The sequence below is a fragment of the Hemiscyllium ocellatum genome, chromosome 1, assembly GCF_020745735.1.
Source record: "Hemiscyllium ocellatum isolate sHemOce1 chromosome 1, sHemOce1.pat.X.cur, whole genome shotgun sequence".
NCBI classification, from domain to species: Eukaryota; Metazoa; Chordata; class Chondrichthyes; order Orectolobiformes; family Hemiscylliidae; genus Hemiscyllium; species Hemiscyllium ocellatum.
Genome location: NC_083401.1, coordinates 22,991,706 through 23,135,884, shown reverse-complemented (window position 1 = coordinate 23,135,884; position 144,179 = coordinate 22,991,706). Strand labels below are relative to the sequence as shown.

At 43.0% G+C, this 144,179-nt stretch overlaps 3 protein-coding genes across 4 annotated transcripts; 2 read left to right on the top strand and 1 right to left on the bottom strand.

Moving 5' to 3' along the window:
• Positions 1-25,389: 25,389 nt before the first annotated feature.
• Positions 25,390-44,819, top strand: LOC132820922 (fatty acid-binding protein 1, liver-like). Its single transcript, XM_060833285.1, has 4 exons — positions 25,390-25,456; positions 29,750-29,922; positions 37,276-37,368; positions 44,766-44,819. Exons 1-4 carry the CDS (start codon positions 25,390-25,392, stop codon positions 44,817-44,819), a joined length of 387 nt encoding a protein of 128 aa, XP_060689268.1.
• A 9,635-nt stretch (positions 44,820-54,454) lies between these two features.
• On the top strand, positions 54,455-57,271 carry LOC132820912 (fatty acid-binding protein 1, liver-like). The gene is made up of 4 exons (XM_060833272.1): positions 54,455-54,521; positions 55,472-55,644; positions 55,814-55,906; positions 57,191-57,271. Exons 1-4 carry the CDS (start codon positions 54,455-54,457, stop codon positions 57,269-57,271), a joined length of 414 nt encoding a protein of 137 aa, XP_060689255.1.
• A 5,512-nt stretch (positions 57,272-62,783) lies between these two features.
• LOC132825231 (histone-lysine N-methyltransferase Smyd1-like) lies at positions 62,784-131,165 on the bottom strand. Of its 2 annotated transcripts, XM_060840351.1 has the most exons (10): positions 130,977-131,165; positions 105,441-105,617; positions 98,929-99,142; positions 93,626-93,756; positions 90,549-90,587; positions 82,047-82,242; positions 77,306-77,398; positions 72,514-72,677; positions 67,468-67,636; positions 62,784-62,942 (listed from the first exon to the last, which is right to left on the bottom strand). In XM_060840351.1, exons 1-10 carry the CDS (start codon positions 131,111-131,113, stop codon positions 62,784-62,786), a joined length of 1,479 nt encoding a protein of 492 aa, XP_060696334.1. In that variant the 5' UTR covers positions 131,114-131,165. The 2 variants fall into 2 exon arrangements, with proteins under 2 accessions (XP_060696334.1, XP_060696401.1); XM_060840418.1 differs by lacking the exon at positions 90,549-90,587.
• Positions 131,166-144,179: the final 13,014 nt, after the last annotated feature.

Here is a 144,179-nt window from a genome sequence, read left to right as displayed (position 1 = left end):
CATCTTTGTGACTGTGATAGGAAACCAGAGTACCCACAGGAAACGGACGCAGACACAGGGAGAACTTGCAAACTCCACAAGTTATCCGAGGATAGAATTGAACCTAGGTCCCTGGCAACAGTGCTAATCACCAGACTACCCTGATGGACAGGCTTTCAGGATTCTGGAGATGAGTCATTCTCTGTAGAATTGCAAACACATAACCATAAGAATTTAGCTCATGGAACCCATTCAATAAATTTTAATTGTGGTCTCAACTGTACATTCATATCTACCTCCAATAATCTTGTTAGTCAAGAATGCACAAGCTCTGCCTTAAAATTATTCAATAACCCTAACTCCAATATTCTTTGAGGTACATTCCAAAGACATGTCCCTGTGAGAGAAAACATTTTCCTCATGCAATCTTAAATGGATTTAACTGTGTCCCTAGTTCTAGTCTGCTCCAGAACTGGAAAATATCCTTTCTGCATAACAACCTGTCAAGTTCTCTCAGGATCTAATATATCACAATAAGGCCACCTGTCATTCTTTTAAACTGGAGTATTACTTAAAAAAAGACAAATCTTGAAGCTTTTCACTTTGCACTCGTCAGGACATTTTACAATAGGCAGCGAAATAAATGGTCAGCCACAGTTATACTGTATGAGAGGAGTATGCTAATTGGTTGGCTAGTGGACTCTGGTTGTGGACAAGCAGGAGGCTGAGAGAACACAGCAAGCCAGGCAACATCAGGAGGTGGAGAAGTCAACATTCCTCCCCTCCTTACAAAGGCCCAACAACGTCGACTTCTCCACCTCCAGATGCTGCCTGGCTGGCTGTGTTCTCCCAGCCTTCTGCTTGTCCACTTTGGATTCCAGCATCTTCAGGGTTTTTTTTTGTCTCTAAGTGGACTCTGATCAGCAGGGTTGTTGCCATGGAGAAGGCATGGGTTAATTGTGACTGACAGCAAATTGTCACGTTTTGTTCAAATTTTAAAGAAAAGCAAGTTGACTCTGATTGGTCAGGAGATTGCCCTCTGAAATGAATCAATGAAAGGCTGCCAGCTGTTTTATTGAGTTGAAACTGATGTCATGAGCGTACATGTTCTTTTTAAACTGCAAAGATCAATGCCCTGTGTATGAATATATGTAACTTCTAGTATATACCAATTCACCATAATGCGAGCCTGACTGACAACCCTAATTTATTTGTCAGTGTAATTCTTCTCCCAGTGGCAGAAAAGTGGAGTTGCTGGCTATCAGATCTGCCATGATCTTATTTAATAACAGAATAGACATGATGGGCTGAATGGCTTGCTGCAGAAATTCATTGTCAGTGTCAAAAAGTGTGGTGCTGGAAAAACACAGCCAGTCAGGCAGCATCTAAGGAGCAGGAGAGTCAACGTTTCAAGCATAATTTTGCCCAAGTACCACCAGAACATTACCTGCCCCACCAGCGGCCTGAACATTTCAGACCACTGCTACACCACTGTGAAGGATGCCTACCGCTCCATGCCTCACCTGCATTTCGAGAGCTCTGACCACAATGCTGTGCATCTTCTCCCAACGTACAGGCAAAAGCTCAAACAGGAAGCCCCCTCGTGGATACAGGTCCAATGCTGGTCGGAGGAAGCAGAGGATCAACTCCGGTGCTGTCTGGAATCGGCTGATTGGGGCCATGTTCATGCAGTACGCGGGTACTTGGCTAGGTACGCCATCACCGTCACAGACTTTAACAGCAAGTGTGTGGAGGACTGCATACCGAGGAAGTCAATCCGAGTGTTCCCCAACAGGAAACCCCTCAATGAATCAGGACATACAGAACCTGCTAAAAACCAGGCATGAGGCTTTCAGATCAGGAGACCCACTCAAATATCAGGAATCCAAGTATGACCTTCACAGAGCCATTAAGACAGCCAAGGACCAATACAGATCTAAACTAGAGACCCAGACAGACACCCGGTGACTATGACAAGGACTGAATGACATCACAGGTTCTAAAAAGATACAGGGCAAGATAGCAGACAATGACACTTCCCTCCCAGATCATCTCAACGTCTTCTATGCTCGCTTTGAGCAGAATTTCGGCAGAGAGGTAACACCTATTCTGACAAGTTCTGATGAAACTATCCCAAAAGTCACTGCATCAGAGGTCAGATCAGGTTTCCTTCATGTGAATCCAAGGAAAACAACAAGACCAGACAGAGCACCACATCGTGCACTCAGAGCACGTGCACATCAACTGGCAGAGGTCTTCTCGGGCATCTTCACTCTCTCCCTGCAGCAGGCCACTGTCCCTGCCTGTTTTGGGAGGGCCAACATCATCCCTGTGCCTAAGGTGGCTCATGCAGCATGTCTCAATGACTACCGGCCAGTGACCCTAACTTCAGTGGTCATGAAGTACTTTGAAAGGCTGGTCATGGCATTAGTGTCAAGATTAGAGTGGTGCTGGAAAAGCACAGCAGGTCAGGCAGCATCCGAGGAGCAGGAAAAATCCATGTTTCAGGCAAAAGTACTTAATCAGGAATGGCTTTTGCCTGAAATGTTGATTTTTCCTGCTTCTCGGATGCTGCCTGACGTGCTGTGCTTTTCCAACACCACTCTAATCTAGACTCTAATCTCCAACATCTGCAGTACCTACTTTCTCCTGGTCATGGTATTAATAAGCTCCAGCCTCCCTACTGCACTTGACCCACCCTAATTCGTCTATCAGACCAACAGATCTATGTCAGGTGCCCTATCACTTGCCCCTCACTCTTCCCTAAAACACCTTGACACCAAGAATAGCTACTTAAGAATCTTATTCATTGACTACAGTTCAGCCTTCAACACTATTATCCCCTTGAGACTTATTACTAAACTTACTGATCTCGGACTAAGCCCCACTCTCTGCAACTGGATCGTCAGTTTCCTGATCCATAGGTCACAGTAAATATTTCATCCTCACTAACACTCAACACTGGAGCCCCTCATGGGTGAGTACTCAGTCCCCTACTGTACTCACTGTATACCCATGATTGCATCGCCAAATACCAGACGATTGCCATTTACAAGTTCCATAGTTAGTCAAATCTCAGTTGGTGATGAAGCAGATTACAGACGGGAGGTGGAAGTCCTGCAAAAATGGTGCATTGAGAGCAACCTAGCTCTCAATGCCGGCAAAACCAAGGAACTCATTGATTTTCCTCAGGATGTTACTCATGCCCCCCTACACATTAATAGCACAGAGGTAGAACGAGTGGAGAGTGTCAAGCTCCTGGGAGTGATCATCCACAACAAGCTTTCTTGGACTCTTCACGTGGACTCACTGATTACAAAGGCCCAACAATGTCTCTTCTTCCTCAGGCAGCTGAGAAAATTTGGCATGACGTCGAATACCTTTGCCAACTTTTATAGGTGGTAAAAACATGACTGCAGATGCTGGAAACCAGATTCTGGATCAGTGGTGCTGAAAGAGCACAGCAGTTCAGGCAGCATCCAAAGTGCAGTGAAATTGATGTTTCGGGCAAAAGCCCATCATCAGGAATAAAGGCAGAGAGCCTGAAGCGTGGAGAGATAAGCTAGAGGAGGGTGGGGTTGGGGAGAAAGTAGCATAGAGTACAATAGGTGAGTGGGGGAGAGGATGAAGGTGATAGGTCAGGGGAGGAGAGGGTGGAGTGGATAGGTGGAAAAGGAGATAGGCAGGTAGGACAAGTCCGGACAAGTCATGGGGACAGTGCTGAGCTGCAAGTTTGGAACTAGGGTGGGGGAGGGGAAATGAGGAAACTGTTGAAGTCCACATTGATGCCGTGGGGTTGAAGTATTCCGAGGCGGACGATGAGGCGTTCTTCCTCCAGGCGTCTGGTGGTGAGGGAGTGGCGGTGAAGGAGGCCCAGGACTTCCATGTCCTCGGCAGAGTGGGAGGGGGAGTTGAAATGTTGGGCCACAGGGCGGTGTGGTTGATTGGTGTGGGTGTCCCGGAGATGTTCCCTAAAGCGCTCAGCTAGGAGGTGCCCAGTCTCCCCAACGTAGAGGAGACCGCATCGGGAGCAACAGATACAATAAATGATATTAGTGGATGTGCAGGTAAAACTTTGATGGATGTAGAAGGCTCTTTTAGGGCCTTGGATAGAGGTGAGGGAGGAGGTGTGGGCGCAGGTTTTACAGTTCCTGCGGTGGCAGGGGAAAGTGCCAGGATGGGAGGGTGGGTTGTAAGGGGGGCGTGGACCAGACCAGATAGTCATGGAGGGAACGGTCTTTGTGGAAGGTGGAAAGGGGTAGGGAGGGAAATATATCCCTGGTGGTGGGGTCTTTTTGGAGGTGGCGGAAATGTCGGCGGATGATTTGGTTTATGCGAAGGTTTGTAGGGTAGAACGTGAGCACCAGGGACGTTCTGTCCTTGTTACAGTTGGAGGGGTGGGGTCTGAGGGCGGAGGTGCGGGATGTGGAAGACATGCGTTGGAGGGTATCTTTAACCATGTGGGAGGGGTGGTCTAAAGAAGGAGGCTATCTGGTGTGTTCTATGGTGGAACTGGTCCTCCTGGGAGCAGATACGGTGGAGGCGGAGGACTTGGGAATACCGGATGGCATTTTTGCAAGAGGTAGGTTGGGAAGAGGTGTAATTCAGGGAGCTGTGAGAGTCGGTGGGTTTGTAAAAAATGTCAGTGTCAAGTCGGTCATCATTAATGGTGATGGAGAGGTCCAGGAAGGGGAGGGAGGTGTCAGAGATGGTCCAGGTAAATTTAAGGTCAGGACATTCTGTCTGGATGTATCACCACCTGGTATGCCAACCGTATCATTCAAGATGAGAGACAGTTACAGAGAATGGTGAATGGTCTGGACAATCACAAAGGTCAACCTCCCATCTATAGAATCCATTTGTCAGGCCCGCTGTCAAGGAAAGGCTGCCAGCATTTTCAAAGATCCATCTCACTCTGGCACTGCTTTTCAACAACCTCTACCATCGGGGAGAAGGTACAGAAGCCTGAACACGCAAACCAGCCGGTTTTGAAACAATTTATATCCTACTGTTAGAATACTGAATGGACTCTCAAACTCTGAACATTCGCCTGTACCTGTATTTTGGTTTTTGTTGCTGTTTACCTCTTATTTACTTATCTATGCTACTTAACTCTGTGATCTGCCAGTTTGGTTTTAAGACAAAGCTTTTCACTGTGCCTCAGTACACCTGGCAATAAATTCAATAACTTCTTCATCAGGAATTCCTGATCAATGGCTTACGTTCGAAATGTTGACTCGCCTGCACATTGGATGCTACCTGAGCAGCTGTGCTTTTCCAGCACCAGACTTTTTGACTCTGATCTCAGTCCTCACTTTCTCCTGCAGAAATTCATCACCCACTGCAATTGAAAATGCATTCAATTGGCTGTAAAGCACTTTGGGATAGCCTGAGATCATAAAAGGAGTTGAAATATTTACGAAGCATCTTTATTTTCATTAGTATAAAGACAACTCTTTTTAAAAATCTCCTTTTGGGACTTTATAAGTATAGGAATTAATCAGTGAATTGGTCAGGTCCAGGTTTTTTCCCATTGCGTGCAGAATCATTTGATCTAGTAATCAGGATGATAATTGTGCAGTCGGGCCTTTACTTATTGGTCATTGAAGTGCTTATAAAAAACACAAACCGAGGCAATGTCCAACTGATAGATAAGGCAAGCTGTTTCAGCAGGATATAAACTACAGGGTCAAAGATTGCTGGCACCTGAATTTATCTTGTTTATTCTGCTTAGCTCAGCTTGGCACTTGGCAGAGGGTGAAATCTAACTCAGCAATGGAGAACGTCCACACTGAAGCATTCAGAAGTAAATGGAGTTTCCACCCATCTAGTAAGGCCGCAGCCCATTCATTCAAAAGTAGATTCTGTCTATTTCAGGAGACGTCAGATATCCCAGTGAGCACAGGGAAGATTTTGTTATTTTTTCCTGTTTATATATTTTATACAACAAATTACAAAACACAGTTTACAAAAAACAGTCAACGTTTACAGCTGTATACAACAGCAATTTTACAAGGGAGAGCAGCAGCAAAGCCAGGCCCCAAACCCTACTGTTCAACCAGTTTACAGGGAGATGAAGACAAACCTCAAATCCCAGTTCTACATATAAAAGATAGTGACAATGACATTTGTACATGAGACAAAACTGTTACATACAAAAGTGCAGACAATACAGACCCAGCAAGCCCCCGTCCCTCCCACCTTCCGACCACTCTAAAGCAGCCCACCCGTACTCACCTTCCGGCTCTCGGTCCACCCCATGCCCCTTCCAGTTCTCGGTCCGCCCTGACAAACCTTTCAACCACCTCTAGGACAGCCCGCCCCGGTACCCGCCTGGGGTGACAAGACTGAGGACGGCTACCCACCTTCTGGCTCTTGGTCTGCCCCTATGTACCATTGGCTCTCACCCACCCCAATGCACCTCCAGCAATTGGGCTATCCTGGCACACCTTCCGGCCACCTCCAGGACAGCCCGTCCCCTTCCCTGGGACGACAGCGTGCAGTTCCTACGCACCTTCTGGCTCTCAGCTGCTCTGACACAACTTTTGACCACCTCTAGGACAGCCTGTCCCGATTATCCCTTCTCAGGACAACAGTACTCAATGGTCTACCCACCATTTGGCTCTCGGGGTGACTGGCATCAGGGTGACCTACCCACCCTCTGGCTTTCAGGACAGCCTACCAACCTTCAGTTCACAGGATGGCCTACCCACCTTCCAGCTCTCAGGGTGACAGCTTTCAGGATGACCCATGAGCCTCCCAGCTCACAGTAAGGCCTGCCAGACCCAGGGACACAAGACAGTGCAAGCGATAGACCCAACAAACACCACAATACAGTTAATTACCAAAAAAAAAAGAGTCCTTTCTGGTACACAGTCCAAATAGAGTCTTCAAATATAGAGTCCATTCCCAGAAATGGAGTTCACTCCAGGTTTTGATATGTATTGTCCAAAATGGAGTCCACTCCAAGCTAGAGACTACTTCTGAAGGCAGCAAATGCACATCCCACAGCACACAGGTGTTCAGTCTCCAGAGTCCTGGCCCAGCCTTGGAAAGCCAGGCGCACTCACAGGAACATAGTACAGGTGCAGTTAACTCACAGGGGTTTGATCCACTCCTGAAGCAAAGGTCTTCTCCCAAATTCCAGGATACAGCAAGTGCTCACCTCCCAGCACACACACAGGTGCTCAATCTTCAGAGGCCCAGTCCCAGGGCTAGGCCTCCCCACAGGAACAGCTCCTCTGGTAAAATGTATGTCTTCCACAAGGACTCAGTCCAAACACCAAAAAGGTGAAGACACATACAAAAAAAAAGGAAACTAGAGTCCAAGGGCTAAGCCCTACCACAAAATTAACATTATCCTTTTCTCAAACAAAAAGTAGAAAAGAGTAACACAGGCTGTAACCAGCCAGTAAAGCAACAACCCCCTAAGGTGAACTGAGTTACACCTGAAACACATTATGTGCATCAGGAGTTTAACAATCAGTCTTCACTAAAATGAATGCCAGTTAACAAACTGGCTAAATAATTCAGCCAGTTCAGGAATCAGGTCTCCCTCCTTCAAAAAAAAGGGAAACAGAAACTAACAGTAACACACTGACTGTAACACTAGCCAGCCCCTAAAAAAGAAAGCTCCGCTTACACCAACCCGTGAAACCGCTATCCGGGACTGTTTCTGAACTGGGGACCTTTCACATGTTAGGTAAACACAATAACCATTACACCACAGTAACGTGCTACATATGATTTGGCTTTTAAGTAGCCAACACAACACTGTTCACCAATAAAGGATTAAACATTTTAATTGACATAATCAAAATTATGAATAGTTTTGATAAAGGATTGGGGTTGATAGAGGCAGTATCTTGGGATTTTGGGTATCTCCCCATTGGTTGATGAGTAGGTGAGAGATCCATGCTGCTAACTTATTGGGAAAACTCACCGAACCCAAAGCAACTGGACATTGTTGAGGCTAGCAACACTAGTATCAGGACCCCAGGCCAGGGAGTCCACCGACTGAGAATGACTGACCAATCCCATAGGCCAGTGGCTCTTTCCCTCCACAGTGCCACTGTAGAGGCTGTGGCTGCTCCTGGAATGACAGAGAGCAATGGAACAGAGGAATTTGCAAATGGATCATAAAAAGCTAGAATCCAAGTTCACAGTAAATAGGGAAGGCAAGTGGGGTGCAGTTTTTTATTTCAAAGGTAATAGAATACATAAGTAAGGAGATTTTACTCAAACTATACAAGGTATGAGTCAGACCACTGCTCGAATACTGCAAACAGTTTGGGACTTGTCGAAAGAAAGATATGCAGACATGGGAAGCAGTCCAGAGAAGGTTCACGAGGCTGATACCATGTGCAGAGGGGCTGTCTAATGAGCAGGGATGGAGCAGGTTATGTCTGTAACTCATTGGAAATGAGAAGAATGATCGTAAATCTCCTTTGGGGACTCAACAGGGTAGATGTGGAAATCTTGTTTCCTGAGTTTTGAGAAGATTTGTAGCTCAGGTTGAAGTTCTGGATGTAGGTTTGCTCGCTGAACTGGAAGGTTCATTTTCAGGTGTTTCGTCATCATGCTAGTTAACATCACCAACGAGCCTCCTGGTGAAGTACTGGTGGCATGTTGACACTGGTGGCATAACTCTATCAACAAACACATTGACTTGGATTCCATTTACCACTCCCTGAGAAAAAGGGAAATGACATCACCACAGGAAATGGCTTCAGCACAGAAAATGGCATCACTGACCCCAGGAAACCTAAATATATAAAAAGAAAGCAGGCTATGCTGCCAGTGCTTCATCCGGAGGCAGATTTCTCCAGTTTCCTCATTTCCCCTCCCCCCACCTTGTCTCAGTCGGTTCCCTCAACTCAGCACCGCCCTCCTAACCTGCAATCCTCTTCCTGACCTCTCCGCCCCCACCCCACTCCGGCCTATCACCCTCACCTTGACCTCCTTCCACCTATCCCACCTCCATCGCCCCTCCCCCTAGTCCCTCCTCCCTACCTTTTATCTTAGCCTGCTTGGCTCTCTCTCTTATTCCTGATGAAGGGCTTATGCTCGAAACGTCGAATTCTCTATTCCTGAGATGCTGCCTAACCTGCTGTGCTTTGACCAGCAACACATTTGCATCACTGATGATGTTATCTAGTATACTGATGAAACATCTGAAAACAAACCTTCCAGCTCAGCGAACAAACCTACATCCAGAATCTTGCTTCCCCTTATGGGAGAGTCAGGGCCAGAGGTCATAACTTCCGAATAAGTGTTTTTCCATTTTAAATAGAGATGAAAAGGAATTTCCTCTCAGAGTGGAGTGAATTTGTGGAATTCTTTACTACAAAGGCTGGTTATTAAGTATATCTGAGAGCAAAATAGACATACTTTTAGTGAGTAAAGCAATCAAGAATTATGGGGGGAAAAGGCCGAGAATGGAGTTGAGGATTAACAGATCAGTTGTGATCTCATTGAATGATAGAGCAGACTTAATGTGCTGAATGAGGTAAAAACAATGACTGCAGATGCTGAAAACCAGATTCTGGATTAGTGGTGCTGGAAGAGCACAGCAGTTCAGGCAGTATCCAAAGTGGAGTGAAATCGACGTTTCGGGCAAAAGCCCTTCATCAGGAAGCCCTGATGAAGGGCTTTTGCCCGAAACATCGAGTTGGCTGCACTTTGGCTGCTGCCTGAACTGATGTGCTCTTCCAGCACCACTAATCCAGAATAATGTGCTGAATGGCCTATTTCTGTTCCCTTGTCTTCTATGGTCTTTTGGATTGAGGATCAAAGAGTGACCCAGACCACAAGCAGGTGATGACTGGAATCTTTCAGTGAGACGGGATTAGCAGGGGTGGGGGCATGTCGCAAAGCCAGGGTGGCAAGGCCGGGGTGGGGGTGGTTCACTCTCAGTGGGCTCCCAATGTTGAGTTCTTAGTCAGATGTTGTGTATTTTCGATTGAGGTGATGGGCTGACCACACGTTTTATCTGACATGCACATCACATATTGACCGGTCTTCCTGCACCTGGGTTAATATCAGCAGTGGTGGGATGGGTCCTTAGCAGTTAAAGGCCTCAATCAGCAGCAGAGCAGAAAGGTGTGAACATGGGACTTCCTTCCCAAAACCTAATTCTGACAGATGTGGAAAGCTTGTAGGATTCAGTTACGTGACTATTGCGCCAAATTAAATACCCTTCCTGTCCATCTTCCCACCCTGCCCCCTGTAAAAACTCCATCTCATATTCCCAATTCCTTCGTCTCCGCCGCATCTGCTCCCAGGAGGACAACTTCCAACACCGTACAACCCAGATGGCCTCCTTCTTCAAGGACCGCAGATTCCCCCCAGACGTGATCGACGATGCCCTCCACCGCATCGCCTCCACTTCCCACTCCTCCGCCCTTGAGCCCCGCTCCTCCAACCACCACCAATACAGAACCTCACTGGTTCTCACCTACCACCCCACCAACCTCCGTATACAACGTATCATCCACCGTCATTTCCGCCACCTCCAAACGGACCCCACCACCAGGGATATATTTCCCTCCCCTCCCCTCCCCTATCAGCGTTCCGCAAGGACCACTCCCTTCGTGACTCCCTCGTCAGGTCCACACCCCCCACCAACCCAACCTCCACTCCCGGCACCTTCCCCTGCAACCGCAGGAAATGTAAAACTTGCGCCCACACCTCCTCCCTCACTTCCCTCCAAGGCCCCAAGGGATCCTTCCATATCTGCCACAAGTTCACCTGCACCTCCACACACATCATCTATTGCATCCGCTGCACCCGATGTGGCCTCCTCTATATTGGGGAGACGGGCCGCTTACTTGCAGAACGCTTCAGAGAACACCTCTGGGACACCCAGACCAATCAACCCAAACACCCCGTGGCTCAACACTTTAACTCTCCCTCCCACTCCACCGAGGACATGCAGGTCCTTGGACTCCTCCATCGGCAGAACATAACAACACGATGGCTGGAGGAGGAGCACCTCATCTTCCGCCTGGGAACCCTCCAACCACAAGGAATGAACTCAGATTTCTCCAGTTTCCTCATTTCCCCTCCCCCAACCTTGTCTCAGTCGGTTCCCTCAACTCAGCACCGCCCTCCTAACCTGCAATCTTCTTCCTGACCTCTCCGCCCCCACCCCACTCCGGCCTATCACCCTCACCTTGACCTCCTTCCACCTATCACATCCCCATCGCCCCTCCCCCAAGTCCCTCCTCCCTACCTTTTATCTTAGCCTGCTGGACACACTTTCCTCATTCCTGATGAAGGGCTCTGGCCCGAAACGTCAAATTTCCTGTTCCTTGGATGCTGCCTAACCTGCTGTGCTTTAACCAGCAACACATTTTCACCTTTGAATGTGTTACCAACCAGGAGAACTGGTAACCCTCCCTGACCTGGATGAAGCTTATACAAGACAAAACTCCAATTTTTTCAATGCATGTTCAAGTTTATTCAGCAAAGAAGGATGATTGGGAACCAGTGTTCCAGTGAAAAGGATAAATAGAGTGGTCACTAGCACTTTAAACTAGTGAATCGGGGGAAGGGAAGGGGAAAATGACAGGAAGTACGATGGTAAATAGGAAGGAAGGTCACACGTTAGTATGTGTGCAGGAGAGTATAGTAACGTGGCAGACGATGAAAGAAGTTAAAAGGAAGAATAACTTAGTAGATATTACTAATGAAGATGTTAGAATTCATAAAGCGAGTAGAAAAGCTAGCATAAAGGCACTTTACCTGAATACTTGTAGCATTCAAAACAAGATAGACGAGATAACGGCACAATCATCGAGAATGAGTATGATTTAGTAGCCATTACAGAGACATGGTTGCAGGATGGTCACAACTGGGAGTTAAATATCCAGGGTATCCCAGTCCCAACCCTCCAAATCGGCACCGCCCTCTGGACCTGTCCTACCTGTCCATCGTCCTTCCCACCTATCTGTTCCACCATCCTCTCTGACCTATGACCATCACCCCCATGACCCACACCCCTCCCATTTATCTCTCGGCCCCCCCCTTACCCACAAGTCTCATTCCTAATGAAGGGCTTATGCCTGAAACATGGATTCTCCTGCTCCTTGGATGCTGCCTGACCGGCTGGGGTTTTCCACCACCACACCCTTTGTATCAGACTATTCAGAAGGTCAGACAGGGAGGTAAGGGAGGTAGTGAAGCTCTGATATTTAATGATGACAGCAGGACGGTGGTGAGAGATGATATAGGTTCTAAGGAGAATAAAGTTGAATCCATTTGGATGGAAATTAACAATTCCAAGAAGAAAAGTCTGTATAGGTATAGTCTGTAGGCCATCAAATAATAATATGTTGGTATGGGTAATAAACAAAGACATTACTATTGCCTGAAAAAGGAATGGCTATCATTTTGGAGGATTTCAATCTACATGTTGGTTGGATGAACCAGGTCGGTCAGGATAGCCTCGAGGAGGAATTTGTTGAGTGTATCCGTGATAGTTTTCTTGAATAGTATGTCATGGAACTGACAAGGGAGCAAGTCTTGTGTATTAAGATGGGAATAATTAGTGATCTCATAGCTAGGGATCCTCTTAGAAGGAGCGATCACAGTATGGTTGAATTTGGAATTCAGATGGAGAGTGCGAAGATAAAATCCAATATCAGGATCCTATGCTTAAACAAGAGAGACTACAATAGGATGAGGGACGAGTTGGCTAAAGTAGACTGGAAGCAATGACTTTATGGTGCAACAGTTGATGATCAATGGAGGACTTTCAAAGCAATTCTTTTAAAGTCTCAGCAAAAGTATACAGTATACCAGTGAAAAGGAAGGACTGTAGGAAAAGAGTGATCTGCCATAGGTGTCTTAGAAAATAAGGGAGACTCTCAAATTAAAAGAGAAGACATATAAAGTGGCTGAGATCAGCAGGAAACTAGAAGATTAGGAAAACTTTCAAAGTCATCAGTAAGTCACAAAAAGAGTTATAAGGAAAAGTAAGATAGATTATGAGAGTAAATTAGCTCAGAATATAAAGACAGATAGCAAATGTTTCTACAAATACATAAAACGAAAAAGAGTGGCTGAAGTAAACGTCAGTATGTTAGAGGATGAGGAGGCGCATTTAGTCATGGGATATGAGGAAATGGCGGAGGCATTGAACAGGCCCTTTGCATCAGTCTTCACAGTGGAGCATACTAATAACATGCCAGGAAGTAACAAAGAGACGAAGATAGGTGAGGACCTGGAAACAACCATTACCACAAAAGAGATAGTGTTGGGCAAGCTAATGGACATAAGGTAGACAGGTCTCCTAGCCCGGTTGGAATGCATCCCTGGGTGCTAAAAGAGATGGTGGGGAAAATAGCCAATGCACTTGCAATTTTCCAAATGTCATTGGACTCTGGGGCATTTCCACCAGGTTATGGAATAGCAAATGTGATGCCACTGTTTAAAAAAAGGAGGTAGACAAAAGATGGGGAATTATAGGCAAGTTAGCTTAACTTCTGTATTGGGGAAAATGCTTAAATATATTATCAAGGAAGAAATAGCAAGATATCCCATTGTGATAGAAATTAGATAGAAATTGTTCCATTGTGCAGACATGGCATAAGATCATGAAAGGCAGGTCATGCTTAACTAATGTGGGCAGCACTGTGGCACAGTGATTAGCACTGCTGCCTCACAGCATGAGAGACCTGGGTTCAATTCCCGCCTCAGATAACTGTCTGTGTGGAGTTTGCTCATTCTCCCCGTGTCTGCGTGGGTTTCCTCCGGGTGCTCCGATTTCCTCCCACACTCCAAAACTTTGCAGGTCAGGTGAATTGGCCATGCTAAATTGCCCGTAGTGCTAGGTGAAGGGGTAAATGTAGGGGAATGGGTCTGGGTGGGTTGCTCTTCGGAGGGTTGGTGTGGACTTGTTGGGCCGAAGGGCCTGTTTCCACACTGTAAGTAACCTAATCTAATCTACTAGAATTTTATCAAGATATTATGAGCACAATGGTCAATGGGGACCCAGTAGATGTGATATATCGAGATTTCCAAAAGGCATTTGACAAGATTCCACACAAAAAGCTGCTGCATAAGGTAAAAGTGCAATTATGAGCAATGTATTAGCATGGATAGAGGATTGGTCAACTAACAGGAAATAAAGAGTGGGGATAAATGAATGCTTTTCTGGTTGGTGATCAGTGACTAGTGGGGTCCGATAGTAGTGTTGGGACTGTAATTATTCACAATTTACATAGATGATTTGGAGTTGGTGACCACATGTAGTGTGTTAAAGTTTGTGGATTACACTAAGATGACTGGTAGAGCAAAGTGTGCAGAGGATTGTGAAACTTGGCAGAGGGATATAGATAGTTTAAATAAGTGGCCAAACATCTGGCAGACGGAATACAATGCTAATAAATGTGAAGTCATTCATTTTGGTTGGAATAATAGTAAAAAGGACTATTACTTGAATGGTAAAAAGTTGCAGCATGTTGCTGTGCAGAGGGACCTGGGTGTCCTTGTGTATAAATCACAGAGGGTTTGTCTGCAGGTACAACAAGGAATTAGGAAGGCAAATGGAATTTTGTTGAGAGTGTGGTGCTGGAAAAGCACAGCAGGTCAGGCAGTATCCAAGGAGCAGGTGAGTCGACGTTTTGCACAAAAACCCTTCATTAGGAATGAGGCTTGGAGCCGACAGGCTGGAGAGATAAAAGGGGGGAGGGTGGGGCTGGGGGGGGGGGGGGGATGGTGGTAGCTGAGAGTGTGATAGGTAGATAGAGGTGGGATAGGTCGAGGGGGGGGAGGTGGAGTGGATAATTGGGAAGGAAGATGGACATGTATGACAGGTCATGAGGACAGTGCTGATGTGGAAGGTTGGATCTGGGATAAGGTGGGGGAAGGGGAAATGAGGAAACTGGTGAAATCCAAATTGATGCCATAGGGTTAGAGGACACCGAAGCAGAAGATGAGAACAGGGCTTCCATACTGAATGTTTTTAAAGCTAAGATAGATAATTTTTTGAACAGTAACATAATTAAGGGTTATGGCGAGAGGGCAGGTAAGTAGAGCTGAGGCCATGAAAAGATCAACCATGATCTTATTGAATGGCGGAGCGGGTCGAGGGGCCAGATGACCTACTTCTGCTCCTAGTTCTTATGTACATAATGTATCAACATTTCAATTTGATTGACAATTAATTCAAGCCCAACAAAGTTATCTAATCTCAAATTGCAAAAAGTCAATATGAAACTCATTAATCAATTACAAAAGGGTATGTTCACAATTGGCATCATTCCTAATATGATTCATGACCGATTAAAGGCTAGACAAATGGTTAAAGCATTCAATCGCATTTCAATTATAGAGTCATAGAGTCAGAGAGATGGACAGCACAGAAACAGATCCTTCGGTCCAACCCGTCCATGCTGACCAGGTATCCCAACCCAATCTAGTCTCACCTGCCAGCACCCGGCCCATACCCCTCCAAAACCTTCCATAAAGCCATAAAATAACAAGGCAATAGGAACAGATGTGGGCCATTCAGCCCATTGAGTGTGTTCTGCCAAATCAATGAGATCATACTGATCTGCTAATCCTGAACTCCACTTTCCTGCCTTTTCTCCATAGGCAGGAAAGTGGAGTTCAGGATTAGCAGATCCATGATTTCCTTACTGATTAAATATTTGTCTATCCCAGCTTTGAAAGTATAATAATTGCGTTGGTGGATAGGAGTGAAATTCTCTCCCAGTTTCTATTCAAGTAGAGCCACTGTTGATCAGTTTCCAGAGCGGTCGGATTACCAGCTATTGGTCCATCTTACCAAGTCACTGACGTTATTTATGACTTTCATTGGCTGATGAAAAACCTAGAACTTGTGGAGATATTTTATATTTGTTCATGGGATGTGGCTAGACTAGCATATCATGCTCAACTTAACCAGCTAGAGGGCACTTAAGAGTCAACCATGTCACTGTCGGTCTGGAGTCACGTATAGTCCAGACCAGGTAAGGACGGTCGATTTCCCTCTCTGAAGGACATTAAAGCTGAATGTTGACAAGTTGTTGGAATCACTCCACAAGTCAGATAGCTTAGATAGAGGGAGGATAAATATGAATGCTTACCAGAACATCAGTGCTGCAGCTAAGTATATGCTGGGTTTGGCATTGGTATGTTCAGTCAGAGGGGGAAAAAGAATCAACTCTTTAAATCATGATTCAAACTGTAAGGCTTCCTGCCATTTTATGTGACCAAAGGACCATCAGATATAGGAGCAAAGTTAGACCATTCAGCCCATTAAGTTTGCTCCACTATTCAATTATGGCTTCCAGGTTTCTCAAGCTGCCTTCACCCCGTAACCCTTGATCCTTTTACAAATCAAGAACCTATCTATCTGTGTCTTAAAGACACCCAATGTCTTGGTCTCCATAGCCCTCTGCAGCAATGAGTTCCACAGAGTCATCACCCTCTGGCTGAAGGGTCATCCCTTCACTCTGAGGCTGTGCCCTCAGGTCTTAATCTCGCCTACTAGTGGAAACATCTTCTCCACCTCCACGTATTCAAGCCTCTCATTATTCTGTAATGCAGACCCAGAATCCTCAACTGCACTTCATATGACAAGTCTTTCATCCCTGGCATCATTGTTGTAAACTTCTTCTAAAACCCCTCCAATGCTGGCATATTCTTCCTTAGATAAAAGGCACAAAACTACTCATAATATTCCAAATGATGTATGACCACAACCTTATACAGCCTCAGCCATACATTTCTGTTCTGATATTTTAGCCTTTTTGCAATGAATGCCAACATTACATTGGCTCCCTAACCGTGAAGAGAACCCTGAACTCGGACTTCCAATTCCCTTGGTGCATGAGATTTTGAAAATCCTTCCCCATTTAGAAAATAGATTATGCTCCATTCTTCCTATCAATGTGTATAAGCTCGCACTTTCCCACATTGTATTCTATCTGCCATTTCCGTTGCCCATTCTTCCATCCTGTCCAAGTCCTTCTCTAGCCTCCTAGCTTTCTCAACACTACTTGTCCCTCTACCTATCTTTGCGTCATCCACAAACATAGCAGTGATGCCCTCAGTGACTGAAATAATGCACTGACATTGGTATCCTGTCACTAAGTCTCCCTTTATTTACATCAGCACAGTACATAGACTCTGACCAGCCAGGTCACAGCCAGTCCCTAGAATGAGGAGACTGTCAGAATCCCCTGTTCATTTTATTTTTATTATTAACCCCCAGACTACCGCCTAACTGCGGTCGTGCTTATTTTTTCCCAGCACCCATGGTGTGTGTGTACAGGTGTGAGACGCAGTGAGAGACACAAGGTGCATGAATCTTTATTCAATTTCCACCACCAGGAGGATAGGAAAACACCCGAGTGGCCAGTGACAAGCAGTGCCCTTCACATCAAAGGGCAATGCTGTGTGATCAAAACAGTGAAGGGGAGGGCAGGGACTAAATCAAAGTAGAGTTGGAGGGGGAGACACTCCTGTTTATTTCTTTTTTTAACTTTTCTTCTTTATTTTTCATTTTTTTCCCCACACTACCTCCTAACGGCGGTCGTGCTTATTTTTTCCCCAGCACCCATGGTGTGTGCGTGCAGGTGTGAGACGCAGTGAGAGACACAAGGTACATGAATCTTTATTCAATTTCCACCACCAGGAAAATAGGAAAACACCCGAGTGGCCAGTGGCAAGCAGTGCCCTTCACATCAAAGGGCAATGCTGTGTGATCAAAACAGTGAAGGGGAGAGAATCCCCTGTTCATTTTTTTTTCTTTTTCTTTTTTTACCACCAGGAAGAAAGGAAAACACCCGAGTGGCCAGTGACAAGCAGGGCCCTGGCACTCCTTTTTTTTTTGATTTTTTTTTGTTTTTTTTGGTTAAATTTTTTTTCTGCTTTTTTTTGTTTGTTTTTCTCTTCTTTTTTTTCTCATTTCCCCCACACTACCGCCTAACTGCTGTAGTGCTTATTATTTTTATCCCCAGCACCCATGGTGTGTGTGTGTGTGCAGCTGTGAGACACAGTGGGAGACAAGGTGTACAAATCTTTATTCAATTTCCACCACCAGGAAAAGTAGGAAAACACCCGAGTGGCCTGTGACAAGCAGTGCCCTTCACATCAAAGGGCAATGCTGTGTGATCAAAACAGTGAAGGGGAGAGAATCCCCTGTTCATATCTGGCAGCCAGGCTCCCTGATTGTTCAAGGTTAATAACCCCAATGAAAGATCTCACACTGAATGAGATCCACCCGGCTTTAAATCCAATCAGTACAGTTACTTTGACCAGATCGTTAATATATATGAATTGTTGTGGTCCTAACATTGATCCCTTTAGAACTCCACTTGTCACCTGCTTCCATCCTGGAAAAGATCCCTTTAAACCCATTCTGCTTTCTGCCAGTCAGTCTATCCTCTATCCATGCCAATACCTTTTCCCTTATCAACCAGCCTCCTGTGCAGTCCCGATTATCAAAAGCCTTCTGGAAATCTCAGTAAATTATGTCTACTGCCTCCCCTTTGTCTAATTTGCTCATTACTTCCTCAAAGAATTCTCACAGGTTGGTCAAGCATGACCTCCCCATGATGAAACTTTGTAGAGGTTCGCCAGTTTTGGCAATGACTTTTTAATAACATTTCCAATATTAATGAAAGCAAAGTCCGTTGCATGTAACAGGAGGATCCATTCCTTCATCTTTCAGTGTTCTTCATATTCAAAATTGGATTGGGAATATTAACAAGGAAAGAAGTTAAGGTAGTCTTTTTATTTTATCAGTCTAACAGCCAAAGCAGAGAGACGAGGACAAACACAGGCTCTGAAGTTTCACTTAAATGAATGGAAATAATAGTTGAGACTTTGTCTGGGTTCAGGGGAGGTGAGCAAGGGGTTAGTGGTGCAACAGTTCCTGAACTGAGCTTTGCATGATGCTAGCCCCAGCATTGGCATCTCAGAAAAACGGAAAAAAAGTAATACTTAGGACTGAATGTTTGGGTTTCAATGGACTTCATTTTGAAGTCCAGTCTGCATTGGATGCGTCATTCATGAGATTACTGTATGTTTTTCCTTCAAGGATAGAGACTATCCCCTGGTTCTATTAAAGCTGACAGACATACTCTCACAAAAGACCCTTCCAGCTACAGAGGCAGGAAAGGGTAGGTACCTGACTGGGTACAATAATGTAGAGATGCCCTCACCATCTTCACTGGGCTAACCATGCAACCACACTGGCTACAACAGCAAGTCAGAGGCTAGGAGTACTGTGGCAAGTAACTCATCTGCTGACTCCACACACTCTATCCACCATCTACAAGATACAATTCAGGAGTGTGATGGGATATTCCCCACTCACCAGGATGGCTGCAGCTCCAACAACACTCAAGAAACTTGATATCATCCTGGACAAAGCAGCCCCCTTGTTTGGCATTACATCCACAAGCATCCACTCCCCCTACCACTAATGCTCATAAAACATAGTAAAAAATGAGGTCTGCAGATGCTGGATGCTCGAAACGTCGAATTCTCTATTCCTGAGATGCTGCCTAACCTGCTGTGCTTTGACCAGCAACACATTTGCAGCTCATAAAACATAGAACAATATAGTGCAGAACAGGCCCTTCAGCCCTCAATGTTGCACTGACCTGTGAACTATTCTCAGCTCATCCCCCTACACTACCCCATCATCATTATCCATGTGCTTATCCAAGCTTTGTTTAAATCTCCCAAATCTCCCACACCCTTACCACTCTCTGCATAAAGAACCTGCCTCTGACATTTGTCTTAGATCTATCATCCCAAAATTTGTAGCCATGCCCCCTCATACATGCTGACACCATCATCCTAGGAAAAAGACTTTCATTGTCTACCCTATCTAATTCTCTTGTATGTCTCTATCAAATCCTCTCTTAGTCTTCTTCTTTCCAATGAGAACAGACTCAAGTCTCTCAGCTTTTCCTCATAAGATCTTCCCCCCAGACCAGGCAACGTACTGGTAAATCTCCTCTGCACCTTTTCCAATGCTTCCATGTCCCTGCTGAAATATGACGACCAGAACTGTACACGATATTCCAAGTACGGCCGCACTAGTGTTTTGTATAGTTGCATCATCACATTACAGCTCCTGAACACAATCCCTCTACCAATAAAACCTAACACACCACATGCCTTCTTAACAGCACTATCCACCTGGGTGACAACTTTCAGGGATTTATGTACCAGGATGTTGCCTGGAATGGAGAATAGGTCGTACGAGGATAGGTTGAGAGTGCTAGGCCTTTTCTCATTGGAACGGCGAAGGATGAGGGGTGACTTGATAGAAGTTTATAAGATGATCAGGGGAATAGATAGAGTAGACAGTCAGAGATTTTTTCCCTGGGTACAACAGAGTGTTACAAGGGGACATAAATTTAAGGTGAAGGGTGGAAGGTATAGGGGGAATGTCAGGGGTAGGTTCTTTACCCAGAGAGTGGTGGGGGCATGGAATGTGCTGCCTGTGGGAATGACAGAGTCAGAATCATTGGTGACCTTTAAGCGGCAATTAGATAGGTACATGGATAGGTGCTTAAGCTAGGACAAATGTTCGGCACAACATCTTGGGCCGAAGGGCTTGTTCTGTGCTGTATTGTTCTATGTTCTATGTATTGTTCTATGTTCTATATTCAATGTTCTATGTATTGTTCTATGTTCTATGTACATGGACTCCAAGATCCCTCTGCACATCTTCACTACCAAGAATCGTTCCATTGACCCAGTGCGCTGCCTTCCTGTTATTCTTCCCAAAGTGAATCACCTCACATTTAGCTGCATTGAACTCCATTTGCCACCTTTCACTTCAATTCTGCAGTTTATGCAACTTGTAACATTCTTCCACACTGTCCACTACTCCACCGATGTTAGTGTCATCCGCAAATGTACTAATCCATCCACCAATGCCTGTCTCGAAGTCAGTTATAAAAATGATAAGCACAAAACAGATCCTTGTGGCACACCACTAGTAACCGGACTGCAGGCTGAATATTTTCCATCAACCAAAACTAGGTGCCTTCTTACAGAAAGCCAGTTTCTAATCCAAACTGCTAAATAACCCTCAATCCCATGCCCCTGCATTTTCTCCAACAGCCTACCATGTGGAACCTTATCAAAGGCTTTACTGAAGTCCATGTTTACCGCGTCAACTGCCCTACCCTCATCCACATACTTGGCCTCCTTCTCAAAAAACTCAATGAGGTTTGTGAGACATGACCCGCCCTTGATGAAACCATGTTAACTATCTGCAATCAAATTGTTGCTTGCTAAGTGATTATAAATTCTATCTCTTATAATCCTTTCCAAAACTTTTCCTACAACAGACGTAAGGCTCACTGGGGTATAATTACCTAGGTCATCTCTATTGCCCTTCTTGAACAAGGGCACAACATTTGTAATCCTCCAGTCCTCTGGTACTAAACCTGTAGACACTGATGATTCAAAGATCAAAGCCAAAGGCTCTAACACCTCCTTCCTAGCATCCCAGAGAATCCTCGGATAAATCCCATCCGACCTGAGGGACTTGTCTACTTTCACTCCTTCTAGAATTGATTACACCTGTTTGTAACTAACCTCGATCCTTTCTAGTCTAATATCTCAAACCTCATTCTTCTCCTCAATAATATTCTCATTTTCCTGAGTGAAAACTGATGAGGGTGGGGGTGGGGAGAAAGTAGCATAGAGTACAATGGGTGAGTGGGGGAGGGGATGAAGGTGATAGGTCAGGGAGGAGAGGGTGGAGTGGATAGGTGGAAAAGGAAATAGGCAGGTAAGACAAGTCTGGACAAGTCATGGTGACAGGGCTGAGCTGAAAGTTTGGAACTAGGGTGAGGTTGGGGAAGCGGAAATGAGGAAACTGTTGAAGTCCACATTGAGGCCCTGGGGTTGAAGTGTTCCGAGGCAGAAGATGAGGCGTTCTTCCTCCAGGTGTCTGGTGGTGAGGGAGCGGTGGTGAAGGAGGCCCAGGACCTTCATGTCTTCGGCAGAGTGGGAGGGGGAGTTGAAATGTTGGGCCATGGGGCGGCGGGGTTGATTGGTGCGGGTGTCTCGGAGATGTTCCCTAAAGCGTTCTGCTAGGAGGTGCCCAGTCTCCCAGTGTAGAGGAGACCACATCGGGAGCAACGGATACAATAAATGATATTAGTGGATGTGCAGGTAAAACTTTGATGGATGTGGAAGGCTCCTTTAGGGCTTTGGATGGAGGTGAGGGAGGAGGTGTGGGCGCAGGTTTTACAGTTCCTGCGGTGGCAGGGGAAGGTGCCAGGATGGGAGGGTGGGATGTTGGGGGGTGTGGACCTGACCTGGTAGTCACGGAGGAAACAGTCTTTGCAGAAGGTCCAGGAAAGGGAGGGAGGTATCCGAGACAGTCCAGGCAAATTTAAGGTCAGGGTAGAATGTGTTGGTGAAGTTGGTGGCCTAACATTTCAACACCCCCTCCCACTCTGCCAAGGACATGGAGATCCTGGGCCTTCTTCACCGCCACTCTCTCACCACCAGACACCTGGAGGAAGAACGCCTCATCTTCTGCCTCGGAACACTTCAACCCCAGGGCATCAATGTGGACTTCAACAGTTTCCTCATTTCCCCTTCCCCCACCTCACTCTAGTTCCAAACTTCCAGCTCAGCACTGTCCCCATGACTTGTTCGGACTTGTCCTACCTGCCTATCTCTTATTGTACTTCATTCTACTTTCTCCCCACCCCACCCTCCTCTAGCTTATCTATCCATGCTTCAGACTCTCTGCCTTTATTCCTGATGAAGGGCTTTTGCCCGAAACGTCGACTTCACTGCTCCTCAGATGCTGCCTGAACTGCTGTGCTCTTCCAGCACCACTAATCCAGAACCAGATCCAATATGGCCTCCTCTCTAGTTGGCCTATCTACATATTCAGTCAGAAAACCTTCCTGGACACATCTGACAAAAATTGGTCCATTCAAACTATTTGAACTAAGGAGGTTCCATTCAATATTAGGAAAGTTAACGTTACCAATGGCAACAATCCTGTTAATGTCTGCACCTTTCCAAAATCTGTCTCCCAATCTGTTCCTCCGTATCTCTGTTGCTATTTGGTGGTCTGTAGAAAACTCCCAATAAAGTGACTGCTCTTTTCCCATTTCTGACTTCCACCCATACTGGCTCAGTAGACAAACCCTCCTCAATAACCTCCTTTTCTGCAGCTGTGATTCTAATCCTGATAAGCTATGCCCCTCCCCCATCTCTTTTAACACCTTCCCTATTCTTTTTGAAACATTAAACCCTGAAACATCCAACAACCAATCCTGCCCCTGTGATATCCAAGTCTCCGTAATGGCCACAACATCACTGTTCCAAGGACTGATCCATGCTCTAAGTTCATCACCCTTATTCCTGATACTTTTTGCGTTGAAATAGACACACTTCATTGCATCACACTGACTGCACCTTTGCCCTGTCAACTGGTTATCCCTCCTCACAGACTCTCTGCACACTATTTCTGGCTGTTCATAACTACTCCACCCTCTGCTCCAGTTCCTACCCCCCGCCAGTCCAGTTTATATCCTCCTGAAGAGCTCTAGCAAACCTCCTGCCCAGGATATTGGTTCTCCTCCAGTTCAGGTGCAACCCATCCTCAGAAGGTAGACTCCACCACTTCACATCAGATATCAAATGCTGACTGGGATTTTGCACTCAGTCTATAGCAACGTCCTTAACAAGATCCTAATGAGCCGAGTTGGCTGCCGAGCTCTTGGGTCAGCCATCCTGTTGAAGCCCTGAATCCATTTTGGCCAAAGTGACTGACACCAGTTGAGAGATTGGGATGCTGGCTTATGAGCTGAGGCCTCCTCCATTTCTCAATGGAGCTTACTAACCCCAGAGGGAAAAATAATCAGTAAACAAAAACATTAACACAGTGGCTCAGTGATTAGCACTGCTGCTTCACAGCGCCAGGGACCTGGGTTCAATTCCCGCCTCGGGCAACCGCCTGTGTGGAGTTTGCACATTCTCCCTGTGTCTGCGTGGGTTTCCTCCGGGTGTTCCAGTTTCCTCCCACAGTCCAACGATGTGCAGGTTAGGTGAGTTGACCATGCTAAATTGCCCATCGTGTTAGGTGTAGGGGAATGAGTCTGGGTGGGTTGCTCTTCGGAGGGTTGGTGTGGACTTGTTGGGCCAAAGGGCCTGTTTCCACACTGTGGGGAATCTAATCTAAAAAAAACAAGAATAATATTTGGAAATAAACATTCTGGTCATACTGGTGGATATTTCTATAATGTTCAAGAATGCATCATTCACAGGCTTTACTGGTTTTATCATCCTGAGTTTCTGGAGTTGGTCAGCTGATCTTTCAAGTATCAATCTGGATATTTCCCAGCAGCCTTCCTTCTCTATCGTCCATGAGAGGTGCTCCTGGTCCCAACTTTCCACCAATAGACTCTTGCTGATCAGTTTCCTAATAATCAGCTATTAACTAGCCTCAGGGTGCAGGGGCAGTAAGTAAGTGGGGTTAATTTGGCAGCATCTTATAATCCTTGCTGGTATAGTTGGGGACACGGACCTCAAAACATTGTTTGACTGGCTGCACCATCACCTTCCAACTCATCTCTAACCTGTGTCCCATATTACTGTGTGCAGGAAGTGGGCTAGTCAGTCTGCCTGGTCTTAGGCCTGTTGAATCTTTACAGTGGCCAGTTTAGGGTCAGGATGAAGGGCTCATTCACCATTCCCAATACAGCTGGAAGCAGGGAGATGGTGGTACCAATGGAATCTGATGCTTGTCATCAAAACTATGACGTATTTGCAAATAAATCCAAGAGTCTGCTTGAAGGGAGTGGTGAAAATGTGGGAGTAACTGTTACAGTGAGTGCTTGAGGTGAATATAGAATAAATGGATCTAATCTGAAGTTAGGTAAACATATGAGAGAAAGAATAGAAGGTTATGTTGATATTACTGGAAGAGGAGAAGTGTGAGGAAATTAGTATGAAATCTATACAGATAATGTGGAGCTAGTGTGATTAATGGCTTCATTGGTGTGTGTCAATAAAATTCGACATAAACCATTTCCCACCAATGATCAAGTGCAAAGCTGGAACAGCAGAGCAGAATATCACTCGTTGCAAACTCAAAGTTGTAACATCTCGTGGGAGTAGCAATTCCTGGGCCATGTTGGCACTTATTGGCACTATGAATCAGCACATTCAAAGTGAAAAGGTTGGGGAAAATGGACGTGAGTGTGTTAATAGCTACAATGCCTCTTGCCACATCAGAGCTGAGTCACTCACATTGTGTAAGTGAGTTAATGATTCAAAATCACCATAAAGCGTTACACCTTTACCCTTGCCAGGTGAAGAAATCCCTATAAAGGGAGGCAGCAATCTGGAGAAAGGCTTTCTCATCCTGTTGGGTTACACAGAGAAAACTTGCCCACAATGGCCTTCAATGGACGTTATGAGCTGCAGAGTCAGGACAAGTTTGCAGAGTTTATGAAAGCTATTGGTGAGTGCAAAGACTTTCAATGTGTTTATGTGTTTCAAAACACGACATAACATTTGAAGATATTTATATGGCACCTAAGGTCAACCTAAGTGTGTTCAGTTGGCAAGCTGACCTCAAAGCAAATGATACATGATCAGCTTCAATTGGTAACACCATAAAGACTGAGGTTTGACTGTTTCAACTGACCGCAAAATGTTTTGATTAAAATTGGTTTCCTACACGGGGAGAGTGAGGTAGTTCCTGATCTTGTGTGATGGTGTGAATCGTCAGTCCACTTGCCTTCTCTCTGAATTTGTAGGCAATGGCAAAGTAAACATCAGGACTGATGTGGGGCAGGGAGATGATTCTGTGTCACTCATAATAGTGACCGACGCAAGATCGATCCCAGCAGCTCCAGATCAGGCATCTCAAAAACATTACCTTTATGTCGGTGGGTCAGTCAGTTACAGACAAGTTTGGATGTAAAGCCTGTTTCCATGTTGCAAACCCTCGAAGACTCTATGACTCTATCCACCATAAAGAGTTCTGACAAATAGAGTTAAAAGCATTTTCTCACAGTATACAGTTTAATATACAGCCTTTCCATTCTTCATTCATTGTCTATCTCGTATATGTTTAGATCAGCATACGGAGCACTCCAGCTGAAAAATTACACCTCTTGCACTGTTAAGTAAGCAATTCAGCTACTGAGCTGAAGTGTTTACTTTCATCATATTCTATCAGTCTGTCACTGTAGCTACTGATGCAATGCTTTTAAATATATCAACCAACAGTCACCTATTTATTTCGATATTGTATTTAGAACCCTCAAGCCTGTACATTTGTACCTCCACCTTCTATTCCTCTTGTGTAAATAGTGCAATTTCAAGGCTTGTCAACCGATTGGTCAACTTCCAAAATAAGGCAAGGTGACTGCAAAAACTAAAGTGGCACTTTGGGAGGTCTAATCTGAGATGCACGATTTAAATCTAGGAGGAAACCGTTAGATAGAATAATCTGAATTATGAAGGCTCTCCCTCAACCAGACCTGATGGGCCACCATAATTGCAACTAAAACTGAATGGAACCAAAATGTTGCTTTCAGTTTAGGTAACAGTCTTTGGTCATTCTGTAACCCTGTCACCACTGAGTTAAAGTTACTGGTACATATCTAGCACCAAAGAAAGGCACTGCTGAAGGAATGCTGCACAGTCTGAGGTATTCCTTCATTAATCCTCTCTTCCTTCAGGTGAGTGCATGACACTGCTAAAACATTTTATATAGTGACTTGCACAACTACCAGATACCTCATGAAGCTTTACCGTCTGACAGAGTCATTGAGTCATAGAGATGTACAGCACGGAAACAGACCTTCTGTCCAACTCAACCATGCTGACCAGATATCTTCAATTAATCTAGTCCCATTTGCCAACATTTCCCTCCAAACCCTTCCTATTCACATCAGGATGTCTTTTAAATATTATAATTGTACCAGCCTCCACCACTTCCTCTGGCAACTCATTCAATACACACCCCACCCTCTGTGTGAAAAAGTTGACCCTTAGGTCCCTTTTAATTTTTTCCCCTCTCACCCTCAACCTATAGTCTCTAGTTCTGGACTCTCCCAGCCCAGGGAAAAGACCTGGTCTATTTATCCTATCCATGCCCCTCATGATTTCATAAACTTCTATCAGGTCATCCTTCAGTGTCCGATACTCCAGGGAAAATAGCCCCAACCTAATCAGCCTTTTCCTATAGCTCAAACCCTCCTTCCGATAGGAGGGAGACCAGAATTGCACACAATATTCCAAAGGCCTAACTAATGTCCTGTACAGCTGCAACCTGATCTCCCAACTTTTATACTCAATGCACTAACCAATAAAGGAAAGCATACCTAATGTTGGTTTCACTGTCCTATCTACTGCAACTCTATTTTCAATGAACTATGAACATGCGTTCCAAGGTCTCTATGCTCAGCAACACTCCCCAGGACCTTACCATTAAGTATACTTTGAAGGGTGGTGTTCTTGTACATGAATCATGGAAAACTAATTTGCAGGGACAGCAGGTAATAAGGAAGGCAAATAGAATTTTGACATTTACAGCTAAAAGAATAGATTATAAAAGTAGGGAAGTGTTGTTGCAACGAGGCATTAGTGAGATAACACCTGGAGCACTGTGTACAATTTTGTATCTTACTTGAAGAGGGATGTAATTGTATTGGAGACAGTTCAGAGGAGGCTCTCTAAATTAATTCCAGAAAAGAGTAAATTGTTTTATGAAGAGAGGGTTGAGCAGTTTAGACCTCTACTCTTGAGAGTTCAGAAGAATAAGGGTTGATCTAATGGATGTATGCAACAGGTTAAAGGGGATTGAAAAAGTAGGCATTGAAAGGATGTTTCTCCTTGTGGTGTATTGTTTCCAAATTGTGCCATGGGATCATTCACATCCCTTCAAACAACTAGATAGGGCCTCGGTTCAAATTCTTATCAAAGGGCAGCACTCTGACAGTGCAGCACTCCCTCAGTATGATTCTGGTATGCGAACTAACATCTTTGTACTCAAGATCTGGAGGGGTACTTAAACCAGAAACTGCATGGCTCAGAGATGACTACTCTTTGAAAGTGCTTCATTGATTGTAAATATCGTGAGTAAGTAAACACATTAGTCTTTTAGAGACTGATATATCTTGTAATGGTATGACTGCCATAATGCCCATTATAAAGCTTACATTAAAATCTAATTAACAAACTAGCAAAAATAAAGAATCAGTTTCCAGAAATCCTGAATAAGTTAATTACACTCATTCGGCAGCACAGATCTTAAATATTGGTGAGCAAAGCTGTTCATCTTGTACCCCTCAGGAAATTTCACAAGAGTACAAATTTAAAATGAGAACTGACATTAATGTTATATCAGAGGGGAATGATGAGTGGTTGTCAAGTGGACTCTGATTGGCAGAGGTATAGCCAAGGGGAATGCAGTTATTAATGCCGAATGACAATCAACAGTCCAAGGTTAAATTTTAAAACCAGACAATTTGACTTTTATTGGTACAGGAATTCACCTGTGAAATGGGCAAGCTAATGGCGGTCACCTACTTTGTTGATTTGAAACAGGTGCAGTGTGTCTAAGAGCAGGCATGTTCACCCTGTCTGCAAAAAAAAGGTTCCTGTCTATTAATATGTGTAGCTTCCAGTATTTTTGACTAATGTCCTTTAGAAAAGGAATCTACCATCCTTACCTGGTCTGGCCTACATGTGACTCCAGACCCACTGCAATGTGGTTGATTCTTAACTGCTGTCTGGGATGAGCAATCAATACTGGCGTAGCTAACAATACCCTCATCCTATGAATGAATAAAAACATGTGCAACACATTGTGAGCCTGACTGACACTCCTTGATTAGTTGTCAGTGTAATTCTCTCCACATTCCAGAATATCAAGCAAATGTTGGCCAATTGTAGAATCACATCTTATTTTGGACACAGTATTGAAAGTTTTACAAGTATTTGTTTTCTAGGTAAGGCTAGTACCTCGCTTGGTGCAAACAACCAAATAAATATCATCTACCAGTTTTTGGGATACTTGGCCAACCTTCCTGGCATCACACTGGCCCTGAAGTTCTTAAATCACATTGCTCAACTGTGTGACTTCTTTCATTTTTCAATATGATTAATTTGTCTTCTGAGTTCAAACCCTGGAAGGGGACTTTTAAGGCCTGATTTCTCTCCATTTCCTTTGATCACTTTAGGGTGAAAAACTATATCATCATCTTTCTTGAATGTCTTCTATGTTTTAGCATTAACAGTTTCCTCTGGCAGAGAACTCCACAGGCTCACCAGTCTCTGGGTGAAGAAATCTCCTCCTTACCTCTGCCCTACATGGCCTACCTCTTACCTTTGCACTGTGACCCCTGGTTTTGGACTCCCAGGTCATCAACATTCTTCCTACATCTCTGCCCTGTCTTATCCTATAGAATTTTATTGAATTCTCTGCGAACACTGCTTCATTCTTCTAAACTCGCGTCAATATAGTTCTATCTGATCCAGTCCCTATCTCGACATCAGTCCCGACATCCCAGGAAACGCTCTGGTAAAGGGAGAGGCAGGTAGCCTTTCTTTACTGCATTTGCTTCCAAGATCTCTCAGGCTATCATCCAATCTTGAACCCATTCTGCCTTTGGTTTGACAATCTTTCAGGCCCTTTCTAATCTTCTGTTCACTTCCATCTCACCTATTGTGAAATCCTTGGTTCCAATACTATCAATAATCCTGTTGGTCAATAATCCTGTTGGTCTTGTCCAATTTCTAGGACTCTCAGACGATTTGATCGAAAAAGGGAAGGATCAAAAGAGCACTTCAGAAATTGTCGAAACTGGAGACCACTTTAAGATCACCGTCACAACAGGCAGTAAAGTGCTGGTGAATGAATTTACAATTGGGGAGGAGACTGATATAGAATCTCCTACAGGAGACAAAGTTAAGGTAATCCTTCCCTCCTTTTCCAATGACTATGAAGCGTGCACACTCATCTCATTTTTCAGGCTGTAAACTATATTTGAAGGTGCAATTCTGCGGCTTTATTTTATATGTTTATATAGGCTCAAACGGAAATAATAAAATCATAGACTTATACAGCATAGAAAGAGGTTTCTCAGCCCATGTCACTGTGCTGGTATTTTGAAAGACCTATCAAATTAGTCTCACTCTCAAACTCTTTCACATAACGCTACAACCTTTCTGCTCTGACTGCACATTCAATTTCTTTTGTGCACATTCCAATTGCAATGAAGAATCACAAAATGGTTTCAGCACAACAGGAGTCTATGCCGCCATTCAGCAAGCTTGCATACTTTCGAAAAGAGCAATTGAGATGCTCCACCACCCAACTCCCTCCTCCTACCATTCTCTTTCACTGTAACCCCCTAATTTTTTTTCCTCCTCCAAATACTTTTCCAATCCCCTTTGGAAAGCTCCACTTTGCTCGACTATACTATCTGAAATGCATTCCATGCCCTAATCACTTGACAGATAACAATAACACTTCCTCATATTGCCTTTGGTTCTTTTGCTAATTGTCATTTTAACCTGCAAGACTCCTGTGACAATGTTTCTGTGAACTGCATGGGTTTCTGTAACGTTTATATGATTGAAAAGCATTAATACCAGTTCCTATATGGAACAGCGTGATTAGCGAACAGACATTTATATGAATTTGCAAACTGAAAATCACAGATTAAATCCAAAGTGTAATGAGGGAGTGCCTCACTGGGGTGATAAGGCTGGTCAAATAAGCAAGACGTCAGTGTTTATGTACTTTGTAACTTGTTATTTATCGCAGTTGCTGCTCTCAATTCTCTCTCTCAGGGAAACCAACTGCAGATTGAGTGCTCAGTCTGTCTGCAGGATCCCAAGTTCCTGATCACTTGCCATTTCAAAATTCCATCCTGCTCTCAGGCTCATGTCTCTGCAGTTACAGTGAAGCCCACTGCAAACTGAACAAACAGCACCTCATTTTCTGTTCAGGCACTTCACAACCTTCATTGAGTTCAACGTTAAAAACACACATCACCAAGCTATAGTCCAACTGGTTTATTCAGACGCATTAGCTTTTGAGGTGCTAACTCCTCATCAGGTGGTCATAGAACATGACAATACAACACAGAATTTATAGCAAAAGGAGTTGTAATGATATATTTAGTTCAAAAGTTCATTGAGTTCAACAACTTCAGACTACTAAGATCAGAACTCCTTTTTTTTAAATACACCACCCCCTTCCCTTAATGTCAGCTTTTCACGTCAGAGCTCATCTTTACCCTGTCATTTTAACCTCCTCTGGATTTGTGTCCTTCCTTTGCATAACCAGCTATCAACCGCCAGGGCGCTCCTACTGACAAGAAATTGAACTGGACGAGCCGCATAAACACAATGACTACAAGAGCAGGTCAGAGGTTAGGATTCCTGTGGCACCGAACTCCCCTCCAGACTCCCCAAAGCCTGTCCATCATCTACAAGGCACAACTCGGAACTGTGATGGAATGCTGCTCATTTAGGTCATAGAATTGTACAACACAGAAACAGACCTTTCAGTTCAACTCATTCATGCCGACCAGATATCCAAACTTAATCTTGTCCCATTTGCCAGCACCTGGCCCATTTCTAAACCCTACCTATTCATATACCATCCAGGTGCCTTTTATCAACTCCACCACCTCCTTTGGCAGCTCATTCCACCGACACCATGCAACTTCTAGCGAGCTTCCCGTGGCAGATCTAACTCCAACATCTCTCGGAACCATTCGACGCTCTTCCAAGTTTATTACAACATCTGAGCTATATGTCCATGAGTTGCAGCACTGCTTGTAAACAAAGCTTTTCCCTGTACTAGAGTAGACGTGACAATTAATTAATCAATAGATCAATCACCCTCTACATAAAAAAGTTGCCCCTTAACTCCCTTTTAAATCTTTCCCCTCTCACCTTAAACCTGTGCCCTCTAGTTTTGGACTCCCCTACCCCGGGGAAAAGACCTTGGCTATTCACCCTATCCATCCACCACGTGATTTTATAAACCTCTATAAGGTCACCATTCGCCTCTGACACTCCAGGGAAAATAGTCCCAGCCTGTTCAGCCTCTCCCTGTAGCTCAAACCCTCTGAACTCTGGCAACATCTTTGTAAATCTTTTCTGCACCCTTTTAAGTTTAACATCTTTCATATAGAAGGAAGACCAGAATTGAACACAGTATTCCAATAGCGACCTAACTAATGTCCTGTACAGCCTCAAAATGACATCCCAACTTCTGTACTCAATGAACTGTACAATAAAGGCAAGCATACCGAATGCCTTCTTCTCTATCCTGTTCACCTTCAAGAAACAATGAACCACACTCCAATATCTCTTTGTTCAACACCATTCCCCATTAAATGTATAAGTCCTGCCCTGATTTGCCTTACCAAAATGCAACACCTCATATATGTCAATATTAAATTTTGGCATCATCTGCAAACTTCCTAACCATACCTCCTGCATTCACATCCAAATCATTTATATAAATGACAAAAAGCAGTAGACTCTGTAAATCCTTGTGGCACAACACTAGGCCTCCAGTCCAAAAAAACAACCCTCCACCACTATCTGTCCCCTACCTTCATGCCAATTTTGTGTCCAAGTGGATAGTTCTCCCTGGATTCCATGAGATCTAACTTTGCTAACCAGTCTACCGTGCAGAACCATGTCAAAAACTTTCATCAATCTTTGATATCGCTTCTTCAAAAAACTCAATCAAGTTAGTAAGACACGATTTCCCATACGTAAAGCTAGGCTGACGACTCCTAATCAGCCCTTGCCTTTTCAAATACACGGAAATCCTGCCTGTCAAAATCTCCGCCAACAACATAACTACTGACGTAAGGTTCACCAGTCTATAGTTCCTGGGCTTTTCCTTACCACCTTTCTTAATTAATGGCATCACATTAGCCATCCTCCAGTCTCCTAGTACCTCACCTGTGACTGTCAATAATACAAATATCTCAGCAAGGGGTCTAGCACTCACTTCCCTAGCTTCCCTCAACGTTCTAGGATACACCTGATCAGGCCTGAGGATTTATCCACCTTTATGCATTTTAAGGCATCCAGTGCCTCCTCCTCTGTAATATGGACCCTTTTTAAGACATCACAATTTATTTCTCCAAAAAGTTCTCTACCATCCATATACTTCTCACGATAAAAACTGACACAAAATACTTGTTCAGCATGTCATCCATTTCCTGTGGTTCTAAATATAGGACAGCCTTGTTGATCTTTAAAGGACCCTAGTCTCTCCCTAGATACACTTCTGCCCTTAATGTGTTTATTGAAAAGCTTTGGATTCCCTTAGCTGTATTTGCCAAAATTATCTTCGGTCCCCTCTTTGCCTCTTGACTTCCTTCTTAGGCATACTCCTACTGCCCTGAAAAGCCTCAAGGGATTCAATTGTCCCTTCTGGCTATCCCCACCATATGCCTCTTTCTTTATCTTGACCAGAGCCTCAATTTCTCTAGTGATCCAGCATTCCCTCCACCTACCAGTCTTACCCTCGTACCAACAGGAACATATTGCCTCTGGACTCTCGTTATCTCATTTTTGAAGCCCTCCTGCTTTCCAGCCATCCCTTTACCTGTGAATAACTTCTTCCAATCAACTTTTGAAAGTTCTTGCCTCATACTGTCAAAATTGGCATTACTCCAATTTAAAAATTTCATTTTTAAATCAGGTGTATCCTTTTCCATATCTATTTTAAAACAAATAGAATTATGGTTTCTGGCCCCAAAGTACTCCCCCACTGACACCTCAGTCACCTGCCCTGCCTTATTTCCCAAGAGTAGATCAAGTTTTGCACCTTCTCCAGTAGGTACATCCACATACTAAATCAGAAAATTGTCTTGTGCACACTTAACAAATTCCTTTCCATCCAAGTCCTTAACACTGTAGCAGTCCCAGTCTATATTTGGAAAATTAAAATCCCCTACCATAACTACCTTATTATTCTTATAGATAACTGAGATCTCCTTATAAATTTGCTTCTCAATTTCCCGCTGACTGTTAGAAAGCCTATAGTACAATCCCAGTAAGGTGATCATCCCTTTCTTATTTCTCAGTTCCACTCAAATTACTTCAAAGGATGTACTCCCAGGACTATACTCCAGAAGTTATCCCTTATCAAAAATGCCATCCCCCCACCCTCCCAACCTCTCTTGCCCCCCCTTTCTATCCATCCTATAACATCTATGTCCTGGAACATTAAACTGCTGTCCTGCCCTTCCCAGAGCCACACTTCTGTTATTGCTATGACACCCCAGTCCCATGTTCCCAACCATGCCCTCAATTCATCTGACTTACCTGTCAGGCCCCTTAAATTGAAATAAATGCTGTTTAATTTACCAGTCTTACCTATTTATTTGTGCCGCTGCTGCCTGCCTCAACTACTTGACTTGCTCCTCTTCTCAATTTTATCAGTCTCAGACTTCACTCTTTTTCTCCTAACTCTTTAAGTATCCCTACCCCCACCCCCCACCTTCACTGATTTAAAGCCTCCTGAGGAGCACAAGCAAATCTCCCCACCAGGATATTGGCCCCTTTCCAACTCAGGTGCACGTCGTCCTTCTTAGTGTCACTTCAAAAGAGATTCCAAAATCCAAAATGTTAATCCCTGGCCCCTTCTCCAGCCCACAGTCATGCATTCATCTGCTTTATCCTCCTATTCCTACTCTCACTAACTCGTAGCACTGGGAGTAATCCAGATATTACTATCCTCGAGGACCTACTTTTTAACCTCCTGCCTAATTTCCTATATTGTGTCCTTGGCCTTCCTTTTATTTTCCTATGTCGTTAGGTCCACTGTGTACAATGACCTCCTGCTGATCCCTCTCCCCTTTAAGAGTATTCTGCAATCTCTCTGAAATATCCTTGATCCTGGCACCAGGGAGGCAACACACGCATTCTGATTTCTCTCTGCCGGCCATAGAAATATCTGTCTGTGCCTCTGAATAGAGAGTCCCCTGTCACAATTGATTGTTAGGAAACTGACATAACCCTCATTACAGTAAAGCCAGTCTAGGTGCCAGAAATTTGGCTACATTCCCATGAGAGTTCATCACTCCCTGATGAAAACAGCATACTTGCTTGATATGGGGATAGTCAAAGGAAACTCCTGTACTACCTGACTACCCCTCCTAGCTTTCCTGGAGGTAACCCATCTATCTGACTGCATTTACAGTTTAACTCCCTCTTTGAAACTGCCAGCCATCACAACCCCTAGCTAATGTAAAGTCCTCACTGCCTCTAACTGCCAACCAATCCATGTAATCCGCTAGGATCTACAACCAAACACACTTCCTGCAAACACAGTCATCAGTAACATGGAAACACTCCCTAATTTCCCACATCCATCAGGAAGAGCACATCACTCTACTGAAGGCCATCTTTGTGCCTTAACAATCGATAGAACCAGAAAATAGCACAATCTTACTGCTCTAAAAACACTGCTCCAGAATAACATAATACTTACGTTTTATGTTTAAAAAATTTAATTAAGAGACGGGTGTCAGTAAAACATTTTAAAAAAAACCTAACCTTACTCACTATCATAGATTGACAAAAACGTACAGACTAAGGTTTAAAACTTTTATCAAGCTTAAAAGCAAACATTTAACTGCTTCAGGCTCTGAAATCCTGACACTCCCAGCTGCAGTTCTGATAATAAGGTCCCTCAAAGGTCACCTGTAAAATTTGGGTGTAGCTCCGACAACACTCAAGAAGTTTGACACATCGAGGATAAAGCAGCCTGTCTTGTTGGTACCACATCCACAAGCATTGAATTCCTCTGCCACTGGTGCACAGCAGCAGCATTGTGTACCCTCTACAAGGTGCACTGCCCTTCACCGCAGGTCCTTAGAAAAAATACCTTCCAAACTCACAAGAGCAGCAGATACATGGAAACAGTGCTACCTGCAAGTTCCCCTCCAGACCACTCACCATCCAGATCTGGAAATATATTGTTGTCTTTTTCAGTGTTACTGGGTCCAAACCCTGGAATTCTCTCCCTAATGCTATTGTGGGTTTACCTACAACATGTGGACTGCAGCATTTCGAGAAAACAAGACAAGCCTTCTCAGGGGGAACTAATGATGGGAATAAATACTGTCCTGGCCAGCGATACCTATATTTAATGAATAATTTTTTAAAAACTCAGAATCATGGAGTCATAGAGATGGAAACAGAACCTTCAGTCCAACTCAAACATGCTGACCAGATATCCTAACCTAATCTAGTCCCATATGCCAACATTTGGTCCATATCCCTCCAAACCCTTCCTATTCATATACCCATCCAGATGCCTTTTAAATGTTGTAATTGTACCAGTCTCCACCGATTCCTCTGGCAGCTCATTCTATGCACATACCACCCTCTGTGTGAAAATGTTGCCCTTCAGATCCCTTTTAAATCTTTCTCCTCTCACCTTAAACCCATGAGCTCTAGTTTTAGACTCCTCCAACCCAGGGAAAAGACCATGTCTATTTACCCTATCCATGCCCCTCATGATTTTATAAACTTCAAGAGGTCACCCTTCAGCCTCCGACACTCCAGAGAAAACAGCACTAGCCTCTCCCTATAGCTCAAACACTCCAACCCTGGCAACATCCTTGCAAATCTTTTCTGAACCTTTTGTCATTTTCTCCATGACACCTTGGATGTGCAATGCCAGTTAATGTATCCTGACTGGTCCTTTTATTCCACTTGCTTCTCCTCCCTCTTTTTAACAGCATGAAACACGTGGTATTTCCAGATGTCTCCTCATCTCTGAAGAACAGTGACAGTGGACTCCAAACGTTAACTCTGTTTCTCCCTGCACAGATGCTGCCAGACTTGCAGAGTCTCTGCAGCAACCTCTGATTTTCTTTTCGGATCTCCAGCACTTGCGGTATTTTGCTTCAGTGTTGGCAGCTCTCTGCCCTGTCACATATTCAAATCAGCACCTTCATGATTCCTCACAACTGGAAACCCAGATCTGACAGGCATGGGGCTGACAAAAACTGAGGATAATTAAGGCTTGTTATAAATCTGTCTTTCGGCTAAACTTCGTGAAGCTTGGAGCAATATTGTGTCAACTTTGGTTAGAAAGTTAACCTCACAATGGCTGAAGGAGAGAAAATCCAAATATCTGGATGGATACTGACTGGAAACTTGGGTTATTGAGGAACCGTGACTATAATATTAAGTTATATTGGTGTCAGGCAAAACCTAAATTAGATGCATTTTGAAACCTCATTTTTAATGTCTCATTTCTTAATTACCTAGGCCATAGTTAATCGTGATGGGAACAATAAACTTGTCGCCAAGATACAAAGTATTACTTCAGTTACAGAGATCATTGGAGACCAACTAACAAATGTAAGTTGCCATTAGTTCTATTTTGATGCTCCTTATAGTTCTCAATTTGGAATCGTTTAGCTGAACCAGCCATGAGCATCTTGAAAGCACTGATCACCTCTCACTGACTGTGTGATGTTGATCTAAATAAGTTGACAAGGCTACAGGATTTCAACTTCAAATTCAATAGCAGCATTTAAGTGACATCTTGACAGATATACGAATAAGAGGGAATTGAAGGATATAGTGTAGAGGTGAAAGGTATTTAGTTTAGAAAGGCACCATGTGTTGGTGTTGCCTTGGTAGGTCAAAAGGCCTGTTCCTGACCTGCACTGCCCTTTGTTTTGTGTGTTCATCTAGGGGGAAATATGGCCATGTCTTGAATGTTGCCTCTTGCCCAACAATCCTTGCTTTCCTTGTCTCTTACACCTAACTGCGGAGAGCAGGAGTACTGGATAAGAAGACCAATTTGTTTGAGATTACTGTCACTCACTATCAAGGGATATGCTTCTGTGATGACCAGAAGTTGTGAAAAGTCAATGGAATGATACACAATCCTAGAGAATAATAGAAAAAAAAACAAAACTCAGACCAGAGGATATCAGAATAAAGTACCAATTTAAGGCTGAGATACCACAGGGCAGGTTAGTTGGCAAATTAGAAATGTTTGGGACTGATGGGTCTTTGGCAGCATGATTTAGGAGTTTTAGATATTATGAAACAGAAGATAGGCATTTCTCAGATTGGAAATTTGAAAGTAGGATCAGTGTTGGAATCCTTGCTTTTAGTCTGAAATGGAGATTGGAGGTGAGGGAAAAATCTGAATTCTGAACAATTTTAACAGGGTAAAGAAGGATATTCTGTTTCCACTAATAGTTACATCAGTATCTAGAGGTCACAATTTCAAGATTTCCAGCAAGAGAGCTAGGAGTGGGATAAGGAGAAACTTTCTTTCCTCAGATTAGTTTGGATTTGGAATGAAGTACCTGGGAGAGTGGTGAAGCCTGGTTTCATAGGAGGTTTTAAAGGACAGCTGTATTTGAAAGTGATGACTTTAGAGGGCTATGGAAATAAGGCTAGAGAATGGGGCTGGCTGGAAAACTCTTTTGTGAGCTGGTACAGCCATGATGGATTGAGTGCCTTCCTCTGTACTGTAAAATGCCATGACACTAAGATGAGGAAGAATTTTTTTTTTCTCAGATATTGTGGGTCTTGCCATTGAGAAGTGTGGGGTCAGTGTGCTCATGTATACTAAGGTTGAAATGGAGAGATTCCCATCGCTTGGAGAATCAAGGGTTACAGGGAAAGAGCAGGAAAGTAAAATGAGAAATATCAGATCAGCCATAATCCTATTGAATGGGTAAAAACACTCAAGGGGCTGAATGGCCTACTCCTGTTACTATTTCTCATGGTCTTTATGTACTTAATGTAAAAGATCATAGAAAAAAAGAATGGAAATCAAGCCGCATTGTGAATGGTTCTTGAGGCATTCATAAGTATTCAATTATTTCTGCACTATAATCTCATACACATCAATTTAATAAATGGTCAGTATTATGATGCCAGCCATTGGCCAAGCTCAAACCCAGAATGAAATCTGGGTAAATCTCAATAGATTTTTAAAAGGTTTTACTCAATATCTTGCTCATAGTCATAAAATGCTACAGATGTTCTTTAAAACTAAACAAAAGGTTATGACACAAAAAGTGAAAACCAAAAATAGCAAATCATGCTGTCTTAACAAAGTACACATGCAGAAAATCTTCAATCACTCAGCAAAACAAAGTTTTATCCTATTCCCCACTACCAACATTTGACAGAGATTCAAATCCAGAGAATTACACCTTTAAATCAAATATGTGATTATATCAAATGTGTAAGTTATGATTCTCCTCCAATCTTTCCCGTGAACTGTGAAATATTCTTCCATGAATGTTTGCAAAACTGAGACCTTAGACTTTCTCAGCCTCTAATAGCCTGCACATTTCTAACCAATTACTTCTGGTTTGGAAGTTGCACAAAGTAAACTTTTCTGCTGAGGTCACCGTGTTTTCCCTTAACTATTCAATACTCCTATCTAGGAAAGAAACTATATGCGATGCCAGTCAGGTCCACTCTGAAAGGCCTTAAATTTTCAATCTCTGGGTTTCTTTGGTTAAAATCAATGAATGATTGTCATGAATCAGCTTAATGGGCCCTAATGCTTATAATCCCTGTCATAAACTAGCACAACAAAGACAATTTTATATTATATACTCATGGGATGTGGGCATTGCTGGCCAGACAGAATTTATTGCCTGTAACTAGTCGCCTTGAGAATGTGATGGTGAGCTGCCTTGCTGTACTGTTGCAGCCCGCATACTGTAGATTGACCCACAATGCCCTTCAGGAAGGAATTCCAGGATTTTGGAGAGTGACTTGGAGGGGACTTGCAGGTGGCAGTATATTTTGCATTAATATTCCAGGCAGCTCCTTGTTCTCTGATATGTATTGGATAAAGTCACATGATCAGAAGAACTGTCTGACCAACTTATTTTTTAAACACTTCACAAAAGTAACCATTTCCATTTTCCAATATTTATCATCCAAACTTTTAAACAATTTTAATTAATTAATTATATAAACCAGACACCTTTTATCACACGACTGAATCAGGCTTTGGTGATATTGACTGAGGAAACAATCGTTTTCCTTGAACAATGCTTTGTGGTGATTATCATCCATCTGGAACCCAGAGGAACAGACAGAATAGGCTCTCATCTTCAGACTCAGTAAATTTAATATTGAATTCAACATCTTCAGATTGTGAACCCACTCCTATTCCTTCCCTTTACTTTAGCTTTACTTGTTGCATTCTCTGTCACTTTGTCCTCTCTGCCCTGAACCTCCTCCACCCCCACGTTCTGTTCTTTCTAGCCTGGCGGTTTGACACACCATTGTTCTGCCTTTCTCACGTTACAATCACTTCATCTGTTTTACCAACACCCTTTGTCCCCCAGCACTCCACACCATACCTCACCCAGCTCCATTACATAAAATGCTGTCCCATCCACACTTCACACCAGTTCTAATGAAGACTCATAGAGTTATTGAGATGTAAAGCATGGAAACAGACCTTTTGGTCCAACCCGGCTAGATATGCCAACCCAATCTAGTCCCACCTGCCAGCAGCCGGCCCATATCCCTCCAAACCCTTCCTATTCATATACCCATTCAAATGCCTCTTAAATGTTGCAATTGTACCAGCGTCCACCACATCCTCTGGCAGCTCATTTCATACATGTACCACCCTCTGTGTGAAAAAGTTGCTCCTTAGGTCTCTTTTATAACTTTCCCCTCTCACCATAAACCTATGCCCTCTAGTTCTGGACTCCCCAACCCAGGGAAAAGACTATTTATCCTATCCATGTCCCTCATAATTTTGTAAACGTCAATAAGGTCACCCCTCAACCTCTGACGGTCCAGGGAAAACAGCCCCAGCCTATTCAGCCCCTCCCTGTAGCTCAGATCCTCCAGCCCTGGCAACATCCTTGTAAATCTTTTCTGAACCCTTTCAAGTTTCACAACATCTTTCCAATAGGAAGGAGACCAGAATTGCAAGCAATATTCCAACAGTGGCCTAATGAATGTCCTGTACAACCGTAACATGACCTCCCAACTCCTGTACTCAATACTCTGGACACAAAGGAAAGCATACCAAACACATTCTTCACTATACTATCTACCTTTGATTCCACTTTCAAGGATCTATGAACCTGCACTCCAAGGTCTCTTTGTTCAGCAACACTCCCTAGGACCTTACCACTAAGTGTATGAGTCCTGCTAAGATTTGCTTTCCCAAAATGCAGCACCTCGCATTTCTCTGAATTAAACTCCATCTGCCACTTCTTAGCCCATTGGCCCATCTGGTCCCGATCCTGTTATAATCTGAAGTATCACCCTTTGCTGTCCACTACACCTCCAGTTTTGGTGTCATCTGCAAACTTACTAACTGTACCTCTTATGCTCACATCCAAATAATTTATGTAAATGACAAAAAGTAGAGGGCCCAACACTGACCCTCCTGTCTGAAAAATGACCCTCCATCACCGCCCTCTGTCTTCTACCTTTGAGCCAGTTCTGTATCCAAATGGCTAGTGCTTCCTGTATTCCATGAGATCTAACCTTGCTAATCAGTCTCCCATGGGGAACCTTGTTGAATGCCTTACTGAAGGCCATATAGATCACATCTACTTCTCTGCCCTCATCAATTTTCTATGTTATTTCATCAAAAAACTCAATCAAGTTTGTGAGACATGATTTCCCATGCACAAAGCCATGTTGACTATCCCTAATCAGTCCTTGCCTTTCCAAATACATGTACATCGTTTCCCTCAGGATTCCCTCTAATAACTTGCCCACCACTGAGGTCAGGCTCACCGATCTATAGTTCCCTGGCTTGTCTTTACCGCCCTTCTTAAACAGGGGCACCACGTTTGCCAACCTCCAGTCTTCCGGCACCTCACCTGTGACTATCGATGATACAAATATCTCAGCAAGAGGCCCAGCAATCACTTCTCTAGCTTCCCACAGAGTTCTCGGGTACACCTGATCAGGTCCTGGGGATTTATCCACCTTCATGCGTTTCAAGACATCCAGCACTTCCTCCTCTGTAATATGGACATTTTACAAGATATTACCATCTGTTTCCCTTCAGTCTATATCTTCCATATCCTTTTCCACAGTAAATACTGATGCAAAATATTCATTTAATATCTCCCACCATTTTCTGTGGCTCCACACAAAGGCCGCCTTGCTGATCTTTGAGGTGTCCTGTTCTCTCCCTAGTTACCCTTTTGCCCGTAATATATTTGTAAAAACCCTTTGGATTTTCCTTAATTCTATTTGCCAATGCTATCTCATGTCCCCGTTTTGCCCTCTTGATTTCCCTCTTAAGTATACTCCTACTTTCTTTATACTCTTCTAAGGATTCACTCGACCTATCCTGTCTATACCTGACATATGCTTCCTTCTTTTTCTTATCCAAACCCTCAATTTCTTTAGTCATCCAGTATTCCCAAACCTACCAGCCTTCCCTTTCACCCTGACAGGAATATACTTTCTCTGGATTTTTGTTATCTCATTTCTGAAGGCTTCCTATTTTCCAGCCGTCCCTTTACCTGCAAACATCTGCTCCAATCAGCTATTGAAAATTCTTGCCTAATACCGTCAAAATTGGCCTTTCTCCAATTTAGAATTTAACTTTTAGATCTGGTCTATCCTTTTCCATATCTATTTTAAAACAAATAGAATTATGGTCACTGGGCCCAAAATGCTCCCCCACTAACAACTCAGTCACCTGCCCTGCCTTATTTCCCAAGAGTAGGTCAGGTTTTGCACCTTCTCTAGTAGGTACATCCACATACTGAATCAGAAAATTGTCTTGTACACACTTAAGAAATTCCTCTCCATCTAAACCTTTAACACTATGGCAGTCCCAGTCAACGTTTGGAAAGTTAAAATCCTTTACCATAACTACCCTATCATTCTTATAGATAGCTGAGATTTCCTTACAAGTTTGTTTCTCAATTCCCTCTGACTATTGGGGGGTCTATAATACAATCCCAATAAGGTGATCATCCCTTTCTTATTTCTCAGTTCCACCCAAATAACCTCCCTGGATGTATTTCCAGGAATATCCTCCCTCAGCACAGCTGTAATGCTATCCCTTATCAAAAATACCACTCACCCTCCTCTCTTGCCTCCCTTTCTATCCTTCCTGGAGCATTTGTATCCTGGAACATTAAGCTGCCAGTCCTGCCCATCCCTGAGCCATGTTTCCGTAATTGCTATGATAACCTCAATGTAATTTCAAACATTTTTTTATTTTCAGTACAGATTCCAGCATCTGCAGTAATTTGCTCCTTCATCATCCTCCCAATATCTACCCCTCAATCAACATTGCAAAGACAGACTAGCTATCCATTAATATTTTGCAGGTTAAGTGAACTTACTATGTTGAATTGAATTGAATTGAATTTATTGTCACGTGTACTGAGACAGAGTGAAAAGCTTTGTCTTGCGCGTAATACAGGCAGATCACAGAGTTAAGTAGCATCGATAGGTAAATAATAGGTAAACAGCGACAAAAACAAACACACAGGTACAGGTGAATATTAAGAGTTTGTGAGTCCATTCAGCATTCTAACTGTAGGGTAGAAACTGTTACAAAACCGGCTGGTGCATGTGTTCAGGCTTCTGTACCTTCTTCCCTATGGTAGAGGTTGTTGAAAAGCAGTGCCAGGGTGGGATGGATCTTTGAGAATGCTGGCGGCCTTTTCTTGACAGCGGGCCTGGTAGATGGATTCTATAGATGGGAGGTTGGCCTTTGTGGTTGTCTGGGATGAGTTCACCACTCTCTGTAACCGTTTCTGATCTTGAATAGTATGGTTGCCATACCAGATAGTGATACATCCAGGCAGAATGCTCTTGATGGTGCACCTATAAATGTTGGCAAGGATATTTGCCATCATGTCAAATTTCCTCAGTTGCCTGAGGAAGAAGAGATGTTGTTGGGCCTTTGTAACCAGTACTTCCACATGAAGAGTCCAAGACAGCTTGTTGTGGATAACCACTCCCAGGAGATTGAAACTCTCCACTCGTTCCACCTGTGTGCTGTTAATGTGTAAGGGGGCATGAGTAACATCCTGACAGAGGTCAATCATGAGTTCCTTGGTTTTGCCGGCATTGAGAGCTAGGTTGTTTTCAGTGCTCCATTTATCCACATCTTCCACCTCTCACCTATAGTCTGTTACATCTGAGATTCGGCCTACTATGGTGGTGTCATCAACAAACTTGTAAATGGCATTCATCTGGTATTTGGCGAGGCAGTCATGGGTATACAATGAATACAGTAGGGGGCTGAGTATGCACCGCTGGGGGTCTCCAAGTGTTGAGTATTAGTGAGGATGAAATACCGTCCCCAATCTTCACTGTCCTGTGGGTCAGGAAACTGAGGATCCAGTTGCAGACAGTGGGGCTTAGGCTGGGATCTCTAAGTTTAGTAATCAGTCTCGAGGGGATAATAGTGTTGAAGGTTGAACTGTAGTCAATGAGTAGGCTTCTTACATAGCTGTTCTTGGTGTCAAGATATAATTGGCTTCTGGCTTTCAAACATTATACCAACGGTTACATTTCAAAAATGTATTTCATTGGCTGTAACACACTTCAAGATGTCCTGAGGTCATCAAAAAGGTGCTATAGAACTTATTTTTTTTCTTCCTTTTGAAATGAATTGTTAGTTTAAAGTGGAGGCACACCATGAAACTGCGACTCATTGAGGAAGATGCAATCAACCAAGCAAAGCTGTAATCAGTCTCAGAGTTATACAGTTTCCCTTGATTAAATGAAACTAATTCAGTTTTATTCTCTCATTTCAGACCATGACTATTGGCGACATTACCTACAAACGAATCAGCAAGAGAATCAGTTGAAACCATCGCAGAACAAAAACGTAGTGAATTGTATCACATTGTAAAGTATCAAAATAAAACCAGTGCTACTGCCCAATGACTTGTCTAAATTTAATTTACCCTTTTGTGACAGGTATCATAAATTGTATTAATCATACTTGACTATTGAGGTGGATATAATTATTTTCAAGTAAACGTTCCTCTTAGTGAAGGGATAAGTGACCAGGTGCATAAATTTAAGATAAGGTTCAGAGGGGCTGTGGGGAAACATTTTTTCACCCAGAGAGTTTTGGAAAGCACTGCCTATAAGAGTGGTAGAGGCTAAAACTCTCATTGAAGAAGTAATCAGATGTGTCCTTGTGATGAAAAATGGGATTGCAATAGTTAGGTGCTTATTTTGGATCAGCACAGACTCGAGTTGAAGGATCTGTTTCTATGCTGTAAATCTCTATAGCTGTAAGGCAGTAGCTTTAAGGCAAGAAAGATCCTGATGGCAACTAAGATTAGATTACTTACAGTGTGGAAACAGGCCCTTCGGCCCAACAAGACCACACCGACCCTCCAAAGCGCAACCCACCCAGACTCATTCCCCTACACCCAACCATAAGGGCAATTTAGCATGGCCAATTCACATAACCTGCACATTTTTGGACTGTGGGAGGAAACCAGAGCACCTGGTGGAAACCCACGCAGACACGGGGAGAATGTGCAAACTCCACACAGTCAATCACCTGAGGCAGGAATTGAACCCGGGTTTCTGGCGCTGTGAGGCAGCAGTGCTAACCACAGTGCCACCGTGCCACCCACTAACTATATGAACATCAATGCAGGTCAGGTTTCTGATGGGATCAATGAAGATCACTGTAGAAGCCTTCTTAGACATTGTGGTGAACTCCATATCACAGCAAGATTTGTAAGCAATGATTTAATATCCACCTCCACGTAACTTAGGAAAATGTGAGTGTAGTTTGCTGAGTTTTGCTTTCAAAGTGTGGAACAATCCTGCATTCTTGTCAGACTATTGGGATCACCATCTCAAATATTTACATTTTGAGATCATGGGGCAGGTTAGGAATGTCACCCATCGACCTTCCCATCCAGAACCCGATTGATAAGGTGGCTTGAATGTGCGGGTATCTTTCTGGTATGAACCTGCCCTACCTGCCACCTACTCTGACATTTGTAGGGTATATTCTGCAGGTATAATGTCAAAGGAACACATGCCAGCATGCAAAATGGAAACATCAGATAGAGAGGATACTTACCATCTAGTCTATGCAGTTTTCATAAAGGACTACTTACTTACTGAACTGTTAATGACATCCAAAGCTATTTCCAATCAACGAGTAGCAGCAACAATCTGGATCAATATAGGACATAGTATCAGAAGTCGACCCTTCAGCCCATCCTGCTCCATTATTCAATGACATCATGGCTGATCTGATACTTCTCAATTTCATTTCCACGTACAGCCTGTTTCCCTGAATGATTAAAAATCTCACTGTCTCAGATACAGTTATACCTCAAGGTTCATTCTTGACAATGAATTCCACAGATTCACCAGCTTCTGAGAGATGAATCTCATCCTCATCTCTGTCTTAACTGGGAGTGACTGCTTATTTTGAGATTATCTGCTCAGATCCTAGATTCTCCCACTTAGTGGAAACAACCTCTCTACATCCAGTGCCAATAGATCTTCCTTCAGATATAGGGGCCAAAACTGCCCTCTGTATTCTGTGTATGGCCCGAAGAATGCCCTATATAGATTTAGCAAAACCAGGGCATTTTTATACTTCATTCCCTTTGAAATAAAGACCAAAATTCCATTTGCCTTTACAAATACCTGCTGAACTTGGATGTTAGCTTTTCATGATTCTTGCAGAAGGACTCCTAAATCCCTCAGTACTTTAAATAATATTCAAAAAAAGCATGCAAACAAAGAGAAAGATTAGGCTACTGGACCCTTCAAGCCTGCTCCACCATTCAATAATGTTATGGCTGATCTGATTCAGCCCAACATACCTGCATATCCCCAATAATCTTACACGTGTCTGGTTCATAGAATCCCTATAGTGGTGAAACAGGCCATTCAGCCCACCCATGTCCTTCCTATCCCCTAACCCTGCATTTCCCATGACTATCCCACCTAATCTGCACATCTTTGGACTGTGGGAGGAAACCCATGCAGACAAGAGGTGAATGTACAAACCCCACACAGACAATCATCTGAGAGTGGAATCAAACCCAGATCCCTGGTACTGTGAAGCAACAGTGCTAACCACTGAGTCACAATGGTAATCAAGAATCTATCTATCTCTGACTTCAATATACTAAAACGCACTTCATTCACTGCTTCTTGAGGAATGGGATTTTAAAGCCTCACAGGCGTAGAATCATAGAATCTCTACAGTGGGGAAGCAGGTTATTTGGTAAAAACGAGGACTGCAGATGATGGAAACCAAAGTCTAGATTAGAGTGGTGCTGGAAAAGCACAGCAGGTCAGGCAGCATCCGAGGAGCAGGAAAATCAACATTTTGGGCAAAAGCCCTTCATCAGGCATACAGGCAGAGTGCCTGAAGGGTGGGGAGATAAATGAAAGGAGGGCGGGGGTGGGGAGAAAGTAGCATAGAGTACAATGGGTGAATGGGGGTGGGGATGAAGGTGATAGGTCAGAGAGGAGGGTGGAGTGGATAGGTGGAAAGAAAGATAGTTAGGTAGGACAAGTCATGGGGACAGTGCTGAGCTGGAAGCTTGGAACTGGAGTGAAGTGGGGGAAGGGAAATAAGGAAATTGTTGAAGTCCACATCGATGCCCTGGGGTTGAAGTGTTCCGAGGCGGAAGATGAGGCGTTCTTCCTCCAGGCGCTGGGTGGTGAAGGAGCGGCGGTGAAGGAGTCCCAGGACCTCCATGACCTCAGCAGAGTGGGAGGGGGAGTTGAAACGTTGGGCCACAGGGCAGTGTGGTTGATTGGTGCGGGTGTCCTAGAGATGTTTCCTAAAGCACTCTGCTAGGAGGCATCCAGTCTCTTCAGTGTAGAGGAGACTGCATCGGGAGCAACGGATACAATAAATGATATTGGTGGATATGCAGGTAAAACTTTGATGGATGTGGAAGGCTCCTTTAGGGCCTTGGATGGAGGTGAGGGAGGAGGTGTGGGCGCAGGTTTTGCAATTCCTGCAGTGGCAGGAGAAGGTGCCAGGATGGGAGGGTGGGTTGTTGGGGGATGTGGACCTGACCAGGTAGTTACAGAGGGAATGGACCTAACACTTTCACCCCCACCCCCATTCACCTATTGTACTATTTGCTACCTTCCTCCATCCTCCTCCCTGACCTATCACCTCCATCCCCAGCCCGATTCACCTATTGTACTCTATGCTACTTTCTCCCCACTCCCACCCTCCTCTCATTTATCTCTCCACCCTGCAGGCACTCTGCTCTATTCCTGATGAAGGGCTTTTGCCTGAAACATCGATTTTCCTGCTCCTCAGATGTTGCCTGAACTGCTGTGCTTTTCCAGTGCCACTCTCTAATCTAGAAGCAGGTCATTTGGCTCATCAAGTCCATACCAACTGTCCGAAAAGCATTCCACCCAGACCCATCCTATAAAGCTATATTATCCATGGCCAATCCACCTAATCTGCACCTCTTTGAATTTGTGGGAGGAAATCCACACAGATATGGGGAGAATGAACAAACTCCATACAGTCAGATGCCCAAGGCTGGAATCAAACCCAGGTTCCTGGAGCTACGAGGCAGCAGTGTTAACCACTGAACCACCTTGCCACAGCCAACAATTGGAGAGTAAAGAATTGGGACTTAAGTTAATCGTTTTACCAGCTTGCTTCATTCTGCCACATTCTATGGGCTTTTTTTTTCACCATTGTGTTACATAAGGTCTTGTCAAAATTTACTCATACTGTACTTTCCTCATCAATCCTCCTTGTATCTTCTCCCCCCCAAAAAAATTCATTCAAATTACTATCTTCTCTTTAAAGAAAACCAATGCTGACTTGATGACTCTGTGCTTTTCTTAGTGCCAGTTTATGGAAATGCAATGGCAAATATTGAAGGGACTCCTTCAGAATACACAGGTTTGATCCATTCCAGTGAAAAAAAGTATTCCAAGTGGAAGACACACCATTCAGTTTAAAGAAGTTAAGGATTGAATAAGTTTACTGAAATGGCAAGCAACTGTTATTCCTACAGACAGAGTGGAGGTGTACCACAAAGTGGGCACTTATTTTGCATTTGGTATCACTGATGTAAAGGACGTGGAGATGCTGGTGTTGGACTGGGGTGAAAAAAGTTAAAAAAAAATCACACAACACCAGGTTATAGTCCAACAATTTTGTTTGGAGGCACAAGCTTTTGGAGCAGTGCTCCTTTGTTCAGTAGCGACCTGATGAAGGAGCTACCATCCAAAAGCTTGTACTTTCTAATAAACCTATTGGACAATAACCTGCTGTTGTGTGATTTTTAACCTGATGTGAAGGAAATTGCATTTTGAGCAGTGAATACAATGGCCCAGATTGAAAGAAACATAAGTAACCAACATTCTCCTAACCCCATTAGTTCCAAAGAAAAGTCACCTCAGACTTGAAGCATTAACTTCTCTCCACAGATGCTGCTGGATCTGCTCAGTTTCTCCAAGATTTTCTGCATATGTTTCAGATTTTCAATATCCACAGATTTTTGCTTTTGTTTTACAGGGGATATGGGATGTGTAAAATGGTGTCAATCAGCTGTGATCATCTTGAATAGCAGGAATAGCTTAGTGGGCTGAATGGCTTCCTTCTCTTATGAGGATTAACTCTTTCCTTGGAAGTACCTGGTACTTTAAGCAAGCGAAGTTAAAAAGTCTAAAGGAGGAGAGGCATGAAACAGAGTTGACAAATGAGTAGCATGGGTTTGTTTTAAATCAACCTATTTAGGCATGTTATGATGTATATCTGGGGTTGGTGGGAATAGAACCCTGATATTTTGACCTGAAGGGAGGGACAATACCACTACACTGCAAGAAACCTTTGACTAGCAACAATTTCCTAATCAGAGATGTCATGGCATACCTCTCCAGCAGGGGGAAGTTGAACCTATGCTTCCTGGCTCAGGAGTAGCAACACATTTACTACATGACAAAAGCGCTCCTATTGCACATGCTAGTCCCAGGAAGTCTCCCATCCAAGACCTAGGTCTGCTTAGCAGCCAAGAGGAGGTACTTTCACTAGTAGGACAGTTGTAGATTTCCTTTGGCTGGGGAAGCTAAACCTATTATTTTCAACTGTCTGCAGTATTTTTCACCAATTGATTTCTTAATCAAAGTTTAATGAGACTTGATTGTTGTTGTTTAAACATCAGCAGTTTTCCCCAAATTCCTCTGGATATATCCTGATTTCAATTTAAAGGTCCTTAGTTCCTCTTAATTCCAGGATGCTGCCCAAATGAAGCACACATAAATTGTCCCATTGGGTGTGATTTTTGTTTGTCTGTTTAGTTTCTTTCCCCCCTTGTTCCTAAGGTATGAGTTCAATTATTTTGCTTAAATGTTGCCTTCTGTTTAGGTGAACTTGTTTTTTTTTTCTTCATTTGGTTTGAGGGGTTTTTTTTTGTACTATTGTCATTTGTAGTTGATTGAGGTTTGTTGGTTCAAGTTAAGTTAGGCTTTACATGAAACTTTTACTGGTTTCAGTGAATAATAACTTGACTACTATATTCTCTTTCTAGCCATATTTGTAATACCATTGAGCGATAGTGAGGAAAGACAGAATATGTCAGATAACTCTGTTCTCAGTTGTCAGAGATCTACAACATAGAAACAAAACCTTTTATCCAACTTATCCAAGCTGACCAGATATCCTAAATTTAATCTAACCTTGTTTGGCTTATATTCCTCTAAGGACTTCCTATCTAGATGCCTCTCAAATATTATAATAGCTACCACTTCTAGTAGCTCACTCGATGTTTTCACCACTCTTGGTGGAAAATGTTGCTCCTTTTGTCCCTTTGTTTAAAATCTCTTTTCCCCTCTCCCCTTTAAACTGCTGCCCTAACCTAGGAAAATACCTTGGCTATTCACCACCTTACTTATGCCTCTTGTCATCGGGTAATCTTAGAGTTACAAACTAAGACCTATGTTTGACATAATTCACTTAAATCTAAGCTCAAAACACAAACACCTCAATTTGAGGTCTAGAGACTAGTCTTCATAGGACTAAAATAGCACTGTTGTAGGCTTAATTGATTAAAGATGTCACTGGTGTAATTCAAAGCAATAGATGTTTTTTTTCATTTTTAAAGGTGAAGAGTGGGGCAAGATACTGGTATAGCCTTTAAGTTTGTTATACTTTGGCCTGCAGTTTAATGAATTCTAGTAAATTAGAGATTTAATTTCATGCTTAAATATTTTCAAGTTTGTTTTTCCAAACAGGCAGATAAAGTAGTTAAGGTATGAGATGTTTGTTTCTATTGCCCTTCTAAATTAGAGCAGGCAGGAAGGACACCTGTGGTAGTGGCTGTGTAGATCCAGGTTCAAATTTTTTAATTGTTCCAGAAGTATCTTAACATCTGAGCTTAGCTAAAAGCAGGGAGGGTATTTTAATTATGTTGGAACTGCTAAAGATCTTGTTTACTACTGGAGTAGTGTCTGCAATTCTGTTCACTGTACTGCAGAAAGGATAAATGCACTGAAGGGGGTGCAGAAGAGATGCACCAGGATGTTCCTGGCATTGGAGTTTCTTTTTGAGGCTAGATGTTCTCTAGTTTAAGAACAGACCTCTGGTGAGGAATGGCCAGATTGGGGTGGTGCCAGACTAGAGGCTATGATTTGAATTAAATTTATCCTATGCACCAAGGCACAGTGAAAAGCTTAGCAATATGATCTGCCTGTATTGTTCACGAGACAAAGTAGTAATAGTAACTAATAGGCAAACAGTGGAAAAAACAAACACAGATTCAGGTAAATGTTGACTGTTTGAGTCAGTTCAGTGTTCTTGCAGTAGGGTAGAAACCGTTATGCAACCAGAACAGTGACTAGAAAGCAACTGTTCCCTTAATCAATAACAAAAGTAAGTGGAGTTTGGCACACTTCTGGAGTAGAGTGGTGCTGGAAAAGCACAGCAGTTCAGGCAGCATCCGAGGAGCAGGAAAATAGACATTTCGGGCAAAAGCCCTTCCTGATGAAGGGCTTTTGCCCGAAATGTCTATTTTCCTGCTCCTCGGATGCTGCCTGAACTGCTGTGCTTTTCCAGCACCACTCTACTCCAGAATCTAGTTTCCAGCATCTGCAGTCATTGTTTTTACTGAGGTTGGTATAATTGCAACACTCTATTCACATACCCATACAGATGGTGTTTAGAGGGATATGGGGCAACGTTGGAAATATTAGTCTTATTGGGGAAAGATTTCTTATCAGGATGGTGGGGGTTTGGAATACACTGCCTGTGAGGACAGTTGAGGGAGAAACTTCAGTTTTTATTTTTAAATCCACTTTAATGTGGAAATAGATGGTGTGAAAAAAGTGGGATTAGTGTGGGTAGCAGCGTCCTTTCACCAATGCAGACTGAGCTGAAGAACAATCAGCTTCTGTGCTGTACGATTCTATGGAGAATGGTTGAACTGAGTGCCATCAACATAATTGGCAAGTTCCTTCATATTTCATTACAATTAACACAAACTAATAACTTGTCTTTTTCCTAACTTTGAAAACTATTTAGAAACTGACTTCACCTCTAACTGGATTGACTGACTAATGTGAATTTGGAAAAAGTGTCTTTCAAACATGGAGACTCTTGACAGCTCCATAAGCCTGAAGGAGGCTGTAAAAGCCTCCAGATTTAGTTAAGTGTAAGAGGCAAGTAAGTGTTTTAACTGGGATAGTCCTGGTGTGTACATATCCAATATAGCTTTTCCTTTGGTTCTGCCTCTAACTCTAGGTATTTGCTAATTTTTGTATTTAGATCAGCTTTGTCATAGCTGGTACAAGTTGTACCAGCTGCAGAAAATGTGTGGTTGAAACAGTAGCTGAAGAGACCACATCTGGTTTGATTAGGTCCAGGTATGGCTCTCTCTGAATGGAGCCCTTTCATATATTAAGGGTAGTGATTGGCAGTAGGTGCTTTTAGAATGCAACCTCAGTATACAATCAAATACCTGGTGATTTGACTGTCTCACTAGCAAGCATCAAAAGATATTGATAACACCAGTCTGTATGTCCAGCAGCCATATCTGGAACAAACCTGGATAAATCAGAACACCAGCCTTTTCCAGCCTAGCTTACAGGGGATGCTAGCTCCATGACTAGGTTTACTATTACCTACTCCCTGAAATGGCCTAATGACAGTCAGTTGAAGCACCATTGGGAATGGCCCTTTGCACTTTATCCATCCAAGAATGTGTACAGAGAATATTGTTTGAGATATTATCCATTTTACTGACAAAGGGTGTTAGAATCTATCTCAAATTTAAGGCCAGAACCAAATCATAAACAACTGTTCCTTGTTTCTTTAACTCTGGCTTGGTATGTGGAAGTGAAACACAAATAGATAGGGGGAAGTATCCTGATTTTTAGATATTAATATTAAGTCTAGTTGTTTTCAAGCAATTTGGGCCCTCTGGTTTCCAAACCAATCAGGCTAAAGGCAAATAGTTTAATATTGGTTTGACGTTTAACATCTAATGCAGGATGTTGATTCATTCCCTTAAACAGAGGGCTAGATGACTACAGAAACAGTTAAAGCAGAGATTGTATTCCCTAGTAGGAAGTGGAGATTTGTACCTTTCTAGACAAAACTAAAGGCAAATATTTTAATGATTCTACTTGAGGGTACTGACAGACTGTGTAGTATGCGACCAAAGGAATAAAAGTTGCATCTTGGTTATCATAATCAGAGTAGGAATGATCACATCGGAATTCTTGTAACTTTTCCTCTACAGTAAGATCCCAGAAACTCCATGTTACCTGGATTTAATGCATCTGTGTATGCCTCGATCTTATTGCTTGGAGTGGTTCATTGTAGCCATGCCTCTGATCTTGTGATCTAAGTTGAGCAACTAGTCACCTCAATTAGAAATATAGCAAATAAGTGTAGGCCAGTCAGCCCTTCATATCTGCAACACCATTCAACATGATGGCCAATCATGCAATCTCCCTATCCCATTCCCACACTCTCCCTTTTTTTGGCTTTGAGTTTCTGAATAGAAGTGAGCCATTCAGGACTGAGATGACAGAATTTCTTCACTGACTCCTTTTTTTTCCTCCCCCGTCCCCAACTCCACCAACTGGGCTTCTCCAAGCATCAGGAAAGTCCTTTCTGCATCTAGCCTGTCCAATCCAATCAGAATTTGGTTTGATTCACCAACCCATCCCTCTAAATTCCACTTGAGTACAAGGCCAGATGATCTAACCTTTCCTCATGTCAGTCCTGACATCCCAGCAATCAGTTCAGTAACCTTTGCCGGACTCTCAATAGCAAAAATGTCCTTCTGCTGACTGGGAAACCAGAACTGCACATACTCCAGGTGTGGCTCACCACCTCCACCATTGTTGGTCTAATCTGTGCATCTTTCTCTCCGTAACTCACCTAAGATTCAAGTTCTTTCTCCCTCTACTTCAAGGAATCTGTATAAAGCAACCGTTGCCTCTCTAGTTCTGAACAACTATAATGGACTTCAGTGGACGATATGAACTCCAGAGCCAAGAAAATGTGGAACTATTTATGGATGTTCTGGGTGAGTTCAAGACTAAATGCAAAGCCTCCTTCAGTTTTATTGTGACAAATACATGCACATGGTGCAAATAGGTTCATTCTGGAGCCTGTAGAAGTCATTCTTGTGCTCGTGTAAGGGGAGGCAGACATCTTGTAATCTGAACAGATGTTATTTCATCTCCTGTACTCTTAGCTACAATGTCAATTGTAGTTGCTTTTTATCCTGCAACAAAACCGATCTTTAAGAACAAACCCTCTAAGACTCTTGCTTTTAGCTACTAATCAAAATAGAGCCTTAATCCCAGCCCAAGAAAGGAAAAGCAGGCAGAAGTCCCTTTCCCCTCTACCCCAGCAAGTTTGTGATTAATATTGTAACATTTGTTGTCAGTTCACAGACAGCTTTCTTTATCTCTTTTTAGAACTGTAGTATGTCCATCACTTCAACCTTCCAACCCCAGCATCTAATCTGTGTGGCCTCAAAGGTATTTTTAAAATTGGGGGTGATCAGGGCTTGGCCTAAAAGGAATTGGTAAGAAAATAACCTTTTGAGCAGGCATTCAATTCCTTTAGAAGTCATGATTGAATTAGGATTGAGTTAATTGTCATGCGAATGGAAATCTCTGAATTGCAACTGAAATATTTCAATGTTCACCATTCCCAAAAATCCTACAAGATTTTAAAAGTCTGATAGACTGAGGTCAATGTTTAAGTTCATCTTCATGGTTATGTACCTGGGTCTTTTGTTTTTGTTCATAAACACCTTCTTCATTTTACAAGTTCAACAGTAAAGTCTAATTTCTAAATCTGGCTTCAGTTGCAGTTTGGTGACCTTTTTTGTTTTCTATTATTCACTCAAGCTTCTAAAATGTCAGAGTTCAATGTTTTACTTGTCAGACTGTATGAATCCTCCAACTGTTTTTTGTTAACTTAATACTTAAAGCTGTCAGTAATTTGGTACCTTGTACTCTGCAGGAGTCCCAGATGACATGATTGAAAAAATCAAAGACCTCAAGAGAGTAACTAAAATTGTCCAAAATGGAGAAGACTTCATAGTTGCTATACAAACTGGTGATCAAGTACTTGTCAATAACTTTACACTTGGACAAGAGACACACGTGCAAACTCCCGCAGGAGACAAGATAAAGGTAAGAACCTAGTGTTTTTAAGAAACAAAAGCTTGTGTAACTAAACTTTAAACTTGAAGCTTTATGCCAAAAAAGCTTGCTGATTGTAATTTGTGCATTAAAGTGGTTAAAGATTGAGGACTACTTGGAATCTTTCTGAAATTCTGCTATCTCCACTTTATTTGTACAGGCTGTAATGAACCTAGAGGAAGGAAATAAACTAGTCGTTAAAGCGAAAGACTTTACTTCTGTTGCAGAATTCAATGGAGATCAGCTGACAAATGTAAGCTTAATAAATTGGTGTTTCCATGGCTCTTATTGGATGCTAATATGCAGATCTGAGCATCATTTACTTGAGCAAACAAAACCAAATGGTGGTTTGTTGGTATAGTGGGTTAGGTCATGGGGATAATGAAATTGGTAAAGCATTTTCCTCCATACTGATTTTTTTAAAAAAACTAAGCACTCCTGTAGGCAATGACAGTATAGCCCTTATAGTTTGGTTTCCTTTAACTACATAATCTTGGGCAAAAAGTCAGTATTAATCATAGTTTTAAGGGAATGTTGAATTCTACTTGATTGACTTTTTTGGTCATTTTTGGCAGATTCCATGTGGAATGATGGTTTTGATTAAACTTTCAATATACCTCTTCAGGAAGAATGGACACTTAGATATGGAAGTTTTTACTGGTCAGGAACAATGAACAGCATGGTGAATTTGCTCCATTTGAGATGGAGCAAGATGTTTAGTATATGATTCAAAGGTCAGGCATGCAAGTGCCAATTGTCAAAATTGATTAACCTCTACTTCCTCAAACACTCCTGGTTTTACCAGGAACTGGAGATTCTGTATGTAGAGTATTTTGCATAGTATTGGTCACCCCAAATGTTGGATATGGGTCAGAAGCTGTTTAGAGGGCTTGCTTGCCTGTCTGGATTAGACAGGCTAGATTTTCTATCCTATGATGCTTAAAAGATTTTGCATTTCTGGTGAGCCATCCTGAGTTCTTCCAGTTTGGACATAAAGGTAGTAATTCATCTGAAAACCAGAATGAGGGGAAATTCCAAATGTGTGATGGAAGAAGGTCATAATGCTTAGTCACTTTCCTCCTTTTTTTTAAAAAGAGCCTTTGAATATCCAGCAAAGCTTGATAGCCCATGAGATAAGGGCATTAAAACTATTGGCAGTGGATAAGAAAGCAGGTCTACAATTTCAACTTATTGAAATGAAGGCTTAACAGACCAGTTGGCTTGATCATCACTTGTATGCTCATCTGTATGATCATAAAATTTCTAAATGAAGTCTCTAGATGAAGCTGAACAACCTTTTTGTGCACTGATGCATTGTTGAGCTGTACACTTGGCTTTTCATTAAGCAACCTTTCCTGTTGGACTTGATCAGAAGTCAATTTTGGATTAATTGTGCTCTATATCTAGAATGAGGTGATGTAGACTTTTGTATGCATTGCCTTTATACTGTAATGCTGCCTTTAAATGTGGTTTAAATGCCATTACCTCTATATCCACTGCACTTCTGTATTTTAATAACTTGTTTTGTTTCTTTCAGACCATCACTTTTGGTGATGTTGTTTACAAACAAATAAGCAAAAAAGTTGAAGAGCCTGATGCTGAAGAAGATCACCTGTAGTTCATTATGAAAATAAAATGTTGTGAACTGACCAGTGTTGTGGCTAGTGACTGTGAATCTACTTGAAGTATTGTTGGTGTCCATATGGTGCCAAAGCAACCCTGATACCATGGGGTTGGTTAGCTCCTTTGGCTGGACAGTTGGCATGGGTTGCAGTGATAGTGGATTCAATTACTACATTAATGTTATGAAGTTAGATTTTCATTGTAATTGTTCTTATTATTAATGCATGATGCTTTTGGTGTAACAGATTACTATTCATCTGAATAGTCCTGTGCCCACTGGGATTATACCAACTTCCATCAACCTTAAACCTGTATAGTACTCTTGTGTAACTTCCATACAAGCACTTTATTTACACCCAAACCTCAGGTAAAGTTCATCCATTACTAACCTTTCCTAGACAGGAAACACCTAACACACGGGGTTGAATTGATCCCCCTTTATTTACCTGTCACTTAATTGCTTGCAAAAAGTTTAGTATCCTTCACTTGTGGATACTGTCCAAGTAAGGCTTAAAGGCCAAATCAGTTTTTTTCTGAATCGTTTAATTACCAAATGGAAGGGGAAGCTGCCTCCTAGTGTACCATATTGGGAATGCTGGTGAACTGTAACTGGACAAGTAACTTCTTAGACTTCAGGGTGGAGAATTGTCACCATTTTTAGTTTGTTCACTCCTTATTCTATACACTGTAAGAACTGTTAGAGCTAGGTTTACATGGAGTCCAACAGTGAAAAATCTATTACAACTTGCCCTTAACCTTTTTTCAGTCTTTTCTACATAACTGATTGCTGTCACTTATCCATGGTGATGTCGTCATTACTTTCATTGGTATCTGTCCCCTCTTCCTGCCTTTTTTTAAAAAAAAATCAAACTGTTAAGTTCAAGTTTGTTCTGATCCCAAGTGAGCTCAATGGGGTTAAAAGCAGGGAGTGTTTCTGCAAACAAGTGAGTTTTTTTGTTTTAATAAATTTTCATGTTGCACCTTGTACAGGATTTGAAGGGAGTGCAGATGACACTGGACTAAGACTTGCATAATTTAATCTATCATTCACAATAGACCCCCAAGCACTGCGTAATCTAAAACCTGTTTCTGAAGCGCAGTAGCAAAGTGAAAAGCATATCTTTCATATGGTTTTCCTTGGCACTGAGTCATGAGGTTGAAGAGAACTCTGGGAATCTCCTAGATAAATGGATAAGAGCATATGCTAGGGAATGAATTTTTATGTGAAATAAACAACTCTACCTTTTTAAATGAAGAAAGAATTGAGGTTACAGATGAGAGCTGGGAGCTATCTAGCAATTGACTGCTTTTATTTTCTCTAATCTAGCCCATTGTCTTGGCAGTGTCCTATTATGGCTTGCTATGGGAGTAATCCAGAATTTATATTGACCAAGTTTTGCCACCTATCAGCAAGGAATTAATTGTGAATGTTTGCAGTTCTCAATGTTGGGGATAGTTGGTAGGAGAGTGTCACTAGGCTATGATCCAGAACCCCTGTCTAATAGAGCAGATATCCCACTATGGGTGACATTTTTCAAAAACTTTTTCATAAGCTTAGCAGATAATTACTATTATCAAGAAACAAATTGTCCTTACCTAGTCAGGCCTACATGTGACTTCAGACCTGCAACAACATGATTTTTAACTGTTCCTTGGTTAACAAATACAGGCCTAAGCATTAGGCATAAGAGAAAAGTTTAATTTTATTTGATGTAGCCCTCATTTGAGGTACACAACAAAAAAGCTTAATACATAAAACTGGTAGTTGTAAATATTAAACTAGAGATAGTGTAGCATAGGGGACTCAGGAGAAAACAAAAAATATGAATTCCTGTCAGCACCTTCATTGTTTAAACTATTTTTGTAGCACTATTTTCTTTCTAATGACTAGACTTCATAGACACAATCTAGCATGACGAGAAGGATACATAGACACTTTAAAAGACCTTCCCATTTGTTCCTCCTAGTCTTTTCTGAAGACTTTCACTCGTGTAGGGGTGTGGACATCATTGGCAAGGTCAACACTCCTGCCTATCTAGTGAGGTGGTAGTAGTGATACTTTCTTTAACATGACTGAGATCTTAAGCCATTTTCCACAAGTAAGTAAGAATCAATCCCATTGGGTTTGGGAGTCATATAGAGGCCAAATGCAGTGCGGATGCCAAATTTCCTACTTGAAGGGTCAATATGATTTATTATCAATTGACTAAGTGTGATTGGCAGCACTAGTGTTCCTGCAGCCTCCAACACATTTCTGTACCTTGTGATCTGAGGTAAGAACCTAGAACTCACTAAAAGTGCTCTGCTTATAGCTGCACCACAATGGTTTGAAAAGACAGCATAAGCTGAAAATGTGTTGCTGGTTAAAGCACAGCAGGTCAGGCAGTATCCAAGGAACAGGAAATTCGACGTTTCGGGCAAAAGCCCTTCAGCAGGAATGAGGAAAGTGTGACCAGGCTGAGATAAAACGTAGGGAGGAGAGACGGAGATGTGATAGGTGGAAGGAGGTCAAGGTGAGGGTGATAGGCCGGGGTGGGGGCAGAGAGGTCAGGAAGAAAATTGCAGGTTAGGAGGGCGGTGCTGAGTTCGAGGGAATCCACTGAGACAAGGTGGGGGGAGGGGAAATGAGGAAACTGGAGAAATCTGAGTTCATCCCTTGCGGTTGGAGGGTTCCCAGGTGGAAGATGAGGCGCTCTTCCTCCAACCATCGTGTTATGTTCTGGCGATGGAGGAGTCCAAGGGCCTGCATGTCCTTGGTGGAGTGGAAGGGGGAGTTAGTGTTGAGCCACGGGGTGGTTGGGTTGGTTGGTCCAGGCGTCCCAGAGGTATTCCCTGAAGCGTTCCGCAAGTAGGCGGCCTGTCTCCCCAATATAAGAGGAGGCCACATCGGGTGCAGCGGATGCAATAGATGATGTGTGTGGAGGTGTAGGTGAATTTGTGGCGGATATGGAAGGATCCCTTGGGGCCTTGGAGAGAGGTAAGGGAGGAGGTGTGGGTGCAAGTTTTGCATTTCCTGCGGTTGCAGGGGAAGGTGCTGGGAGTGGAGGTTGGGTTGGTGGGGGGTGTGGACCTGACGAGGGAGTCACGAAGGGAGTGGTCTTTGCGGAACGCTGATAGGGGAGGGGAGGGAAATATATCCCTGGTGGTGGGGTCCGTTTGGAGGTGGCAGAAATGACGGCGGATGATACGCTGTATACGGAGATTGGTGGGGTGGTAGGTGAGAACGAGTGGGGTTCTGTCCTGGTGGTGGTTGGGGAGGCGGGGCTCAAGGGTGGGGGAGTGAGAAGTGGAGGAGATGCGGTGGAGGGCATCGTCGATCACGTCTGGGGGGAATCTGCGGTCTTTGAAGAAGGAGGCCATCTGGGCTGTACAGTATTGGAACTAGTCCTCCTGGCAGCAGATGCGGCAGAGACGAAGGAATTGGGAATATGGGATGGCGTTTTTACAGGGGGCAGGGTGGGAGGAAGTGTAGTCTAGGTAGCTGTGGGAGTCAGTCGGTTTATAGTAGATGTCTGTGTTGATTTGGTCGCCCCAAGATAGAAATGGAAAGGTCTAGGAAGGGGAGGGAGGAGTCTGAGACAGTCCAGGTGAATTTGAGGTCAGGATGGAAGTTGTTGGTAAAGTTGATGAACTGTTCAACCTCCTCGTGGGAGCACGAGGCAGCGCCGATACAGTCATCGATGTAGCGGAGGAAAAGGTGGGGGGTGGTGCCAGTGTAGTTCTGGAAGATGGACTGTTCCACATATCCTACAAAGAGACAGGCATAGCTGGGGCCCATGCGGGTGCCCATGGCATCTCCTTTAGTTTGGAGGAAGTGGGAGGATTGGAAAGAGAAATCGTTCAGGGTGAGGACCAGTTCAGTCAGTCGAAGGAGGGTGTCAGTGGAAGGGTACTGGTTGGTGCGGCGGGAAAGGAAGAAGCGGAGGGCTTTGAGTCCTTCGTGATAGGGGATGGAGGTGTACAGGGACTGGATGTCCATCGTGAAGATAAGGCGTTGGGGACCGGGGAAGCGCAAATCATGGAGGTGGAGGGCGTGGGTGGTGTCCCGAACGTAGGTGGGGAGTTCTTGGACTAAGGGGTACAGAACCGTGTCGAGGTATGCGGAGATGAGTTCGGTGGGGCAGGAGCAGGCTGAGACAATGGGTATCCTGAGGCAGTCAGGTTTGTGGATTTTGGGCAGGAGGTAGAAACAGGCGGTGCTGGGTTGTGGGACTATGAGGTTGGAGGTGGTGGATGGGAGATCCCCTGAGGTGATGAGGTTATGGATGGTCTTGGAGATGATGGTTTGGTGGTGGGAGGTGGGGTCATGGTCAAGGGGGCAATAGGAGGAGGCGTCCATGAGCTGGCGTTTGGCCTCAGCAGTATAAATGTCGGTGTGCCAAACTACTACAGTGCCTCCCTTGTCTGCTGGTTTGATGGTGAGGTTGGGGTTGGAGCGGAGGGCTGCACGTTCTGAGGGTGAGATGTTGGAGTGGGTAAGAGGGGTGGACAGATTGAGTCGGTTAATGTCGCGGCGGCAGCTGGCTATAAATAGATCGAGGGCGGGTAAGAGGCCAGCATTATGAAAAGACAGCATATCAACACCACCTCCCAGGGTAATTAGCAATGACCAATAAATGCTGGCTCAGCCAGCAATGCCCACAATTCATAAATTAAAATGCCAGTCTCCAACTAAGAATTTTTCTCTGTCCCATAACCTCTGCGAAACAAGCAAACCTTAGACAGAATTATTATTCACTGGAACCGGACTGGTTTTTGCAACATATGGAATAGAGAAACAAGGAGAGCTGCACATGTAGATCATTGAGCACCATGATAGTAGAAAAGAATGTGATCTTATACAGGAGGAGATAATTTTAGCCTAATGCCATTTATCACTCTATGGTTATCCACCATCTGACTTTTTACTGTCTCTAACTGACTTACAGTGAGAGGGTTAACCTAGAGTGCCACCCTGGTAAGTATTACTCCCCCTGTGAACAGCTCTCCCTGCTTACTCCCACCCCACTCTGATTAGCCTGAATAACATCACAAAAACTTCAGTGAAAAGCATGTTTGACAAAACAGTTTGTGACTACTTTACAAATGCATGAATTATGTATGGTTTGGTGATGCCGGTATTGGACTGGGGTGTACAAAGTTAAAAATCGCATGATGTCAGGTTATAGTCTAACCGGTTGAATTGGAAGCATGCTAGCTTTCGGAGTGCCGCTCAACTACCTGGTGAAGGAACGGTGCTCCGAAAGCTAATGCCTCTAATTAAACCTGATGGACTATAACCTGGTGTTGTGAGATTTTTTTTAATGAATTATGTAGAAATGCACGAGATGCCATTGAGAGGGGAAAGCAAACTGCTGCCAATTTTTCTTAATGCCTTGTCCACAAGCTGTGATTAACACCAGTTCTGATTGCGGTTGAGTTGTTTCTACTTGCATCCCCTCTTCAACCACTCTTCATGTCAAGCTAATGAGCTCAGAACTCCTGCAGCAAGTTGTCTTGGGAGCATCTTATTTTCTCCTGTGGAACAGCTCCTTGACATACTCGCCGGCAGGTTCTGCCATCATTTGTATTTTCTGATTCTTCAGCGCTGCCTCTCTCATCTGGTAATAAAGAAATTCATTCTCCTTGAACATTCGCAGCTCCATTTCTGTCTGGCACCGCATGGTCTGTAAGACAGTCACAATCCAAATCTGTTAATGTTGCTTTAGAAAACAATAAAAATCCATTGTGTTTTTGCTGGGTTTCTTTTCATAAGAACATTATATGGATGTACCTTCAGCAAGAACTTATTGAACAGTCATAACTTGTGTCTCCTCCCCATGCCCCAGGGATGCTGAGGATGGCTGAATCTCAGGCATCACTAAAGTCTAGGCATAGGTCAGGCATTCTACTCGTGTTAAACCACCAAAGTGTTCATTCTCTCCTATATATTGATCATGGGTTAAGCAGAGATTTTTTCTTTCACCACTAACTAATTGCCAGAGCAGGAAGATGGAAAGTAAGCACTACGTGAGTGGAGGCTTAGTTGGAAAGCTGACTAGGAAGCGGGTTGGACCTTTGTATCTGTATGATGTCAGGAATGTGCAAAGGATCATAACAATTTTGTGTGTCCATGTGTAAACTCAACACTGATCCTCCTGTAAATTAGTAAAAAGGACACTGCCTCCTTCACACCTTTCATGCAGGTGGGCAGTTAGAAGGTCCATATGTATTGAGTGTAAAGATCCTTTTGGGTCTACTAGCAAGATTCTTTGGGATGGTGAATTCAAAGGCAAAAGGCACTACTTAGAGACTGATTGAGTTACACACCCTACCTGCACTGATGCTCTTTGTCAGCAAAGAGGCAGTTAGCAAAGCTCACATTGAATGGTAATACTAATCCTCAACAGAGACACGTATGAGAATTCCAACCAGAATTCTATCAACAAACACATTGACTTGGATCCCATTTACCACCCCCGAGGAAAACAAACAGGAAATGACATCACCGCAGGAAATTATCTCACCAACCCAAGGAAACCTAAACACATGAATAGAAAGTGGGCCATGCCACCAGTGCTTTATTTAGAGGCTCACTGATGATGTTACCTAATATGGTAATGAAACATCTGAAAATGAACCTTCCAGCTCAGCGAGCATACCTACATCAAGAACCTCAACCTGAGCTACAAATTGGTGACCCACAATGTCCTTAGGGAGGGAATTCCAGGATTTCGACCTAATTACAATGAAGGCACGGTGATATATTTCCCAGTCAGGATGGGGTGAGTGACTTGGAGAGGAACTTGCAGGTGGTGGTGTTACCATGTATTGGCTACCCTTGTCTTTCCAGATGGAAGTGGTCATGGGTTTGGAAGGCCTGTTTAAGGATCTTTGGTGAATTTCTGCAGTGCATTTTATAGATGGTACACACTGCTGCTACTGAGTGTCAGTGGTGGAGGGAGTGGATGTTTGTGGATGTGGTGCCAAGCAGACTTCTTTGTCCTCGATGGTGTCAAACGTTTTGGATGTTGTTGGAATTACACCCATCCTGACAAGTGGGGAGTATTCCATCACATTTCTGACTGGTGCCTTGTAGATGGTGGGTAGGTTTTGGTGAGTCAGGAGGTGACTTACTTGCAGCAATATTCCTAGCCTCTGATCTGCTCTCATAACCACTGTATGTGATGACTCCAATTGAGTTTCTGGTCAATGGTAACCACCTGGATATTGATAGTGGAGGATTCAGTGATGGTAACACCATTGAATGTCAAGGGGCAGTTGTCATATTGCCTCTTACTGGAGTTGGTCATTGCCTGACACTGTGTAGTGCAAATGTTACCCAATGCAACTTGAACGATGCATTCCCTAATTTTAATCAATCCCTTACTGGTGGATGTATCTTGAACTGCATAAGTCCTAAGCTTTCAAACTCCCTCCCTAGTCCCCTCAGGTTTGCCTCCTCTCTTGCCTCTGCTCCACAAAATCTTCAATATGTTTGAAAATGCTTTGGTCCTGATGGACCTTCTGTCCAAATATCTCTTTATACAGCTTGGTCAGTCCTTGCTGGATAACTCTGCTGTAGGATCTCTCACTGGGCACCTTCTCTTACATATATATATGTAAGCTGTTTCACAAGGTGTTGTAAGATAGAAGACACGGCAGGGTGATCAAGAACCATGTCTGCCTGTTGGAGCTGCACTGCCCCCAGGGGTGGAATCCCAGGGACAATGAAACTTGGCAATGACTGCTGTAGTCTGCCCTCTCAGGTTTTGGATTGACCGAGAAGGCAGTGTTGAGTTTTACTATTTGTTGCCTGCTGGACAGCAGTAGTGGTCACACAGCATGGAGCTTGCAATGGCCTTGTGCAGCACTGACATCTGGAATGATGGTTGAGTGGTAACAAGGAAACTTGACATCCTTTTATCAATTACAGAACCAGCTTGATTTCAGCTGCAATTAAAGTGAAGATCACCTGGTCACTGGTTCACAATGACCCTCACCTCTCCACCTCTCCCCAACAAAGTTTGGGCCCTGACTTCTAAATTCCTTGCCCTATCTAGTTTACAAGTGCTTTCCAATGTTCCCATGGAAACCTCCTCTTTTTTTTCTTGTCATCCTCCTTGTTATATTAACACTTAAATTTGATTTCCATGCCAATTCATCTCTCTCCCTGCAGTACACGAGTTTGAAATGGTTAATGACTGAAACAGCACCCCCAACATGAAGATTAAATGGATCAACAGAGAGTATGTTTCAGGGAAGGAGCAAGGCTTCAATAGACCTGATGTGGAGATGCCGGTATTGGACTGGGGTATACAAAGTTAAAAATCACACAACACCAGGTTATAGTCCAACAGGTTTAATTGGAAGCACCAGCGTTCAGAGCGCCAGGTGGTTGTCCGAATAAACCTGTTGGACTATAGCCTGATGTTGTGTGATTTTTAACTTTATTAGACCTAGCAACGTTCCTTTAAGGTTATAGTTAGTTCCTTAATGTGTAATAAATAGTTATTATTCAGAGACTCAGTCATCTCTCCTGGCCAGCCACCCTAAACATACCATGCTACCACACTGTTACCATGAGGCCCACTGTGGTTTTCAATGGAAGTGTGAATTACTTTGAAAAAACAACAGGCACATGATTTGCCTGCTACTTTTTTGGGATTTGTGCTTGTATTTGATCTGAAAGTCAGTTTAAGCAGAAGAGAAGTTTGTTTCACACCAAATTACAAACTCTCCCCTTGCTTCCTGTCACTGAGAAAGGAAGCAGAAAGTGAAAACAATATTCTGACACAACATTAGGGAGAGCGAGCAATTGGAAATCATGACTGTGTTTGACTTTGATCAATATAATTGTTCCAAATGCACGATCTTATTTATAATGGGTTGTAGGATTTGGATATCAAACCCATTGGAGTTAATAACTGTGATCTTCTGATGCTGAGACTCAAACAAATTGTGGGGAATATCATTATTGAATGAGTGAGAACATTGGAATTAGTAGCCACATACAGTTGTCAGGAATTAAAAGAGCAGCAACCTCGATTACAATGAAGCATCTTTCTCATTAATGCTTTAATTTGTTTTTGAGATAAATGTGTATCTAATTATTGTGCTGCACCATATCACATTTCTCAAAAAAGGCTCAAAATATTTTGCAGCTAATAGTCACTTGGAAATGTGGTTGTGTTATGTAGGTGAACACAGCACCATGCTACAGATGGTTATCTAATTAATCTGCATTGAGATGTTGGTTCTGGGACAAATCTTTGCCAACATGTCAGGAGAATTCTCCTATCTCCATCGCCGAATCATACCCGATCGGATGACAAAATATGGCCTTGGTTTAAGTGTCCTGTGCAATGAATGGCCAGTTCACAACTGGGAAAAGTGTGGTTCGACTGGAATTCATGGATGAAGCTACAATAGAACTCAATGATTATGAACAGACCAAATGTGAATACTATGCCACTTAAAATCTACATGTTCACTTCCTGATTAGATTCTTTTCTTTTAGTTGCAGAATTAATTTATAATCTAGCAAATAGACAGCACAAACACAATGAGCTAAACGGCCTCCTTCTATGCTGTAATCGCTGAGGATTTTAACACAGTTAATATCGTGATTGTAACAAGGTCAGCCAGGTGGGCCTCAGAATATGAGTTTCCTGACTGGATCAGATTAATATCCCCAATCACGGATCAATGGCTGACAGCTATAAACGGGAATGTCAGAGCTTCTGTTCACTCTGAGAGCTGGTTCTGAGGGAGCTGGATCAGTGTCAGGGTCTCTCCACTTGTAAAGTGACGTGGTGACTGGACACTGGACTCTGTGGAATTCTTTCAGTTAACCCACACTTTATACTGTCAAGCAGTATGCTGTTTAAAAGGATGGGGTTGTTTTGAGACCTGCCCTGAATGGCATTTCAAGATTACCAGCCAATTGCCCACCGACTTGGCAGAATTGATCTACATATTGACCATAAACTGGTTTGATTTTAAGGTGAGCAAGTTCTGCCACACAAAAGTAGACCCTTACCTCTGAATGGCAACCGAAAGACTAACACAAGCAGTGAGTGATGGATTGGATACAGAGTTTGGTTCAGTTTTAAACTCACACTGTGCTCCGGATTCCTAACTCACTGTGTCATCACCCCTGTCACTGCATACACCCAGCGCTCCAATGAGAATGTTGCATTCAGAACTGACCTCAACATCCTTGGTGATTGGATGGGTGGGACCATGTGTCACCAGGAGAATCCCATTCGCTTGGCAAATCATAGCATGGCCTGGTTCGATGAGCCCAGCATGCCAGTGTGTCACACCAGCCCTCATCAGAGACATTCCCAGCTGGGCATTGTTGTGATGGTAGAGTTTCCTGTCAAGTCAACAAACTTTATTAACATTGCCATACGATACAAACTTAATCCAGACCTACTTATTGCTGAACAATGGCCTGCTCTACTTCATCAGCAATGACAGCCTGGTGGATGTCCCAAATCTGAAAGCATTTGAAGGAGCTAGATAAGAAACAGCATTGTGTTTCACTGAGTCAATCTAAACTGGGAAACGCAGGATTGGTATCAGTCTGTCTTGAGCTCAAGCAGGCAGCCATCTATGACACTGGGTGGTAGAATCGTTGAATGAAATAGCACAGAAGGATGACATTTCAGTCCGTTATGCTATGCCACAGCTGAACTATTCCATCAGTTCCTCTCCCCACAACCCAGAGGATTTTTTTCCCTTGAAGTATTTATTCGATTCTGCAAGGTTTGTGAAGGTTGGTAGCTCAGGTTGAGGTTTAGGGTGTAGGTTTGCTCGCTGAGTTGTAGGTTTGATATCCAGATGTTTCATTACCTGGCTAGGTAACATCATCAGTGGCGACCTCCAAGTAAAACGAAGCTGTTGTTTCCTGCTTTCTATTTATAGGTTTGTCGTGGATGGGGTTCCTGGGGTTTGTGGTGATGTCATTTCCTGTTCATTTTTTGAGGGGTTGATAGATGGCATCTAGATCTATGTGTTTGTTTATGGCATTGTGGTTGGAGTGCCAGGCCTCGAAGAATTCTCTGACATGTCTTTGCTTGGCCTGTCCTAGGATAGATGTGTTGACCCAGTCGATATCTAACCTACAGCTCAGTGAGCAAACCTACACCCTTATTCGATTCTGTTTTGAATGTCCCAATTGAATCTGATTGCCGGGCCTCTTGCTGAGGTGTTTGTATCATCGATAGTCACAGGTGAGGTGCCGGAAGACTGGAGGTTGGCAAACATGGTGCCACTGTTTAAGAAAGGCGGTAAAGACAAGCCAGTGAACTATAGGCCAGTGAGCCTGACGTCGGTGGTGGGCAAGTTGTTGGAGGGAACCCTGAGGGACAGGATGTACATGTATTTGGAAAGGCAAGGACTGATTAGGGATAGTCAACATGGCTTTGTGCGTGGGAAATCATGTCTCACAAACTTGATTGAGATTTTTGAAGAAGTAACAAAGAAGATTGATGAGGGCAGAGCAGTAGATGTGATCTATATGGACTTCAGTAAGGCGTTTGACAAGGTTCCCCATGGGAGACTGATTAGCAAGGTTAGATCTCATGGAATAAAGCAAGAACTAGCCATCTGGATACAGAACTGGCTCATAGGTAGAAGACAGAGGGTGGTGGTGGAGGGTTGTTTTTCAGACTGGAGGCCTGTGACCAGTGGAGTGCCACAAGGATCAGTGCTGGGTCCACTACTTTTTGTTATTTACATAAATGATTTGAATGTGTGCATAAGAGGTACAGTTAGTAAGTTTGCAGATGACACCAAAATTGGAGGTGTAGTGGACAGCGAAGGGGGATACCTCAGATTACAACAGGATCTGGACCAGATGGGCAAAGAAGTGGCAGATGGAGTTTAATTCAGATAAATGCGAGGTGCTGCATTTTGGGAAAGCAAATCTTAGCAGGACTCATACACTTAGTGGTAAGGTCCTAGGGAGTGTTGCTGAACAAAGAGACCTTGGAGTGCAGGTTCATAGCTCTTTAAAAGTGGAGTCGCAGGTAGATAGGATAGTGAAGAATGTGTTTTGTATGCTCTCCTTTATTGGTCAGAGTATTGAGTACAGGAGATGGGAGGTCATGTTGCAGCTGTACAGGACATTGGTTAGGCCACTGTTGGAATATTGCGTGCAATTCTGGTCTCCTTCCTATCGAAAAGATGTTGTGAAACTTGAAAGGGTTCAGAAATGATTTACAACGATATTGGAGGATTTGAACTATAGGGAGAGGCTGAACAGGCTGGGGCTGTTTTCCCTCGAGTATTGGAGGCTGAGGGGTGACCTTATAGAGGTTTACAAAATTATGAGGGGCATGGATAGGATAAATAGATAAAGTTTTTTCCCTGGGGTCAGGGAGTCTAGAATTAGAGGGCATAGGTTTAGGGTGAGAGGGGAAAGATATGAAAGAGACCTAAGGGGCAACTTTTTCATGCAGAGGGTGGTATACGTGTATGGAATGAGCTGCCAGAGGATGTGGTGGAGGCTGTACAATTGTAACATTTAAGAGGCATTTGGATGGGTATATGAATAGGAAGGGTTTGGAGGGATATGGGCTGAGTGCTGGCAGGTGGGACTAGATTGGGTTGGGATATCTGGTCAGCATGGACAGGTTGGACCAAAGGGTCTGTTCCCATGCTGTACATCTCTATGACTCTATGACATTCAGAATGTTTTGTCCAGATCACAGCAAAGTAATGTATAAAGAATAAACTTTTCTTTGTTTCCCTTTGGGTTCTTTGCCAGTGATTTGAATCTGTGACTCTTCATCCATTAAAAAAAAGTTTCTTCTAATTTACTCTATTAAAACAAAGGCTGTTTGTGATTGTGAACCCCTATCAAAGCTCCTCTGAACCTTCTACTCCAGGGAGAATGGAGAAACCTCTCTGTTTAGCTGAAGCCCCACACCATATGAGGAAATCTCTTCTGTATCCTCCTAAAACCTTGACATCCTTCCTAAGATGAGGAGCTCAGATTTGAACATAATCATCGTACTCACTGTTGAAGCCTTCCAAATGCTTTCTGATTCAATGCTCCCGGGCTTGCTGTTCACCATTTAGTTTCAATGTTGCTCTCATGTTCAGAAGATCAGCCGTAGATTGCAAGCCTGAATGTTCAATACGAGCTTTTACTGGGAATACTCAGGATCCCACATTGTGTGAGAACAATATTGGGCTAGGCCTTAACGCCTAAACAACAGCAGAGGGTTTATTCATTTTTGTCCAGGTCTACATAACAAACGGGCAGCACGGTGTCTCAGTGGTTAGCACTGCTGCCTCACAGCACCAGGGACCCAAGTTTGAATCCACCCTCGGGTTGTGGAGTGGAGTCTGTGTGGGGTTTGCACATTCTCCCTGTGTTTGTGTGGATTTCATCTGGGTGCTCCAGTTTCCTCCCACAGTCCAAAGATATGCAGGTTAGATGGATTGGTCATGGCAAATACCGAATTATGAGGGTGAGGGTTGTGGATCTGGGTGAGATGCTCTTTGGAGGGTCAGTGTCATCTCGATGGGATGAATGGCCTGCTTCCACACTGTAAGGATTCTACGAGATGGTTGATGGAGCTAGGCAGAAACCATTTGTGAAGTGGGTATTTCAGCAATTTTTTATCTCCCAAGAGGGGAGGTAATGCATTTACATAGCATCTTGCTTAACCCCCATGGTAGTTAAAACACCTTACCTCCAGTCAAATACTTTTGACATGTGGATATTATTGTAATGTAGAAAGTAGGGCAGCTAATTTGTGTACAGCAAGTTCCCACAAACAGCAATGAGTTAAAAAGCAATGGAAACACTCAGCAGGTTTCTAGCAGAGTTAATGTTGAGGTGGATGACTAAGGAAGATTTGATGATTTGATTTTACCGATGATGATTGTGAGATAAACATTAGGTAGGACACTGGACAGAATGCTCCTGTTCTGTTAACTAGTAGAATTTGATTGTTTAGATCCACCTGAAAGGGGAAATGCTATTAGTCTAATGTTTTGTCAGAAAGACATCACCACTGACTGTGTGGTATTCTCTCTGTACTAGATTGGAGCGTCAGCCTCTATTATGGACAGATGTTTCAAGAATGGGACTTGACCCCAACTTTGCAACTTAGAATTAATAGTGGTACCAACTGAGGCATTGCTGACAGCAAAGACAGAAAGAATTCTCAAGATGGGGGATGATGGTATCTGTGTTACTGTCATAGACCTTTTCAAAAAAAAATTGTTCACAGGATATGAAGAATGTCTTATGAACAAATGTTAAACAGGTCGGGACTCTAACCATTGGATTTTCGAAGAATGAGAGGTGATCTCATTGAAACATATTAGATTCTTCAAGGGCTAGACAGGGTAAATGCTGAGAGGATATGTCCCCTCATGGGAGAGTCTAGGACTGGAGGATAAAGTCTCAGAATAAAGGGATGGCAATTTAAGACTGAGATGAGGAGGAAATTCCTCTCTCAGAGAATTGTGAGTCTTTGTTCCTCCTTGCCACAGACAGCTGTGGGAGAGCCCTTGTGGCTGTTTAAGGCTGAGATAGATGGATGCATTCTTGATCAGTTGGGAATCAAGAATTACAGGACAGGAAATTGATATGAGGAATGTCTGCTGAGCCATGAACCTATTGAGTGGTGGAACAGGCTCGAGGGATCTACTCTTATACTAGCTAGGCTGGAACTTACTGATGAAAGATCAGTTAAAAGTCAACTCTAACTCTGTAGTTCTGGGGTCACATGTACACCAGACGGGATGTCACACGATACCAGGTTATAGTCGAACAGTTTTATTTGAAATCGCAAGCTTTCAGAGCGCTGCTCCTTCATCAGGGGAAGTGAAATTTCATCTGACAAAGAAGCAACACTCCAAAAGCTTGTGATTTCAAATAATTCTAATGGACTGTAACCTGGTGTCATGTGACTTCTCAGTTTGTCCATCCCAGTCCAACACTGGCACTTCCACATCATGTACATCAGACCCTGGTAAGTATGATAGATTTCCTTCCATAAGAGGCAGGCATTGGTAAATTAAAGGGTTTTGTGCAACAATCAACAGTGACTACGTAGTCACCATTAGACTTTTTATTTTCCAGATCTTCAGCAAAACAAAACATCTCCATCTGCCGTGGTGGAATTTAAACCCATGGAGCTAAAGCAGTCACATTTACTAATCCAGTGACCTGACCAATCTAACACTGCCTCCCACGCTGGTTTGTAAGAGAGAATTGTTGGCACTCACTGGTATCCCTCCACCATTCTCTTGGCATATCCTGCTGCCTCTTCAAAGTGCTGCAGGTAGGACAGCACCTCGGAGGCAAGGCTGAGAATCTTCAGCTGGTAAAGATTTGTATCAGCCAGGACGGGCTCCTGTTTCTTCAGGCAATCGTGACACAGCTTCACAACCTAAATGTGCAGAGAAAGGGAGGTGGAGAAGTGTGGGTGAAGACAGAAGGTGGGGGAGGGGAAAGAAACACAACACAGAAAGATAGAGAGAGAGAGAGAGGAAGAGGGGAAGATATCAGTTCATGATGTCCAAACACTCACAGGCTAATATTTCATATCTAAGCTCACTCATTTAATACCACTTTGTATTAGAACTAGGAGGCAGGAGCTGGATTAGTGCTCAGCCATTGCTGACATTACAGGCAGGATTCTGAGAGCTAATAAGATGGAGGACCAGAGGCGGGGAGCAGCTAACAGGAGCACTGGCTGTGTGCGAGTGCCATCCTGCTGGGCCATCCTGAACGAGGTGTGATGGGGACGTTAACCAGGCTGGCCAATGCATCGGGCTCATTAAAAACCTGGTGAGGTGAATTAGAGGAGGATGAGCCTCCAGCTGCCCAGAATGAAGATTAGATTAGATTTACAGTGTGGAAACAGGCCCTTTGGCCCAACAAGTCCACACCGACCCGCCGAAGCGAAACCCACCCATACCCCTACATTTACCCCTTACCTAACACTACGGGCAATTTAGCATGGCCAATTCACCTGACCTGCACATCTTTGGACTGTGGGAGGAAACCGGAGCACCCGGAGGAAACCCACGCTGACACGGGGAGAACGTGCAAACTCCACACAGTCAGTCGCCTGAGTCGGGAATTGAACCCGGGTCTCAGGCGCTGTGAGGCAGCAGTGCTAACCACTGTGCCAAGATCTGAGGTGAAATGTCTTCATCCAGTGTTTGCTGAGTCTGTGCAATTCTCTACCATTTGAAAGCGGTTGAGGCTAAAGCATTAATGTTTTCAAGTGGGAGTTAGATATAGTTTTTGGGGTTAAAGTGATCAAAGGAGACCCTCCCTAATTTTCTGGATTCAGGATTGACAGGCCCCTCTGAAGAGGAGCTCCCAGGTAGTTCCTCCTTCACCACTGCCACCACCACCACCCCAGACAGTCTCTACACCACACCATCCTTCGGTCCCACCCAAATTAAACACAGCCTGGCTAAAAAGCCCCTTCCTTAACTGAAGTTGAGTGAAGCTGACAAGGGATTCTCCCCATTTTGAAACAACCTCAACTATCTGCTCTAATCTGTCTCTGGAAGCTACCAGTCTGACAACTGCTCAGTTCTATATGCTCTGATATAAAAAGTTTATTACTAAATTGGAAAAGGTGCAGAAGGGTGCAGAAAACATTTGCAAGAATGTCCCTTTGGGACTAGAAGGTTTGAGCTATAAGGAGGTGCTGGGTAGCTGGGACTTTTTTCCCTGGAGTATTGGAGGTTGAGGGGTGATCTTATAGAGATTTATAAAATCATGAGGGGCATGGATAAAGTGAACAGCCAAGGTCTTTTCCCTAGGGCAGGGGTGTCCAAGACTAGGGGGTACAGGTTTGAGGTGTGAGGGGAAAGAATTAGAATGGACATGAAGGGTAACGTTTCCACACAGAAGGTGGTGTCTAAATTGAACGAGCTACCGGAGAAAGTGGTGGAGGCTGGTACAATTACAACATTTAGAAGGCATCTGGATGGGTATATGAATAGGAAGGGTTTAGAGGGCTATGGGCCAAGTGGTGACAAATGGGATTATGCTAATATAGGATATCTGGTTGACATGGACAAGTGGATCAAAGAAACTGCTTCTGTGCTGTTTGACTCCATGACTCTATGACATAACCCCTTCCTCTCCTCCAACTCCCATCCCCAGCCACTTAGCTTTAATTATATCACACTTAGTTAGAGACAAAAAGAAAACTGCAGATGATGGAATCCAAGGTTCGACCAGCTGGAAGAACACAGCAAGCAAGCCAGCCAGCATCAGGAGGTGGAACAGTCCTGAAGAAGGATTACACCTGAAACATTGACTTCTCCACTTACTGATGCTGCCTGGCTTGTGTTCTTCCAATGTCCTGCTTGTCTATCCTGATTATATCACACAGCATGCAGATATCTGCAAGGATCCTCCTGCTCTCCCCAAGTCCAAAGTTTTTATCCACTTCAATCCTGTGACTATTCTGTAAACCCGGAGAGTACACCTAGAGAAATTGGCCCTACCCCTTCAATTGTAGTGACCTGGTGTAGATGGCAAAACACATACTTACATCATATTCTTGTTTTTACGATAACATTTATAGTGGGGGAAAAACTTACAGCAAATTGGGAACCAGAGAAATTGAGATGGTTTGAACATGGGAATTGCAAATCAACAGCTATACAGTGCCACCACTCAGAGAAAGGCTATAAATGCAACTGGTATAACAGGGAATATTTAACATGACTGTGATGAAAATGTAAGAGTAAAGAGAAGGATTTGTAGATAAGAGGTGCACATAGATACATAATGAAAATCTAGAATATTACAATAATTGGAGCAGCATGGTGTCTCAGTGGTTAGCACTACTGCCTCACAGTGCCAGGAACCTGGGTTCAATTCCACCCTCGGGTGACTGTCTGTGTGGAGTTTGGACGTTTTCCCGTGTCTACGTGGGCTTCCTCCAGATGCTCCAGTTTCCTCCCACAATCCAAAGATGTGCAGGTTAGGTGCACATTATACACCTCTGGAGCAGATGGAACTTAAACCCTGGCCACCTGTCTCAGAAAAAGGGACACTACCACTGCTCCACAAGAGTCCTGAGAACTACACTTCATGCAATGAATGACCCTGTTACTCATAGAATCAGATTTCAAAGAGAAACTGGATGAACACTAGAGGGGGTAAGTAAACTGACAAGGCTAAAAGGATAAAGCAGGAGGCTGGGACTGACTGGAGACTGAGTGCCAAGCAATCCAATGTCTGAGGAAGGACTGAGAGGGGAGGCAAATACGAGTGATTGCATTCAATGGTGAATCACTTGCAGAGGAAATTAAAAAGAGGGAAAGAGAAACTGAATTAAGAAGGAGAGATAATAGAGAAACAGAAAAGCAAGGCAAAATATATTTTACTTTTTCAGAGAAGCCATGACATCACAGAAAGGAGGTCGGCAGCCAGACTTCCAGCAGATAAAGGAGCACCACACTAGGCAAGGATGGAGCATCGCCTCAAAATAAGAGGGGTGGGGGATGGGTAGCAGATTTAAGACTGAGTTGAGGGACAACTTCTTTTTCCGAAGGGGTTGTGAATCTGTGGAATTCTCTGCCCGGTGAAGCAGTTGTGGCTACCTCATTGAATGTTTTCAAGGCTAAGATAAATAACTTTTTGAACAATAAAGGAATTAAGGATTATAGTTAGAGGGCAGCTAAGTGGGGCTGAGGCCACAGAAAGGTCATCCATAATTGTATTGAACTGTGGAGCGACTTGAAGGGGCCAGATGGCCTACTCCTGCTCCTACTTCTTCTGTTCTTATGTTCTTGACAGTTTTCAACTCACCAAGAACTATTTACTACTTCAAGGAATGAGATGCATCATTTACTAGTCATTGACAGTGTTGCTAAAATAGTAGTTAGGCTTAATCAATAGTTTTAACTTTATATGTTGAGTTTAATTAGCAATATGGCAACTTCATCAAACTCAGGCAGAGATTAAAAGAGACACTAACAATGGAGGGCATTGTTCTTTCTCTGTTGATCGGTTATCAAAAGGTTCCTCTAGGTTCTGCCTGTGATGACTGGCATGCCAACACACTGGCTACCACTTTCAGAAGATGTTGCTGTGCAGATCTTGGAGATCTGCACACAGTAAAATAAGTTAGAGGAAGCTTTGAATGGAGGGCCCCAAACAATTCAGAAAATTGTGGAAATTTACAGTTCACATATATCAGAGTTGTTGGCCAATTTGCACATTAAAAATACAAGTGTTAGCTCTGTGGCTTTATTTTGTCAGCAAGTTCTGAGCCAAAAGTGAGTGATCGACATTAATTTGTTTCTGTTGTAGAATAAGCAAGGATTTGGCCCCCTGTGTTGTTACAACTTAGAAGCAGGAATAGGCCCCTTGAATTGGGTCAACCATTCAGTGAGATTAGATTACTTACAGTGTGGAAACAGGCCCTTTGGCCCAACAAGTCCACATCAACCCACCAAAGCGCGACCCACCCAGACCCATTCCCCTGCATTTACCCCTTCACCTGACACTACAGGCAATTTAGCCTGGCCAATCCACCTAACCTGCACATTGTTGGATTGTGGGAAGAAACCGGAGCACACGGAGGAAACCCACGTAGATACGGGGGAGAATGTGCAAACTCCACTCAGAGAGTTGCCTGAGTTGGGAATTGAACCCGGGTCTCTGGCACTGCGAGGCAGCAGTGCTAACCACTGTGCCACCCATGCCACCACAGATTATGGCTGATCTACAGAAAAAAAAATGTATATAACATTACAATGAGGGGGCAAAGGGCACAGTTGGCTCAATTGACTAGACCAGTTAGTTTGTGCTTCAGAATAGTTCCAACAGTCAGGGTTTCAATCACAATTACAATCGAGGCAAACATAGGGATAACCTCCACACAATGCTCAACATTAAAGTCATTGCGTAAGACATCATTATTGGCCACAAATAATCAAGGATGGTGTCTGGAGAAGAGGAAGGTGAGTCCTTATGTATCCAAATATAATATTTCATTTTTAAAGCTAGTTCGATTCAATGTTGACCGGTACTTACATTACTCCACAGCCCCTCAGATCGATCTTTGTCAATTTTCTCCAACGTCATCTTTGAAAACTCGATAACTTCCTTCACTGTTTCACCTGAAGGCTAAAATGCAACATATGTGGTGGTTACTGGTTAAGAGGCATAGGTTTAACAGGATTGTAACAGAATGACTGTATTGCTCTATTTAGGTCAGTCTGTTTCCAAAGTTCCTGTAAGCACTTTCACGAAAAAGGATTGGAATTATAATCAGGAAGACCTCTCTGTACATGCTATGAAACCTGCCCAATTTTCATTCCAAATGACCGGACTGCCATCATAGATTTGGCAATATTGAATGTGTTGGGTTTGGCGAGCATAAAGTGGGTTGACTTTGAGAATCAATACATTTTCGGAAATGTTAATGAGTCAGATTTGGGGAGGGATGTTGAAATATTTGGGTTTGGTATGTCGAATGTGCTGATCATTGTCATAAAGAGTAATGGTTCTGAAAGAGTTAATGTTGAAGTTACATGAGCCCCACCCAATCTGATGATGGTGCATAGCCTTTGGGTGGAGAATCAGGTCATCTTGCATAAGAGAGAGGTCTCACCCCTGGCTCCTGATAGTTTTAACGGATTAACCAGTCAATCACAGCACTGTGCCCCATCTACAAGCTGCACAGCAGAAATGCGCCACTGCGTGTTGGACAGCAATGTCCAAATGCACAGCCAATGGCAGCAGATCTATGTGAACACTTCCATCTGAGAATGCTTCCCCAAGCCAATCACCATCCTGACTTGTAAATACATCACTTTTCCTTCAGTGTTACTGGAGCAAAATCCTCAAACATCCTCCCTTAAAAAAAAACATCAAGTTGACTGCAGTTGTTCAAGAGCTGAAAATGTGCTGCGGGAAAAGCGCAGCAGGTCAGGCATCATCCAAGGAGCAGGAGAATCGACGTTTCGGGATTCCTGAAGAAGGGCTCATGCCCGAAACATCGATTGTCCTGCTCCTTGGATGCTGCCTGACCTGCTGCGCTTTTCCAGCAACACATTTTTCAGCTCTGATCTCCAGCATCTGCAGTCCTCACTTTCTCCCTGCAGTTGTTCAAGAAGGCAGTTCATCACCAGTTTCTCAAAGACAAATGGGATGGTGAAAAAATGCTGACCTTGCCAATGGCACCCATTTCAAACGAACAAAATAAGACATGCTTTTACCTTTTGCTATCATGCTCCATATGATGCTATCATTGCTATAATACTTGTACTTAATGCTAATAATGACCGACTGGTATTAGCACTAGACTATTAATCCAGAGACTCAGATAATATTAGATTAGATTACTTACAGTGTGGAAACAGGCCCTTCGGCCCAACCAGTCCACACCGACCCTCCAAAGAGTAACCCACCCAGACCCACTTCCCTCTGACTAATGCACCAAACACTATGGACAATTTACCATGGCCAATTCATGATGAAGGGCATTTGCCCAAAATGTCGATTTTACTGCTCATCAGATGCTGCCTGAACTGCTGTGCTTTTCCAGCACTACTCTAATCTAGACCCACAGCCAATTCACCTGACCTGCACATCTTTGGACTGTGGGAGGAAACCAGAGCACCCGGAGGAAACCCACACAGAGGCAGGGAGAATGTGCAAACTCCACACAGTCACCTGAGGCTGGAATTGAACGTGGGACCCTGGCGCTGTGAGGCAGCGGTGCTCACCACTGAGCCCCTATTCTGGGGGACCTGGCTTTGAATCCTCCCATGGCAGATGGTGGAATTAGAATTCAAATTTGAAAAAAAAATGGAATTCATGATGACCATAAAACCATTGCCATTTGTCTGGAAAAACCCATCTGATTGACTAACGTCCCTTAGGAAAGGATAGTGCTGTCCTTCGCTGGTCTGGTCAACATGTGACTTCAAAGTGATTTGCTCTTAATGCGCTCTGGACAATAATAGATGAACAATAAATCCTGGCTTAGCCAATGACACACGCATCCCAAGAATGCCTAATGAAAAATGATCTCTTCATATGCGAGACAAGTTAAGGCTATTGTTTAGGCTCAACAATGCTCTGTACTTTACCAATCATAATTAGACTGGACTACATTATTTTGATTTGACAAATTTCCATTCTGTATGTTTCCATTGATTGTTTTTTTGCTAGTGTTACAGTGCCCATGGGAGTTTGTGTAATCCATTAAAGTTCATTATTTTTGGAGTAGAAAGAAGGTTTGATGGCAGCACTATGCCTTAATCACCGAGAGCCCAATAAAACAGTTATAAAAGAATGTGAATTCCATTATCTATTACTGTGGTCCTGCGATAAAGACATCATTAGCAAAATAAGCACTGTTGCTAGTTGTTGTGGGAACACTGTGGTGAGCCATCTTCTTGAACAACTGCAATTCTTAATATTCTTTGCATGTGTGACGTGAGTGTAATACACTTGACTACTTTCAGGTCCTTGCATGGACCAGTTAAGCGGAGGATGGGGCATGTCATACATCAGTCATACAATGGACAATGGTAAGCTTTCTTCCCTGAAAGGACATTGGTAAACTGACTGAGTGTCATTGACTATCCAAGACTGATACCTGACCTTTCAATCCTACGTTAGTATCTTTTTCGGTTCAATTACATACAGACCTCCGTCAGACCATGTTGAAGTCATATAGAAATTCCTGAGATGCTGCCTGGCCTGCTGTGCTTTGACCAGCAACACATTTTCAGCTGTGATCTCCAGCATCTGCAGACCTAATTTTTTACTCAAAGAGCAGGAGTAGGCCATTTGGGCCCTTCAACCTGCTGTGCCACTTAATAAAATCATGGCTGATCTGGTTATGTCCTCTATCCTACATTTCCTCCTAATAAAATTTGACTTCGATGTTAACCAAGAGTCTATGTATTTCTGCTGTAAACCTATTCAATAACCTTGCCTCCAACATTATCAGGTGAGGACAATTTATAGATTCAAAAGACGCTGAGAGAGAAAAAAATGTCCTTTCATCTCCAAATTAAAGGAGAAACCCCTTATTTTAAACTGTTTCCCCAAATTCTAGTTCTCTCACCAAGGGAAACATTTCAACATTCACCATGTCACATCCCCTCAGGATCTTTAATAAGATCACCACTCAATCTTCTAAACTCCAATGGATACAATCCCAATGTTCCACCATTAAATAAGGAGACCGAGACTTCACATAGTATTCCAGGTATAGCCTCAATGTCTTGTATAAATGCAACAAGCCTAATTTTATATTCTATACCTCTTGCAAAATGATAACATTCTAAATGCCAGCATTGTTGCATCCGCATATTAATGTTCTTCAATCTCAACCCAGAAGAAATAGGAACAGGAGTAGGTCAAATAGCCCCTTGATCCTGTTCCACCGTTCAGTAGGATCATGGCTGATCTGACATTCCTCACGTCCACTTTCCTTTCCTTTCCTCGTAACCCTTCGTTCCCTTATTGGTTCAGAATCTATCTATCTCAGTCTTAAATATACACAAGGACTCTACCCCCACAGCTCTCTATGACAGAGAGTTTCCAAAGACTCACAACCCTCTGAGGGAAGAAATTCCTCCTCATCTCATGCTTTAGAGACGCCGGTGTTGGACTGGGGTGTACAAAGTTAAAAATCACACAACACCAGGTTATAGTCCAACAGGTTTAATTGGAAGCATTAGCTTTCGGAGCACTGCTCAACCACCTGATGAAGGAGTGGCGCTCCGAAAGCTAGTGTGCTTCCAATTAAACCTGTTTGGCTATAACCTGGTGTTGTGTGATTTTTAACTCCTCATCTCAGATTAAATTGGCATGCCTTTATTCCGAGACTCTCCCATTAGGGGAAGCATCCTCTCAGCATTTACTCTGCCAAGTCCTTTAAGAATCCTAATGTTTAAATGAGATCACTCTCTTTTCTTTCTAAACTCCAGTGAGTAAAACTTCTGCTTAACCTTTGTGCATAAGGCAATCCTTCAACACCAGGGACCATCCTAGTGCACTTTTGTGACTCATGTACCAAGACTGACAGATACCTCTGCACCTCAGTATTTTGCCAATTCTGTCAGGCGATTATCAGCCTTTGAAACTCTTCACCATACCGGGTTGTGGGGACAGAATCCTTGAAGGCTGAGATAGATAGATTATCTTTCACAAATACATGTTGACTCTGCCTGATTATTTCTTTTTGTTAATGCAAGAAAACACAAAGTAAATTAAAATCACCCATGATGACCATCATAATTTTCTCCCCATTATTACCTCCCATATACCTCATCTTACAATGTCACCACTGCTACAGGGCCATTTCCAAAAATGATTTATTAATTCCAATATTTCTCAGCTCTACCTAAACTGATCTCAATCTCTGGAACTAAGGTCATCTCTCTCTGATGTTCTATTGTCATTTTTACTTACAGACCTACCCTTCATATTTTCCAAGCTTTCTGTCCTTTCTAAATGTTATATATCCTTGAATATTCAGGTTTTAGTCTACATTATCTTGCAGTCATGCCTTTGCAATAGCTTTCAGATCATTTTTATTTATTTCCATTTGTGCCATGAGCATTCAGATACAAAGGCTTCAGTTCTGTCTTTTTTTCCTTTTTCTGTGACCCCTAGCTCTATCTGCTGGGGCTGTCCAATGATTGTGCATTCTATTCCTTCCTGTCACACTCTGATATTATTTCCCTTTTTGCTTCCTTGCTTTCTCGTCTTGTTTTCTCAATTTCTCACACTGATGTTCCTGCTGGTTTACCTTTTTGCCATCTTCCTCCTTCACAGCCTGCATCAGGTCGTCTTTGATTCCCTTTGTGCAGTGTTCACAGGTACAGTCAAAGTAATAGTGTTTTTTAAGCTGGCTGCGCCTCTCTGCACTTAGTTTCAGGAAATCCACATATGATACCGTCAGTTCCTCTCCCACCTTGATTTTCTGGATTGCCCGAAGTTCAATTCTGTTGACAAGAAAGGTCATTTTTTACAAGGGTGAAATTAGGAGAGCTATTACAGTCATGCCCCAAGACCTGATTATCTGCCTGTTGGCTCTATGTTGCAGGCTGTTAGCACAAAATCATAATATGGGCATTTGCATTATTTAATTGCCATGCTGCATATTCTGACATCCAGTTTATAATATTGTTGCAAGTGCAAAGTTTGTAAAATTGCTATGTTTCGGGACTGTCATTAATATAGGAGAAAGTAAAGGAGGTTGTGTGAGCTGTTCTGATGTTGGCCTAACAGCAGAGCTGGCTAACATGGCTGAGAAAGATTGAAGGAAGACCTGAGTTATTTTGCTGGAAAGGACATGGAAGGTATTCCCATATGAGGACAGTGGCAGCAGTATCTGTGTTGACTTGGTTAGACCACTAGCCTCCAAAGCCCCGTGAAGGTGTTGAGACTATCAAGAGGATACCAATACACTTTATTGCCAAGATGGAATGCGTTAGAGTCTAATTAGCATTTCCACCTGGACCCAAGGAATGAAACCATCGAGGGGGTTTTTCCGAGGGAAAGAATTTCTAAGATATCTCTGAAGCTTATATAATTAGTCTGTCAAGATTTATGAGAGAGAATGAGCAACTAGAGGCATGGTTTATTGCCAGTGAGAGATCATGCTTGGAGTGAAAAGACTAAATTCATGAGGATTTGAAAGGAGATTCAACCTTTCACCTAGCACTAGAGAGACAATCGCGTAGAATCTGGAAATGTTCTGGGGTTAATGGTTATTAAGTAGGGGAAAGGAAAGAATGGAAATCAACTCTTGGGAGCTAAGAGTCGTTGTAGTTCAGGAAAGTTAAATTGCTGTTTTTGGCATAGAGTGAAAGATACCTGGGATTTTCCAGTTGTTCTAAAAGTAGAAGAGGAAACGTCTGTATTCTATAGTTAAATTGATAAGTTACCTATGAAACAGCATGTAATCAATAATGCTTTAGTTTGCTTGTTATAGTAAAAGACTTAACATGAGGTGTATAGGTAGGGTTAATGGGAGTTGTTTTGTCTCTGGATGGGGGTTTTCAAGACAAGAGGACACATTTTTAAGGTAAGAGGAGAGAGATTTTAAAAAGTTATGAGGGGCAAATTCTTTCTACAGAGGGTGGTTCGTATATGAAACAAACTTCCTGAGGAAATAGTGGACATGGAATTTATTACAACAATTAAAAGATATTTGGATAAGTACATGAATAGGAAAGGTTTTAGATTAGATAAGACTCCCTACAGTATGGAAACAAGCCCTTTGGCCCAACAAGTCGAACACCAACCCTCCGAAGAGTAACCCACCCACACCCATTCCCCTCCCCTGTATTTACCCCTAACACTATGGGCAATTTAGCATGGCCAATTCACCTAACCTGCACATCTTTGGACTGTGCGAGGAAATCGGAGCACCCGGAGGAAACCCACGCAGACACAGGGAGAATGTGCAAACTCCACACAGATAGTTACCCAAGGCAGGAATTGAACCTGGGTCCCTGGCGCTGTAAGGCAGCAGTGCTAACCACTGAGCCATCGTGCGGGGATTTGGGCCATGAACATGAAGGTGGGACTTGTTTAGTTTGGGACTATAGTCGGCATAAACTGGTTGGACCAAAGGGTCTGATTCCATGCTGTATGATACTGACTCTACGTCACCTTTTCAACTATCAAGTGAAAATTCTATTATTTTTTAAAAGTTAATAGTCTCTAAGGAACACAGTTCTTAAGACAACAAGCAGAACAATTTTAAATGGAAGGGTTAAATTTTCAACACAATTTGTGGGATTTTTATATTTTGAAAATATCAGGTGAATTTGACTGCAGGGTTTTTTCAAATTAATCTTCATCTATGTTCAAATTGAAAGTGTGACTGTCATGCAATTTCAAATTTTTGTAAAATGATACTTTTACGCTTGAAATTTTGGTTCATTGTGAGACAAGGCATTATCCTGTTCTATATACTTTCCAACCGGAAGCAATCATTTTACTGTCTAGTCGTTGCTGACAAGTTGGTACGCTCAAATATTTAATCTGATCTGTTATTGGGATATGTTTAGTTAAAAATCACACAATGCCAAGTTATAGTCCAACAGGTTTATGTGAAAGTACTAGCTTTTGGAGCATCACTCTGAAAGCTAGTACTTCCAAATTAATGTTGGACTATAACTTAATGTTGGGTGATTTTTAACTTTGTCCACCATAGTCCAACACCGACACCTCCACCTGTTGGAGTATATGCACTCTGCGTGTAATTAAATACAGGCTTTCAATGGATCAGGGAAAGAAATTTTGGGGTCAAAGACACAATAGTTATCAAAGTATATAACCATGATGGAAGAGGTAAGTGTTAGACGCTTGTGTTTATATAGAGACTTCCACGACCTTATGACATCACCATGCACATTACATCCAGTGACGTGCTTCTGATGTCTAATCCTTGATGTTATGAAGGAGATGCAGCAGCCAATTTACACACAGTAACATGCCAAAAAAAAACATTGAAGTGACCATGCATTTTAGATCTGTTTTGAGGCTTGAATATTGATCAGCTTATCAGTCTCTGGAAAATAGTTCCAGATCTGTTCCACCTGCCTTAATGCTGCACTGCAGAGTCAGCCTACACTTCTTGTTCCAGTCTCCTGTGGGGATTTTAGCCACAGCTGACTCTGGGTTGAATCTACAGTATTTGTTTGTACTGATTATAAGCATCCCTGTGTAAAATTAGCTGTGTCTATCTGAACCCAAACGGAGCACCAAACAGGGCGAAGCATATTCAGTTAGACAGCTATTCAGGGAAATAAGATTGATCGGATGCTTTTAATTATTTTACTGGTTGAAAGAGTGGTGGTAGCATATTTGATAATAAATTTCAATGGATATTAAGTTAAATACTTGAAGAGAATAAAAATCCAAGACTATGGGGAAAATGGAAAGTGAAGAAAAATAGATAATTCCACCAAAGAACTGGGACTGACACAATGAACTCTACTAATTCAGTGCTTTTCGGAAATTCAGTTTTAGGTACTTTGATGCTACGAACAGACAGCATGACTTTATTCAACAAAGTGTGACTTTAGACAGCACCTTTAAATAAGGAAACATCCTATGAAGCCTTGTTTCCTTTGTTCATTCACAGTATGTATCTTAGAAGCCCTACAGTGTGAAAGCAGGCCATTCAGCCTACACCAACCCTCCAAAAAGCATCCCACACAGACCCACCACATCCCTGAGTACTATAGGAAATTTAGCCTGACCTATGGGCAATCCACCTTACCTGCACATCTTTGGACAGTGGGAGGAAATTAGAGCAACTGAAGGGTCCCACACAGCCACAGGAGAATGTCTGTCAGTTTGCACAGTCACTCAAATGTGGAATCAAACCCAAATCCCTGGAGCTGCGAGGCAGAGTGCTAACCACTGAGCCACCAAGCCATTCTATTCCTGGATATAGTTCAGATCTGAACTGAAAAAGTCACAATTAGTCAATGTTTCCCAGGTCTGATTGGCTTCACCTTTGAAGGAGTGGTAACATTCCAAAGTTTCATCAGATACTCAAAAAGGAGGCCAATGAATACAGTTTTCAGGTTTCCACAGTAAATGTGCTACTTCCAGGGTAATTGTCAGCTTTAAGTGGTGGAAATTTCCATTATAAATACATTGTTCAACCTTTCCTTTCATTGATGATTTGGAAAATAATAGTTAATTCATTTTCTTTTTAAAAATTGCTCATAGCATAAGAAGAGTTAGCCAATAGCACCATGCCGAGTTACTTAAGCAGCTTGCAGTTATGCTAAAAAATCTTTATGGATCAATAGGTAGTTTCTACGCATTACTCCTATGTACCCACAAGCAGAGGTGGAAACATTTCAGACAGATTCACTCTGGGGGCTACATTTGATTGGTGTTGACCTCCATTGGTCTACCTCCCTTAATTAAGTCTTCCTGTAAATTGGCTGGTCTGAACTGATTTCTTTGGATCTCGAGTAGATTTCTTTCTCAGATCCTGATGTGGAACTCGACTTCAATCCTTCATGTGATGGTAGCCAGCAATCCCAAAATAATGATGTGGAGATGCTGGTGTTGGACTGGAGTGGACAAAGTCAGAAGTCACATGGCACCCAAAAAATGTTCGCACCAGCTCCAAACTGTGGAGCATCTGCCTAGATTACATGCACAAGTTCCACTTGCGCTGCTTTTAAGTTTAAGAGACCCTGTCTTTGTGGTGCAGCTTTTGTGGATCATGCCATGTACCATTGCATATATGATGCCATCTGCATGCTAGCACAAACAACCAGTGACCAAGATATGTACGTGTGGTTCAGCATGAAGTCTTGTTAACAAATTGGACATCTGTCAGTGGTGAAGAGTGGGTGGATGGTTTTGACAATCTGGATGTAACAATTCATTTAGTTTTACACAGACAAATAGAAGTCACCGAGGACCAGTCAGGTAGCATTTAGAAGCGAAAGATAGGTTAATTTTAAACAAAAACAGAAATTGCTGGAAAAGCTCAGCAGGTCTGGCAGCATCTGTGGAGAGAAATCGGAGTGAATGTTTGCTCAGAACTGAGGAAGTTCTGAAGAAGGGTCACTCGACCTGAAACATTAACTCTGATTTCTTTCTCCAGATGCTGCCAGACCTGCTGAGCTTTTCCAGCAATTTCTGTTCTAGTTTCTGATTTACAACATCCACAGTTCTTTCAGCTTTTTTTCAGGTTAAATTTAAACCCGTTGATTTCTTTCATAATGGGGTTCAATCCAACATAGAAATAAAAAGTGCTGAGAATATGTAATAGTCAACATCTGAACAAGAAAGATCGGAGTTAAAATGTATTTTAATAGCAGTGACATCGCACAGTCTCACCTGATTTTTGTTACCACAGACATTTACAACAGGCCATTGTGTTTGTGCTAGAACAAATGAAAATGGATTACACAACACCTTCCTATCTGATGAGGAAGGATTGGCTCAACTTGGCCTTAATTCACTACAATTCAGAAGGATGAAAGGGGATTTGAAACATTCTAAGAGGGTTGGACAAGCTAAATGCAGGAAGGATGGTTTCCTTGGCTGGGGGGTCTAGAACCAGTGGACAGTCTCAGGATTAAGGATAGGCCAATGAGGACGAAGATTGAGGAAACAGTCTCTTCATTCAAAGAGCAGTGAACCTGGGAAATGCTCGGCTATGACAAGACTGTGGATGCCAAGTCAGTAAATATATTCAAGAATTAGCTAAATTTTTAGATTTTAAAGCCATTAGAGGGTAGGGTGGGAAAGCGGGAATATGACATTGAGATAGAGCATCAGCCATGAGCACATTGAATGATGGAGCAGGCTCAAAGGGCTGAATGGCCTACTCCTACTCCTAGTTTCCATGTTTCTCCTTCATAGCCTGCCACGTCCTCTGCTTGATATTTTCCCACTTTCACATACAATCCCTAATGCTCTAAAGCATTTCCAAATACAAACCAACCATTTCTTTCTGTAAACATGTCACCCGAGGGAATAGTCCAATTCACTCAAACAAATCCTCTGTAAATGTTTTCAACCTTTATTTGAATTCCTCTTAGCCTTCTCTGTTTCCTGTGTCAGGGAGTAATTGATCAAACATTTCAATGCTTTTTTTTCTGAACTCATCTCTATAACCCTTTCCACCACTGAAATCTATCATTCGCTACTTTAAACAAACGCAAAGACTGAGCTGTTGAGCAGCTATTGAGGGAAATAAGATAAATCCAACTTCCACAGCCCTCTGTGGGAAACAAATGATTTCTTTTCATCTCAGGCCTAATTAGCAACCCCCCCCCCCCACTTTGTGCCCCCTGGTTTTAGACTGTAAACCATGGGAAACACCTTACCTGCAGCTACATTGGGTATCCTTTTAACTATCCTCTAGATTTCAATTAGATCACCTTTCGTTCTTCGAAACTGTAAGGAACCCAGAGTCAGTTAGCCCAATGTATCTTCGTAGGACAGTCCCACCATCCAGGGAACAAGTCTGGCTTACCATTGTCACATTCCCTCAATTGCAGTAGCATCTTTCCTGAGGTAAGGAGATCAAACTGTACAGAGTACTCGAAATGCGATCTAACAGATCTCCCATACAACTGAAGCAAGGCATCACTGCTCCTGTACCCGGGTCCACTGACAACTGTGGTAAACACTCCATGCAGCTTCATGTTAGCCCGCAGTGATTTATTGACAAGAACATCTTTGCACACCTCCATTTTCTAACCTCTCACCATTTAAGAAATTCAATCGATCAATTCTCCTGTTCTTATGTTCACCAGCACATACCACTGGGTGTAACCCTGTGATTACTGCTCTTGAGCTCCTACTTTTTAATTTCTTTCATAACTCCCTGAAATCTGTCTTCAGGACCTCATCCCTCTTCCTACATATGTCATTAGCATGAGTATGGATTGTAACCCATACTCATGGCTGATGCCCCACCTTGAGAGAATTGTCCTGTAGCCACTCTGTGACACCCATGACCCTGGTACCAAGAAAGCAATGTACATGGAGTCACATGTACTGCCACAGAAACATCTGACTAATCCTCCATCTGTAGAATCTCCTCTAACTCTTCTTCCTCCTTCCCTGGACAGCTGAGTCACCCATGGTGCCAGGGCTTGGCTCTGACTGCACTCTCCTGTTTCCAAAATGGTATGCCAATTAGCAAATAAGTTGGATTCAGGAAACTCCTGCACTACTTGACAGTTGCTTAGACTGCCTGGCCTTTATGCCTTTGCATTTTTTAATCTGAGGTGTGACCACCTCCCTATGAATGCTTTTTACATCGTCATCTATTGCGTGAATTTACAACAGTGTCCAGCTGTGGATCAAATTCTGAAACCTAGACCTCAAGTTTGAGCAGCTGGTGAACTTCCTGCAGATATTTCTCTGGGACAGATCACATATCCAAGACTTGTCAGATATCTCAAGATGTACACTCCACTTGACCCTTTTGACCTGCCATCCTGTAACTCTAAGTAAAATTTATTATCCTGAGAATAAGTACAGGCTTATTATGAAAACCTAACAAGCTATATCTCAGAAAGAAAGAGAGAAAAACCTTCTGGTGACTTAAACGCAATCTAAATACACAACTTTCATTTTAAAGGTTGGAAATGCTGAAGACCAACTCTCTCATCAACAGTTCTCCCCACACTCACCCTGCTGTTGGTTTCTGTGCAGGAGGGACTCTTCAGTGATGCTTTATTTCCTTTCCTATACACCTCTCACCTCTGAAGACTTCATTTCTTGCAGTAACTTTTAATTAAAGCGTCTCTTTCTTCCTCGGTCCCAAATTCCCATTTTGCTTCAAATTTCCAGTTACTCTGTTTCAGTTCTCACTCTAGCAAAGTCTCCTTGTCTCTGGCCATGAGGCCAACCCTCAGTAAGGAAATAAATCTATTGTGCATCCTTGCTAATATCTTCCAGCTTTCCTATGGCATAATGTTAATCACCCTCTGACTTTTTTTGGAGAGTCTGGATGATTTGTATAAATGAATAGCATCTCTATATTTTTGTTTTGCATGATAACAAAGGGCCATCTTGGCTACAACCCACAGAGGAGCACTCAGGTAGAGTTCTGCTTCATGGGAACACAGGTTTGGTGCCTACAATTGGACAATATAGTCCAGCTGAGCTCTAACCAGTATTTTATAAAGGAAACACTTTATTGCTTTTTGCACTCTCATCAATTAAAGTGTCCTATCCCTGAAATCATCCTTCGGGTCTATGTCCAGTAACCTCTCAAACCTAATGCTTTTAGATAATGATTGCACATACACCACCTACCAGTTCATCTCAAAACCACTCACCATCCAGACTTGGAAGGCAGCTCACCACCAACCTATCAAATGCAATTGCAGTTGGGTCCTGTACCCAACATGAAGAGTCAATGAGGAGTGATCTAGACGTTAGCTTACTCTCTCCCCATAGATGTTGCCTGACCCGTTGTGAACTCCAGCACATTTTGTTACCAACATTAACCTTTGTCTCTACTACAGTTGCTAACTGCCCTGCTGTCCACAATCACCATTTGTAATTATACCATTCTGAGAACTGTTGCCATTCTCTTTCCTTTTGATCTGTACAGATTCATCTTTATCACATGCTCATTCTTTGTTACTTTATTGGCAGAATTTATTGGAAGGATTAAGCTCAGGAGGAATGGAATTTGTTTTATTACATCTCTTAGACAGTGAATACTGTGTAGAGTTAATGCCATACAGGAAGAGGAAGAAAAAACACTGATGTCAATAGCAACATCAAAACCCACCTCATTTGTGTGTGAAACATTGAATTAACTGCAGAGCGACTGAAAAACAAAATAAAAAGCTACATTTCACAACCAAAGTAGAATTAAAGAAATCACACTCAGCAACACTTAATAATTGGCTTTTAACATACCAATTCACTCCAAAACAAGAGGAATTATCAAATAACGTTTGACATCCAGCAACATAAAGCAATGTAGAAGAGGTAACTAACTACATTGTCAAGGAAATGATAGAGAGAGAGAGAGATGAATGGACTTAGGGCGAGAACTTCAGAGTTTTGGGCTCTGCAATCGAACACACAGCCACCAGGAATGAAGCAATTAAAATCGGGATGTACATGAAAGGAATGAGGAGATCTAGGGGGTGGGGGTGTTGATGGGCTCAAGGAGGTTATGGGATAGAAAGGTATTTGGAAACAAAGTTAAGAATTTTCTAAATGGAGTCCTGTCAAAAGGAGAGCCACTGTCAGTCAGTAGGCAAAGAGGTTGATGGGTGAAGAGAAACAAATTAAAGAAAAGGTTTTGGATGAATTTAGGTTTATCGAGCATGGAAGTTGGATGATGGACCAGGAAAATGTCAGAATGGTAAACATCAATACACTAATCAATTTGAGCTATGAATATGTGGATGAGGATCATTTCTGATATGGAAAGTGAGATCAAACTATCTTCTCTCCAAAATCTCCCCCATTGTGTCATCTACCTGATGTTTAATGTTAACTATGACCTTATTTCTTTATTTTTCTACTTATTCTATGAAAGTCTGTGATGTTTAGCTTTTTAACTTTGTTTCTCTGTTTTACCACTTTATACCTCAGCTTTTGTTTTGTCCCTGTGAACCTTGGTATCTAAGATGGTGCTGTGTGTGATGACATTATACACTTTTCACTGTACTTCTGTACTTGAGTACAATTGACAATAAAATCTAAACTTAAACCTACCTGTCTCTACACAATGGTGGCTGGCCTAACTGCATGTTTTTGGTTACCAACTTGCTACCCAGGTCCAGCAACAAGGTAATGAGTACTGCAGAGTGTTCCCATTTCACCTCAGGAATAAATAGTCCTGTTAGTATATAAAACTTGGGCTTAATTACTAGACAACAGTCCAGCACTTAAACACAACTGAGCTAGCAAACTATTTCCTGAAATCCCAGTAACCAGGAGAAGTAGTTTTATTCCCCTGGGAGCTCAAAGTAAACATTTTGGGAATTGAAAGATTTTCTGTCCCTGCCCTTTTTGCAAATTTCCAAATTCCCTTGATGACTGTCCCATGGAATGAGAGAAGGTGATTTAATTTACCAGACAATCAGGATAATCTGATGTAGGTAAATGAACAGAGAGTGGCACAGGACCAGAACAAGACAGCCCCATTTACTCATTGACTTCCATTTGTTGAGGTCAGCTACAGCATCAGCATAGGATCCAGAATAGGATCTCAGCATTCCCCACAATTATCATGTGACCCTTTTGGGAAATTGTTGAATGTAAACTTCAGGATAGGTTGAGGACAATTGTCTTGATTATGTCTGGAGCTTAGTTGGAATACTGAGCCTCCAGACATTGGGTAGGAAGTTACATTTTGGGGGAGCATAGTTATTTGTTCTGGGTGATAACTCATTATGGTGAGAACTATAGCCTAGTATTAACAATCAGGTTTCATCCAAGTGTATCCATAGCTTCTAGGCTCTGGAGGACTCAATAAGACTAACACTATTCCAACTTAGGGGCCTGATGTTGTGAATAAAATCTGGACACAACCAAGACATTCTGTAACCAATAACATTCCCATCCAGCATCTTCAACAGGGCCTGCCAAACCCACAACCTCTACCAACCACTTAGATCAAAAAGGACAATGCATTCATGGGAACACTACCAATCAGCTCCCATCTGAGACTGATTTAGAAATTCATCGTTGTTTCCTCACTGTGATGTGATAATGTGGGTCAAGGGACGTGAGAATCCCCTGTGAATCCCTCACATTGCCCTCAATCAGAGCTAGCAGAACATGTATTTATGTACATGTGCATGTGTGTGAGTGTGTATCTGTCTGTGTGTGTGTATGCATGTGTCTTTTATGTGTGCGCGTGCGCGTGTCTGTCCGGTGTGTATCTGTGTGTGTGTGTGAGAGAGAGAGATGCAGGCATGTCACACTAGTTGCATGTGGGCCTCGTAAAGGATAATCAGTTTCCATTTCATTGAGGTCCCATCGTTATACCAGTGGAATGTCTACACTTCTGCAGCATTTTATAGAAGGGAGAGAGGCCACGTATATAAAATATATAGCATCATGATATCCCAAAGTTCATTGAAATAATTTTGAAATGTAGTCACTGTTGTAATGTGGAAGACACAACAGATACCTGTACACATGAAGCTCCCACACAGAGTGACTGCAATTCATTCAGCATAATAACTAGATGCTACCTTTTCAGTAAATTGAGGGATAAATATTAACCACAACAATAGGGATAATATCACATGATATTCTTCTAAATAGTGCATGCATTCTCTTCTGATCATCTCTGAGAGTAGACAGTTGAGACCTCGGTTCAGCATTTCATCCGAATGAGAAATACCCTCAGTGCCAGCCTGGATTACGTGCTCCACATTGTGGAGGAGGCCTTGAGCCCACTAACCTCACTGTCAGAGGCAAGAGTGGTACCTGCTGAACTGAGCAAGTGGTGGGCTCTGAATTTAACCACTTGCTTATCATGTACTATCTTCTATAACTTTGATGGAGATGTGTTAAGTTAGGGTTATTGAGAGTGATGAAAGCAAGCCAGTTAGAAGGAGTTAAGGTACTGATCAGCCTTGATTTAACTGAATGTCATAGATGGCTCAAGGGTGAATCAGTGGCTGAGCAGTTGTCCTGCATTGTTTGGAATTCATTAACTATGATATGCTAAGGCCAAGTTAAAATATAGCACAGAAACAACACATTTATATCAATATAATTCATATTACACTTGACTCACCAATTTGTTTTCAGATGGATTCCACCTTCCCCAAAAATAATAATGCTCATGCAACTATGTTTAACCCCTTATTCTAATTATCATTTTTTTGTACTCACTTGCCATTGTTCAGTATAACTGTGCAATTTGGCCAGCAATCATGATTTACAAGACAGAGGTTTGGAAATAATCCAACTCCCACAGCTTGCAATCCACGTTGGTCACTGATGGTAAAGCCATTGCAGTTTATCTGGACAATTAAAAACATGAGCTGTTAAATCCTGTGTTAAAAGTGGCATTAAATTCTCTTTCTAAATTATTGATCACATTTCTCCCTTTTTAAAGAAAATCTTGCATTTATATAGCAACTTTCAAGACCACAAGGCATTCCCAAAGTATGTTGCAACCAATTAAGTAGTCTTGTAGCACAACAAGGATAGAGAACATGGCAACGAATTTGTAGAAAGAAAGTTCTTCTCATATTGTGTAGAGCCACATGATCTGTTTTGTGTGAGTAAACCATCTATTTTGGCCAAATACAAGAGAGAGCTTAATACAAACTTGGAAAATGCTGGAGGAATTCAGCAGATCTGGCAGCATCTGTGGAGAGAGAGAGGTGCATGTTTTGTGTCTGATATGACTCTTCCAATTGGGCACACTGGGGTTGGGGAAGAACGTAAGAAAAATGGTGAACTGGCAAACGCTGAAATTGTGAATTAATTACTGAGTCCTAGAGACTGTGAAGGGACCAAGTAGAAAATTAAGATTTATTGGAACACTCTAGCAAATCCAAGAAATGTTAGCATCAGAGCAAAAGTGGTTTATTGAAATGCTAAATAAATGGGAGGTCATCCCTACACAGAGTGGAGGTATTCTGCAAAATGGTCACCCAGTCTTCATTTAGTCTCCCCAGTGGAAAGGAGACTGTATTATACAGTAGACTAGATTGAAAGAAGAGGCAAGTAAAATGCTGCTTCACCTGGAAGGTGTGTTTGTGCCCTCGGAGAGTGAGGATGGACAATGTGAATGGGCAAGTTTCCACCCTATGCAATTACATAGGAAGATGCCATGGGGGAGTAAAGAAGTGTTAAGTGGACTTCAAAATCCCCCAACCCAGAGTAGGTTTCACTTCCTTGCCACCCATAGGCTTCCTCCAAATGTTCAACATGGAGGAGCATAGAGTCAACAGCCAAAGGAGGATTACATCGTAATCAGTAGGAGGTTTCCTTGTTCATGGTTAACCTGAAGCATGAGAGCTCCAGAGTCAATATTGAGAACACCCAGTGTGACTTCCTCCAACAGTATAACATTGTGCTGAGTCTGTCTGCTAGTGGGACAGGATATATCCAGGGCTGGTGGTGTCAGAGAGCTTGTCTGTAAGGTGTAATTCTGTAATTTGACTAGTCTTTGGGACAACTATCCAAGTTGTGGGACTAGCCACAAATGTTAATAAGTGGGACTTTGTTGTTTTTGGTGCCCAGGGTGATACCAGGCGATCCATTGGGTAATTCCTTTTCTCCCTTCTAATGGTTGATACAATTAAGTGGCTCGTTCGGCCATTTTTAAAATTCATTTGAGAGACTTGGGCGTCACTGGCTGGCCAGCATTTATTGCTCATCCCTATTTGCCCTTGAAAAGATGGTGGTGAGTTGCCTTCTTGAATCACTGCAGTCCATTTGCTGTGGGTTGACCCACAATGCCAGTAGGGATGGAATTCCAGGATTGTGACCCAACGACTTGTCTTTTACAGTTCCAAGGTCAATGTCGTGCTCTGTCTGGTTTCATTTCTTTGTTGCGACTTTCTAGTGATTGATACAACTGAGTGGCTTGCTCGGCCATTCCAGAGGGCAATTGAGAGTCAACCACATTGTTGTGGCTCTGGAGTCACATGTAGGCCAGACCAGGTAAGGATGGCAGATTTCCTTTCCTAAAGGACATGAGTTTTTCTGACAATTGTCAATGGTTTCATGGTCATCAGTCGACCCTTAACTCCACATTTTTTAAAAATTGAATTCAAATTCTACCATTTGCTGTGTTGGGATTCAGACCCCGGAACTCAGATCATTATTCTGGGTTAATAGTCTAGCAATAATACCAGCAGGCCATTGCCTCCCCCTTTATTTCAGATGGCAGGTAACAATCAACTACATTGCCGTGGGTCTGGAGTCACAAGTAAGCCAGACCAGGTAAGGAAATTAAATCACCTTCCCTAAAAGATGTTAATGAACCAGATGGGTTTTTGTGACAGTTTTGTTACGGTCACCATTGTATGTTTTGTGGTTGGACTCGTTTTGATCTCACTCTCAGTTTTATGGTGATGCTCCAGGGCTGAGAACAAACTGATTTGTCACAGATGCCTACTATAGTCAAAGACTTTTACAGCCTCACCATTCACACAGAATTTATTTAGCATCTAAATTAAAACTTTGATATGCATTACTAATGGTGTATCCTGCAGTGGTATTGAGCAGGAGATGGAAGATCAGTTAGGTTGGATAGGTTTCTCTCAGTCAGTACAGACACAATGGTATAGTGGATTGCTAAAATGTAAAGTTGAGTATTTTCAAGGGCAGATTCTGGGCCCTAAAGACCATCGATTGAAGCCTAATCATTAAGTGATCCAAAGGTGAAAGCATAAGTCTTCCTGTTTCAATTCTAGTGGGGTGGGCACTGTGGGGGGACTTCATCACGGGATGGATTCCAGGAGTCAGAGACAAGGCCGAGGGTTGGGCTTGATTTTCAAGTGGAGACCCCTCAGTACCTATCCCTGCCGATCAGGCAAGTGGCCCTAATTTTCTGACCAGCCACTTTTCAGGGAATGCAAGTCGTCGTTCTGGTGGTGACTTGAAGTCCTTAAGTGGTCATTAATTCAACTCTTCAGGCCCCCAATTATTGGCAGGCCAAGACAGTTTCCAATAGACCTTTTCACCCAGTGCTTAACTGCTGAAGTGGCCAAAATGGATGTCTTTCTAAAAATAACTTACTCAATTATTCATCCTTGTCATACATCCAGGGAGAGGGAAATTCAACCAAATGTGCTAAATAACATCCATCTGTGCCAAGAATTGTCAATGTTTCTGAAGTACATGAAGCAAGGTCCACACACAATGACAAAGACATTTTCAAAATATTAAGAAACTTTTGTATTATGTGAGTTACATTCCATTTACCTTTCATATCTAAGTCATCAGGATTTGTAAAACAGCATTCCTCTGTAAAATTTGCATTGCAGGTGGTTTGGTTATGGCCACAAGTTGGTGCTAGGATAATCAACTTCATTTCAGGTAATTGGTGAATATTTATAAGGCTGAGGAAGATAGCTTCCTGATTGACAGGAGAGTCAAAGGGCAAAGGAGATAGACAGGAAGATAGAGTTAAAGGCTTAATTAGATCAAATGGCAGAGCAGGCTCATGTGTGGATGGTCTAATCATGCTCCTGTATGTTAGTGTATGAAGTGATGTAAAATACTAGTGCATTGTACTGATGTCACAGACTCCAGGAAATTCTGAGGCCTCATGACTGTATGCACTGAAGCAGAACTGGGATCAGTTCCTCACAAGGGATCCTAACCTAAATTCCCAACAGCCTCATTCCCAATCTCATATCAGATTTCTAGTTCAATCTCCTGAACCAGACACAGTGGTCTCTATGTGAGATTTCCTCTTGTGAAATTTTCCTGCTCCTCGGATGCTGCCTGAACTGCTGTGCTTTTCCAGCACCACTCTAATCTAAACTCTTCTGAAATTGTACCAATCTGTGCTGCGGGGTAATCCCACGGGAAACTCTTGCAGGTCCTTTTCCAAGACTGAATTATTCTATCACCACCTGTAGGTGGCGCAAAGAGCACATTTGTACAAAGAGAAGGGCAAAGTCATTCAGAAGTGTTGGAATGCAGCAGCTAACTCAAAGGCAGTGAAACACACTCACTTCCTCGTTTATATTACCTAATTATTGATCCAATACATTATTCCCAATTTCTTTGATAAATTCTTCATAATACCTGAGAGCAATTACTCCACTTTTGCCTATATCCCATATATATTACCCCAGTATATCCTCCACGTTTTCTGAATAGCAAGGGTACTTACAGACCATCCTAAAATTCAGTGCCAGTATGTCCTTGAAATTACACACACCCACACCACCCTGGATATTCCGAAGACCCATTCCAACATGTGATATAGCTTGAACTGCCTGACTGCCAAACTTTCGCACTATTTTCTCCAAAACATTTTTCGCTGAAGTATCCACTCAATCTAGTCTGCTGCATTCGCTGCTCACAATGTGGTCTCCTCTCCCCTCTGCTTTGACCCCTTATCCTGAGGAATTATATCTAACTCCTCCTTGAAATCATTCACTATTTTGGCCTCAATGTTTTGGGGTCTGCAGCACAGAATTCCACTGGTTCGCCACTCTCTGGGTGAAGACGTTTTTCCTTATTTCAATCCTTAGTCTGTCATCTCTGGTTCTGAGTTCCCCAGTCATTGGGAACATCCGTCCTACATTAACCTTGTGGAGTCCTGTTCAAACTTTATAGGTTTCTGTGAGATCTCCCCCTCTTTCTTTTAACTCCGGCGAATTCAGTGTTAACTGATCCAGCCTCTTTTCTATGTCAGTCATGCCATCTCAGGATTTGGAGATGCCCATGTTGGACTCGGGTGTGAGCTGAAAAATGTATTGCTGGAAAAGCGCAGCAGGTCAGGCAGCATCCAAGGAGCAGGAGAATCGACGTTTCGGGCAGAAGGTCTTCTTCAGGAATGAGGAGGGTATGCCAAGCAGGCTAAGATAAAAGGTAAGGAGGAGGGACTTGGGGGAGGGGTGTTGGGAATGCTATAGGAGAAAGGAGGTTAAGGTGAGGGTGATAGGCCGGAGAGGGGGTGGGAGTGGAAAGGTCAGGAAGAAGATTGCAGGACGCGAGCCACGTTCTCAACAGACACATCCCTGACCTGCTGCGCTTTTCCAGCAACACATTTTTCAGCTCTGATCTCCAGCATCTGCAGTCCTCACTTTCTCCTTGGACTGGGGTGTACAAAGTTAAAAAACCACACAACACCGGGTTATAGTCCAACAGGTTTATTTGGAAGCACTAGCTTTCGGAGCGCTGCTCCTTCATCAGGTGGTTGTGGAGGACACAATTGTAAGACTCAGAACTTTTGCTATAAATTCTGTGTCTTACAATTGTATCCTCCACAACAACCTGGTGAAGGAGCGGCGCTCCGAAAGCTAGTGTGCTTCCAATTAAACATGTTGGACTATAACCTGGCGTTGCGTTATTTTTAACTTTATGCCATCTCAGGAATCAGTCTGGTAAATCTTCTCAACTTTGTGCAGCATAATACACGTGTGACATTTATCACTGAAAGTCATTTTTAGCAGTAACTTTGTTTAACAAGCTGCGGTCACAGTTTCCACACGACTTACCACGCCAAATATATGGGATATGGATTGACTGTCAAAGTGCTGATCATTTGAGCGCCAATACTTGTGCAAAACTTCAACGTCTGACATGAGCTGCCTCTTCTCTTCCTCACTCAGGTCATCCACGTGATCCTGGAGATCCGCAAAGGATGAGAGACGGTCTTCAGAAACATTGTCTCCCTCTCTCGCCATTCGCCACAGAATACGGGAAGCCAGCCTGAAAGCAACGCCAAAATATCGAGTCATTTCTCCAGCAGAGAATGCTGAGAGGGGATCTGATTGGGGTGTACAAAGTTCTGAGCAGCATAAGCAAGGTACAGAGAGTAGGACTTCTCCCCTTCATAAGGGGCACAGTTTTAAGATAAGGAGTTGGAAGTTCAGAGGGGATTTGAAGAAAGATTTCTACACCCAGAGGATTGTGGATATTTGGAACTCACTGCCGGAGAGACTGAAACCCTCAAGGCATTTAAGAACAATGTAGATGAGCATTTGAAATGCCATTGAATACAAGGCTATGGGCCAAGTATTGGGAAATGTAATTAGAATAGATGGATGTTTGATCACCAAGGAGATGGAAAATTATTGAGAATCTGATGGAAAGTAGAATTGAGGTTAATCTTACTGAATAGTTTCTGTTAAAAATCACGCAACACCTGGTTATAGGTTATAGTCCGATAGGTTTATCTGGAAACACTAGCTTTCAGAGCACTGCTCCTTCATAAAGTAGCTGTGGAGTAGGATCATAAGACACAGAATTTCTAGCAAAAGATCAGTGTCATGCAACTGGAATGATATATTGAACAGATGTACATTGCTGTTATGTCTTTCGTCTTTTAGAATGGGCTGCAGGTTTTAATTAATATGTAAATCCCAGAACTTCTTTCTAGTCACATTCTCGAGATAACTTAAGGTTTTATAAAGAAAGGTGACATCTTGGCTCAGACAATGAATTAAAGGTGTGACTCTGTCTGTATCCCAAACTTGAGCCAAACTGGTTCTATTTCCAAAGTAGAAATTTATAAAATGTTACATGGATTGACTGCCTGCAGATTGTGTGCTCTTTAAACAAAATAGAATGTATCTGCAACTACAATTCTTCAACTGCAAATTCACCTCATAGACTTGTGTGTGTGTGTGTGTGTGTGTGTGTGTGTGTGTGTGTGTGTGTGTGTGTGTGTGTACGTGAGAGTGTGTGTTTGCGTGTTCGCATACTTGGTAGAGTGTGTGTGTAAGTGTGATGGAGTATAAGCCTGTGAGAAGGTGGTTGTGTTGGTGTGAGTGTGTGGGGATATGTGTGCATGTGTCTAACAGAGAGTGTGTGTATGAGAGAGCATCTGAGTGAGTGTGGGAGTATGTTCAATATATCATTTCAGTTGCATGACACTATGATCTTTTGCTATAAATTCTGTATCTTACGATCCTACTCCACAGCTACCTCATGAAAGAGCGGTGCTCCAAAAGCTAGTGCTTCCAAATAAACCTGGTGGACTATGACCTGGTGTTGTGTGATTTTTAACTTTGTCCACCCCAGTCTAACACCAGCACCTCCACATTATTGAATGATGGAGCATGCTCGAAGGGCTGAGTGGCCTTCTCTTGTTCTTTGTTCATGTGCCCAAATGACTGGCAGGAGCACTACGGGCCGAAGGTCCTTATTCTATGCTGTTAAAAGCGCTATAACTCCATCAAATCACTTAGCACAGCGGGTTCGTTGAGACTATGGCAGTGTTTGAAAGGTGTTATCCAAATGACACCAGGTCTCTGTCCCTGCCTTGTAGCCCCCAAAGTAATTCACCCTTAAGTATATGTAACCAGTTAGCTTTAGAACATTACTGTTGGATTTGCTTCTATGCTACTTTCAGGCCTGGTAATACACATAATAGTAATTATTTCAACAGCACCTTCCAAATGCAAGATCGCTACCACTTACATGGGGAAGGGTATCAGATACAGGGGAGTACCATGAGCTGTCAGTTCTGCTTGAATTGGTAACCCTAAGTTTATTGGGTTAACCAAAACGAGAAACAAAAACCTTGGTAAAAAGAGTCAGTAGGTCAGAAGGTGACCTAGCCATTAGATGGTTCCTGGGACTTCGTAAGAGCTTCCTGTGTTTTCTGAAAGGATATGTGTGTTTACAGCTCAATCAGTGATGGATTAAAGTGGTGATGCAGAGGGTCTGGCTCAAGTTCTGTTTACAGCAGACACAGGGCACTAGCTGTGAACCTTCTAATCACCTGCCATTGTTACAGAGTGCTGCAGTAATATCATTATGGGTGATTGGATGACATGGAAACTATAAGGAAATAGCTGGCACAAGCAATCCAAACAGACTGGCCTGAGGTCACGGTTTGTTGGGTTGGCCTGAAGTCAAGGTTCATTAAAGTCGAGAGATAACCCTCTTTCTAGGAGAAACAAGCAATTTTATTAACAAGATAAAGATTAACTGGACCATTGAAGAAATTATACTCTTGTAATGTTTGCCAGTGGTAAAACCTATCAGTCTCTGAAGATTGGACAGTGTCACACAGGCCACATTCATGGAAAAGGAACCTGTGCCTCAGAACAATAGTTAGCTAGCTCAGGAACAGAGGTGATCATCTGTTTTGTTCTGATCCTCAAATAAGCCCATGTATTCTGCATCACTTGCAATTGTAAGCATTGTACCATCAGCTTGTGACATAGTAATATTATTGCAGTATTTTGTCATGCACCTTGCTTCAAGAAAGAGAAATTCGGTATTCACTGTTGTTATAACTGCTTTGGAATATTGATATCGAGTATAGATCCAACAGATCAGGCAAAGTGGGAATAAAACATTTCTCAAAACACTCATGTTTCAGACTTGGGAATACACCACTGTCTCTTTATTGTTGCTGGGTAAAAATCCTGGAACTTATCCTCTAACAGTACTGTGGGTTTAACTACACCACATACATAGAATCTCTGTAGTGTGGAAGCAAGCCATTTGAGTTCTCAACAACAATCCCAAGCGTATCCAACCCAGAACCTTCACACTACCCTATCACTGCATTTTCCCATGGGTAATCCACCAATCCTTCACATCCCTGGACACTATCGGGCAACTTAGCATGGCCAATCTACTTAACCAGCACATCTTTGGACTGTGGGAGGAAACCGGAGCACCCAAAGGAAATCTACATAGACACAGGGAGAATGTGCAAACTCCACACAGACAGTCGCCTGAGGCTGGAATCAAACCCAGGTTCCTGGCGCTGTGAGGCAGCAGCGCTAACTGCTGAGCTGCTGAGCCACTGTGCCTCCCACATGAACTATGGTGGTTCAAGAAGGCAGCTCAATAGAATTTTCTGAATGAGGATTGGGTAGTCAACCTTGGCCCAGCCACCAATGTCACCATCCTGTGACTGGAAAAAGAATTCATTGCATCACAGGAACAGGGCATTCAGCTCCTTAAGTCTGTTCCACCATTCAGTGAGATCATGTCTAACCTGTGTCCCAACTCCATATACTTGCCTTAGCCCTATATCCCTTAATACTTTTACAATTAACAACTGATCCAACATCAATTGCATGAAAGAGTTAGACCAAAGGGTTTGTTTCCTTGCTGTATATATCTATAACCCTATGACTCTCCCACCCTTTGTGTGTAGAAGTGCTTCCAAACATCTCTCCTGAATGATCTGCATCCCTCATTCTAGAATCCCCAACCAGTGAAGGTATCTATCTATATTTACCCTGTCTTTTCCTGATAATGCCTGGAAGATTTTGATTAGGTTACCCCTTAATTTTCTACATTCTAGCATAGACCAGGCAAAACCGAGCTCCGGAAATCACACAGCACAGACCTTCTGTTGAGCAATGTTACCTCTTGGATGATCCCTACACTATCAGGAATCACAGGGCTGGGTTAGGATAGCATAGACGGGAATGGTCATGCATTTGACATCATCCTGTCACTCATCCTGTCCCCCCATCTCACCCCCATCTTAACTGATTTTGCATCAAATATGGAAAAGCTGCCACTGCCAACTACCAAAGGCATAACTAAGATGGCAAAATCATGGCCTGATAAAGTCATCCAGATCCATGTTAATGCCAATGTTACCAACAGGATCAGAGCGCTCTTCCTGGCTTAACAAGGATACCTTGCTCTGCCCCTCACTCTTCTCGTAATGCAATTCCTCTCAGTGGCTCCCATGTCCTAACTAAGCTTTTAAACTTTGCTTCACACCCAGATCAAACTGCTGATGCCTGATCAAAACTGACACGATATGACCGCCTAGTTTCACTTTCCAGAATCTTCATCAGTATCTTCATCCTTCAGTCATTCTGCAGCTCTTGAATGGATGCAATGTGAACACCAAGCCCAGGAGACTAGGACCTGTGGACACAGCCTTAGAATTAGAGGGGGTAAATTCAGAACAGAAATGCGGAGACATTTCTTCAGGCAGAGAGTGGTGGGCCTGTGGAATTCATTGCCGCAGAGTGCAGTGGAGGCCGGGACGCTAAATGTCTTCAAGGCAGAGATTGATAAATTCTTGATGTCACAAGGAATTAAGGGCTACAGGGAGAATGATGGTAAGTGGAGTTGAAATGCCCATCAGCCATGATTGAATGGCGGAGTGGACTCGATGGGCCGAATGGCCTTACTTCCACTCCTATGTCTTATAGTCTTATAATAACTGGTGACTTAACCTAACCAGGAATCCTCAGCCACACAGGTAGCTATGATATCGTCATGGCGAAGTAGGCATTTCCTACCTAACTCCTACTCCTGCCTCAACCGCATAGTCCCACCAGCTTCTCGGGAGCATTCTGTGCAGTTCTGGTCATCACATTACAGGACATACTCGCTCTGGAGAGAGTGTAGGGAAGGTTTACTAAAATGATGCCAGGGCTAGAGAATTGTAGCTATGAGGAGAGGTTGGAAAGATTGGGATTGTTTTCTTTGGAACAGACAAGACTGAGGGGGCGACATGATTGAAGTATGGGGGAATAGAGATAGGGTAGAAAGAGGAAGTTATTTCCCCGGTGGAGAGTTCAAAAACTAGGGTTCATAGATTCAAGCTGAGTGGCAGAGGATTAGAGGGGACATGAGGAATTTTGTATGCAGAGGATGGTGGGTGTCTGGAATTCACTGTCTGAGTTGTTAGTGGAGACAGAGACCCTAAAGTCTCTTTAAAAAGTATCTGAATCTGCATCTTAAGCTGTGTTCAGGAAGATGGGATTAGAAAGTGCAAATGAGTGTCTTTGGGTCAGCATGGACAAGATGGCTGAATGGTTTTCTTCTGTGCTGTATCATTTCCATGGTTCTCTAGATAGAAAATTGAATATTATTGTTCACCAACCACCACTCTACCATAAAACAAGTTCTCTAAAACCAGATAAGGAATGGCCTTCATAGTGAATGGAAAGATGGCTGGATAAAGGGGACCCTATTAGAACTGCCAGGGGCAAAATATGTCAATCCTTATTTCTCTAAGACCTGAGTTTAATATAAAATTGATTGCTTTTATAACTATGCTCATTACTACTGGGAATTTGCAAAGTTGAGTTCCCTTTTTCAAAATCTCCGATGGAAAAGATTAATTTCATCTCAGAGTTTTTGAGAGAAACAAATAAAAGGTTAGGAAAGGATCAGGTAGTGCTATAAGCCTGCCTAATTAAGCTTTACATGGGCATAACAGTAATGTCACTGCACTAATAATGCAGAGGGCTTGGCTAATGCTTCTGGGACATAGGTTCAAATCTCCTCATGGTCTCTGGAGGAGTTTAATTTCAGTGAAAACTTGTTTCAGTGATGGTGACAATGTAATTACCATCAATTATTGTTGAAAACTTGTTTGGTTCACTAATACTCCTAAGGGAAGGAAACCTGCCATCCCTACCTGGCCTGGTCTACTGTGATTCCAAACCGTTGCTTGACTCTTCACTGGCCTTTGAATAGGCCTCACAAGCTGCTTTGTTCGAGGGCCATTAAGACTGGGCAGAAAATGCTGGCCTTGCAAGGTATGCCCACACGACATTAATAACAAAGATTAAAAAACAACTCTCGCAACCTCCTGAAAGAGCAAAGTTAAGAAGCAAGCTAAAATGATGTCGCCCTTTGAGGAAACAGCCTGGGAAAATTCCTCTCCAGCCTCCTCAGGCAATCAAGTAAGGTCTTGGCTAACTCAAACATGTCACTCTATTAAATCATATTTAAGATAGCAATAAAAGGAATGTCTTCTGTCAGGGGGTAGTGAATCTGAGGATTCAGACCAATGGGCTGAATAGTCTGCTACTGCTCCTATGATCTATGTTCACAGTTTATCCCAAATAAATGGAAAACTCCTACTTTGTTTTGAGGACCTGCTCTGAGTGCACCATTCAGTAGCTGGAAAGTGATCATTCTCCATGATTAGTAATACTTCTAGACTTTTGATCTGAGCTATGTATTTAAATATGCGATCTCCACTCTATCCACCCTCCCTTCAATCCCTTTAGCCTTTCGATGTAGCTCCTGCAAGGTGGTAAGAGCAGCATCTCAGACTCACCTGACAGTCTCATTGGTGGGCTGGCCATAGTTCCTGGTGGCGACACACTCGTTCTTGTGCTCGGTCCATGCTGCTCTCTGACAGGTCCGGTCACAGTAGTGTGCAAACTTGCACTGTCCACAACGATGGAGTTTAGCTTGCTTCTTGAAACAGCTGTGGCACACTTCATATATGAGGCTGTCATGAGGGAAAAAGAAATTAAAACACTCGTCTTTTAGTTTCCGATGTCACTGAAATCGCACAAGCAGGGGCAATTACTGTCACAAAGCTGTTACAAGGAAAGGTGATACTGGGATGGGTGGCAATATTGAGAAAAGGGAAACTGGTTCGGCCTCAGCTAGGGTTCAATTTGGGGCACTGTGCTTTCAGAAGGATGTCAAAAAACTGGACCTTGTGGTGTTATCCCTAGACTATTGATCCAGAGGTGAATAATTATTCTCAAAGTGGATATTTGATGTGGTTTCCTTGTGGCTCCCCATCCCTTGGGCACAGACAACAACGAGCACCATGGGCAACACCATGGGCAGCACCATGGCTCAGTGGTTAGAACTGCTGCCTCACGGTGCCAGGGACCTGGGTTTGATTCCAGCCACAGGCAACTATCTGTGTGGAGTTTGCACATTCTCCCCATGTCTGCATGGGTTTTTCCCGGTTTCCTCCTACAATCCAAAGATGTGCAGAATAGGTGAATTGGCCGTGCTAAATTGCCCATACTGTTAGGTGCATTAATTAGGGGTAAATATAGGATAGGTAAATGTGTCTAGGTGGGTTACTCTTCGGAGGTTCAGTGTGGACTTGTTGGGCCTAATGGCCTGTTTCCATACTGTAGGGAATCAAATCTAAAACTCAGATTTCTATCGCACCTCTTGTGAAGTTTCATCAGAGTGTCAATCATGGTCAATAGTTTGGAACTTGGTAACATATAATTCCCATCCATTTTTCAAAATCCCTCTATGGTCCTAGCTCTCCCTACCTCCCCTGCATCTACAAACCCACTGAAGATGCTGTTATACTTCATTACCACTTTTTGGCCAAGCCCTCAACCCAAACTCTGGAGTTTCCCTCCGTAAACCTCTCGCTCCTTGGTAATTTGTTTAACAAAACTGCAAGGTGAGTGATTAGAATCCTGCTGTTAATGTTTTCCAGTTTTCAGGATAAAATTTATATTTTTGTTAACAAGTTTTAAGATGCCCCTAACTCATTAGCCAAACTTTTGATCATCTCTCCTTTGCTTTCCAAAGCGTCTCGGGGTTTTGTTTATCAATTGACACCCCAAAGAAATTTCTTGGAAAGTTTCACAGCAAGAGGTGTCACAGAAATCTAAGTTGTTGTTGTTTGCATCCAAGGAACATTGAACCTCATCAAATGCCCGCTTTGCGAATATTTAAGGTAATATTGAATGAATGTCCTAATAAAAACTCCAGCAAGCACCCTTCAGTCATAACTGCACATTCCCGTTCTAAAAATGAACGTCAATTTGTCTTCCTGTCTTTTTCCATATATAGCAACAAGCCAGGCTGTATTCACTCTGCAGGCACTGGTGCATGGTTAGTGTAGAATTCTCTTAGTTGACACGAGCTGATGTATGAAAGCCAGAAAGAGGTAGATAACAAAGGCTGTGCAGGGGATCATATTACCGTGTAAACCATCATCTGTTCCCCTGTCTACAGTTCCAAGCGTTTGGCCTCGACTTCCCAAGATTAATCTATTCATGGACAATGTGGTTCGCCACTGCCTCCTGCAGGTTGTCTGAGACATCGCCATATGGAAAACAATGGAGGCATTCCAGGCTCTCCAAGTTTCTGAATAATTCAGGAAGGTACGTTTATCAAATTTACTGACAACCCTTTGTTGGGTAAATAAGTTGTAAAGAGGCCATAAGGGGGTCTATGAAAACATACAGATAGGCTAAATGAGTGGTGAATGGAAAATGGTATACAATGAGAGAGAATGTGAAATTGTCAATTTGACAGGAAAAATAAAAAGGAAGCATATCATTTAAATGGTGAGAAATTACAGAACTTTGAGATGCAAAAGCTCTGGGTGTCCCAGTGCATGAATCGCAAACAGATGAGACGGCAGACACAGCAAGTAATCAGGAAAGCCAAAAGAATGTTACCATTTATCTCGAGGGGAATTGAAGACAAAAGTAGGGATGTTAGTCTTCAGTTATAGAGGGCACAGGGTGAGGCCACATCTCGAGTATTGTTTACAGCGCTGATTACCTTCTTTCAGGAAAGATATTGGGAGCACTTCAAGGCAAGTTCATCAGAGTTCTCTATTCCAATTGTTTGCAAGCTTGCTTTAAGCATTCTGTTCCAGTGGTCCCTAGTGGTATTATCACTAGAATAGGAATCCATGTACCCAGTAATGATCTCGGATCTGAGGTTCAAATCCCTCCATAGCAGATGGTGGAACTTGAATTCAGTAAAAATCTGGAATTAAGATTCAAATGATGACTGTAAAAGCATTGCTGATTCTCAGAAGGACCAAAAAAAACCTCATCTAGTTCACTAATTGTCTTCAGGGAAGGAAATTGCCATCCTCACTTGCTGTACCTGCATACTAAACTTTTTTTGCACTTATTTCTGGTCTCCCCATGACAGGAAGGATGTGGATGCTTTGGAGAGGGTGCAGAAGAGGTTCACCAGGACGTTGCCTGGACTAGAGGGTATGAGCTGTGTGGATAATCTAGAAAAACCCGGATGGTCTTCTCTGGAGCAGCGGAGGCTGAAGGAAGACTTGATAGAAGTCTATAAAATTATGAGATGTATAGATGGTGTTGACCGTCAGAAGCTTTTTCCAAGATTTGAAATGTTTAAAACTAGGGGGCATGCATTTAAGGTGAGAGGGAGAAAATTCAAAGATGATGTGAGGGACAAGTTTTTTTTACACAGAGAGTGGTAGGAATGTGGAACGCATGGGCAGAGGTAGTGGTGAAGGCAGATACAATGGTGTGTTAAAGGGACTTTTAGACAAGCACATGAATATGCAAGGAATGGAGGGATATGGACCGAGGGCGGGCAGATGGGATTAGTTTAATTTGTCATTATGTTTGTCATAAAATTGTGGGCCGAAAGGCCTCTTCCTGTGCTGTACAGTTGTGTGCTGCATGTTCTCACCTGGTCTGGTGTACATGTGACTCCAGACTCACAGTAATGTTGTTGATGCTTAACCGCCCCCGGGCAACTAGGGATGGTCAATAAATACAATAGTAGCCAGCAACTTCCATATCTCAGATTTAAATAAAAATATACCTCTCTGTCCCATATCATTTAATACTCTCTTTAAAATTCATCTCTCTGACCCAGTCACCTTTCCCACGATCTCCTTTTTATCTTAGTGTCTGTTACATTGCTCAGATCTCAGAAAGATGCTACACAATTAAAAAATGTTCAATGAGAATTAATGTCTGAATGGAAAAAGTCAATGTGGATATATGAGGGGGAAATTATGTTTGACAAAGCTGATGGATTACTATTAGAAGGCTAGATACTGGGGAATCGGTAAATGTGTAATATTTGAATTTTAAGAAAATTTTGGATGATCGGTAAATGAAATTAAACTGCATGTAATTGGGGATAATTTAGAAAGCAGAGTTCAGGAACCATTGTCAGGTTAGCAGACTGTAACCAGTGGGATACTGCACGGATCAATACTTGGGCCCCAGTTGTTATCAATTTATATCAATGATTTTGACATGGGGGAACCATTAGTAATATTTTCAAGTTTACAAGTGATACAAAACTTGCTAGAAAGATGAGCTGTGAGGAGCGTACAAACAGGCTTCAATTGGTTTTAGGCAGCCTGAGTGAGTGGTCAAGTGTGTCCCAGATGGAGCATGGGGTTGTCCATTTTGGAAGAAGGAACGGAGTATTTCTTAAATGGTGGAAGGCTGGACAGTGTTGATGTCCAAGGGACCTAGGTGTTCTTGCTCATGAGTCACTAAAAACTAAAAGCAGGTGCTGTAAGCATTTCAGAAGGTTCACCTTTAAAGCAGGAAGATTTGAGTACAGGATTAAAAAAAGACTTTCTTCAGTTATAAAGACATTCGTGTGATTGAATCTAGAATGTTGTGTGAGCTCTGGTCCCTTGATCATAAAATCATTAGATATTGGTACAGAAGTAGGCCATTCAGTTCTGTGAGTCTGCTCAATAAAATCATGGCTGGTCTGATCATCCTCAATTCCTCTTTCCTGCCTTTTCCCTATTACCCTTGTTCTCCTTCCTGATTCAGAATCTGTCCATCTCAGCCATGAATATATTTAACAATGCAGCCTCTACACCACTTTGTGGTAAAGAATTCCATAGATTCACTACCTTTTGAGAGGCGACATTGCTGTTGTAAATGTGCGATCCTTTACTCTGAGATTATGCTCTGGTCCTAGACTCTTCCCAAAGAGAAAGCAATCTGTCCTGGCTACCCTTTTAGCCCCCTAAGAATGCTTGTCTTACGCACTGCTTGCATTTCCACAAAAGGAGAGAAAATAATAATACCTAGAATAAATGTTTGACATATCGAGAGAGATTACACAAGTTGCACTGTTTCATTAAGCTCTCCTCTCAATGAGTACATGCCCAATCTAATTCAGCCCTCCTTATGAGAAAATCCCACCATACCCAGGATCAACTTAGTGAACCTACTCTGGACTGCTTCCAACGCTAGTACATCTTTTCTGAGGTAAGGGGATCTTACTGTTGACAGTATTCCAGCTGTGGTCTGACTCTGCTATCAGAAAGATGCTGTTGAAATTAGATTAGATTACTTACAGTGTGGAAATAGGCCCTTTGGCCCAACAAGTCCACACTGACCCGCCGAAGCACAACCCACCCATACCCCTACATTTACCCCTTACCTAACACTACGGGCAATTTAGCATGGCCAATTCACCTGACCCGCACATCTTTGGACTGTGGGAGGAAACCGGAGCACCCGGAGGAAACCCACGCAGACACAGGGAGAACGTGCAAACTCCACACAGTCAGTCGCCTGAGGCGGGAATTGAATCCAGGTCTCTGGCGCTGTGAGGCAGCAGTGCCACCGTGCCACCCACAAATTGAAAGGGTGAATCCTTGTAAGGGTGTTGCCAGGGTTTGCAGGGTTTGAACTATAGGGAAAGGCTGAATGGATTGGGACTATTTTCCCTGGTGTTTTGGAGGCTGAGGGGTGACCTTATAAGAGGTTTATAAAATCATGAGTGACATAGATAGTGTAAATAGCCAGATCTTTTTTCCATGGTAGAGGAGTCCAAAACAAGAGCATAGGTTTAAGGTGAGAGGGGAAAGATTTAAAAAGGTCCTAAAGGGCAACTTCTTTCATGCAGAGTGTGGTACATGTATGGAATGAGCTGCCAGAGGATGTGGTGGAGGCTGATATAATTACAACAATTAAAAGGCATCTGGATGAGTACATGAATAGGAAGAGTTCAGACGGATATGGGCCAAATGCTGGCAAATGGGACTAGATTAATTTGGGATATCAGGTTGACATAGATAGTTGACATAGACATGTTTCCATGCTGTACCTCTCTCTGAATCGATGACTCTAGTGCCTCATATAGCTTCAGCAAGATTTCTTTACGTTTATACGCCAGAAAGGATGGCCAAAGAAAGGATATGCTGGTCATAGCTGGAGTGCAGAGGAGCTTCTGCAGACTGATTAATTGGGTGGTGGGACTGTCCTCTGAGCAGAGCAAGAAGAGACTGGGGCACATTTCCTCTGGAGTTTAAAAGAATGAGAGGTAATCAAATAGAACATTATCACATTCTTAAAGACATGATTAGGGTAAATGTTGAGTGTCCTAGCTATGGGAATCTAGAACCAAGAGACACAGCATTCAGGACTGGGATGGGGATGGTAAATCTTTGACATTTTCTATTCCAGAAGATTATGGAAACTCAGCCATTAATAAATTCACAACAAATTTGATTGATTTCTAATTACCATATGATGTGAAGGGAATTGGAGAGGGCTTGGGGAAATGATATTGAGGGTGAGTCTAGAATGACTTGAGGGCTGAATGGTCTACTGCTGTTATTATGTTGCAATGGTGTTACAGTGGATGAAAGTTGTCCTCTTACTCTCGAAGTGGAGAAGCCAGTGTTGGACAAGGGTGGACAAAGTTAAAAATCACACAGCACCAGGTTATAGTCCAAAAAGGTTTATTTGGAAGCACTAGCTTTCAAAGCGCTGCTCCTTCATCAGGTGGCTTCTCCACAATCAGCGCTCTGTAAACTAGTGCTTCCAAGTAAACCTGTTGGACTATAACGTGGTGCTGTGTGATTTTTAACTCTTACTCTCAGACACTGGCTTGTTAAGCAAGCAGTCAGTCAGTAGGACAAACTAAAATAAGTTGTTGAAGAAACTCAGCCCCCTTAAGGGCCACAGGACTTGAAATGTTGTCTCAGTTTCTCTCTCGACAGATGCAGCCAGATGTGCTGAATTCCTCCAGCAATTTGATTTTATTTGACTCAAATCTCCAGCATCCACAGTTCTTTATTTAAATCAGTTCACCAATCAATCAGCACACTATGCACATAGCACAATATTACCATATTTATGCATAGAAGATAAACTAAAAGTGAATCTGAGATATCATACTCACAGAGTTAGTTGTCATTAAACTTACTGAAATTTCTTTGCTATAAAAGGCTGAGTTTCTGTGTTATATAAGTATGTGCAAAATGCCACAAGAAGTCTAATCTAATTATATTTCTTTGAAAAGCCTCAGACATTTTTCCAAGTTAAAGGAATATCCAACTGGAAGTTATGATCACTGTGTTCATATGCTATGGTTGCAGTAGGTCATTTGATCTACCCCTCCATGCAAACACATTGTTCTCATCACTTTCAACCAGTTTGTCCCCAACCCCTAAGACCTCTTGATGTGTAAATTACACAAATTAAGATTTCAGTGAATAACATTTTTAAAATATGATATGCAAGTTGTTTCGAGCTACATAGTTGAAGTAACCGCTCCGTGAATTATGGATGTTTCTAATTCCAGTTCCTTAGCAACTGATAGTGGAATGTTTTTGCATCTCTACTGTTGTGTATCTCAACAGGTGGTAAGCATTGTGAAATACCCTTCACTCCTACTAATCCCTTGGTATGTCAGATATATAAATAGAGAGCGAGAAGGAGATGTGGATTTACCAGCCACTTAAATACAATAGCCACAAGACAAGGTCTGAAGCTTGCATTGCATATCCATATAAAAACATGCAAAATAACTGTGAATGCTGTAAATCAGAATTAAAAATAGAAGTTGCAGGAAAAGCTCCGCAGGTCTGGCAGGATCTGTGGAGAGATATCAGAGTTAACGTTGTGGGCCAAGTGACCCTTCCTCAGTGAGCATCCCTATAGTGTAGTAAGAGGCCATTTGGTCCATCAAACCCACACCAGCCCTCTAAAGTGCATTCCACCCAGACCCCAGGGCCCACCACCACACATTACCATGGCTAGTCCACCTAAGCTGCACATCTTTGGGATTGTGGGAGGAAACTGGAGCACCCAGGGAAACCTACACAGACACAGGGAGAATGTGCAAACTCCACACAGACAGTCGCTCAAGGCTGGAATTGAACACAGGTCTCTGGTGCTGTGAGGTCACAGTGCTAACCACTGAACTACCATGCCACCCATACTTGCCAAAGCCAATCCACCATCTGCAAGATACATGTCTGGAGTGTGATGGAATATCAGTCACTTACCCAGTTGATTGGCACACTGTTCATTACTATAAACATTTGCTCCCTCTGCCATCAATGGTGGTTGCAGTATGTACCAGCAACAAAATACACTTCCGTAATTCACTAAGACTCTACCAACAGCACCTTCCAAACCCTCAACCACTACCTGTAGAAGGACATGGGCAGCAGATGCCTCAGAACACCATCGCTTGCAAGTTCTTTTCCTTCTTCATATCATTCTGACTTGGAAATATACCACCACTTTTTCAGTATCGCTGAGTCAAAGTTCAGGAATTCACTTTCTATTAGCATTGTGGGTGTATGTACACTATATGAACTGCAGTAATTCAAGAAAACCACTTACCTCCATTGTCTCAAGGGCAATTAGGAATGAGTAATAAATGCCTGTCTTCCAGCACTGCTCACATTTCACAAAAGGAGAGAAAATAATGATACTTAGAATCAGGGCTTGACATATTAATAGTGATTACACAAGTTGTGTTGTATTTGCTGTAATTTGGAAGGTTCGTGCAGGATTTGATTAGCGTTATCAAAGTATTAGGGTGATCTGATAGCAAAGACAGAGGTAGCAGGGGAGCCTAGAAGCAAGAACATAACTTCAAAACTAGGACCTGATATTACTACAAAGAATTGGGAATATGGCCTAATCCATCATGCAAGCCAACTTTCCTTCCATTACTTCCATCTGTACTTGGCACTGTCTTCAACAGGCAGCCAGCATCTTCAAAGACCCCTCTCCGTGCCAGTTCTCATCTCTTGCAACCTCTTCCGTTGAGTAGAAGATGCAACAGATTAAACACACGTACCAACAGGTTCAAGAACAGATTCTTCCCCGCTGTTATTAGACTTCTGAATGGCCCTCTCAAATTTTAATGTTGATTTCACTCTTTGTGCATATTCTCTGCTGCCATAACATTGTATTCCTCGATCTGTTCTCTTACTCTGATGGACTTTGTATGGTATGATCTGTCTGTACTCCACAAAACCTTTCACTGTACCTAGGCACTTATGTCAATTATAAACCAAATCAAATATTGCAGAATTGAAGTTAGGAAATACTTTTCGATGCAAAGTGTGATAGAAGCTTTGAATTCTCTTCCATATCTTTGTTCTCTTCTTCTTTTTGAGGATGTGGACATCATGCCTTCGAACAGACAGATTATTAGGCCATTTCAATGGATCGCTAAGAGCTTTCCCTTGAGGGAATCACGCATGATTAGATTTCCTACAGTGTGGAAACAGGCCCTTCGGCCCAACCAGTCCACACCGACCCTCCGAAGAGTAACCCACCTAGGCCCATTTCCCTCTGACTAATGTACATAGCACTATGGGCAATTTAGCATGGACAATTCACCTGACCTGCACATCTTTGGATTATGGGAGGAAACCGGAGCACCTGGAGCAAACCCACACAGACACGGGGAGAACATGCAAACTCCACACAGACAGTCACCCGAGGCTGGGATCGAACCTGGTGCTGTGAGGCAGCAGTGCTAACCACTGAGCCACCGTGCCGCCCTATGGGTCAGACCGGGTAGGGACAGCAGATTTTCACAACCATTAAGGATCGTTGTAGTGGTCACTATCACTAAGATTATTTTTCAATGGCAGAGTTATGAATTGAATTTAAGTTCCACCAGCTGCCATTTGTATGTGTGCCCTACAACATTAAACTGGCATTCTGGATGACTGGTCCAAGGGCATCGCTACCACACCGCCATGTGCCCGAAAAGGCAATCCATGTTAAATCCGCTGCTAATTTTAAATTGGAGGCTCTGGTGAGCAAAGGTATCAAGGGATTTGGGGCAAAGATAGAGATATGGAGTCAGGTTACAGATCAATCATTCTTTTATTAAATGGCAGAATCAGCTCGACAGCTAAATGATCTTCCTCTGTTCCTGAGCTCCCAAATGTCTAATTATTAATCACTTGTTGCTGAACATGGTGTTGAGTTTCAACATTATTGTGATTAATGACTTAATCACAAAACAATCTCTGGCTGAACAAAGAAGGAGATGAGTTGGACACAGTGAAGTTACACACGCCTGAAAGGAAAAGGTAGGTCAAGCAAATCTAAAATTCTAGACCATAAAACCATAAGAGCAAGGACCAGGACAAACTCACTCAGCAGGTCTGCTCAAAGAGACCTTCAACCCTTAATGACACCAGATGAGGATGGGCTGCCTTGTTTTTAAGAAATGAAATTAAACCAATAGCAAGCTGTGTTATAGAATCTGTGTGGGTAGAGGAGGAACTGCAAGGGAAAAGAGGACCCTGATGGGAGTAATGTTCAGGCCTCCTAGTGGTAGTCAGGATGTGGGGAAGGAAATAAATCAGGAGATGGAAAAGTCATGTAAGAAAGGCACTATTACAGGAATCATGGGGGCCTTCAAAATACGGGTAGACTGGGAAAATCGGTTTGGTAGTGAAAGGAATTCATGGAAAGTTGACAAGATGGATTTTTGGAGCAGCTTCTAGTAGAATCCATTAGGGAACAAGCAATTCCGGATTTGACGATATATAATGAGACAGGTTTGATGAGGGTGCTTAAGGTGGGGGAACCCCTAGGGGGCAGTGACCATGATATGACAGAATTGACCCTTCGTTTGAGTGGGAGAAGCTGGAATCAGATGTAATGATATTACAATTGAGTAAAGGGAACTACAAAGACATGAGGGAGGAGCCAGCCAGAGTTGATTGGAAGGGGAGCCTAGCAGGGAAGATGGTGGAGCAGGAATGGCAGGGGTTTCTGGGCATAATTTGGGAGGCACAGCAGGAATTCATCCCAAGGAAGGAAAAAACAGACTAAAGAGAGGATAAGGCAATTATGGTTGACAAAGGAAATCATGGGAGGCATAAAAACAACAGAAAAAGCTTACAATGCAGTGAAGATTAATTGAAGTTCAAAGATTGGGAAATCTTCAAAAGCCAGCAGAAGAGAACTGAAGAAAGCAATATATGAGGTGGGTGGGGGGGTAGAGAAATTGTTGGTGATGAACTATGAAAGTAAGTCAGTGAGTAATTTTTAAAAATTGCAAGAGGTTTTCCCATATATGTAAGTGAGGGACAAAAGTGAATGTTGCACTATTGGAGAATGATGCTGAAGAAGTAGTAATGGGAAGCAAAGAAATGGCAGAGGAACTGAATAGATACTTTGCATCAGTTTTCATGGTGGAAGACACTACCAGGATACCAGAACTTCAAGAGATTCAGATGGCAGAGATGAGTGTAGTGGCCATCATTAAGGAGAAGATGCTGGGGCTGCTGAAAGGTCTGAAGGTGGATAAATCACCTTGGCCAGATGGACTACACCCCAGAGTTCAGAAGGAGATAGCTGAAGAGATTGTAGAGGCATTGGTGGTGATCTTTCATGATCACTGGAGTCAGGGAGGGTCCCAGAGGTTTAAGTAATGGCTAATGTAACATCCTTGTTTAAGAAGAGAGAGAGAGGTAGAATACTGGAAACCATTTGCAGGTGGCACAGTGGTTAGCACTGCTGCCTCACAGTGCCAGAGACCCGGGTTCAATTCCCGCCTCAGGCGACTGACTGTGAAGTTTGCACATTCTCCCCGTATCTGCATGGGTTTCCTTCGAGTGCTCTGGTTTCCTCCCAAGTCCAAAAATGTGCGCGATAGGCCATGCTAAATCGCCCTAGTATTAGGTGTAGGCGAATGGGTCTGGGTGGGTTGCACTTCGGCGGGTTGGTGTGGACTTGTTGAGTAGAAGGGCCTGTTTTCACACTGTAAGTAATCTAATCTAATCATAACCCAGTGAGTTGACCTTAGTCGTTGGTAAGATTTTAGAGTTCATCAATAAGGATGAGATTGCAGAGTACTGCAAATAGGGCTGAATCAGCATGGCTTCATCAAGGGGAGGTCATGCCTGACCAATTTCATAGTATTCTTTGAGGAGGTGATAAGGTAAGTTAGGCAAAGGAGAGCCAGTAGACATCACCTATTTGGATTTCCTGATGGCCTTTGACAAGGTGCTGCACATGTGACTGATGAACAAAAGTCCCAGGTGTTAGGACTGGCATGGACAGAGAATTAGCCAAGTGGCAGAAAGCAAAGAGTGGGTACAAAGGGGTCTTTTTCAGGATGGCAATTGGTGACTCGTGGAGTTCCTCAGGGATAAAGAGATAAGGATAAACGTCTTCAACCAGAGAATAGTGAATCTATGGAATTCACTGCCACAGAAATTGTGAAGGCCAAGTCATTGAGTATATTTATGACGGAGATAGATAGGTTCTTGATTGTCAAAGGGATCTAGGGTTATGGGGAGAAAGCGGGAGAATGGGAGGTGAGAAACTTATTGGCCATGATTAAATGGTGGTGCAGACATGATGGGCTGAATGGCCTAAGTCCTGCTCCCATGGTCCTATGTTATACATTAACGTTCTGGATGAAGCAATTGAAGACATTGTTGCTAAGTTTGCAGATGACACAAAGATAGGTGGAGGGACAGTTGGGTTGAGGAAGTGGGGAGGCTTCAGAAGGGCTGCGGCAGATTAGGAGAGTGAGCAAAGAAGTGACACATGGAATGTAATGTGGGAAGTGTGAGGTTATGTACTTTGGATGGAAGAGTAGAGACAGACTAACTTTTAATGGGGAAAGGCTTTGGAAATCTGAAGCACAAAAGGACTTGAGAGTTCATGATTCACTTCAGGTTAACGTACAGGTACACTTGATAGCTAGGAAGACAAATGTAATGTTAATGCTCATTTCAAGACAGCAAGAGTACAAGAGTTGAGATGTACTGCTGAGGTTGTATAAGACTCTGGTCAGATTGCATTTGGAATATTGAGAGCAATTCTGGGCTCCAATGATTTGGCATTGGAGGGAGTCCAGAGGAGGTTCATTAGAATAATTCTGGAAATGAGGGCTTACCATACAAGGAGCATTTGAAGACTCTGGGTCTGTATTTGATGGAGTTTAGAAGGATGAGGAGGAAGTCTGATTAAAACTTACTAAATACTGAGATGCTTGGATAGAGTGGACATAGAGAAGATGTTTCCACTTGTAAGAGAGACTGGGATCCATGAGTACAACATCAGAGAGAATGGATAACCTTTTACAACTGAGATGAGAAGGGAATTTCTTCAGCCAAAGGTTAATGAATCTGTGGAACTCATTGTTGCAGAGGCTGTGGAGGCCAGGTCACTGAATATCTTTAAGAGGGAGATAATCAATGAATGTGACCTTGATATCATGTTCCTCTCACCTCCCCTCTGGAATTCAGCTCTTTTGTCCATATTTGAACCAGGGCTGTAATGAGGTCAGGAGCTGAGTGGCCCTGATGGTACCCAAACTAGGCGTCACCGAGCAGGTTATTGCTGAGCAGGTACTGCTTGATAGCACTGCTGAGGTCCCCTTCCATGATTGGGAGTAGACTGATGGGACAGTAATTGGCTGTGTTGGATTTGTCCTGCTTTTTATGTACAAGACATACCTGGGCAAGTTTTCACAGTGTTGTAACTATACTGGAAGGGCTTAGCTAGGGGAACGGCAAGTTCTGGAGCAAATGTCTTCAGTACTGTTGCCAGAATGTTGTCAGGGCCCATAGCTTTGCTGTATCCAGTGTCTCCAACTGTTTCTTGATATCATGTGGAGGGAATCAAATTAGTTGATACCGATGGGTGTATGGAATGCACTGCCAGCGATGGTAGTAAAGTCAGAGACATTACGGACATTTAAACGACTGCTGGACAAGCACATGGATGGCAGCAAATTGAGGGGTGTGTCGGTTGGGTTGACCTTAGATTAAGATAACTGCTCGGCACAACATCATGGGCTGAAGGGCCTGTACTGTGCTGTACTGTTCTATGTTCTATGTTCCATACTGCCTCACTGACTTGAGCACCAATCAGTAAATGAGACGCTGTTATGCTTCATTCAAGCTGCTCTCTGTATTGACTGTTTACAGTGTGATCTCCTCTGCACTGGGGAGGTGAATTATAGACTGGGTGACCACTTTGCACACACATTGGTTCTGTGTGTAAAACTGACCCAGAGCTTCCAGTTGCCTGCTATTTCAACACATCTCCGTGTTCCCATACAACATCTCTGCCTTAGGCTTGATGCAATGCTCCAGCAAGCCTCTGTGCAAGTTTAAACAGCAGCATCTCATCTTCCACATGGGGACCCTGCAGCCTCTAGCACTGAACATCTAGTCCAATAACCTTACAGCCTGATTCCATGGCTTTTAACAATTCCCACATCCAGTCCTGTTATGACACAGGTTGCTTTCAGCCCAGCCAACCTATTCTCTCATATTCTAAGCTCTCATTATCATTTATTCTGCTTTCCTTCTGTCGTTCACCTCATCTTTATCATAGTTACCACTTTTTCCCGAGTTGCTACCAATTCTGATGAGGAGTTAAAACATTACGTCTGCTTTCTTCCCACAGATACTGCCAGACCTGCTGAGTTCCATCTGCAATTTGTGTTTTTGTTTCAGATCTCCAGCATCCACAGTCCTTTGTTTTATTTCATCATCTGGGAGGATGATGGGTCACCTGAGACCCACTGACAGTGTTTTCGTTGCATTTTAGAAATTCCAGGAAAATTGCATTGCTGCAGACAACACGGTGCAGGTCCATCTCAGCTTCAGGACGTCTGTGCAAGAGTTCCTCAGGGTAGTCTCCTAAACCCAACCATCCTCAGCTGCTTCATCATAATGTGAGGTTAGTGACTGATGATTGCACAATGTTCAACACCATTTGCTGCTCCTCATATACTGAAGCAGTCCATTTCCATCCTGGAATTTTTCAAGGATGTAGATAGTAGAGTTGATAAGGGGGAACCGGTGAATGTAGTTTACTTGCACTTTCAAAAGACTTTCAACTAAGCTCCACATAGAAATTAGCATATAAAATTAAAGCACATGGGACTGAGGGTAGGTGTACTGACATAGCTAGAGAACTGGCTGAGAGATAGGAAATGTAGAGTAAGAATTAATGAGTCAATTTCCAAGTACATACAGGCTACTGTGGTATCACAGGGGTCAGTGCTGGGACCCGAGACATTTATGATATATATTAAGGATGAAGATGAGGGAATTAAGTATAGAATCACAAAGATTGAAGGTGACGCAAAGTTAGGTGAAATGATGAATTGTGAGGAGGATGCAGAGATGCTTCAACGTGATTTCTTTATTCTTTCACAGGATATGGCCATCACTGGCCGGGCCAGCATTTATTGCCCATCTGTAATTACCCAGAGGGCAATTAAGATCTGAAGTCACACATAGGCCAGACCAGGTTGTCAGATTTCTCCTGGATGGTGTTAAGCTCCTTAGTGTTGTTAGAGTTGCACCCATCCAGGCAAGTAGGGAGTACTCCATCAAACGTTGACCTGTGTCTTGTTGATGGTAAACAAGCTTGGAGAGTCAGGGGGTGACTATCATCCCAAACCCTTTGTCAGATTTCCTTCACTGAAGGACATTAGTGAGCCAAACCAGAATTAGACAAGTTAAGTGCATGGTAATATATCGTGGCTAAGCATGAGGCCATCTACTTTGGTTGCAAAAATAGGAAGGTAGATAGTCATCCAAAGCCAATAGTTTGGAAAAGGAAGGGCTGTAAGGAGGCCTGGATGTCCTTGTACACTAGTTGCTGAAAGAAAGCATTCAGGATGTTCTCGATGATGGGGAGCTCAGACCCAGGGGCCACAGTCTAAGAATATAGGGTTGGCCATTTAGGACTGACATGAGGAGAAAATTCTTCACAGGTGAGCCTGTGGAATTCTCTGCCATAGAAAGCAGTTGAGGCCCAAACATTGAATGTTCCAATAATGAGTTAGACATAATTCTTAGGGTTAAAGGGATCAAAGAGTATGGGGTGAAATTCATCCCCTGACTCCCCAAGCTTATCCACCATCTACAAGACACAGGTCAGGAGTGTGTTGGAATATTGCCCACTTTCCTGGACGGGTGAAACTACAACAACACTCTGGGAGCTTGACACCATCCAGAACAAAGCAGCCGGCTTGATTGGCACCTATTTGACAAGCATCCCCTCCCGCCACCACCGACACTCAGTAGCAGCAGTGTGTACTATCTACAAGGTGCACTGCCGAAATTCACCAACGATAGTTAGGTAAAACCTACCAAACGCATGCTCATTACCATGTAGAAGGACAAGGGCAGTAGATACATGGGAACACCTCACCACTAAGTTCCCCGTCAAATAACTGAAAGAAAAAGTATATAAGGAGGCCAAAGTTAGTGATAGCCCTGAAGGCAGGAATAAAATCAGAATCCTACAAAGGACCACTATAAAGGTAATAAAGACAGAGAACATAAACTATGAAGGAAAACTAGTGAGAAATATAAAAGCTAATAATAAGAATTTCTTTAAATATATAAAAAGGTCAAAGTGAACATAGATCCCTTAGAAAATGAATCTGGGGAGATAGTTTTGGGATACAAAGAAAGGGCAGAGGGGTTAATGGATATTTTACATGAGTCTCTATAGTGGAAGATACTTTGAAGATTTCATTAATACTGGAGAATGCGGGAGAGGAATTATGTAGCATCACCAACACTGAAGAAGTAATATTCGACAAACTGATGGAGCAAAAGGCAGATACGTCCCCTGGCCCTGCTGTCTTGCATCCAACGATCCTAAATGGGGTGACTACAGCGATAGTGGGTGCATTGGTTGCAAGTACCAAAGAATTCTGAAGAAGTACCAAAGGATTCTTAAGTGACACTTCCAAAGAGTTCTGAAGAATGGTCACTGGACCCAAAACATTAACTCTTTCCTCTCCACAAATGCTGCGAGACTTGATGAATCCTTCCAGCAATTTCTATTTTTGTTGCCAAAGGGAAGTCTCTGTTGAAAATGGCAGGGAAGCAGAAAGCAGGTAACTATCAGCTGATTAGCCTAAATAGGCAAAAGTGAGGACTGCAGATGCAGGAATACTGATGAAGGGCTTTTGCCCGAAGCATCGATTTTCCTGCTCCTCGGATGCTGCCTGACCTGCTGTGCTTTTCCAGCACCACGCTGATCTAAACTCTGATTAGCTTAAATATCTATTATTGGAAACGTATTTGAATCAGTAACTTAGGAGGTAATAGCATAATGTTTGGAAGATCATAATCTAATCAAGCAGAGTCATCACAGATTCATGAAAGGGACATTATGTCTGATTAATTCTTTGGAGTTTTTCAAGGAAATCTCAACCAGAGTAGATAGAGGGAACCAGTTGGTGTGTGCACTTGGGTTTCATGAAGATGCTAAATAAGGTATCTCACAAAAGATTAACTCATAAGAGCCCACGGTGTTGAAGGTAGTATGTTAGCAGGGGTAGAGAATTGGCAAATGGGCAAGCAACAGTGAGTGGGGATAAAAAAGTTATTTTCTAGCTTGGCGACATGTGACCAATGGAGTTCCACAGGGATCAGTGCTTCACAACATAAATTGATGACTCGGAGAAAGGAAGATGCAGATGACACAAAAATAGGTGCAAAGGCAGGTTATAAGAGGGATCCAAACAGTTTACAGAGAGATATAGGTTACATAAATTGGCAAAAAAGTTAGTACATGGAGCATAATGTGGGAAAGTACCAAACTGTTCATTTGGAAGGCAGAACAAAAGAACAGAGAATTGTTCAAAATCATAGAATCCCTACAGTGAGGCCATTTGGTGTATTGAATTTGCACTGACCCTCTGAAGGGTCATGACCCGCTGAAGAGCATCCCACCCAGACTGAGCCCCCTAATCTATTTCTGTAAGCCCACATATATGCATGTCCAATGGCTTATCCACCTTACCTGCACATCCCTGGACACTATGGACAAGTTACCATGGCCAATCCACCTAATCAGCACATCTTTGGACTGTGGGAGGGAACCAGAGAAATCAGCAGAAAATTTGCAGGTAAGACATGGGGAAAACATGCAAATTCCACACAGACTGTCATTCGAGACTGGAATCAAACCCAGGTCTCTAGTGCTATGAGGTGGCAGTGCTAATCACTGAGCCACTGTACTGCCCTTAAGCTGAGTCCCCCATCAGTGTATCTCATGAGTGAACCTTCCCACGTCTGACACCAGAGGGAGGGTCACTGAGAAAGAGACTGAAGATGGCTGTGATGAAGACAGCAACTCAAGGACTCCCACTGCTGTCCAGAAACCAGATACCAACGTTCCCCACCAAAACCATCCTCCTGTGTCTCAGATATGGCTTTTGTGAAACCCATGAATGACAATGTCACTCATGCTGACACACAACAGCCTTCATGCTTCATTGGACATGGTCTGATGAAGAATCTTGGATGCGGACATGATGCAAAAAAAAGGCAGTTAAAGAGTGAGATGAGGAGGATGTGGGGCAGAGTCCTTGTGTATATTTAAGGCTGTGATAGATATATTCTTAATCAGTCAGTGAATCAAGGGTTATGGTGAAAAGATAGGAACATGTACATGAGGAAAGTCAGATCAGCCATGATCTTATTGAATGGTGGAGCAGGCTCGATGGGCTCAGTATTCTACTCCTGTTCCTATTTCTCATGGTCCTGTGGTCTTAAGCCACTCATCATCCTGACTTGGAAATATATCGCTGTTCCTTCGTTGATGCTGGGTCAAACTCCTGGAATTCTTTCCCTTGTGGCATTGTGGGTCAATCTATAGCACATGGACTGCAGTGGTTTAAGAAGACAGCTCACCACCACCTTCTCAAAGGTAACTAGGGATGGGCATGAAACGTTCACGATATTCACGTCCCATGACTGAAAAGAAAAGGAGATGTCCCCTGGGGGCAGGGGAGGTGGAATGCTTGTGGTTTACAGGAAGTAGTTGCCCACAACCAAAGCAATTTCAAGAGGACAATAAATGGATGACATTGTAACAGGCAGCACAGAAATCAACTGAGCATTCCCAAACCAGCCATCTCTGTTCAATGCTCACAATTGTACAAGAGCAGAGACCCCTCCAGCCTGATTGAGCATTTGATGTGATTATGGGAGATCTCTGCCTCAAGTCCACTTCTTCCACCTGCTCCCCATATCCCTTGTCTACCTTCTATTACAGCCAGAAATACATTCAACAATGCAGCAGCCCCAGCCCAAAAGGGTTGAGTATTTGAAAGACTGGCAACAATTTGAGTGGAGAAATTGCTCCGTCTTTCATTGAACCATTATCCTGAGACTGCTTCCTCGTATTCTGCATTTCCCAGCAGCCTCTCAGCCAAGCCCTTTCAGAAACCTGAGTATCAACGAGGCTGACAACATCTTGAAGGAAGCACCATCTACTTAAAAAGACAATCGTTTGTTTCTGTTTTTGTGATGTTGATTTCAGAAAGATTTCATTGATGTAGCGCCTTTCAAGATCTCATATTCTGAAGTGTTGTACAGCCAATGGCGTATTTTTGAGGTGCCATCACTATTATAATCAGAGAAAGGATGCATACAAGCCAGAGCACCAGGTGAATTCCCCTCCTGACCCTCAGATAATGAGGGGCTTGCTATCTGCCTCATCTTAAAGGGTGGGATATGGAGAGAATCAGTCTAACAGGATAGCATAGCAGGGAGATGACCATCACGTAGCAATAGGGGGTTATTAAACTTGAAATCTGGAACCTCTGCCTCAAAGTTGGAGGTTCTGAGGTCATGGATTCTAACCTTGCAGGGATAGCTTCTGGAATTTAAATTGAATTAATAAATTCAATTCATTAAAAATAAAACATAGAAATGAAAATCGATCTCTTAATGATGACCATTAAGCTTTCATTAAAATCCCATCTGGTTTACTAATGTCCTTGAGGGAAGGAAATTGGCCTTCCTCACTTGGTCTGGCCTACATATGACTCCAGACCCACAGCAATGTGTTTAGCTCTTAACTGCCATCTGGGACATTAGGGATGGGCAATAAATGCTGGCCTGGCCAGCGATACCCTCATCCCATGAGTACATTTTTAAAAAGTAGTAAATTATTATTAATTAGCTATATGAGATGATGGCATTCCCTGATGGCAGAAACTCCATGAACTTCAGTTGACATTTCATCTTGACCTTCCGTCAAAGTATCAGCTATCAATCCTCATCAAAGAATGTTTCATGTTTCTTTGTGCAATGTTACTCTTCAGTTTTGCCATCTGTTAAGCGCATTAGGTGATACAGTCCTTTACTACCCCTTCATTTGCACCTTCCACGCCTCCTTCCTTCACTAAAGTCGCAGCCTGTGGATGGAGAATGGCTTTGCATGTCATGTAACCCAAGCCCCTGTCCCTGGTATCTCCGTCAAGTGCCTTCTCCATATGTGAGCACTAGCAGTGACTGTCAGTGGTGCATTTATAGCTATCTCTGCCCAGCTCAATCCTTCCCTTTCTCGCTGCCATGTATTGCATTTTGGAGTAAAAGATCACTGGATAATTGTTGGCTATTCTGTTCCTTTGGTTGCCTACAGGGATGCTGAGGGTAATTGTGGTGACCAGAAATATTGCCTTAGATTACTTCACCCTATCCAGCACAGAATGGAGACCACAATTAGCATCTGCCTGATGAATTTGATGCAGCACCTCTATTTGTCACATCATCCAATACTGTGAGCACAGTAGAGTAATAATTAAGTTTCCTTCCAAGTTACAGATACCTAAACGGAAATATAGTTTCATTCCTTCGCTGCCACTGAGTCATATTAATTCAATTCCCTGTCTAACTGCTCTTTCCATCCATCGTCCAAGGTGAAGGTAATCCTCTCCATCACCTGGTATGCTCAGTGAGGTTCTGGTGGCTATGTTGCTGATTGCTGAGGTTGATTTCTGCCCCAAGTACTGCAGACAATTGAGGTTAGGATGGGTTTCTGGCTCATGACTTCTTCTCCTTGTATTTTATCTCTGCCTCCAAAATGCACTTGCCTTCGAAGGAAGCAGCATTGACTTTATACATTTGGTTTCACTGGTGCTCCCTTAGAGTCCTTTCACACCACAGTCGGGTATACCCACATCACAAAGGATGGCAGCGGTTGAAGAGAGTGACTCACTACCATCTTCCTGAGAGTGATAACTGCTTGGCATGCCAGTGACACCTATCCCATCATGGCACATTGTTCAACCACACTGTTATAATGTAGCATCAGGGAGTTGTGTGAGTGAATTCAACAATGCCATTCCGACATTCCTGTAGCTAATCAGTATTCTGGCTTACATTGCACTCCTGTCTCTGGTTGTCAATGGCTTTGGGATCAACTAAAACACGCATTTAATCCAAGTTAGCTTTGAACCACAAATAAAAAGAGAAATTGGTGGGGAAATCTCTGCAAAGAAGAATGCTATCAGACTTCAAGCATTAACTCTGGTTCTCTCTCAACAGGTGCAGCTAGACCTGCTGAGTTTCTCCAGCACTCTCTGTTTTTATTTTAGATCTGCAGCACCCACAGTATTTATAGCTTTGAACCATTGCCATTTAACAGAATCATTTGCATGAGCACCGTCGTCTACTGTAGTAACTGCAAAACCTGGTTGTAGGTCTGTACAGTGACAGTTCCCTCAGAGAAAACAGAATGGACTGAAATTAAACAGAGAGGTTATAGTTTCGAGAAATCAATATCTAAAGTGTAATTTTCACAGATGTTAATCTTCAAATGGTTTAAATTGTAGATTTATCTTTATTATCCTGGGCAGTTTTCTTCTTTATTCCAAAAAGACCTCACATACTGTGGTGTTTATTCCAATCAGGCAAAAGTGAGGACTGCAGATGCTGGAGATGAGAGTCAAGATTAGAGTGTTGCTGGAAAAGCACAGCAGGTCAGGCAGCATCCGAGGAGCAGGAAAATCGATGTTTCAGGCAGGAGCCAAACTCAGAGCAGGTCATTCAAACACATCATCTATAGGTCCAGAGCTGCCATGCTTCCTATTCATTTGCCTACCTAAAGCACTCAGTTTTCTTCTGGCCCTTATACATCCCTTTTTAATATCCACAACATTTTCCCTGCCAAAAGGTCAATGTCAACTTCCTCTCTATTCATTTTCTCAATATCTATACTGCTCTGCACCCTTAACAATTTCAACTTGTTCCTTAAATCTCAGTTGACATAATTATATAAGGAAGGACAGTTCAAAGGAGGCTAAAGCCAGTGTTGCATTTTTGAGGTAAACTAATGCAACCTCCAGTGTGTGCATAGGAAGGACCTACAAAAGCTAAGAGATAAGCGACCACATAATTTAGATTAGATTAGATTACTTACAGTGTGGAAACAGGCCCTTTGGCCCAACAAGTCCACACCGACCCGCCGAAGCGCAACCCACACATACCCCTACATATACCTCTTACCTAACACTAGGGGCAATTTAGCATGGCCCATTGACCTGACCCGCACATCTTTGGACTGTGGGAGGAAACCGGAGCACCCGGAGGAAACCCACGCAGACACGGGGAGAACGTGCAAACTCCACACAGTCAGTCGCCTGAGGCGGGAATTGAACCCAGGTCCCTGGCGCTGTGAGGCAGCAGTGCTAACCACTGTGCCACCGTGCCGCCCTTAACGAGAGAGCTGACTGTCTAGATTAGATTACTTACAGTGTGGAAACAGGCCCTTCGGGCCAACAAGTCCACACCGACCCGCCGAAGCGCAACCCACACATACCCCTACATATACCCCTTACCTAACACTACGGGCAATTTTAGCATGGCCAATTCACCTGACCTGCACATCTTTGGTGCTGTGGGAGGAAACCGGAGCACCTGGAGGAAACCCACGCAGACACGGGGAGAACGTGCAAACTCCACACAGTTAGTCGCCTGAGGCGGGAATGGAACCCGGATCTCTGGCGCTGTGAGGCAGCAGTGCTAACCACTGTGCCACCGTGCCGCCCATAAATAGTTGAGAGTGTGGTGCTGGAAAAGCACAACAGGTCAAGCAGCATCCGAGGAGCAGAAGAATTTAGAAGACTAAGGGGTGATCAAATCAAGGTGTTCAGGATATTAACAGGAAAAGATAAGGTAGATAGAGATAAACTATTTCCAGCAGTTGAAGATTCTAGAATGAGGGGCTTAGTCAAAGAATTCGAGTCAGGACATTCAGTGGAGGGTTGGAACTCTCTTCCTCAAATCGTGGGTGATACTAATTTAATTGTTAAACCTAAATCTGAAATAGATACATTTTTATGAATCAAGGGTTTCAAGGAATATGGGTACAAGGCAGGTATATGCTGTTAAAAATGAGGTCTGCAGATGCTGGAGATCACAGCTGAAAATGTGTTGCTGGTTAAAGCACAGCAGGTTAGGCAGCATCCAAGGAATAGGAAATTTGACATTTCGGGCATAAGCCCTTCATCAGGAATGAGGGCACAGCTGAAAATGTGTTGCTGGTTAAAGCACAGCAGGTTAGGCAGCATCCAAGGAATAGGAAATTGGACGTTTCGGGCATAAGCCCTTCATCAGGAATGAGCTCTCATTCCTGATGAAGGGCTTATGCCCGAAACGTCGAATTTCCTATTCCTTGGATGCTGCCTAACCTGCTGTGCTTTAACCAGCAACACATTTTCAGGTATATGCTGTTAGGCCACAAATCAGCCATGATCTTATCGAATGGGGAAACAGGCTTGAAAGGCTGAATGGTCTCCACCTTTTCCTATGTATGTGTGTCAGGTTCGGCGCTCTTGTCTGAGAAGTAGACTTAAGCCTAGAACCTTAAGATTCTGTTGAACGAGTGTTACCAACTGTTCCTTCACCTAAGGCAGTGCCTCAGGGATGTAAATGACTTGCTTCAACTCTGGCTCGACTGGTTCTAAAATGGTTGAGAACTCCCATGTTTGCTCTGCAGACTCTGCTACTAGGAAGAGTGGGACAAATAGGCTGCTTTGAAGTTTACATTCTGTCTCTGATGATTTGACTTCTTCACATCCCCAACAAAGTCACTTGATGCAGTTTGTGTCTTCCTAAATGCACCATCTCAAGTTAATCACAAACCAAGCATTTAAGAGTCAACCAAAATACTTTGTCCCTTCAGGACATTCCAAAAAACATTTCTGCTTTCCCCCCGGGAGGGACACTCCTGATGCAACCCATTATTGAGTTACTTGGGACTAAATTACCATGGGGATGTTGGGGATCAGAAATAAAAAGAGAAGTGGCGGAGAAACTCAGTAGGTCTGGCAGCGTCTCTGGAGAGAGAAACATTTCAATCCAATGACTCTTCCTCAGAATAGAAGAGAGCTGGAAACGATACCTTTTATACTGTTGACAAAGGGGGGGCTGGGGTGGGGAGGAGCGAGAGGAACAGATCATGAGAGCACCTGGAGCAAAAGACAAAGTGAGTTCTAATGGTAACAAAGGAGTGATGTGGATACAAAGCAGGTGTGAATGGTAGAGAATAAGTCAACTCTGCTGAGAACAAACCCGTACCACCTCCCCATGCAATGACAGAAAGTGTGACATTGGAACTTTTATTTCCTCCTTCTCACTCTTCAGGATCCCAAACACATCTTACAGGTGGGGCAGCAGTTTACTTTAGCTTTTCTTTCAATCTCACCTTCTGTACTCCCTGCTGACAATGCAGTCTCCTTCACATTGTGAAGTCATTGGAGACTGGGTAACCACTTTGTAATTTCTTGCATTTTTCCCTGTGTTTTTAACATATAAATATTCCACCATCATCCATTTTATGATTCTATGAGGGAAAAGACAGAGGAATGGGAATAGGTGACTTGTTTTTGTAGAGATCTAAATTAGATATGATTAAAAGCCTCCTTCACGAATTCCACGATTCTAAGTCTTTTTGTCAACAATGCTAAGTCAAAGCAACAAGACAGGCACAAAAACAATGCAAAAACTCCTTTACTCTGACAAATGACTCACCTCCCACTCATTCAATATTCCTCACAATATACACAGCCCAGCTGGGATTGGGTTGACAAAGTGAACAGGACATTTGAAATTTTGAATCATCCCGGCAGTGTGTAATCCACTTGGTCAGGAGATCTGCCACTGGATGCGTCTCCCAGCAAGTTATGACAGCAGTAACTGCGACCTACAAGATTCAGAGTAACCTCTTGCTGTCCACATTTCAATACCATATCCCAGTCAATAATTGTGACCACCACCAATAAGAATAAGAGTACCAGAATTGTAGGCACAGCATCACCTGCATGTTCTACTCAATACCAGGATCATCCTGATCTGAACTTTATGACCATTTCTGGAACATTACTAGGTTCAAACCCTGCATTTCCACCAATTTACAAGTGTTATCAACACAAGGATTACATATTTCAAGAGAAATGCTCATCATCACCTTCCCAGGGATGGCAACTAAACAAAAAGAGGTCTTGCCAATTTTCTCCCATTTTAATAACAACCTCTTCAAAACCAGCCTTGTTTGGTTTCTGTGGAATAAATGGCAGTTTATATTTAACTGCTGGCAAATGGGATTAGGTCAGATTGGAATGTCTGGTTGGCACCAATGAGTTGGGCCGAAGGGTCTGTTTCCTTGCTGTATGACTCTATGACTATAAGTTCTGAACCTTATCCCCTAAAGAAATACATTTAGCCTGAAAACTTCCAAACAGCAAGAACTGAGCCAAGTAGCTCCCCACAGCATTGTAAAGTGGTCCCACATGATTATCCTACGAAGACTGCAGTATCCAGTGGAACTAAAGAGCCCAGTTTCAGGACAACACTCCTTACAGAATTCAGTCAATCAAGGCAAGGAACTCAATCAATTCAACAGTCAATAATGAAAGAAAGATTGAAGAAGTGATGTTATATTAAAATAAAATTTAAAATAAAAACTCCTGTTCAACATTTGACTTTGATTCCAAAGCTTGCATTATGGGGCAACATAAGAAGGCTTGTGTTCTACAACAGATAGACAGACTGACTTACTTGTCAAACACAACCGCAGCATATGCTGGCTCAGCAAAGACCACATCCCCAGTCAGAAGGTCTTGCTTGGCCTTCAACCCTCTTCCCTTGCCATCCGTGTCGAAGATTTCTACTTTATCCATATCACCCACTGTCATTGAGGGAATGAGCGAGAGCCCAGCACTACGAGCTTTAACCTTGGCCACTAATCTTCAGCTAATCTTGACACATTCAGACAGACGAAAGTGAGCTCTATAAATGGTCTGGATCATTCAGCCTGTACCAACCTAAAAATTGGTGCAGAGAGTGGGGGTGGTTGGTGGATGAAGGCTGTGGAAACACCCACCTGGTGAAACATGACCCCTTGGTTAATTCAGACAAATTACCGGATTTTCCTTTAACTTCCGACAAAGAGTCGCAGCTCATTTCAAAGACAAAAGGGAACTTTTTGGTAGGTATTGTGTTAAACCTCCAATGTCACACATGTAATCTCTGCACCCCTTTGAGAAATGAGCTGCTTGCAGCTAGTGGATTTATTTTTGGAAAACAGATGTCATTGTCCATCAAAGTGTGACAGCTGAAGAGGGGCTGCCATTCCTTGTGAGACTTGCTAAAAGATATCAGCGTGTTATCAGTCTCTTGAGTTTCTGTATTTTGAACAGTGGACTCTGGCACTAGCCTAAAGTATTAGTGAATGGAAAGGCATGAGAATGTTTTATGGAAGGTTCCAGAAACCTGACAAAGGTCAAGTGACTGGATGGGGCATATTAGAAGAGTAGTGCTGGTTATCCAATGCAATGATAAGTTAAGCTCACCTGAACACAAAGTTAGATGAGAAACTACGGGCTGAGTCTTACCTTTTTTTTGGGTTAAAAATCCCACAACACCAGGTTATAGTCCAACAGGTTTAATTGGAAACATACTAGCTTTCAGAGCACCGCTCCGAAAGCTAGTGTGCTTCCAATTAAGCCTGCTGGACTATAACCTGGTGTTGTGGGATTTTTAACTTTGTACACCCCAGTCCAACATCGGCATCTCCAAATCATGACCTTTTTTTTGGCAAAGTATCGACTTTCATGGAGGGTTTCACTGCGAGGCCTAAAGAGGTTTCTCGTGCTATGGTCCCAAACTCACTTCGTTGACATCCCAACACATTCCAATGGTTTCTCTCTCTCGTCTGACACTAAACTGATTCTCCCTCATTGTAGCTGAAAGTGATCAGCACTACCAGTGCAAATTTTAAAAGGTCTTTGTTTACCCGGTCAAGCATTTGGTGACATTTGCCCTGGCATGGCAGAGAAGGGAATTTTGTGTCCACTTTTGAGCTCCTACTGATGCAAGGGTGGGAGTTCTCTGTCTCTAAGACCGGCAGAGTAGGGCATGTCACTAAGGCCTGCCAGCCTAAGGCTTGGGTTACCACCCAGGTCAGTGCAATCTCAGCCATCTGGCTGGAAGGAACACCCAACACTGCTGGAAAAAGGTCTTCTCCACTTTGCCAGGATAAGTGCAACCACCTTTTACTCTACTACCTCACATTCACTCAATCTCTGCCACTGTACCATCTTCCCTCCAAGGCAGATGCTGTACACTCTCACTACTGCTTGAAACATCTTCCCTCACTTGTCCTCACTCATCCAATTCCCTCACACCACAAGCCCTGCATGGCCTCTGTGCTGCCTCTTCACTTGCTCAAGGCACTTCATCACCTTTTGACCACCCGCTCCAACACTACCAATTTCGCCTCCTACTTTCATCTCATTCAAACCTTCCCTTTCCCTCCTTCCAGGAGAAAACAGTCCAGATGGGGGAGAAAGAGTGGTGAGGGGGATAGCGGGTTAGTGGTGGTGGTGCTATGCCAATCGATTCAGCTCTTCAGCTACAAGGAGAATGACCATCCCAGTTGGCCAAGTGACCATGTCCAAGCTTCCACAGTGATATCAGAGGCTGCCCTTGTCCAATGCTAACAGGAGCCCATGGCTGAAAAGTGTCTTCCCTTGACATGACCGAAGCCTAGCCTCTGAAGATTTTGAGACATGGCTATTTTCTTGTTGCACGTCTTGTGTATTTTCATTGTATGATGCTGGCATATGATGCAGGTGTGGGATTAATATAGTATCGTGTCACACAGCAACCTGTCTGATGATGGCTGACCACCGTAATAAACTGTCTGGCTTTGTGTTTGCACAAAAAGACAAGTCAAGTTAGAAGTTTTATACATTCCTTCACTCCGTCTGAAGGGGCAGAGAGGCTTGGCAAGGCTGAGGATGCTGTAAACATCTAAACAGAGTGAGTGAACGCTGAGAAGGGAAGTAAGGAGCCCCAAATTGCGGTCTGTTCCAATCCTTTATTGATGCCTATTCCTGCACACCAAGTCCTGCCGCAGTGCAATGATAGATGCACATCAGAATGGAGCTTTCTATGTGTTGGGTGGTTGTAGAACATGAGAGACTGGTATGGTCTTGGCTGCCAAGGTTCATGGACATGGGATGTGTGCTGCTGCTCCCCTTGGAACCTACCCTGAGACCATGGTGTTTGGTTTCCAGAGGAGCAAGCGATGAGCTAGAGTCACCAGGTTCCCACTTAAACTTTTACATGGAATATTCCCGTATGTGGTTTCCATTTTGGAGGGTGGTAGACAGAAACCTGAAGGTCAACCAGGTGTGTTTATGTACAAATGAGGGTGAGACTGAGCAGGAATTCTTCTTAATGGGCCTCTCAATGGCGAGAAGTTTCTTTCGACATCTGGAACTCTATTGGAAAATGCGACTTGCTGCTCTGATATCATGAAAGACCTCACTCGACATCTCAGTCAATTCTTCTGAATTTCTCATTGCCACCCACCCAAGTTTGCAGTTGGAATAAGGTTGAATCATGAAATAGGCAAAGAGAAACTAGTCAAAACCTAATGCAGAGGAATGTGATGAAATACACAAAAAGTGATGTTAGCGAATCTAAATTACATAGGGTTTCATTATAATGATGGCGCAGAAACAGAGAAGTCTTCGAGCATGGCCAAATGAGTAGTGCATTGATGTACACTTGTGATATCAAGGGCCAAATGCAGGGAAATGGGATTAGAATAGTCAGGGGGATGTTTTTACCTTGTGCAGATGCTGTGGTCTGAAAGGCCTCTTTCTATGCTGACAGACCTCTATGATGCTACGTTTATTAGGAAAAGGATTGGCATACAAGAGGGTAGAAGCCACACTTATACAAAGCCCAGGTTCAATTTCAAAAAAAAAGTTCCACAAACTAACATTGTACTGTGGGGAATTAAGTTTCACGTTATTAAGTGCACTGCGACAGAGGCAATTATTTCAATTGACTGGGAGGTCAAAGACTAGAGGATGTAAGATAAAGATTGATAGCAGACCTTCCAGGGATGAAAGTCAAATGCACACGTATGTACAAACAGTGCTGAATGGTTGGGATTCTCTTCTGCATGTGCTGGGTTAATTGTGAATGGCAAATGTACGATTGATAGATTACTGTTAAAGAAGTTCACAGGGCACTTGGGAGAAGGGCAAGCATGGGAAGCTACATCACAGATCAGGCATGAGATTGTTGAAAGGCAGTACCTAGGGTTATACTCAAAGGGTTATGTGGCCTATTCCTGTTCCTACGTTCTTAAGTTCCTATGACTCTGGACTTTATAAATAGCTGCAAAGAGTACAAAAGGGAAAGGGCCATGTATAAATCACTTATGATCCTCAGCAGAACAACTGCAATAGGACCTACAGTGGGAGGTTCTCTTCTAGATATGTCCCACCCACAGATTAAAGATCAGAGAAACATGGTTGTGTCTAAAGCCTGGCACCATGCTTTTGAAAGGACGTGAATGCTGCATATAGGGTTCAGAAGAAATTTTCAGGAATGACATGAGAGATGAGGCTACGATAATGGGCTACTGAGTTAAAAAAATCGGTTTGCTCTCCTTAATATGAAAGGGAGATGTAAAATAGGTCTTCAATGTAATAAACATTTTTTTTAAGGTAAATTGAAAGACTTTGAGGGGAAGAATTGAAAGTTTCGATCAGGAGACACCCAAGATTATTTTGTGGGATGAGAGAGGATAGGAGACACACAAGCAACTCATGAAAACATTTAAAGAGAATCATGTTTGATAGTCTCCAGTCCAGAAATTTAGAAAGCAGGAGTGCTGAATTTTATCAGCAGACCCAAGAGAGTCATTGCTTCACTTTAGTCCATTAACCAAAGAGGGAAGACAGTTTTTGAGTGGCTAGAATATTGTTTTTTTATTACTGCTCCGTAATGTTTTATTGTTCTTTCATTTTCTGCTAAGTATTTATTCTGCAGTGTTTTCTGGTTCACACACTTGTGCACTCTAACATCATTCCTTCATCCAGAGAGTTCCAAAACCCAGAAATGACAAGACCCCATGTATTCTCAACTGGAGAGGTTACAGCAAGGTTATGTATAAATCCAGAGCCACGGAATGATTTGCAGCCATTGAGCTGTTATTGAAATGAGGGGGCTGGTTAGGTCAGTGACTAGATGGCTGGTTTGCAATACAGAATAACACCAGCAGCTTAGGTTCAATTCCTAGACTGGCTGAGGTGACCACAAAGGAGTTTTTGTCTCTAGCTCTCCCCTCACCTCTGGTGTGGTGACCCTCAAGGTTAAATCAACACCAGTTATCTCTCTTGAATGAGAGAGCAGTCATACAGTCTGGTAAGATGAGAGTAACTTTACGTTACTTTTGACAGGTAGTCACAGTGTAATGCGTTGGACAAAACTTAAAAATCAACTCATCGACGCAACTCATGGCCAAGTGCCTGATTCTCCCAATCCCCGTAGCTGAAAGTACTTGTCACTACAGACGCCATGTGCTGTGTGTTACTTTATTTCAAATGCTTATGATGCATCAAAAGCTTACGCTGCAATAACCAACTGTACTGACGCCATGTGCCGTGTACAACAATTTTGTCACTCTGCCTGCCCATATGTCTGCTTTGAGCTGCATGCACAGAAATCAACTGGTTGCGATAGTATCTCCTGTATAATGAGTTTCCATCAAGATAATCATCCTATGCTCTCTTAAATGCTTCAATTGAACCTGCCTCCACCAGCTTTCCAGGCAATGCATTCTGCACTAACTACTCAGAGTGAAAAAGCTTTTTCTCACTTCACCGTTTCCAGATCACTTTAAACCTTTGCCCCCTCATTCTTGTTTTTTGTTTTACGAGCAGGAAGTTTGTCCCAAATCCAGCTTGCTCATGGGTTTGTAAACCTCTATCAGACCTCCTCTCGGCCTTCTTCTCTCCAAGGAGAACAGTCCCAATGTCTTCAATCTGGCTTCATAACTGAAGTTTTTTCATTGCTGGAACCCTTTCTGAAAACTACACGATACACATGTATAGTGGTCATTGCCTTCAAAGAACCCTGTAATGGAAGCAAGAATAATCAAAAGCCTTGTCAAAAATCACATTAATGTGATAGAAAATGCTTTATTTTAATGTGCTACGTTTGGTTGTATATAACTTTGACAACAGTGCATCCAAAGTGATTTCAATATTCTTTAAAAAATAACCCAAGAAAACTGAGGATGCTAGAAATCTGAAAGAAAACCAGAAATTGCTGGAAAATCTCAGCAGGTCAGGCAGCATCTGTGGAGACAAATCAGAGTTTTCAGGTTCAGTGGCTCTTCCTCAATATATGTAACTCTTTCTTCTCTTGCCTTTACCCCTCAGTGCTACCTCGCTGCCTGCAGATGAGTTTGAGGAACCCTGCTGAGCACATTCATGGACATCTCATGTCATCTGACCACAGTCTGAACTTCCATCCCAGTGGTGGACCTGTGGCAGTTCTACACTTGCTAGAATATGACCCTGAACCCATTGAGGTGAACGTCTGCGCTGACAGACAAATGGTCAAACGCCGAGACAGTGATTTCTCTGAGGGTCACGGGTCTCCCTCCCCAGAGGTGGCCTTGGAGGTGCTAGTAGAGGGGTAGAATGGGGGTATTCTCGTTTCACTCCTGAGTTTGAATAGTCTCACAGACGACCATAAAGATTTCTAAGTGCTGTGAACCTCACACAAGACACCATCAAGGTGTTGCTGCCACATGTGTGCTGTGAGTAAAAGAAGGAGGGATTCTCACTGTGTTAGTCCATTCAGCCCTTCTGCACAAGCCTGGTTGCCTTGTTCTATCTAATATACACGGGCAGGAGGCTGGAAGAACACAGCAAACCAGGCAGCATCAGGAGGTGAGAAGTCAACGTTTCGAGTGTAATCCTTCTTCAGGACCGGGGGTGGGTGTGGAGGGGGCTGCAGATGAAGGGGGAGGCGGGGACAGGGTGGTGAAGTGGGGATAGGTAAAGACAGGTAGAGGGCATGACCTGATTGGTCATTGGGAGGAATGAATCCGGTTGCTGGCAGGGAGGAGTGGAAGGGAGGGGGAGGGTCTGATAGGGAGTCGGGGCATATGAATGAGGCTATTTGAAATTGGAGAACTCAATGTTGAGTCCTCTGGCCTCTAGGCTCTTCAGGGGCAAGATGAGGGCTGTTCTTCCAATTTGCAGTGTACTTCATTGAGGCAATGGAGGAGGCCAAGGATGGTCATGTCGGAAAGAGAGTGGGAAGGGGAAATGAAACGGGAGGTGACTGGGAGGTCCGGTTGATCCCTGTCGGTGATGCCCGGTGAACCGCTCCCTGAGTTTACGTTCAGTCTTCCCAGTGTAGAGAAGACCACATGATGCAGTAAACTCGGTTGGAGGAGAGGCAGATAAACCTCTGTCTCACCGAAGGACTGTTTGGGGCCCTGGATGGAGGTGACGGGGATGGTGCACTGGGAGGGTTTTGTATCTTTTCTGGTTGCAGGAGAAGGTACCTGGGGATTCGAGGGGGTGGGGGTAGAGGGGGGGGTGCCGGTTGGTGTCGATTCTCTCTGCCAGCTCCACAAACCTGCCTTCCAAGGGATTAGGATCCTGATGTCAGGCAGTCCTGCCTTGTTTGAGCATGTTTGTATTTATTGTGTCCAGTCTCCTCCAACAGACATAGAGAAGCATAGAGACATAGGCATGGGTACTGTCCTTTCTGATGAATAGGATCTGCTTTTACTTTATTCTCTTATGTGACATGGATGTCACTGGCTTAGCCAACATTTATTGCTTGTTTCTATCTGTCCTTGAGAAGATGGTGGTGAGCTGCTGTCATGAATCTCTACAGTCCACCTGCTAAAGATAAACCCCCAATGCCCTTATGGAGGGGATTCCAGGATTTTGACCCAGCGACAGTGAGGGAATGGTGATATATTTCCAAGTCAGGATGGTGAGTGGCTTGGAAGGGAACTTAAGGGTGGTGGTGTTCCTATGTATCTGCTGCCTTTGTCCTTCTAAGTGGAAATGGTTATGAGTTTGCACGGCGCTGTCTAGGGATCTTTGATGAAATTCTGCAGTGCATCTTGTCGTTAGTACCCCCTGCTGTTACTGAAGAGGAAGATGCTGAACTGGGAGGTTCTCTGGATACACAGGGAGATGACCAGGTTTGATGCAAGAGTCCAAAGTCTTTCAGGATGATATCAACTTTAGGATCATCAGAACCAGCCTTTGTTTCAGCTGAGATCATCTAACCCAGAAGGATGGCATGGACTTCATTCTTAGCAACTTGTAAGAGTCCTTCTCCCAAAGCTGCAATCCAGAATTTACTATTCCTGCTGTGTTATAAGGGGTTAATGTTTTCCTGCTAATCGCTGACACTTGCACTGGGGCTTCACAGAGAAGGTTCTAATGGAGTTCTTGTTGTATAAACCTTGTAAATAGTTAAAAATGTTCAGCAATTTGCACTAGTATGATTTCACGTCCTCAGTGTCAAAAATATCCAGAAACTGGTCATGATATTAACACACCTATCACCATCTGTAACAATAGATCAGGGACTGTTGAGGAGGGAGAAGGCAAAACAATGCGACATATGTTGCTCCAGGTGATTCCATGGTTAGGAGACAGACAAACATTTCTGTCACCAAAATTGTGGGTCTCACATGATGCATTACCTCCCTGGTGTCAAGGAAAGGATTTATCATGGAGTGGGTACATGATAAGGGAAGACAAGAGAAGTTAGAAAATAGAGTTAGAAAATATATGATACTAACAACATAGAAAGGGGCAGTTTTCAGCTCCTACATTTAGATTTTCAGGAGATGAGACGCAATTCCCTACAGTATGGAAACAGGCCCTTCGGTCCAACAAGTCCACAATGACCCTTTGAAGAATAACCCACCCAGACCCATTTCCCTACTCTATTATTTTATATTTACCCCTGACTAATGCATCTAACCTACATATCCCTGAACATTATGGGCAATTTAGCATGGCCAACTCACCTGACCTGCACATCTTTGGACTGGGGGGGGAAACCGGAGCACCCAGAGGAAACCCACACAGACACAAGGACAATGTACAAATTCCACACAGAGAGTCACCTGAGGCTGGAAACAAACCCGGGTCCCTGGTGCTGTGAGGCAGCAGTGCTAACCACTGAGCCACTGTGCCACCCCTGGGGCTGAGATGAAAAAGAATAATATAAAACATAGGAACAGAATTAGATCATTCCATCCATTGAGTCTGTTCTGCCATTCAATCCTTCAATCCTGGTTGATATGTTAATGAATGGCAGAGCAGGCTTAATGGGCCAAGTGGCCTACTCTTGCTTCAATTACTATGAAACTATGACTATCTATATTCCTCCTAGTGCCATGCACTGGCCAGCGGGCTAGAGATCAGAGTGGAGCAGGGACGGATCAATGTGTGGCTGGAAATGAGGTACATGAGAGCTGGTTTTAGAATTTGCCTCATTAGATCTGAGCCTAGGGGTTGGTCAATGTAGTTGTGCCCAATATTTTAATGTTACGCCTTATACTTGGTCTCCATGTAATCTTAATTTTATCAATTTCACGTCGGCGGGAACCTTTGACCTTCTCTAGTTTTCTGACTATACCACTCGGTTGGTCCCATAAAATGGCACATATTTGATTTGTGGACACAAGGCATATACCTGGTTGCACCCCTCCCCCCCCCAACCCCCATTATGGACAGGCTCATGTTACCTTGCTTTTATAGTTCCATTCATGCATCACCTTTATGACCTCTCTGAAATCCACTCCACAGTACACAAACAAGCCAATCCAGAAACAGAACCATTCTTTGCTATTTTGTTCCCTCCGTACGCTACAGCCAAGCGAGCTAGAGAATCTACCAATATGGCAGCTATCCTAGAACACAGAGTCAATGGCACCTTTCAGGCAGTTGGTGAGATTAATGCTGAAATAGTTGTGATTCTTGCCACCTCTGTGTAGAATTGCCTAGTTCTGAACTTAGCTGAGAAAGGTGACACTTGCGCCCTTATAGGTCAGGAATGCTGCACATCCCGGATAACGTTGAGGAAATCACCAACTTGGCTGACCATATCCATAAGGAAATGGACTAACCTGAACAGCCCCCTGTCTTCAGGGACCCAATAGGTTGGCTCAAGGCCATACTAGGAAATTGGGGAAGCTCAATTGCTCAATGGTGTATCAGGGCAATATATTATGAAGCTAAAGGCATGTACCGCACCTTTAAGTGAGAGTGAAGGTTGTTTTGTGCTAAGAGATTGCCGGCATATGTCATGTGACTGACTAGCAGTCTCAGGGTGAACTGGAAAATTGAAAATATGTAACACTAAACAGTGAAACAAATACCTGATTTTTGGTTGCTGTGTTTTCATAACTGTTCAAACTTAACCAATCAGTTTAAATTATGCCCCAGGATACTAAAACCCAAACAAATTTATATTTTACTGTTTTGGCAACCTTGAACCAATGAGACGATCTGATGTTTGGTGTATAAAAGAAGCCGGCATTTTGAGAGTTAGCCAGAGAGAGACCGATCGACTGCCATTGTCAGAGTATCTGCTAGCAAAACACTCTCTATCAAAGGTACTTTTTCATATAAAACAACTTTGCAACAAAAGACAGAAGACAACCCAGGGAGATCTAAAGCCAGAGGAAGATACACACTAGAGACAACAGCTTCTGTAGAGTTTGAAAATTAAGTTGACGTAATTTTAATAAGGGCATTTACTGGAATAGTATATGGTAATAGAGTTGGAAGAAGATAACAAGCAGTTTGGATAAAGGAGGCTTAGAGTTGTAAATAGCTGTTGTTTAATGTTCACTTTTAGAATTAAAGAATAAATTGATATTTTTTCTTTAAATAGTGGAATTTGGGAAGTTCTTTGTCTCTCATACTTAACAGATTATAATGCAAGGTGAGCTTTTCTGGGTATTTGGTTTAATTAGCAGAGGGGTTCACCGCCATGTCGTAACATGTGTTTCTGATGTTTATTGTCTTGGTTCTGGTAGGATGCATCAGGACCCTTTGCACCAGTGTATATGAAACAGGCTATGGCCAACACCATGGTCCGTCAGGACCCTTTGCAGCAGTGTGTGTAAAACAGGCTACGGCCAATGCCATAGTCCATCAGGTGATAGGACCAGAGGACAAGGATATCGAATTCCAAAGACTGGATCAGATTGAACTCTCAGGTTGTCCTAAAAGGACAAAAGAGGGGAGTGCGGAAGGGATCAAAGTGGGGCAGTAACGGGAAAGTAGGTCAGTTAAGCAATTTGGAGCAGGATATGTTGGTCTGTTGTGTTGTTAAGGCTTGAAATCAAAATGTAAATAGTAAAAGGGGAATGCTGATTTATGTATAAAAGTATGATTGCAACTGTCTGTTTCAGATTCTCCAGGCAAACTCTGATTGAGTTTCCCTGCATGCAAGCAATAAATGCACAGTGTGTGTAACAAGAATACTTTTGGCTGGCTGAGCATTTCGACACAGGTTTCTGATTCTTGGGCTCCTGTGACTAGTTGTGGAACAGAAAGGCATCAATTCAAATGACTACTTTTTGTATCTTAAAAGAATGGGGCACCAATGTCCTCACAGGGAGGTTTTTATTATCATGATTGGGACGGTTTAAAATAATTTAGCAAAGAGAAAGGATATGAAGGAAGTTCATGATGTAGTATCATTAATATTTAGAATTTGGTTTCCGAAGTGGACAGGATCATGAATACCTTTCAGTTTGATTTGTGTCTCTATATATTGTGTGGTTGTTTCATTTTTGAGTTCTGGGAGTAGAACAATGTATGTATGGAAATGTGTTTTCAGTCATTCAAAGAGACTTTCAGAAAATCATTGAGGTGAATAGCTCAGTGGTTGAGGAAAGAGAGAAAAGACATAAGATGCCTTATGACAGAGACAGAAGTACTTTTCCTTTAGAAAGGAAAACCCATCCAGAAGGTCCATGATGGTACAAACGTGCTGGACAAGGAGGCCATTTCAGGGTAAAATCCCACAGGAATAGCAGTGCAGTTTAGCGGACTCCAGAATGGTTTGAGCAGGAGAAAAGTCCTGAGTAGGTTAATCTCAGGAACAGCAAGTTTCACAAACAGAAGTCAATGGAAGTGAAGTTTAAATAATCCATGTCAAGAATTAAGTGAGTTGCGTTTGCTATTTGTTTAAGAGTCCAATACAGAAACATATGTTACAGGATGTTGTATCAAGGGAATTCAGAAAGTTGCTGGAAACAACACCATAAGGTGTAGGAATAGAATTAAGCCATTTGGCCCATCACAGCTGTTCTCCATTCGATCATGTCTAAAATTCCTCAACCCCATTCTCCTGTCTACTCCCTGTAACCCTTGATCACCTTACTAATCAACAACCTATCTATTTCTGTCTTAAATACACTTAATCATTTGGCTTTCACAGCCCTCTGTAGCAACGAGTTCCACAGGTTCAACACTCTCCGGCTGAAGAAATTCCTCCTCATCTCAGATTTAAAGGATTGTACCTTCACCCTGAGGCTGTGCCCTTAGGTCCTAATCTCTCCTACAGGTGGAAACATCTTCTCCATGACCATCTATCCAGGCGTCTCAGTGTTCTGTAAGTTTTAATGAGATCTCCACCTCATCTTCCGAAACTCTATCGAGTACAAACCCAGAGTCCACAACTGATCCTCATATGACTAGCCCATCATCCCTGAGATCATTCTTGTAAATCTCTGCTGAACCACCTCTAATGGTAGCACATTCTTTCCTGCACAAAGGGCCCAAAACTGCTCACAATATTCCAAATGCTGTCTGACCACAACCTTATACAGCCTTCGCAGTACATCTCTACTCTTGTATTCTAGCCCTCTTGAAATGAGTGTAAACATTGTATTTGCCTTCCTAACTGCCAACTGAACCTACATGTTAACCTTAAGACAATCCTGAACTCGGACTCCCAAATCCTTTTGTGCTTCGGATTTCCAAAGCATTTCCCTTTTAGAAAATAGTTAACACCTCTATTCTTCCTACCAAAGTGCATAACCTCCCGTTTTGCCACAATTTACTTCATCTGCCACTTCTTTGTCTACTCTCCTAGCCTAGTCAAATCCTTCTGCAGGCCACTGCTTTCTCAACACTACCTACCCTCCACCCACTTTTGTGACATCTTCAAACTTAGCAACAATGCCCTCAGTTCCTTTGTCAGGATTGTTAATGTATAACATGAATTGTTGTGGTCTGCTGCAGAACTCCACCAGTTACCAGCTGCCAAAGTGCAGAAACACACACACACCTCTCTCGTGTTAATTCCGATTTAGCATTCAAAACAGTTCCACCCTATGATTCTGCTCCACCATTTGATAAGATCCTGACTCAACTGCCTGTGATCTCAACTCTACTTTCCTGTTTGATCCCCCCATAACCCTTTGACTTCCTTGTCTATCTAACTCAATCCTGAATGAATTTAATGTCGCATCTTCCACTACTTGCCTCAGAATAACAAACTTCTGAGAGAAAAAAATATCTCCTCATGTCCTCCTTGACAGGGGGAACCTCAGTGTTATTCTGTGTTATGTTATGTTATGTTCTCATCACCCCCACAAGAGGAAGCATTATTTATAAATGATGATCAAAGCATTTTCAATTCGTGAGCCTGACATCAGTAGCAAGGCAAATTATAGAATCCCTGCAGTGTGGAAACATGCTATTTAGCCCGACAAGTCCACACAAACCCTCCGAAGGGTATCCCACCCAGACTCATTCTATACCCTATTATTCTACATTCCCCCTGACTCAGGCACCTAACCTGCACATCCCGAACACTATGGCAACTTCACCTCAACGGCACATCTTTGGACTAAAGGCCAATATAAAAGACTTACTCACCAAC

Bases quoted from the DNA above. Each gene is read 5' to 3' on its own strand.
- LOC132820922 (XM_060833285.1), top strand. From the start codon at position 25,390: ATGGCCTTCAATGGACGTTATGAGCTGCAGAGTCAGGACAAGTTTGCA. The intron at 25,457-29,749 runs GTGAGTGCAAAG...TCCAATTTCTAG, and splicing joins AGAGTTTATGAAAGCTATTG to GACTCTCAGACGATTTGATC. The intron at 37,369-44,765 runs GTAAGTTGCCAT...CTCTCATTTCAG, and splicing joins TTGGAGACCAACTAACAAAT to ACCATGACTATTGGCGACAT.
- LOC132820912 (XM_060833272.1), top strand. From the start codon at position 54,455: ATGGACTTCAGTGGACGATATGAACTCCAGAGCCAAGAAAATGTGGAA. The intron at 54,522-55,471 runs GTGAGTTCAAGA...TGTACTCTGCAG, and splicing joins ACTATTTATGGATGTTCTGG to GAGTCCCAGATGACATGATT. The intron at 55,907-57,190 runs GTAAGCTTAATA...TGTTTCTTTCAG, and splicing joins ATGGAGATCAGCTGACAAAT to ACCATCACTTTTGGTGATGT.
- LOC132825231 (XM_060840351.1), bottom strand. From the start codon at position 131,113: ATGACAGTGGGTGATATGGATAAAGTAGAAATCTTCGACACGGATGGC. The intron at 105,618-130,976 runs GTAAGTCAGTCT...CCCTCATGACAG, and splicing joins GCTGCGGTTGTGTTTGACAA to CCTCATATATGAAGTGTGCC. The intron at 93,757-98,928 runs GTAAGTCGTGTG...TTAATTGTCCAG, and splicing joins TATCCCATATATTTGGCGTG to ATAAACTGCAATGGCTTTAC.